The 144,179-nt window shown below is 47.4% G+C and overlaps 1 protein-coding gene across 1 annotated transcript; it reads right to left on the reverse strand.

Annotated features, from left to right (window-relative positions):
• Positions 1–7,051: 7,051 nt before the first annotated feature.
• On the reverse strand, positions 7,052–99,318 carry ONECUT3 (one cut homeobox 3). Its single transcript, XM_030540515.1, has 2 exons — positions 98,295–99,318; positions 7,052–7,344 (listed from the first exon to the last, which is right to left on the reverse strand). Exons 1-2 carry the CDS (start codon positions 99,316–99,318, stop codon positions 7,052–7,054), a joined length of 1,317 nt encoding a protein of 438 aa, XP_030396375.1.
• Positions 99,319–144,179: the final 44,861 nt, after the last annotated feature.

Below are 144,179 nucleotides of genomic sequence, written 5' to 3' on the forward strand. Positions count from 1 at the left end.
AGTGAGCAAACAGATCTGCTTAAAACAAAACAAGGTGACTCAAGATTACAAGGAAAAACTTTGATAATGTAGGGGGTGTTTTTTTGGAGGTGGGGAGGTCAGATGGATAGGACTGCCATGATGGGATGCGCCTTGTGCCCCAGACACTCTTACCCTGTTTGCTGGACACTAGGATCTGCCCTGTTACTCGGTCCAAACCCCATCCTCGATCAGTATTCCCCCCCGCCCGACCCCTCACTGTAGGGGAGAGGCTTCTTCTAAACTCCCCGGTGTTGTTACAACACAATTATATACAAAGGAAAGGAAGAGAAGAAGAAAACTAAAGAAATAATCGTCTCCCATGAGCGCATGATTTTGAAAAACATGATCCATGCAGAGAAGTCCGAGTCAAATGAAACCTGGTGGACAAAATGCACATTGTACCCCCCTCCCCCCTCCCCCGAATAATTATTACATTACTTCAAGAAAGAGTATATTTTTCATGCATAAATCAAATTTTCATCTTGTCTTTTTTTTGTCTTTTTTTCTTCTTAAATTACATTAAAACACAGAACACATATAATAAATACTCTCGTAAGACACGACTCAGAGAAAAGTAACACATCCCAACGCAAAGGTATCATCCTGATCAGTATTCGTTTTTCTGTTTTTTTAAAAGGACTTGTTTAAATATGAAATCTGTAAACTCCACGGGTCCTTTTTTAAAATCTCTCTCTCTCTCTTTCTCTCTCTCTCTCTCTCTTTTTATATCGTGAAACTAACCAGCTTTCGTTTCCTTAACATTCAATATGTCTCCCATTGAACGCGTCAAAGAAATAAGAACATGCCGTCTTCTGCAAAATTATAATTTAACAGTATAAAGCTTCAAGTCACAAATTCCAAAAACTAGCTAAGTAATTTTTTTTTATCACATAAACTATACATTACATATTTTGAGGTATTTCAGAGAACATTGTCAAAGGCTTGTAAGGTCTGTGCTGGGTCTAAAAAGGGCTTTCCCATGCATGGAAAAATGTCTTTGGTATCAAAAGCCATGTGGGTATTGGGCAGAAGCCATGTGGGGGGATGGGGAGGAGAGGTCTGGGATGGGTAGGGCGAGGGGAAGGATTTGTAGGGCTTGTGTGTTTGTGGGGTAGGGGAAGTATTGGGTGTGGATGGCTTAACAAGGCTGATCACCCAACCTGCCTATTTTGAGGGCTTCCTATTGCATTTTAGCTTGGGAGGGCCAAGGGGAAAACTAGCTTTGGACTGTGTTTTTTCAAAGCGGCCATTACTGTCATTGGGAACGGGCATCGAAGTCTGTGAGGCTGCTTTGATAATATCTCAGCCTTGGTCTTTGCCTCTTCTTCACTGGGCTAAGAACTGAGGTTTGGAGACCTGGTCCCAGCTGAACCAGACAGAGTTAGCAGGACCATGTTTAAAAACCATCTTCTCGATCCCTAGCTAGGTTTCTCTTCTGATCTAGTCTGGCCCCATGCAAATGGTAGCCAGTTCTTTCTGGGGCCATGCTGGAACTCAGTTTAATGCACCGGTTCAGGAGGGTGCTGCTGTTCAGGGCAGCATTTAAGCCCGTGACTGACTTTGACTGGAAGTCAGCAGATTTGAGCGCCTCTGCTGCAGTGCTCTCGTGAATCAAAGCCGACGTGTCCACAAATTGGGGACGTGACTTTGGGAACCACAGACCTGTAAAATCCTAACTATGCGTGCAACTGACCTGAGACAGTAAACTAGCGAGGACACGACCTGCCTCGTCACAAGTGACCTGGGATAGTGTGAGAATTGGTGCTGCAGATCTTTGATATCACCACAGGGGGGAGTAACACATTATTTCTCACTCACTGGTCAAAGCGGGGGGAGGAGCGGGGAGTGATCCTCAGAGGCCAATGAAAGTAATGGAAACATGTCTCCAAGGGTATTCACACAATGCAAAATGTGGGTGAAAGGGGGTAATTTAATGAGGGGACCACCCTGAAAGTGACTTTCCAGGGAATATTGAACTTGTGCAAATGCTCATTGTTCACCCTGGTGGATGCACACTCTGGAATTGATTCTGCTCCCACGTGCACCAGTGTCTCCAGTGGAGTTGCTCCTGATGTGCACCGCTGTGCATGGGAACAAAATCAAGCCCCACATGCCTTTATGTGCCATCTAGTACATTGGTGAGTAATACCTCAGCTGAAGTCTAAGAACCGGCTTCCGATCTCGCTGACCCTGGTGTAAACCCCCTGAAGTGAGTGGAGAATTACTCTGGATTTATGCTGGTGTCATTAGTTGACTCCTAGATTTTTAGCCCAGAAGGGACCATTATCTAGTCTGACCTCTTGCATGACACACCAGGGATCAGGGTCTGGCCCGATCATCTCCCCAAAAAGTATAACATACCCAAATGACTGAGGCCCCTTTGCGAATCTGGGCTGTGATTCTTTTTTTGTTTGTTTGTTTTTGGTCTGGAGGTGCTGCCACTTTAAGAGGCAGGTGGTAAGGCCAGAACAGGGTGTTGTTGCTGTGGCTCTTCTATGGAGCTAAGAAATATTAGGGTAAAATTATCGTCCTCCCTTCAGCGCTTGCCTGTATACTGCGTGCGCCATTTTGTACACTTGGAGCGTCCAGTGAGGTCACAAGTGAGTATCTCTGTCCCTCTCTAGTGGTGGCTGGGTCGTTTAGCTCAGGCAGGAGAGGCTCATGTGTTTCGACCCGGAGATTTTTGGTGATTGAGACTGGCTGATGACAACCAGCCAGGGGGCATGGCACTCTATGAGGAACAGGGGCAGGCTGGCGAGGGGTGGAATTGCCTTGCCCAGTCCCCATGCAATGGTGAGCTTATTCTCAACTTCCCTTCCGCTCCTCCCAGGTTTGGTGCCATCTTGCTTCTATTGTTCCTATCAGCCATGGACTGGAGGACACCCTGGATGGGATCTCCTGACCCACAGACTAGGGCTCAGGATCTGAATTTCATGGCTCCAGACCATGTTCTAAAAGAGAGGTTCAAAGAAAGCTAAAGGCAAAAGGCTAAGTGTCCTGCTGGAAGGATGGTCGAGTGTCCCGTATAGCATCCTCTGGGATGAGATGGAGGCTCCCAGTGAAAACATGGATGGGATGGATCTGAGCAGAGAATTTCCCATCCTCCCTTCTTTTCTTTCTATCTTTAGCCTTGGTATTTGGGAGCCTCACCCTGCCAACTTCTGTATCTGCTCCTCCTTGGGCTCTGACCATGCTGCGAAAAGCAGGGATGGGGCCAAGGAATGCACCACCCGGTCCTACACAGGAGGACGAGGAAGGGAATTTTTAACAGTGAAACACGCTTACATCTCTTTGGCATCTGCCAGGCTACAAGAGGGCCACAAACAGACCCAGCTCCCATTTCATCCCTTGACTTAAGGCCTGCACAAGGGGTGGTGATCATGGCCTGGGATCCGTGAGGGGGAGTTGATGGCGAAGGGGGTAGGGGAGTGGTATGCCTTGGGCAAGGGGGTGGCTCAGGGTGAAAGGGAGGTAAGGGGGGGTTCTGCCCATGAGGAGCAGAAATGGGGTGCAGAGGGGTATTTTTCTGTCCCAACACTCAAAGGCTGCAAGAATTGCCAGAATCTATCTGCTTAGAGAGCTGAGGTAATAGTCTCTAGGACAAAAGTAAAGAAGCAAAACAAAAAAAAAACAAAAAACAAAAAAAAAAGAAAAAGAAATAGCCACACACCTTTGGTACAAGAAAAAGGCACTCGTCTACCACTCTATCATCCGGTTCTCTCTCTCTTTCTTACTAGGGGCTGGACAGGGCTGCACGGGAGGGCTCAGAAAATAAGCAGGAGGCTGGGACAGGGCTGGAGGGAAAGGGGGGAAGGTTTTACTCATATACCTGTCGCAAAGGTAGCTGGGAAAGTGGCGTTTCCAGCACAGACCAGACAAGGGGAACAAAATCTTTGGTATCAGACGTGATTTTCAAATCACAGAAATTGAAAACTCAAGTGAGGTAGCCTTTATTCTCGGGTTCTCACTAGAAATGTCTTTGCATCCTCGGGGCCTGCTTGACTCAATTTTTTTGTCACTTCCCAAACCAAGGCCCCTTCCTGGCTTCTCAGCCCTTGAATACTACTAGATGGGGTTCAGGAATCCATCACCGTCACCGCTTCACGACAAGACAAGAAGAAACAACGTTAGGGGAGTCTCAGTGGCAGGGGGGAGGGAAACGACATTGGCTTTTCCATGACAGGTCACTTTTGGTTGGCAGAACGTGATGTGGCGCCTGGCCTTTGCCTTCTGTCCCTCCTGCTCGCGCGTTTGCTCGCGCTTTTCTAGTAGTCAATTGTTACGTGTGATTTGGTCAGAACCATAGCGATCTGAGCCTCCCTTCCCCCCGTGTTTGGTTTGCCTCAACCTCACCTTTCCCAATGATTGCTTTGGTGTGACTGTCACAAGGCGTCCCGATAGCCTATGGGGACAATACTAATACCAATCGGTTATTTCTTTCTTTGTAGGTCTATTTCTTTTTTTTCTTTCTTTCTATCGTTTTTGTGTCTATAGCTGTATCTATAGAGATAGCTAGGTATTTTCCCCATCTTTCAACAAGGTGCCTCGCTGTTTCACAACAGATCATTTTTCAAAGTAAAGTGAATAGAAGAAACCGTAACGCTAGATCAAAGATGGTACTGTTTTACCCGCATCAATTCAATATTGTCCCTTTAAAAAAATTTTTTTTCCCAGTGTGGGGCGCAGCCTCCCCTTTTCCCCACCCCCGTCTTGTCCCCTCCCACGCCTCCTCCTCTCCCCAAGGAGGCACTGGAGTTTTTTACGGAGGCATGTGGAAGGGAGGGTTAGTTGGTTGATAGCAGATCTTAATCGTCTTCCCTTGTGATTGCTTTGTATATGGCACGAGTCACCATTGAGAGCTCAGCGGAAACAATCATTTTGAAGCTAGTACCATCTCACTAGGATTTCGTTTTAAGGCAGGTTGCTAATTGGCACAAAAAAAAATCTGTTGTCTTTCGCAAGTTGCCGGGGGGGTTTCAGGTGAGCTTATTATCATTTTTTTTTATTTAATTCTTGTTTTGTTTATTTTTCTTTTTTCAATTTCTCCCCTGCTCTATATAAATGTGTGTATATATATATATATATATATATATATACACCACAAAAACATTTGAAACGTGTGTGTGTGTGTGTGTGTATATATATATATCAAACGGATCCATATTTTTTGGTTTTCTACCGTGCACCAATGTTGATTCCATGACGATTTTGATTTTCCGTCTTTGGTAACAGTGAAGAGGAAAGGGGCGGGGAGGGAGGGGGCGGAGGAGCCAGTGCATGTGTTGGGGGTGGGGAGGAGAGACACAAAGCAGTCAAACAGAGCTTTGTTTGGGTTTGCTTATAAACCAAAATGATGAAGATCATGGGCTGAGCCAGACTGGCCTCACCGCTTCAGTCCCCAGGAAGGAGCAGATCCTTCAGGCGAAGTCTTTCCTCTTGGGTTTTTTCAAAGGATTATTTTAATACCCGATTTATGTCGCTAAAATGTGCTTCTTGACCTGCTTGAACTCTAGGTGACACAGTGCAATTCAACGTAGCAGCCTCCTGCGCTGGCTCTCGAGTCCCTCTGCTTTTGGAGCAAGGTGAGCAGGGGTTGGGGGAGTGTTGTGACGTTAGCATCTCCACCTTTTGCCTTGGGCGTGGAATATCTTTGAAAGGAATCCTAGGAGAAAAGGATCTCCTCTTGGGGGGGTTTCTTTCTTTTTTGGGGGACCTCTTTTGTGCACCTGGCGTCATGACTGGTGGCCATGATGGATGCTCTTGGGCCCTCCTCAGAAGATCAAATAATCTTCCCTGTGTGGGGTCTCTTGGCTGCGAAGTGGGGGTGGATGGAGTGAATGGGGGGAGGAGGCGATCTCTTCCTCACAGCCTACAGTCTCATCCTGATGTGCCTGGCCCCTCTGGGGGAGCTACTGCTTGCAGTGGGCTAGCTCGTGTGAAATAAGCAACCCCTGTGACTACCACCCCAGTGTTTTGCTCCGCTCACGCTGGCCAGCGCAGGGTCTTGAAAGCTCTTGATGCAAACATTCACCCTTAAACCTCTGGTCCCCGAGAAAGCATTTGCACCCCAGGTGCTGGAGGTGAACGGAGAGTTTGGGAACTCTCCCAAGGGCCCTACATCAAGGCAGCAGCAGTGGGATTAGAACCCAGGAGTCCTACCGCTTTCCCTGCTAGATAGCACTGCCCTGCTCTCCCTGCGAGCAATAACACTTTAAAGGGAGGAGAGCACCTACCCTCTCCCCATCCTTGGCTGCTCAGTTACCTTTAAAGTGTACATCTCAGCATATCCTCTCTCCAGGTGCCCTGGCACCCGTCCCCTGGGCTCGAAGGGCCAGATTTTTTAACGTACGCAGGTGCCTACAGCTGCAGAGAGGTACCTCGTGGGGTTTTGGGAAGGGTCTTGGATCCAAACTCCTGATGAAATCAGTCACTGAGATCAGTGGGAATCAGGCACCTCAGCACTACATGCCTTGGACAGGCTGGGCCTGAATGCCTCAAATCCCCCCGCCACACACACACACGCTCAGGGACTGAAAATGTGGAGAGCGCAGGGCTGAAACTCGCCCCTCAAATCTTGTATCTTATAGGGGGATGGGAAAGGCCAATAACGTGCAATGGAAAGACGAGCACAGCAAACGCGGCAGCGTGTGGGGGGCGGGGGTGGGCACAGTCTCCTCCGCTGCAAAAAGCAGGAGCCCTCATTCTCCCCCAATGGCCTGGGGGTCACTCACTCCATCGGGGGAGATTCCTCAGAGCTCTGAAGGGAAGGAAACCGCCCTGTTCCGAATGGTTCCCCTTTGAAGTGAGCTTCTTCCAGGGCTCGTGCGTGGCAGCGAGACACGGGACTAAGCCAAGGCCCAGGGGGCAAGTCGCAGCATCTCCGCATGATGGGTTTGGTGGGGTGGTTTCCCTGCAGCACCCAAGAGCACCCACCTGAATGGCAACGGTTGGCGTGGCTTGTTGTGAGATGGGGTTGGCTTTGTCGTGAGGAGGGAGTGGCTGGGGGTCGGGGAGGGACAGAAGAAGGGCGTCATGCTTTGGAGAAAGTGCTTGTAGAAGATGAGGGAACCCCAGGGTTGGCACCCGCATCCTCCTGCCAGCGGTTCATGCACCGCCGGCGGGCATTCATGAAGAAGTTGCTGACGGTGTTGAGCTCCAGGCCCAGCTGTTGCGAGATGGTCATCTGCATCTCCTTGGAGGGACGCTTGTTCTCCTTGAAGATCGCGATCAGGGTGCGGCGCTGCAGGTCCGTGAAGACCAGCCGCTGCTTCTTGGGCTGCAGGTTCCTGTCTTTCTGCTGCTCCTGTTCTTTGCGTTTGCAGGCTAGATGTTCAAAAGAAAGAACACGGCCATTAATTGGGTGCGGGCCCATGGTGCCCAGCGCTCCTTTCTCACTACTTCCGCCCTCACTTTAGGCCCATCCCTCTCTGCCACCTCTCCATCTCTCTCTTCCTCTCTGTTGCCTCCGTCTCTTGAGATGGGGCCAAAGGTGTCTCCTTCTCCTTCCTCTCTATTGCCTCTGTCTCTTGAGATGGGGCCACCTGCCTAAGACATGCCATGGAAGCGACCACATGGAAGCCCTTGGATTGCACCTAATGGGTCACTCCAATATCTCCTTCTGGCAGCAGGGCTGGAATTGGAGGAAACTCATGACTTGATTTTGCCCTCTTCACCCTCTGGCAATTTGGAACCTCTTAATTCCTAAATCCTGAGTGGGGCTAATACAGGGAAGCATGCAATCCTCTGCCAAGTTTACAGCCCTATAGCAGGGGTTCCAGTAGGCCCCACTGGAAACCGTCTGTTGCTCTCCATTGGCTTCTGCTGGTCTCTGCTGACCTCAGTTGGACAACCAACAAACCTGTGAACCAGTGGCTCTTCAGACCTGTGGCTCTGCCCCTAAGCCCAGATGCCAACTTAAAACAGCAGGAAACAGCTGAAATTTTCTACATGGACTTTCTGTGACGGCTGCTCACGTTTGCTGGCCCACACCAGTGGTTCTCAAAGCAATATGAGGCAACGATGATTCAGCTCTCCAGTGTGACGGGGTTTGCCCTCTGTGATGAAGTGGGACTGTTCTTAATGTTTCCTCTGAATACTGTGTGGGTGCCTCAGTTTCCCCTATGCATTTCTTAAGTCTCCAGCGTGCATAACTGAGTGACACTCTGTCTCCTGGCAACAAATGGCCGGGGCCCTTCCCCACTGCAAGGGGATGACTAAAGGTGAACAAAGAGATCAGGTAACCTCCTAGCCCAGGAAAGAGACAAAGGCCAGAAAGGAGGGACTGGAGGGGGTTTCAGTTTTGGGATGGCTGGGAAGAGGCAGGGACCCCCTAAGTCTGGGGTCTAAGCTCCTTGCCCCCTAGAGGGACTTGGCTGAGGGGTCCTGATTGTACCTACAAGCCCTGCTTGGGACTGTGTTCCTGTCGTCTAATAAACCTTGTTTTATTGGCTGGCTGAGAGTCACGGTAAATTGCAGGAAGTAGGGGGTGCAGGGCCCGGACGCCCCCACACTCCGTGATACCCTCATTTCCCCTCTGTCTGAGAAATGGACTCTGCGACGGTCCGGGAAATCTAGGCTTCCTCAATTGCCTTCGCTGCTCTCTTTGCTCCCTCTCCTGCTGGATTCAAGTCCATTCTCAGCATGTCACTGATACATTTCTGTCCAACAGAGCCAGGTTCCATAGTTAAAAATCCCCCACCCCACGCCCCTGTCTCGGCATTGAGCAATAGGTCACCCCAGGAGGTGCGTTCCCCTGCGGGTGGTACACGGAAGTTGCGGGCAGGGACTGAGCAGGTTGTGAGCTCTTTGGACAGGGACCGTCTTTTCGCTTTTTGTGTTTGTGTGACGCCTGGTCCTGGGACATGACTGGGGCTCCCAGGTGGTACCTCCATAATAAAATAAATAATAATAATAATTAATAATAAATAAATCCCTGTTAAACTCTCTGCACTCTGCCGGGGGGCTGAGGCAATGACTAAATATATGGGTTTTACTTGGCACAAATGCCCAATTTTTGGTCTTTTGGGGAAAACTTTTGCCTTTTTTTTTTTTAAAGGAAAAAACTCCTCGTTGAAGCAAAATACATGGCTTTGGATTGTCATTTTTCTGCAGTATATGTTAACATTGACTGGGAGTTTCAACAGTGCCTAAGTGATTTAGGAGCCTTGGGGGTGTCTACACTTCAAACGCTACAGTGGCACAGCCCTGGCGCTGCCATGCAGACACTCATTACAGCACCAAGAGGGGTTTTCCCATCGCTGGGGATAAGCCACCTCACTGAGAAGCAGTAGCTAGGTCAACAGATGAATTCTTCCCTCACCCTAACCCTGTCTACACAGCGGGTTAGGTCGGCAAAGCTGCATCTCTCATGAGTGCAGATTTTTCATGTCCCTAAGAGAGGTTCCTATGCTGATATCCATGTTCAGGGTGGACTAGGGTGACCAGACAGCAAATGTGAAAAATCGGGATGGGGCCAGGGGGTAATAGGAGCCTATATAAGAAAAAGACCCAAAAATCGGGACTGTCCCTATAAAATCAGGACATCTGGTCACCCTAGTGTAGACCTGCCCTAAGTGCCATTTTCTAAAACGGCCCTTCGGGTGGGATTTACGGTGTGTGCATGTCCACACTGCAAACAAAACCTCGTGGCGGCGAGAGGCAGAGCCTGGGTCTCTGGCTTGTGCTCTGGTCCTGAAAATAGCCGTGCCGACGTTCCCGCTTGGGCTGGAGCTCGGGCTGTGGGATCCATCCCCTTCGCCAGCTCTGAGAGCCTGAGCGGGAACATCTACACGGCTGTTTTTGGCTGTAACATGAGCCTTGCGAGACCGAGGCTGTAGACCCAGACTCTGAGACTCGCTACCGCAGGTCTTTTTTGGAAGTGTAGACATACCCGGGGATTCAGCATTGCAGTGTCTAACTTGTAGGTGTCCTGTTGCCAGCTGGGATACACAGCCTTGAGTCAGGTGCCCAGGCTCTCTGCCCGTGCATTGTACAGGTCCTGTACAATGCACGGGCAGAGAGAGGTGCCTAAAAAAGGCGTGCACGGAAGCCAGCACACTGAGTGGGGAGCCTCCTTAGCTAGCTCATAGGAAATGCTGACGACGGGGCCAGGGCTCAAAGGAGTGAGCTGGGGGGACGCACCTCGCTCCATGTGGGAGCCAGAACTTGAGTAAGATGTAAGTCAATGGTGCTGTGACCAATTACTGATGATGATGATCTGGCCCCAGGTCCCTCCCACACGGCGAGTTCTCTCTCTGTAACTGTACCAGGCCTTTTGAGGATCACACACACTCAACACCTTCTCAGCGGGAGGATCTCCCTGGTGGGATATTTGCACTCAGCTAATGGGCACACTCTCTGCTCATACTTTAAGCTCTTAGGCAAACAAATGCCATCAGCCTCCATGCCAGCCTCACATGAAAAATATCTGAGTCTCATCAGGAGTGGTTTGTTCGCGGACTTTGGCCAGCTGGAGCAGAAGGACAGGATACACCTGGTTCCGCTTGCAAGGAGCTGAGCTGGCGCGGGTGGGTGAGGTTCTGTGGCCTGCAATGTGCGGGAGGTCAGACTAGATGATCAGGATGGTCCCTTCTGGCCTTAAAGTCTATGAGCCTATGGCCTCAAAAACTCTGTGGGAGCTGGACTGCTTGAGAGGACAGATGGGAATGCATAGCCCGTCGTGTCCTATGGCTGTTGTGAAATGGAAATTCCTTAAAAACCAACACCAAATAAGGAGGAACAGAGGATACAGATTAGACTGGTGCATTTTGTTGGGTTTCATGGGTATGACATCTCCCACAGCCAATCAAGAAGCTCCATTTTTGTGTTGAGGATTCCAAGGCCATTTCAGATTCGTTTATCATGGATCTGGCAAGGTTTGTCTGGTACTTTCACCTCTTTGCTCTGCCCACTTGCCATTTAACACTCTTAAATAGTATCCTCTCCTTTTCCCGATGATTCACAATGAGGAGCACAATCCATCTTCATTTCCAATGACACAAGGTAAAGGTTAAAGCGTTCCTGGCCTGTTGTTTAATGGGGTTTTATGGGGTCAGTTCAGGAGAGCTATTATGTCAGCAGAATGGCACCTTCTGAGGACGCTGGGACTTTGTCTCAATACTTAGGTGAGGATCTTATGCCAGGGAACTCTACTAGGATTTGTCTACACTGGAATTTCCACTCATGTTTTCCCATGTGTTAACTAACATGATTGTAAACTCTAGTGTGGACATGACATATATTTGTTCCTAGTTGTGTTTAGCCCTATTCTGGGCTTGATTTGCCATTGTTCTGTACCTTGTATGGTCATTCACACCAGTGCATAGTGGGTGTAAAACAAACCCATTTTGATTTTAGTTCCACTTTGCACTGGTGTAAAAGACTGTATGAGGTACAAGGCAATGGAGAATTTGGTCCAGACTGTCCTGTCTAACCCTGAATTTACAATTGTGTTCTTTAACGTGTTAAAACATGACTAAATATTTAAGTGTAGACACACCTACAGAGTCAAAAGAATTACTCTAGAATTGTAGCTATGTAAATGAAAACAACATCTGATCTCTAGAGTTCCAAGTCCTCCAGAAACGTCATGACACTATTCTAAAAACTACCCTCTAGCTTGTGGTATTTATGGAAACATCATCCAAAATCCAGGTAAGCGGGGGTTACGAGCACCAGAACCCTGAATATGTTCTCTTTTTTCGGAAGCTTCTAACAAACAAAAAGGATTATCATGCGAGAAGGGCAACACATTTCAGCACCAGCTCCCTAATTCCCAAGGTAACACGTCATAACAGACGTGTGGCTCTGCATTTTGGCATCTCTACTTAATGATGCACAGCACCTTTGTCCTAGCAGTGAGCTGTCCTGGAGCTGAATTCTGAGGGTCCTTACTCAGGCTTTACTCATTGCAACAAAGCTACCGTTAACTTCAGTAGTAGTTTTGCCTGAGCTAGTACAAAAAATGAATAAATAAAGTCCTGAGGAATTGGCTCTTTGGTAAGTGAGCTGGATTTTTTAAAAAGGATGTGTGTGTGTATATGGGGGGAACCTGTGAAGGTTTTTTTAAGCTTTGCCCTTTTTTATTTCAAAATTTCTCATTTCCAAAAATTTCAAATAAAATTTCAAAACGTCTTTGATCACTTCTGTTCTTGTTCAGAAAACAGAGGGGAAACATGAAAAAAAAAAGTCCTCACAAATTTCCCCAATATTTCTCTATTTTTAATATCCAATAGAAATGTTATCAGACCTCAACAGCGCTGATGTGCAAATGGGGAGATATTTAATGGGAAGGAAATGGAGGGTCTCATTTTATACGGTCAGTCTCAATGTAAAGGCATCGTTCTGAAGCCATCTGCCTTAATTTACCAGTCCCAAGCACTCCCTTGTGTCAGACTTTGTGACATAAAGGGATCTAGAGTGCAGGGAAAAGTCAGACATGTGGGGCTGATTCTTTCCTGCTGTACACCTTGTGTGTGGTCATGTACACCTGTACAAAGTGAGTGTGAAATCAGCAGAGGAATGTTCTACACCCACAAAGATCAGAGTGGTAGAAAATCACAATGGGATTTACTCTGTATTAAGGCCGATTTAAAGGCGAACTGAAATTAACTGTGGCCAGGTCTACACTACAGACTTACATCGGTATAACTGAGGTGCTCTGGGGTGTGCAGCATCCCTCCCGTCAGTGTAGGAGTGTGTTCACTTACATGCCACAGTATTTTGATGCAACCTTTTCAGAGGTAGACCTGCCCTCAGATTGCAGCTTGCTTTCCGAAGATTTGTAGAGGCTTAGGGATGGATTTTGGAGAAGAGCCTTTCATTCTGCATGCGAGATCACTTGCATTTAGACATCTAACTGCCTAACTGGGTAACATTTTAAAATGTGCCTAAGGCTCTGTCTCCACTGCAAAAAATAAGCCGTGTTTTCACAAGAAGGCAGCTAGCCACCTTGAAACGCTATCTCAATATAAAACACACACTGTAGTTTTTAACCTTGTGGTGGCTAGTGGAGATCAACCCTAGGTGGGGGTATATGTAAAAACTAGAGTCATTTATAGGAGAGACCAGGTTCCCTAGTGGATAGAGCTCTGGATGAGGACTCAGGAGCCCTGATTCTATCCCAGACTCTACCACTGGCCTGCTGGGTGACATCAGGCAAGTCTCTCTGAGCCTCAGATTCCCCACCTGTAAAATGGGGATTGTAATGCTGGCAGACCAGGTGCCAGCTCATGCCAAGGCTTTTAGGCCTCACTGAACAATGCATAGCTGGACTCCCGTCTGTCTCACCTGTGTGTCAGTATTGTTAAGATAGGTATTGGACTGAGATGGTGTATAGTGTTTGGACTTTATGAAATGCTTGTGAGTCACTGCATGCATTAATCTCACACATAACCTTGAGTTCCCATGCTATAAGGTAATACTTATGTGTTTGTTCTGTTACTGTAAAATGTTTGGTCTGAAATTATGTAACTCACCAAACAGGGGAAAACTTCACCTAATGCTGGGTGCCTACAGGAGGTGTTATCTGCTGCCCATCAGGAAGGACTAGTGAATGGAAATGAGCCACTGTGGAACAGGCCCTTTGCTGATTGCTTCCTGCACCGAGCCCTGAAGGAGGTACCTGCGCAAGCCCTCATGCCACCACAGCGTGAACGCTGGGGGAAGGGAACTAAAATGCCTGTTAGAGAGAACTTCCTGGAACTGTGAGAGGTGGGGACTTCTAAGCACATACAAGGAGCCCCCCAACTGTTTTGCCTGGGTTAACCCTAAGGGATGTTCTGAGTCTGCTTACTATAGACATTGCTATTCCCTTTTGACAGCTGACTGTAACTCGTGTGTGTGTTTGCTTCCCGGCTTCAACCTTGTAAATAACACTCATTTCTTTTTCCTAGTTAATGAGTCCTTAGTTAGTTGACTACAGGCGTGGCTACAAGCGTTGTCTTTGGTGTGGGAGCTAAGGTGCAAATTGACCTGGGGTAAGTGACTGGTCCTTTGGGGCTGGGAGTAACCTGACTTTTTTGTGATCTTTGGTGTAATGTGACCATCTATCACAGAGTCAAGCTGGCCTGGGTGGCAAGATAGATCGGAATGCCCAAGGGGACTGCCTGTGACTCCATGGCAAGGCTGTATGGTGCTAGAGGAGTTTATACCTGTTACCTGATTGGTGAAATCTAAGTTTAGAACTTGCAACCAGTTTGGGGTTTGTGCCCTGCTGCTCAAAGTCTGCCCTGAGGTTGGTATTCTTGGTCGTGAGCCACGCCAGACGGCATGAGGGCTAATGATGAGGTGCTTTGAGATCTCTGGAAGGAAAGAGCTGCAGAAGAGCTAAGTGTTATTCTGAGTTGCATCAAGGTACAAACTACCTCTGCCTTGTCACCAATGCCAGAGCTATCTCAATATAAAAACACCCCTCCCCCTTGTTTTTTTTGCAGTGACTTAGGGCCACGTATTTCAATGAAAGTCAATGAGATTTCGGTGCGTAAGTCCCTTAGTTGCTTCGAAAACGTTACTGTGCGTTTCAGGCATGCACAGCTCTTCGCACTATGGTGTGTGCGGGTAGCTTACTGCAGGAGCAAAATTCATAGATCTGAAAGCCAGAAAGGACCACGGTGAACATCCAGTCTAATCTGTATAGTCCAGGCCAGAGAATGCCACCCAGTCACTCCTGCCTTGAGGTCAATAGTTTGTGACTGAGCTCGAGAATATTGTTTTAAGATATATCCAGGCTTGATTTAAAGACTCCAGATGATGGAGAATCCATCACAACCGGGATAAGTTGCTCCAGTGGTTAAATTATCTTTCTCGTTAAAAAATGTGCTTCTTGTTTCCAGTTTAAATGAAATTGCAGGCCTCAGTGTGGCTGCTTCTAATCCTGGCCTTTAACATGAGGAATAGTGAGAGTACATTTGAATTGCAATTCAGTTCCTCCTAATTACTGGCAAAAGCCATTTCTTTTTCTGACTTGCTTTCCAAGTTTGCGTTCATGGACGAATCCTATTTAAATGACAGGCACCTGGAACTAACAGTATCAAGCTAATTTCTGAGGTCCTCCACTTCCAGCCAAAGTTGGGCAGGTCTTGTGCTGAGTGAATCATTTGTCACAAATCATTGGTCCAGCAGATTTAGCCTCTTTGCCTGCTGCCTGGAATAGACACAAGCAGGTTGTAATTTCCTCAGATTTATTCATTAATCAATGAATTTTAGGCATTTTTTTAGCTCCATGGACTGCTCCCAAACAGATTCTGTATGCATTCCATGCTTCTGTATCAGAGAGAACTGATTGGTCATATAAATCCCCTGGTGTGAATTCTGTCCCCTGATTGGCTGAGTGCACCATATTTGCTTAGCTCTGCTTAGGACAGATGGTTTACAGGAGACAGCAGATTTGTCCAAGCAAATATATTCCATTCAAGCCATTTTCTCTCTGGTAATAATGCTTAACAGAAATAATTTTCCTGGCCCTTGCAAATGGCCCTGAATACAGAGGCTCTTTCTTCAGTGGAAACAAACATCCTACATAACAAAGATACTTTTAACCCTTTGTGGTAGCAGGTGGAGCCTGCGTCCCATAAGGTACCTCAGTCAAACAACCGGCAGATGAATGTTGTAGTGGAAAAACCTACCCTATGACCATCAGATGCTTGCAAAAAAAACAAACAAAAGAAACCTTTTATAGAAAATTTGACTTTTTTTCCAGACACCAATTTTTTAAAAAAACCAAACAAACCAAACAAAGCAAGCAAACAAAAAACCCGCAGATGTGCACAATTGGAACAGTGAGTGATGTGTTTGCTACGACAATATTCCCTCCTCCACCTTTAACCCCGCCACCTCCCCGTTCGCTGCAAGACCCACTTTTGTCCAATCCTCTGCTCACACTCGCAATATTACAATCACGAGCCAGAGGCAAAGGTGTGCAGCAGGTCAAACCAGTGTGTACAAAGGACTTAGGATGGTGCAACTGCAATAACAATGTGGTATTGGAGTGTAAAGGAATTGTTAAAGTTGTGGGGAAAGCAAAGACATAACAGGCGTGTCAAGGCTATTTACTGGGGCTATAGAGTTATAAATTTTCAGGTCACAAGTGACTCGATCATGTTCTAGTCTGACCTCCTGAGTACAATATGTCTGCAGCCCCTCTTTGCTCCTTGTCCTTTATGTAGCAGAGCTGCAGGACCACCCATATCTTGTATCTGCAAACACTTCCTGCCAGGGGCCTAGATTTTCATAAGTGACTAGTGAATTTTCAGGGCCCAGCATTCAGCACCTTCTAGGGGCCTGGTTTTGAGAGGGTGACTGCTCAGCGCACTCTGAAAATCAGGTCTGTCGAAAGTGTGTCCAGGTGGACCGGGCACCCAAAATGCCCCATAGCTTTTGAAAATCAGTGCTGCCTCTTGTAGCTCTTGTCTCCTGCTGCGTGTGGTATGGCTGTAAATATCTCAAGCTTCTTGCTACAGTAGCTTGGTGGTTTGCATGGGAACTCCCATGTGGTATGTGTGAGGTCGGTGTGCTCTCTCACAGGCAGATAATAGGCCATATTAACCCTGGGTGAAGCTACTGGGATAACCTGCAGGGATGAATTTGTCCTATTACGTTTCCCATGTATTGATTATCCTCTAGACAAGCGATATTGGATAAGCATAGAGAATATCGGTTATTCGGTGTTTCAAGTTTTTAAAACCAGCATTTGTTTCTAAACACAATTATCACAAGTAATTATTAATAATCATAGCAATATGCAATAATTAATTACTAATAGCGCTGTTGGAACACTAAGACCTCAGATATAGTGTTCTGATTGGTTAGTTGCAAACAGGGCTGCTGTTGAAAATAAAGTTTAGCCTGAATCTTGCCACTGAATATATTTGTCATACACAATATTAGAAGTGATGTTCTTAGGACGGGGGGACCATGGTCTGTTGTGATCTAGCGGGTTAGGCAGAAGGCTACGGAGCAAATAGAGATGGGTTCTCACTCTGGTGCTGATACTTTTCTGTCTGTGTGACATTGGGCTAGTCATTTTTCCTCTCTGTAAGAACATAAGAATGGCCATACTGGGTCAGAGCAATGGTCCATCTAGCCCGATATCCTGTCTTCCAACAGTGGCCAGTGCCAGGTGCTTCAGAGGGAATAAACAGAACAGGGCAATTTATCGAGGGATCCATCCCCTGTGTGTCTAGTCAGAGGTTTAGGAACATTCAGAGCACGGGGTTGCGTCGCAGACCATCTTGGCTAATAGCCACTGATGGACCTATCCTCCATCAAATTATCAAATTATTTTTTGAACCCCGTTATACTTTTGAACGTCACAACCTCCCTTGGCAACGAGTTCCACAGGTTGACTGTGCGTTGTGTGAAGAAATACAACCTTATGCTAGTTTTAAACCTGCTGCCTATTAACTTCATTGGGTGACCCCTGGTTCTTGTGTTATGTGAAGGGGTAAATAACACTTCCTTATTAACTATCTCCACACTGGTCATGATTTTATAGACTTCTTTCATATCCCTCCTTAGTCATCTCTTTTCTAAGATGAACAGTGCCAGGCTTTTTAATCTCTCCTCAAATGGAAACTCTTCATCCCCCTAATCAGTTTTGTTGCCCTTCTCTGTACCTTTTCCAATTCTAATATATCCTTTTTTGAGATGGGGCGACCAGAACTGCATGAAGCATTCAAGGATTTAAGAAGTGACATTATGACATTTTCTGTTTTATTTATTTATCCCTTTCCTAATGGTTCCTAACATTCCGTTCACTTTTTATGACCACTGTTGCACATGGAGGGGATATTTTCTGAGAACTAGCCACAATGACTCCAAGATCTTTCTTGAGTGGTAACAGCTAATGTAGACCCCATCATTTTGTATGTACAGTTGGGATTATGTTTTCCAATGTGCATTACGTTGAATTTATCAACAGGGAATTTCATGTGAATTGAATTCATTGAATTTCATCCATTGTGTTACCCAGAGATCTAGTTGAGTGAGATTCTTCTGTAACACTTCACAGTCAGCTTTGGACTTTATTATCGTGAGTAATTTTGCATCATCTCCAAATTTTGTCACCTCACTATTCAGGCCCCTTTCTAGACCATTTATGAATATTTTGAAGAGCACAGGTTGCAGTACAGATCCTTGGGGGACTCCTCTATTGGCCTCTGACCTTTTAATTCTACCCTTTGTTTCCCATATCTTTTAAGCAGTTACTGATGAGAGGACCTTCACTCTTATCCCATGATTGCGTACGAGGCTTTGGTGAGGGACCTTGTCAAAGACTTTCAGAAAGTCCAAGCACACTGTATCCACTGGATCACCCCTTGTCCATATGCTTGTTGACACCCACAAAGAATTCTAATAGATTGGCGAGACATGATTTTCTTTTGCAAAAGCTGCATTGTTGTATAGGGCTGGCTCAGGGACCCACAGATGCAAAACAGCCCAGAAGAACCCTTAATCCTTGAGGCTCTCCGATAACAGCAGTGCTTCCCAGGTGCGGTATTAGCAACCCCAAACATTCAAAAATCTTGAGACAGATCTCAGATAATCTAGAAACTTCCTTTTACAAACAATGAAAGCTGAGATTCTCCCCTAATCCAAGAGCCAGGGATTTAAAAAAAAGAAGAGCCAAATATGGCAACCCTTGGGATAAAATCACGAGCATTAGCCACATCGTGGCTGTGCTATCCGTGCCCTTCCTACACCCTTAGGGATTAGCAGGACTATAGAGATACTAAATATTAAACCCTTAGTCTTTGTATTATGATGACACCCTCTCTGAGATCGGGGCCCCATGATGCTTGGTGCTGTGCACACGGATAAAGATGTATAAAGTTGTGTCTCCATTGCAGCTGGAAGCAGGCCCTCAGCCCTGCTGACTCGTGTTAGTGGGGCTTGAGCGAGCATGCTGAAAACAGCAGTGTGGACATGGCTTGCGGTTGAGCAAGTCTAGGCCTTGGCTGGCCCTGAGAACCTTAGTTGTAGCGTCTGCACTGCCAGCATGAGTCTGTCTAGCCAGGCTAGGAGAAGCAAGCCCAGCTGCCATATAGCCCGACCCTCAGAGCTCACAATCTAAACAGACGATGAAGTGATGGTCCTCCTCATTTCACAGCTGGGCAATTGAGGCCACAGGAGCTAAAGTGACTGCCTGAAAGACACACGAAGTCTGTGACCCAGATGAGATTTGAGCAAAGATCTCCAGGGTCTTAGTCCACTCCTTCAACCAGGAGACCTTCTTTCTCTCAAAAGAAGCCTATCATGTAAGGGCTGAAGGTCCCTGGTTCAAATCCTGCTGCCAACCCACACAGGACTGAGAGGCCATAATAGTGGCCACCTGAATGAGGCCAAATCCTACCTTATGATGTGTCAAAAAATCTCCCAACTCTAGTCACTAAGGCTGGAATTTGATTCTTAGTGCAGATATAGCACTTTTCACCCAGAGAGCTCAAAGCACTTTACGAAGGAGGTCGGTATCATCACCCCCATTTTACAGCTGGGGAAACTGAAGCATGGGGCGGCATAGTGATTCACCTAAAGTCACCTGGGGAGCAAGTAGCAGAGCCAGGGATAGAATCGTGCTCCCCTGACTGCCTATCCTGGGCCTCATGGAGAGCTTCATGCTGCCATCTTTGGGATTTGGACAGCTTAGGCACTTTCCAGACTTATCGTGCCGAAAGGTGCGGACACAGGCAGGAGGGATGCTGCAGTGAAGTGGATCTGTAAAGAACCTTCCTGGTTCGTTGATTCTTTCTTTCATTCTTTCTTTTTCTGCTGATGCAGCTTAACATGCCCCTTCCCAGTTCAATCTAATTACAGCTCCGTGCAAGAAAAATCAATAGTGACTCTAGTCAGGTCTATTTACAATGGCTATCTAAACCCCACGCTGATGGATCTTTTTCATATTTCTCATCCCTCGCAGCTGCTTTCCCAGGCAGGCTTTGTCTGCCAGGAGCTGTCTGGGCATCCTCTGGCTGGAAGGAGTCCCTGACCTAATACCACATCAACACCGGTGGAAATGGGAGTGCGAGAGGTTTGCCACCGATTGGCTGACCGAGGCTTCTTGGTCAGCCAATCGGTGCCCTTGGATGCATCAGCCTCCCCCAAAATGCAGAATTCTGGGAATGGTGGGGGCAGGACAGAGGTCATTGCACAAGGAGCGTAAAGCTTGTTTACAGGGGCAAATTGACTAGACTAGCTACTGCAGAACAGACTTGTCCAGAATAGCTTCTTGAGTGGACACCCTATTCCAGAATAAAAGCCTCTTCATTCTGGAATGATCTGAGCTTACAAAGTGGGGTAAATATTTTGGAATACCATCACTTTTATACTGGAATACAGTGTCCGTGGCGGCAGCTGTTCTAGGATAGCTTGTGCTGAATAGCTTGTTCTGCAGTAGCTGTTCTGGTCAATGTCCCTGGGCAGACCAACGCTACGTGGATGTTTGGAAGAAGGTGTCTGGGAGCATGGAAGAGGGGGGTGCAGAATGTTGGGACGGGTTTGGGGCTCTAATGTTCTCGCCAGCTTGACAAATGGGGGGCAATCCAAGTATGTGGTGAGAGGATAGTCTTGTGGCCTGAGATGTAAGTACTTTGGCTTAAAATCATGAGATTTGAAAAATAATAGATTTTGTACCCTGTTATTTGCCTTCTGCTTTTTGAAGTTTTATGGGGTCATGGTTTCAGGTCCAACAATCATGAGGGCTAGAAAGTTATTTTTTAAAAACGAAATGCTGGGATTTCTGTCTAATCCCAGGACTCCAGGAGCTGGGGATTTAAGAAAAAGACCAAATAACATGAGATTTGCAATAAAATTATGAGAGCTGGCAACTTTGTCCATTATGGCCATTCTTATATTCTTACAGATAAGTTCATGGAGGATAGATCCATCAGTGGCTATTAGCCAAGATGGTCAGGGATGCAACCCCATGCTCTGGAAGTCCCTGAACCTCTGACTGCCAGAAGCTGAGACTGGATGTCAGGGGATGGATCACTCAAGAATTGCCCTGTTCTGTTCACGCCCTGTGAAGCACCTGGTACCAGCCACATTCAGAGGACAGGATACTGGGATAGATGGACCCTTGGTCTGACCCACTATGGCCATTCTTGTGGCCACAGTAAAGCTGGGTGGGAACTCGATTTTCCATTTTGCAGGAAATTCTGCGCTGTCGCCCTTTTTCTGTTCAACTTTCTCAAGACATTTGTTTGCCACTAAAACGAAATTTAATCCAACTGGGCCCGTTTCCATGAAACGTTTGGCTTTTAACTCATCAGCCTTTTCCAACAGAACAGGTTCCACTGGAGACTCTCTAACTAGCCTCTCACAAGGGGGTCGGGACCTTAGCTGGGGCCACTGGATGTGACTGCAATTCTAACGAGAGTGAGGAACTGTTTGGATTTAGGGTCCGTTGCTACTGGCATGGGAGGTGGGGGGAAGAGAGTAGCCAGCACTTCCCTGCTGATCCTGTGTTACCATATCAGCCACTTGGTGCCACTCCCAGACTAGCTTGTAACGAGGAGTTAATCTGAGAAAACGGCAAACTGCTCGCCTAATGGAGCAAAATTCGCTGACTACGTTATTTGCTGGGAATTAGTTACTCGACTCCAATCACTGACGCAAGCCGTGGGGAAGAGGTTTGTTCCCATAAGTACTGTACAGCACTATTTTATATGGGTGTCTTTGGGTAGACAATTAAAACTCAGATCTGGCCCACTTGTGGTCATTAAAGTTCCACTTCAAAGCTGCAAGAATATGTCAGCTTGTGTCTATACACCTAGCGCAATGATGTCCCAACTTCATGGAAGCTTTTGCTTGTTAATGCAATAATAAAATAATAATAATAATAATAAATAATTTTTAACATTAAGGTTTTAACCAGAGGGATGTGGCCAAATTCCAGTCTGGGTAATGAATTATATTTCACCAACCTGCAATTGCAGTTGGATACATTCTTCTTCTTCTTCTTCACTTCCTGTCTCAAAGCATTACTTTTATTAGTGTTACAGGCACTGCTGTACATAGCAAGAGACAGTCTCTGCCCCCAAAGAACCTAACTAGACGCTGAGCGGGAGGGGAACGAGAGTGGAAGTAACTCACCCAAGGTCACACGTCAAGTTACTAGCAGTGTAAGGACCTGAACTCAGGTCTCCAGTGCTTAATCTGTAATGAAGGAGGTGCCAAGGCTCAAGTAATTTTTTTTACTTTCATCACTGATGTGGCAAGGCCGGAGGTGCTGGGGTTCTAAACCGCCAGGCCCAGAGGCGCCAGGGCTCTGAACCGCCAGGCCCAGAGGTGCTGGGGCTACAAACTGTCAGGCCCAGAGGTGCCAGGGCTCTGAACCGCCAGGCCCAGAGGCGCCAGGGCTCTGAACCATCAGGCCGAGAGGTGCCGGGGCTCTGAACCGCCAGGCCCAGAGGTGCCGGGGCTCTGAACCGCCAGGCCCAGAGGCGCCAGGGCTCTGAACCGCCAGGCTCAGACGTGCCGGGGCTCAGCCGTGACACAAACTAAGCACTGCAGGTCTCATAACCCTCTGCACTAGCCACTAGCCCACACTGTCTGCCATGTAGAGTGCAGTTGCCTGCTGTTTAAGAGCTGATTCGCTTCAGTGGTTGGTAAAGGGAATCTCGTACATATAAAATTTACAAAGCACCATGGGATAAAAACTGCCATAAGAGTATTGTTGTTTATCACTAGGGTACTTATTCTCTGCAGACGGAGTAACTCCCCGTGGTGCAGCGTACTGGGAGTTCCTGAATTCCAACAAACAAGAAGGTTTCTGTTCAGGACGCCAGCTTGGTGGCTCTCTAGCCACATTCTCTTCTAGACCTGGACCTTTTTCTCAGGGTGTGGTCACATGTGCAATGAGTTTGTTGTTCTTCTGTAACTCCACCCCATGGCTGGGCATGAATGGCAGGGCTGTGTCTACACAGCGCGTGGCAGCAAGGCTCCCAGCCTGGGCTGACTGACGTGGCTTAGTGGGGCTGGCTCTAGCATTCTGAAAATAGCTGCGTGGACAGCGCTTTGAAGTTGGGGTTAGGCTCTGAAACCACCACTACCCCCTTTCCCCCCCCCTCCCCCCCCCCCCCGCCACCAGCTTCAGAGCCGGAGCTCCAGCATGAGCAGCAACGTCTGCACGGCTAGTTTTAGTGCAGTGGAGTGAGCCCAAGCCTGTTCACCCAGGCTGGCTACTGTGGGCTGTGCGCACAGACCCTGCAAGATCAGAACTGACCTGCACTGGCAGAGCGATGTGGGGGCCTGAGAAGGTTAGAGCGTTGCACAACAGAACTGGTTCGCCAGCAGGGCAGGGAGCTCCAGAACTGGAGTGACGGGGCTGGAGGCCGTAGACAGGCCTGAGATGTGGTGGCAGAACTGGGTGGGGAGCTCCAGAACTGGAGTGATGGGGCTGGAGGCCATAGACAGGCCTGAGATGCGGTGGCAGAACTGGGCGGAGAGCTCCAGAATGGGAGTGATGTGGCAGGGGACCGTAGCCAGGCCCGAGATGCGGTGGCAGAACTGGGCGGAGAGCTCCAGAACTGGAGTGACGGGGCAAGGGACCATAGCCAGGCCCGAGATGCGGTGGCAGAACTGGGCGGGGAGCTCCAGATCTGGAGTGATGGGACAGGGGACCACAGACAGGCCTGAGATGCGGTGGCAGAATTGGGCAGGGAGCTCCAGAACTGGAGTGACGGGGCAGGGAACCGTAGCCAGGCCCGAGATGCAGTGGCAGAAGTGTGGGGAGGGGAGCTCCAGAACTGGAATGATGGGGCAGGGAACTGGAGACAGACCTGAGACGCAGTGGCAGAACTGGACGAGGAGCTCCAGAACTGGAGAGATGGGGCAGGTAACCGTAGCCAGGTCCGAGATGCGGTGGCAGAACTGGGCGGGGAGCTCCAGATCTGGAGTGATGGGACAGGGGACCAGAGACAGGCCCGAGATGCGGTGGCAGAACTGGGCTGGGAGCTCAGAACTGGAGTGACAGGGCAAGGGACTGTAGACAGGCCTGAGATGTGGTGGCAGAACTGGGCGGGGAGCTCCAGAACGGGAGTGACGAGACATGGGACCATAGCCAGGCCCTAGATGCAGTGGCAGAACTGGTCGAGGAGCTCTAGAACTGGAGTGACGGAGCAGGGGCCCATAGCCAGGCCTGAGATGCGGTGGCAGAATTGGGCAGGGAGCTCCAGAACTGGAGTGACGGGGCAGGGAACCGTAGCCAGGCCCGAGATGCAGTGGCAGAAGTGTGGGGAGGGGAGCTCCAGAACTGGAGTGATGGGGCAGGGAACTGGAGACAGACCTGAGACGCAGTGGCAGAACTGGACGAGGAGCTCCAGAACTGGAGAGATGGGGCAGGTAACCGTAGCCAGGTCCGAGATGCGGTGGCAGAACTGGGCGGGGAGCTCCAGATCTGGAGTGATGGGACAGGGGACCAGAGACAGGCCCGAGATGCGGTGGCAGAACTGGGCAGAGAGCTCAGAACTGGAATGAGGGGTCGGGACCATAGCCAGGCCCGAGATACAGTGGCAGAACTGGGCAGGGAGCTCCAGAACTGGAGTGATGGGGCAGGGGACCATAGACAGGCCTGAGATGCGGTGGCAGAACTGAGCAGGGAGCTCCAGAACTGGAGTGACGGAGCAGGGGGCCATAGCCAGGCCTGAGATGCGGTGGCAGAACTGGGCAGGGAGCTCCAGAACTGGAGAGATGGGGCAGGGGACCAGAGACAGGTCCGAGATGCGGTGGCAGAACTGGGTGGGGAGCTCAGAACTGGAATGAGGGGTCAGGGGACTGTAGCCAGGCCCGAGATGCAGTGGCAGAACTGGGCAGGGAGCTCCAGAACTGGAGTGACGGGGCAGGGGACCATAGACAGGCCTGAGATGCAGTGGCAGAACTGGGCGGGGAGCTCCAGAACTGGAGTGACGGGGCAAGGGACCATAGACAGGCCCGAGATGCAGTGGCAGAACTGGACAGGGAGCTCCAGAACTGGAGTGACGGGGCAGGGGACCATAGACAGGCCTGAGATGCGGTGGCAGAACTGGGTGGGGAGCTCAGAACTGGAATGAGGGGTCAGGGGACTGTAGCCAGGTCCGAGATGCGGTGGCAGAACTGGGCGGGGAGCTCCAGATCTGGAGTGACGGGGCAGGGGACCATAGACAGGCCTGCGATGCGGTGGCAGAACTGGGCAGGGAGCTCCAGAACTGGAGTGATGGGGCAGGGGACCATAGACAGGCCTGCGATGCGGTGGCAGAACTGGGCAGGGAGCTCCAGAACTGGAGTGACGGGGCAGGGGACCATAGACAGGCCTGTGATGCGGTGGCAGAACTGGGCAGGGAGCTCCAGAACTGGAGTGATGGGGCAGGGGACCATAGACAGGCCTGAGATGGGGTGGCAGAACTGGGCAGGGAGCTCCAGAGCTGAAGTAATAGGGAGGCTGCGGTCAGGCCTGAGGGGTACTGGGCAGTGCTCTGTGCTTATAGCATTTGCCAGCACTGGTCCTGGCTCAGCCCTGCATCAGCACTGACATTTATCAAACAGCCCCTAACCCGCTCGCCAAAAGACAACGAACTGCTAGTTCCGCACCAGCCACTTTCTCTCTCATTTCTGCTTCAAAGGGCAAGACAAATGTTTCACTCTGCTGCTGCATAGTCACTAATTACTCGGCCTGCCAGGCCTCACAGTTCTTGCTGTTGATTGATTAAGTGTGTGTTGGGGTGATTTCTCTGAGAGTTCAGGCCCCTTTTCTATGGCGCTGCTGCCTGTGGGCAGACGGGGCGACAGCCTGGGGCTGGCTGATGGATCCAGTCCTCCTTGGATGGGTTGCCTCAGTGCTGTAGCATCAGGGGCTCTGCTCCCCCTCCACGGGCTGGCTGGAGAGGATTCCCTGCTCCTCCACCCCACCTGCGTCTGGCTCAGCTGCTCAGGTTTAGGGCATGTGGATGGTATTAGCTCTCCTGCGGCCACGGTTGGTGCCGCTCCACATGGCGACATTATATGCAAATTATTAAAGGAGCCAGTTTGTATGTCTGCAAATAGTTTGTGTAGAGCCGTAAACGTCAGCTTTAAAAACCAGTGTGGATTTAGGCGTGGCGGAAGGCAGTGGCCTGGCCGGCCTGGTGAAGGAAGCGCTCTCCTGGCCTTCAGCCCTGTCAACATTCCTCATGCACAATCCAGGGGGGGTCGGGACCTCCTTTGTGGGCAGGTCACTCTCCATCCCCCTTGCAGTTCTCTGACTCTCTGCTGAGCCTGCCCATTAGCGCACAGCTTGGAATGTGGGAGCTGGAGCTGAGACTCACCAAACTCATCTCACGGATGCCACCCCACCTCCAGTAGAGGGGTTCAAAGTTCAGTCCCTGTGTGGCTGGGCTGGATTCAAACCCATGACCAACTGAAACATCCAGCCAGCCCCTAATAAATGCTAATTTAAGACAGGATCTCACATGGAGATGCCTTTGGAAATCTAAGCTCCTGCAGCTTTTCGCTGCTGTTAGCTCTGCCAATGGCACTCTGGGAGCGGAGCTGGAGTCTATGCTATGTTGTCCTACCTTCCAGTCAGCGATAACTGTGCAAATCTGCTGCTGGCAGTGGGACACTGCAGGTGTCACTGAGGGATTAATTAGAAAACGTTAAGGTCGCAGGGACCGGGGTGTCACTGAGGGAATTGGTGGCTCTGCATTATGGGTGATGAAGCGTGAGAAGGAATGAGCCTAGCTTGGTTCTCAGATCCCAGGGGGAGTTTGCAGGGCTGGCAGGTAGGAAAACATCCTCTTCCTTTAAGCTGAGTGCCTTTGCTACTGAGATCGTACTTAGCAAGGCAGGAGAAACAGGCAGCCCTCTGATGGCGTCCCCCACAGTCACTCGTAGTAGCAAGCAGACCCTCGTTTTAAAGCTCAGAGTGATCCACACTGGCCAGTAGCTGTTTATGCGCCTCACTTGCTAGATTACAAGACAATGTCAAGGAACAGACAGGAAACCCCCTTTGCACCACAACAGTCTTCTTAAAAAAAAATAAATGAACCCGCAGCCCTGGAGATCAAAGTTCTCTATTCAGACACAGGGCAGGTAATCACTACTGCATCACAATGGTAGTGTTTTACATACACTCTGCACTGGTGCAAGGGATGAGACGAGGTGCAGGGCAAGGGAGATTCACACCCTTAGCTACTTGTGACAAGGGGTGTCCATTCTATACATCTTTGTTTCAAGCAACATTGCTCTTCTAGGCGAGAGAGTGGTTAGAGTGCAGACTTGGGATCTAAGCAACCTACGTTCAATTCCCTGCGTCACCACAGGCTTATTGTATGACCTTGTGCAGGTCTTACTCTTTCTGTGCCTCAGTTTCCCATCTATGCAATGGGAATAATAGCATGGCCCTACCTCACTTGGGGGGGTAGGGGGGTTGTGAACCAAAATGCATGAAAGGTTGCAAGATGCTCTGATACTACAGCAATGGGGCTATGTAAGGACCATAGATAGGATACTCCAGTGTGGCATGCACAAAAATATCTGCACAAAGGATTTCCCGTTGCATTTTTCTATTTACCATATGGGAAGTATCGCGACATCTGGTGTACATCATCCCATGCCCCAACAACAACTAGGGGTGAAACAAGACAATCACTGTGCTCTCGAATGAACTCGTGCAGGGAAAAAAGACAAAAATTGGAGATCATCTGTGGGCGAATCCTTTTCACAAAGCGATCACTCCACAGCTGACCTCTCAGTCCTCGTCCTCAAAGGAAACCTGCACAACACCTTCGAAAGACGAGCCCGGGAGCTTACATTCATAACTTTGCTAGACACTAAAAAACCACAGACTGAACAGAGACACTGGATTTACGTCTCATTACACCAATCTGTAACCACTAACTCGTCAGCCCCTTTTAGCCTGTGACTGCAGGACTGTTCACTGGCCTCTTTTCCTTGAATGTCTCAAGATGTGTGTTAACTACTTATGCCAAACAATCTGAGTCCACCTTGTATTTAGCGGTGACATGTGAGAGAGTTTCCCAGACCTGAAGAGCTCTACGTAAACTCGATAGCTTGTCTCTTTCACCAACAGAAGTTGGTCCAATAAGCGATATTACCTCTCCAACCTGGTCTCTTTACTGTGGGAAGTTTAGTCGTTCCATTCAAATAGTTTCACTCTTTCCAGGGAGGATTTTGGTTTGGTGCAGAGGAAAGTATTTTTTCACAAAACAAAGAGAGAAAATACCTTATTTGTACAGTAGCATCTAGAGAATCCGTTCAAGATCAAGGCCCCATCATGCCGGGCACTGAACAGACCCATAGTAAGAGACAGTCCCTTCTACAGAGAGTTTACAGTAGAAACCGATAAGACAGAAAAAGAGTGGGAGTGGAAATAAATAGAAAGAGGAAGTGATTTGTCTAAGTTCAAAGAGTAGGTTCCTGGCTGAGCCATGATTATGACCCACCAGCCAGATTCCTAGACCCCGAGCTCTACCCGGGGCTGTTGGACCCCAGCCAATCTAGTCCCACTCAGCTAGTACGTCTGCTGTTGGGTTTGGTCTTGTTTTAAAAGTCTACGGTGACCAGACTTCCTCCACTTTCCCCAGGAAACTATTTCGTAGGCGAATAATCTCATCATTGGGGCGTTTATTCTTTGACTTGTCCTGCTCTGTGCAAAGGCACATATTTATCAATGGGCCACTCAATGCGATGGATAAAGCGGTTTCATTTGTATCAAAATAATTCAGTTGAACGATGGTGGTGCAGAATAAGGAGGCCGTGTGGCTAGATCACTGATTGAATCTCAGAAGACCTAGGTTCTCTTTTTTCAACTCCGCCACTGAGCTGCTGGATGATCATGGCCAGCTCATGTCACCAATCCGTGCCTCAGTTTCCCCCTCATGATACTGACCTCTTTGTGAAGTGCTTTAAGATCTACGGATGCTAAGAGCTAGGGATATTACCAGTAGTTGCCCTGACATGTATACAACCCTCCTATGGCAATGCAGCTCAGTATGGAAATATGAGATGTGGGGCCTGGTTTTCACCTCACTTACAAATGTGGAAACCAGGAGCAATGCTGCTGAGCTACAGCTGGGTAAGTGAGAGGAGAATCGGGCACTTCAAAGGTGGTTTCCCACTGGAAGAAGAACTCTCTAAAAATGGCCTTGGGAGGCTCCATGTTTATGGTCACTCAGTGACTCCAGATCAAACGTGCTCAGCTTACAAGTAAAAATATATTTTGTCCAAATGCCACCCTTGCAAACACCCTTGGGCTCTGCACACTGAGCTAGCCTCTATTCTTCTGCATCATTACCTGGAACTAAGACTCTGCTATGGGGCTAATCAGCCCCTCCATGACCCCTCCGTAGCCCCACGGCGAGGGAGTCACTGATTGGGACTTAGCAAGCCATTCTGTTGACGACACACAAGCAGAAATAGGAGCCAGCTCCCTCTCCCAGAGCGGAGCGGTCTCTGCAGGGTTAACAGATATAATCTTGCCCCACAAAGTAGCAGCTTACTTCTGGCATTCAGATCTGCAGATCCAACTGTGAAAAACACACTGCGAGCAAGTCCGAAGGGGACATTTTCTTAGTCAACTTCCAGAGCAGAACTAGTGCCGAGAGACGGACGGCAAAGAAATGACCACCTCCTGACGGGTTTCTGCTCTTGGGTAAGTGTCACAGAGACAGGGGGAAAGAGCATTTTCCTTGACTTAACCTTGACAACGCAAAGCAAAATAGCCACCAAATCATTTCTAAAGGGACATAATCGAGACAATCAAGCGGCTGCTGTTCAGAAGCACCGATTATGCCTCCCAACATGAGCGCCGATAAGCATTTAACTAATACCTGATGGCTTTCCAGGCCTCTGCAGGCTGTCAGCCAGCAGTTTCTCCATTATACCCACCAAACCTCTGTTTTCTCAACCCCGGTGCTCTCTCCCTCTCCATTCATCTGCAATACAACCTGTAATTTTCTGCCCACTTTGCTTAAGTGCTGGCGATTTGCTGAAGTCTCAAAAGACAGGCAGAGCTTTTCAGGGCCCACATGCTGGGTGTAAGTGAGGTTAGAAAAACATGGGGCTCTCTCTTCTCTTCTCTGTCAAATAGGCTTGAACTAGCTCAGGGGGGAAATCTCCTCGGAGGTTCGGTTTGAATGAGTGTTTGGAAGCTCAGGGGGGTTTATCCGTTTCTGTTGGGAAATCAGGCTGGGAATAGCTTTCCCGGGAAGATGTCTGGCCCAGCCTGCTCAGAAATACAGCGGAATACTGGCCTTTCCGAGTTGCTGTCAGTATGTCCCACCCTGCTATAAGCCGAGCACTTAGGTGACACAAGATACGTTTGCACTATGTGATTTGGAAGAGCAGATTTCTTCTAGACCAGTGGTCCCCAACCTTTTCATCTGGCAGGCACCAGACGAAGGACCGCGGTGGCGGCGAAGTACCCACCCAAATGCCGCTGAATTTCTGCAAGCGGCGTCATCGAGATGCGTCCCCGCTGAAATGCCGCAGAAATTCTGGGGCAACGCCTCTCAATGACGCCGCTTGTCAGCGGCAAGCGGCGTCATCGAGAGGCGTCGCTGCCAAAATGCCGCTGAAATTCAGCGGCATTTCAGCAGATCCTCCACCACCGGCCAAGATGCGGGCGCATTTAGATGCCCCTGCGGGCGCCATGGCACCCGTGGGCATTGTGTTGGGGACCCCTGTTCTAGACTGTACTATAAGATTTGCCTTCCTCATGGGCATTTTGGTGGTTTGTTCCAGCCAAAATTGGGTCCTATTGGATGCTAGAAATGGGCCAAACCAAAACCCAAGATGGGATCAGCAGCCCTTGGATCTGAGATCCAAGCTTTGTGTCTGCCCTGCATGAACCCTCTCCCACCTTCCCACCTCCCGGCGCAGATCTGATCTCTGAGCTTTGGGGGAATTTTGAGTCTTGATCTGAATTTCTACAAGAAACGTAGTGTCCAAGGTTGGGTTGAGTCTCTCGTGAACAGAGAAGCTGCAAAGAAAAAAACAACTTGTGCCCTTTTTTGCTTGATGATGTAGCAAGAAGGCCTGAAAAGATTTGTTAAATACGCTTTTTTTTTACATGTAAAATTCAGGTCCTCAAGACTCTCTAGTGACTGGCGAGCTAGTGAAATGGTGACACCACAAGAGGCCAGGAATTGAAAGCAGTTGAGAGGGGAAAGGGTTCTTAGTCAGATGGGTTGAAACATTTTTTTTATTTCATTTTTTTGTTAAAACATATTTAACTGCGATAACTAATAAACATTGTTGAGAAAACATTGTCTCCTCACCTCAAAAAAGATATACTGGCACTAGAAAAGTTTCAGAAAAGGGCAACTAAAATGATTAGGGGTTTGGAGGGGGTCCCATATGAGGAAAGATTAAAGAGGCTAGGCCTCTTCAGCTTGGAAAAGAGGAGACTAGAGGGATATGATAGAGGTTGTGACAAAGTTCCTCCTCTGCCTTGGTGGGTCCTGCGCTTATTGGCAGATTTGCTCACCTCAGTGATCTTCCCCACAGTCTGGGTCAACTCCTCCTGTGTCTGATCAGGAGTTGGGAGGTTTGGGGGGAACCCGGGCCCGCCCTCTACTCTGGGTTCCAGCCCAGGGCCCTGTGGATTGCAGCTGTCTATAGTGCCTCCTGTAACAGCTGCATGACAGCTACAACTCCCTGGGCTACTTCCCCATGGCCTCCTCCAAACACCTTCTTTATCCTCACCACAGGACCTTCCTCCTGGTGTCTGATAACACTTGTACTCCTTAGTCCTCCAGCAGCACAGCCTCCCACTCTCAGCTCGTTGTACCTTTTGCTCCCAGCTCCTCACACACACTTCCTCTCCTTTGGCTCCCCCCCCACTGGAGTGAGTTCCTTTTTAAACCCAGGTGCCCTGATTAGCCTGCCTTGATTGGCTGCAGGTGATCTAATCAGCCTGTCTGTCTTAATTGGTTCTAGCAGGTTCCTGACTACTCTAGTGCAGCCCCTGCTCTGGTCACTCAGGGAACAGAAAACTACTCATCCAGTGACCAGTATATTTGCCCTCTACCAGACTCCTGTACCCCACTGGCTTGGGTCTGTCACAAGGTATATAAAATCATGAGTGATGTGGAGAAAGTGGATAAGGAAAAGTTATTTACTTATTCCCATAATACAAGAACTAGGGGTCACCAGATGAAATTAATAGGCAGCAGGTTTAAAACAAAAGGAAGTTCTTCTTCACGCAGCGCACAGTCAACTTGTGGAACTCCTTACCTGAGGAGGTTGTGAAGGCTAGGACTATAACAGCGTTTAAAAGGGAACTGGATAAATTCATGGAGGTTAAGTCCATAAATGGCTATTAGCCAGGATGGGTAACGAATGGTGTCCCAGCCTCTGTTTGTCAGAGGATGGAGATGGATGGCAGGAGAGAGATCACTTGATCACTACCTGTTAGGTTCACTCCCTCTGGGGCACCTGGCATTGGCCACTGTCGGCAGACAGGTAGTGGGCTAGATGGACCTTTGGTCTGACCCGGTACGGCCGTTCTTATGTTCTTATGTAAAAGGAGCCCATGTTGAAGATGCAACACCTGCTCTTTTTTAATGATGGTATGACTCAGAGCATTCACAAGTCACGTATACCTCCAGGAAGTCCTCTGGCAAACCCCAGGCAGACCAGACTTCCCATCCCTAAGGTTTCTAGTTAAAATCCAACCACTGTATTTTTTTCCCCTGGTTTTTCAAAAAAATGAAACAAAAAAATGCAATTCAAAACTATTTCTTTCCCCCTCAATTATGTTGGTAAAACAATGCACGGTTTGTTGAAATTGGCTTGTTTTTGCAAAGCTGTTCGGTTTCAACAAAACTGTATTTTTTTGGATGGAAAAGAATTTCAGTCACGAAAACTGACCAGTTCCTGAATCCACAATAGCCATCAGTAGTAATAAACTTCCCTCTGGAGAAGACCATAGTCAGTCATCCTTCACATCTGTCTAGAGACACGGTAATTACTGCATATCTGGGAGCAGATAGTTCACATGGATCAACAACTCTAGTGCATGCTAACTAGCATGGCTCTTCCAGCTTGCTTCATAGTAAAGAGACCACATTGGGTTGTAATAAATTATGAAGGGGATTCCTTATTCAGGCTCATGGACACAGACACAACCTGTAGGACTTTCTGGCACATGTAGCTTTTTAAAATCCTGGCTGGGTCCCAGCAGTCATGCAATGTACTAGTCACTACATTGCAAACCCATATCTCACACACACACACAGAAGTATCGGATGGCAATATTTTCAATGCCTATTCAACATAACCTGAGGGAAACCGCAAGATTGTCAGCTCTTGGGGACAGGGAATATCTTTTTTCTGTGCTTGCACAGCACCTACCACAATGAGTCCATGACCACGGGGCGTCTCTGTGCAGTCATATATTATAATAAGCTAGAGAGCTTGCACTCTGCTCTCCAGTCCTGCTTTTCACCACATGATATAGGCTGGGGTTTGGACAATGTAGGTTGCTGATGGGTATTTCACCTATCACTAAATACAGCATATTCATATTTTTGCTCTTATACAGTACCTTCCAGCCACGCCTCCCAAAGCACGTGAATTAAGGCCTATGAGACGCTAGTGTAAGCATTATACCCATTTCACAGAATTAAGGCCCATGAGACACTAATGTAAGTATTATGCCCATTTCACAGATGGAGAAATGTAAGCAATTTCCCCAGGCTCACGCAGTGGCACTCACACTGTCTGGGTCCTGGCCACTGGTACAGGGGGACTCTGCATTTTAATTTAATTTTAAATGAAGCTTCTTAAACATTTTAAAAACCTTATTTACTTTACATACAACTGTAGTTTAATTATATGTTATAGACTTATAGAAAGAGACCTTCTAAAAATGTTAAAATGTCTGACTGGCACGCGAAACCTTAAATCAGAGTGAATAAATGAAGACTCGGCACACCACTTCTGAAAGGTCGCTGACCCCTGCATTAGGGTATACAGTCCTATCAGGGACTACCACACTAAAACCCAGGAGTCCTGGCTCCCTGTCCCCTCCTCTACATTCAGCAACATTCCCTCCATAGCTAAGAAATGTTTATGGGGACTGTGTCTTTTGTCTGATGAAACTATTTTTTATTTCCTACCATGAAGACTCAAAAGTCACAGGGAATTTTGAAGAAAACCTTGCTGTCCTTTTTAAAAATTTCCATTTAAAAAAAATTGGCAAGGCTCTGTCTTGAATCCAGGGCTGGGGGACATCTCAATTGCTGATGCCCCACTGTCCTGTTCTTTGGTGCTGGCAAAGTCCTCCTCTGCCACAGAAAAGCCAGCGGTTATGTCAGCCAAAAAGCCACACAAGTCTGCAGTGGCCATTTTCAGAGCCCGGCTCAACTGACTCAGGCTTGTGCTCTGGAGCTAAAAGAGCCATGTAAATGGTCGGGTTTGGGCTGGATCTGGAAACCCAGGGAAGGGGAAGGGCCTTCGGCCAGAGTGAGAACGTCTACACTGCTATCTCAGCCTTGTAGTAGGAGTGCTGCCAGTCGACCCAGGCTCCGAGACTCGCTGTGTCTCTGGCAGTGGAGGCATGCCCAGTGAAAGCACCCATGTAAAGGTTGGGCCACACTAGCGCCAGGTGATAAGCCCCTGGGGTAGCCTGCAGTTACTTGGCTTCTCTCTGTGATTAATAGGAAGGCAGGCCCAGATCAGGCCGCTGGGTTTCAGAAACACTGGGCAGCCTCTATTCTGTTTGAAGTCAACCTTTGCTTCTCATATGCTTTGGGGCTAAATATTTTCAAACTCCCCCCCCCAGTGATTTAGGAGCCTTCGTCTGTTGATTTTCCAATGACACTTGAGCATCTAAGTCACTCTGTGTTGCTACAGTGTTTCTTGGGTACCCATCACTCAACTCCTCTAGAGGGAGCAGGGGTTCTCCTGCGAGCTGTCTGTGGTATTTATATGACTCCCTTAACTTTAATATGTATGCGTCTCACCTTGCCCCCGCCCCCTGGCAGGTAGAGCACTGCTATTATCTCCATTTTACAGGTGGGGAACAGAGACACCGAAAGGTTAAGTGACGGGGCCAAGACCATATAGGAAGACTGTGGTAGAGCAAAGACTGAAACCCAGGCTAGCTTGCCTCTCTCATGGCGGTACTTGCTGTAGCTGGCTGGGGAAAACAACAACAGTAAAATTGTTTTGAAAACGGTTTCAAAGTTTTTCAGGTTTTTATGACTATTTTCAAAACCTGAACTATTGCCACCAGCTCTATAGCTGCGGAGGGGGAAAGTAAAAAAAAACCAGAAAAAAATTAATGATTTTTTTTCCTGCTTTTTTATTTTTGGAAAATTTAAAAACGAACACTGTTGTTTGAAATTTGAAAAATTCTGATCAGCTCAACCAACAACCATTGGGTCCCCAAGGGGCCATGCTTCTGCATAACTCTGCAAAACACCCACTGACTTCAACACAGCCAGGAGCCTACCCCGTCTCTTCTTCTCAGACCCTGTGGGGTACCAAATACCTGAGATTTGGGAAACCTAGTTCAACTACTGTATTTCCTTCTTGCACAATATCCCTCACGGTAGGGCAGCCCAGGAAAATACCAGGTGGGGGCTTGGAAATAACTTGGAGAAATCTCAGATTTCTATGTCTAGAATGAAAAAGTGCTCTCCCTCCTTCCCACCCCACGCACACATGCAGTGGAATGTACCAAACATCCAGAATCCACAAAATTCTAGAAGATCCCAGGCTCTAGAACCACTTCACTCCCTAGAGGTTCCAAACTTCAGTCAGTGAACTTCTTAAAAGGTTCCAAATTCTAGAACCCTTCCATCCAAAAATGTCCCCAAACTCATGCTGTTCCTAAAAAGGGACCAAACTCCAGATGCCATGATGTTCCTAAAGCTTCTAAACAATGGAGTTTAGCGTCTTCTATCTGGAATATTAGCTCTGGCAAATATTCTGCATCTAATTCACACACACATGAGCGCACACACACACGAGCACACACACCTGCACACACACATACACGACTACACACATGGGCACACACACACAAGCGCACACACACAGACACACACATATGAGCGTGCACACACACACACACACACACAAAACCTGACAGTGAAAAATAAATATCTTAAACGAGCAGGCAAGGTGTGAATATTTCCGGGGCAGTACAAGCTACATACCTCAAGGCATGAAGAAGTGAAATGACTCAAAGGTTCACCTTACAGGTGAACAGCTGAATCAGGTGTGGAACCAAGGTCTCTTCAAGCCCGCTCTAGTGCCCTGTAACTGCACCACACTTGCTTAAATGGTTGAGATCCTCAGATGAAAAACTCTAGAGAAGGGCAAGGAATTTTGATTATTCAACCACCTAAGCCTGTCTCATGACACTGGAAACAGATCATTGCATATTTCAAATGGAACGCCGTGCCTCAGATGTGAAGGTTGTAAAGGGGTCACTGCTGCAGTTCAATTGCATCACCTCCCAAGTCCTCAGGATGGCAGCACTGCCCAGCTTTGCAGTGTCCAAGCCCTTGAGACGCATCTTTCATTTGTTTAGTGTATTTCACTCTTGAGCACTTTGCAAAGCGCAAAGGAATCACTTAACTCATCACTAGAATGCGGCCCCATCAGGGTGAATCAAGACGACTGTTTAACTGGATGCAGCAAGGTTGCACAAGACCTTACGTTAATGTAGCAGGAAGAATCCTATATCCAGTTAAAGAGAGGAAGGCGTTTTGGGGGAGGCAGAACGCAGTTGCATGCACCTTTCCAGAAAACAGGGAGTCTCGCAAAAAGCATTGGGAGGTGGGCAGGAGGCAGTTAATGACTCTTGGTCGCATCATCAGTTGCCCTGAAGCAGCACAAAGCAGATGAGGATCAGGGCGAAAGGATCTGGTCCGAATCCTTCCAGTTGTGGGGATGGTGACAGACCTGATGATCTTTGGTGCGAGACAGTTGTCCGAGTGCTGATCCACCACAGCTTCTTTGGAACTCCAAATTAGGAAGCCAAACATTTAGGAGGCCTTAGCTTGTGTCTCTAACTGTGCAGCCTGCATGTGGTGGGCTGGGATTTTCCCTTCACTTCCCGGGAGTGGTGGAAGGTTGTGCTCCAGTTCTTGAGAAAGCCCCTCGGTCATTGGTGTGCATGCTCTGGGCAATCTGCTGTCCCATGCAGGCCAGTGGCAGCATTTAAATCTCCTGCTGCACTCCACAAATTAGGGTGTAAGGCAATACACAAAGCTCCTATGTGTATCACTGTGGATATTGTCTCTTCCTTAAGATGAACTTAGTCACTGGGGAACGACACTGGATTGAAGCTGCTGGCAAGGGAAGGTCTCCGTTTGACCTAGACTAGACTAGACAGGGCAAGATTCCCCAACATCACGCTGCCCTGCCAAGATGTCTCATCTGTAGTCACACCCTGGTGTTAGAGGACTTTGGTCTGCATGGCCCATTTCATCCTTAGCCTCTTGCTGAGCTGGCCACAAAGTGTGCCAGACAGTCAGTTGCCCTGTGTCTTTAGGATGTGGAGGAGAGGCACGGAGACCCTCGAGCTCGTTAAAAGCAGCTGGCCAAATTGCTGTAAGATGGCAACACCTTTCAATCGCTGCTGATGTGGTGTTTCATGGTTTCAGAATTTAAGGCCAGATGGGGCCATTAGCTCCTCTAGTCTGGCCCCCTGTAACAAACCAGGAAGGTCTCATATCCAAACAAGTGTCCTTCCAGTCTAGTTATGTCAGAGATGCTTTGTTTCCCCAAGGCATGCTGGGAATAACTTCGCTGCTTTGAATGCATGCATCTGCTGGGAGAGTTTCGTGAGGGATGCTCTTCTTAGGGTCTGTACTGGGTTACTTTTAAAAATCGGGCATTAAAGGCCCAGCTAGAAATGAGATCTCAAAACACAATGGGCCAAGTCGTGGCATCAGGCTCCAGCACCTCACAGGGTGGCTTTTGCATCAGGATGGAGGTACAGTCCCCGCCCCTGACCCCTTTGTGTGCAGGGGGGAGTCTGACACCTGTCCACCCCTGTGGAAATGCTGCTTGCCCACCAGGCTGTTGCAGAGGGGAAAGGAAAGGCTCCAAGCCCCATTGGGATGGGATGCGCCTCCCAGTGATCGCAGGTTATCTCCCTACCTTACCAATGATACTGTCTGACAAAAAGGAGTATCCCATTCCAGGATGCTGATTTTTTACCAGTTACGCAGCTTGGTTACTTTTCTGGACATCTCTCAACTCAGCAGAGGGTCGAGGTCAGTTGCTTTCTCATTCTCTTTATTTGGTCACTTTCACCAAGCAGTTCAGCACCAATGCTGTTGTGTTTGGGTCTCTAGTGCTGCAGGGGAATGTTTAAACTATGGCAAAAGAAAATGCTTGCAAATGAAATAGCAAGTCCTCTCTGATCTGCATGGACAGTGAGCAACCGGGCATCCCAAAAGCAGAGGCTGAGTCATCTCTGCTGGGGAGGGCGCTGGCCTGGGACCAGAGCTGGCTTGCAGGAACTTCGGTGGAACTGTATCCTGGTGGAATATGCAGTTCTGTCAAAGTCACATGGGGTCAATTTCACTGGAATTTCATTTAGGAAGGAAACCTGGGGGGAAGTTCCCGTCCCAGTTCTACTCTCTGGGAATGAACCGTTTCAATTTTTCCTTTGGAAATGATTTTTCATGTTGATATTTTTGAAACGGTTGGCACCATATTATAAACCCAAATGTTTAAAGAATCAAAACTGAAACAAACCTTTTTGACAGACCTGAAATAAAAATGTTCCTTCAGGGAGAATTTGGGAATTTTGGATTTTTTTGTGCCAGTTCAAAATGAAACCAAATTAAAGCAAAAGAAAAACGTCCCCCTCCCCCCCCATCCTTTGCGAAGTGGAATTTCCATGCTCTGTACAGCTCTAGCTAGGGGCATGGCTACACTATAGCACTACATCGGCCCTGCTGCACCGCTGTAGCGCCCCCTGGTGAAGACACGCTATGCTGATGGGAGAGCACTGTCGCATCGGCATAATTACTCCGCCTTGGCAAGAAGCAGAAGCTGACATAGCGCCGGTGTGGACAGTGTGAAATTTGGGGGAGGGCTTTTACACTCCCGTGAGCAACATAAGCAGTAGTGTAGAGCTGGCCTAGGACTCAGGAAACTGGGATTCCTATTCCTGACTATGTCACCATCCTGTGATCTTGGGCAAGTCCCTTCCCCGCACGGTGCCTCAGTTTCCTGTCCCACCCTTTGTCTGACTTGTCTAGACAGACTGTGTGCTCTTCAAGGCAGTGACAGTCTCTCATTCTGTGTCTGTGCAGAGCCTAGTGCAACGTGCCCTGCTCTCCGGTGGGGAGGCTAGCGTCATCATTCATTGACTAATCCCCATTGTGACCCTCATTGCAGAGTGGTACCCTGGCACTGAGGAACGGAAGCTGCATCGAGGTTCCCATTACGTCCATTGCTGGCTGAACTGTTCCTCTTTATCGTCTTCGCAGTCAGTGCTAGTTAACGTCACAAGAGCAAATTGGTGCTAATAAAGTGCAGGAGTAAGTCAACTTGGCAGGCCAAGTCCATCGGTGCCAGAAGGTACTTTCCAGGACCTGGGATGGCTAAACGCACGCCAGAATCTACAGGGGAAAATCAGCCCCTGCTGTGAGCCGAGGTCAGCCCTGGGAAATGGATTATTGGGGCTGGATGTAAGGTATCATATTGGGAGGAAGGATACTATAGACACAGTGTGTGGATTTTGACCCTCCTGGGAGATCAGGACCACCCTTGTTTTCTTTATGGCTAGACTGGGGGAGGGAGCCTGAAACTTTCTTCTGTTGTAACATGGGGTCACGGCACGCGAAAGGTCGAGAATGGAGCTGTGCAGAGGACAGAAATTCTGCTTCACAAAAGATTCCGAGATTTCAAAATGTGTTCTCAGTCCCTGTTGGACCAGAGCCCCAGTGTTTCAAAACTGCCTGCAAAAGAGAATTCTGGGAAAAACATTTGTTTAAGATTGATCAAAATGTTTCAGGTTGACAAAGATTGAAATGTTTTGTTCTGATTTTGACCTTCACTTAACTTTCCACTACAACATATGTTACGGAAAAAACAAAATGAAAAACCATTTCCAAACGAAAAATCAAAGCATTTCATTCTGAAAATGTCAAAATAGGATCTTCCCACCCCCCTGCCGCCACCCCCCAGCCTTTTCTCCAACAGGAAATTTCAGCACAATCAACACAATTTTGTGAAGCATTTAGATTTCAAGAGAACTGCATATTCTGACCGAAAATGGCTCCATCAAAGTTCTTCCAACCACCTTAAGAACTGCTGGCCTAATTGTTTAAACACAGGACTGGAGGGGCCAGGAAACCTGACTCTGTATCCTGGAGCCTCAATACAGAAGCTCTTTTCTATTTCACAATAGCCAGCATAATATAATGTTAAACTGAATTATACTATTCAGCCAGTAGGTGACGCTGGTTTTTTAAAATACCTCATTTAAATAAACCTTCTCAGGGATATCTTGCAGAGCATAAAAAATCTGAAGATGAGCACATCTGGTGTGTGTAAGCAAGCTCTCTAGCCAGTCCACATTTGGCAGCATTTCGACGGACGCTCGACCGCCGCCACGGTCCTTCATCTGGCGCCCGCCAGACGAAAAGGTTGGGGACCACTGGGTTAAGAGATGAAAACCTTTCATAGCAGCTACAATTGAAGAAAGATTTACCCTTATCTATAGCTATACAGATACCAAAGCAGACAGATATCAGAGGCGTAGCCATGCTAGTCTGTATCCACAAAAACAACGAGGAGTCTGATGGCACCTTAAAGACTAACAGATTTATTTGGGCATAAGCTTCCGTGGGTAAAAAACCCACTTCTTCAGCTGCATGGAGTCAGAATTAGACAAACAACAGAACAAAAGGCAGGAGCAACTTTAAAAAACAGAAACTAGCTTAGAAGCTTAAACAGACACTTGCGTATTAAAAGTCATTATCAGAACACTCCCTTCCCCCTCCCTTAGGCAAGGAGAGAGAACTCCCAGGCTAAGAGGAACAAATTCCAGCCTACATGCACAAGGTATAGAGAAAGTCATATCCCAAGAGATGATGCATGTCCAGCCAGAGGCACAAGGTATAATAAATGCATGAAATATAAACATTTTGGTGCTGCTGCCTCACCAAAGTAGTCAGGGAAGTTAATTCATAACTGAATATTCATGGCAAGACTAATGACTTTAAAACTGACTCAGGAATTGACATCATAGACATTTCAGAAGCCATTTACAGTCACCTTCAACCCCTCCCAGAGGTGAAGTCACTGACTAGCCTTAGAGGTATTCTGAACTGCTTGGGCCAGTTCACCACAGAAACAACTTACTGCCAGGTTCCCAACCAGGGCAGTCAGGCTGGGAACAGCAGGGCAAACCTGAGGCTGGGAGTAGAAGAGGCGTTCACAGTCAGGTCTAGACCAGGTTGTTACAAAAGGTCAGAGTCTGAGTCAGGAGGCAAAGTCCAAATCAAGACAAGGTCAAGCCAGGAATTCAAGAGCAAGGGCCAATCAAAATAGCTACAGAAGATCCACACTGTTACCTGGACACTTCCTGGAATGCTTCTTGGGGTTATCCAGGGCAGAGAGCCAACCAGGAGCCATAGGGCTGCTGTCTTTCATCCCGTTGAGGTGGAACTTGTCAGGGTCTGTGTCCACAGCAGTTCATGGGAAGTGGAGCCAAAGTAGCCTACTGCTGCTTGGTGTCAGCTTGGAGATGCCAGCTGGCTGGTATCTCTACATGTCTAGGTTCTACACCTGTGGGGCTTTACCTTTACAAAGACAAAAGATTTGCATTCAGACTGCATGTGATCAAAGGACCACAGACCAGCAGCCTTCTCAGCATGGCTTCCACAATGGGCCTAGTGAGAAAGGTAGAAGAACTTGATTGAATGTTTGGTGATATTGGACTTTTGAAAGGAGATCTATGAGACCATGCTGAACCATACAGTGTCAGGATTCCTATCCCATCACTTCAAAAAGTATAAATGGAGTTAAAGAGAATGGAGCGGATTGGCATAATCAAGAAAATCTCTGAGCCAACAGCCTGGTAGTGCCCCAGTGGCATCAGTTTTAAAGAAAAATGGAAAAATACAAATCTGTGTAGATCTTAAAAGACTTAATGAACCAGTAATGAGAGAAAAATATATTCTTCCAGCACTGGATGATTTCCTTTCCAGAGTGAAAAAAGTTACAGGATTCCCCAATCTGGATTCTGCCAAATTCCTTTAACCAAAGAAAGTGCTAAACTGACTACATTTATCATACCCTTTGGGAGATTTTGCTTTCAAAGATTACCTTTTGGGATTATCTGTGTGCCTGACATTTTCCAAAGAAAGATGGCAGAACTGTTAACAAACATAAATGGAGTTGTAGTTTTCAGGGATGATGTTCTAATATGTGGCTCTTCGATGGAGGAACATAACAAAACCATCCATGAAGTCCTAAGCCTAATCAATCTGTCTGGACTGAAACTAAACAAGGAAAAATGCATTATCTGCCCACCCCAAATTGAGATTTTGGGACAGACGATAAACAAAGATGGAATCGGTCCTGTCCCTGAGAAAGTAAAAGCAATTCAGAACTGAATGCACCAACTAATGTACCAGAACTGAAATGTATACTGGGGATGGCAAATTACCTTGGTGGATATCTACAAAAACTTTCTACAGTGACAAAACCACTGAATGAATTGCTAAAGTCCACCACATCTTGGGCATGGGGACTACATCAAAATTGCCTTTAAAAAGGTAGAAGAAATGATCTCAGCAGCTCCAGTTCTCCAGTACTACGATGTTCACAAACCCAAGTGGTAAGTGTGGACACAAGCAGCTATGGCCTCGGTGGTGTATTGTTGCAACAACATGGCTCTGGAGTGGAAGTTGTCTCATTACTCTCACACACATAGAGAGGCTGAAAAATGCCGTGCACAGATTGAAAAGAAGTGCCTTGCAAGCACGTGGGCATGCAAGAACCTTTACAGCTAGCTGTGTGAACTGGATTCGTTTGTCTTAATAACAGATCATAAACCGCTTGCAACCTTCAACAGAAGAAAAAACCTGCAGGAAGCAGTGCTGAGTCCATTACAGTGTCTATTATTAAGGTTAATGTGATTTAACCCAATTGCTAAATGTGTTCCTGGCAAAAAATCTGGTAGTAGCAGACACGCTGTCATGGACCCCAGGATCACATTCAACTACCTGTGAGCTCAAGGATGACAGAAAGGCGTATGTGGATGCTGTGGACACATACAGGCCAGCGTCAGAAAGGAGACTATTCCAGTTACAAAAAGCAACCTCTACAGACATGCAACTTCAGGAAGTTCTATGTTACATTAGGGGCGGTTGGCCCAAGTATCTAAAGGAGTCCAGTGGAGGGCAACGAAAATGATTATGGGGCTGGAGCACATGACTTATGAGGAGAGGCTGAGGGAACTGAGGTTATTTAGTCTGCAGAAGAGAAGAGTGAGGGGGGATTTGAGTGAAGCCTTCAATTACCTGAAGGAAGGTTCCAAAGAGGATGGAGCTCAGCTGTTCTCAGTGGTGGCAGATGACAGAACAAGAAGCAAGTTGCAGTGGAGGAGGTTTAGGTTGGATATTAGGAAAAACTTTTTCACTAGGAGGGTGGTGAAGCACTGGAATGGGTTCCCTAGGGAGGTGGTGGAATCACCATCCTTAGAGGTTTTTAAGGTCCGGCTTGACAAAGCCCTGACTGGGATGATTTAGTTTGGGTTGGTCCTGCTTTGAGCAGGGGATTGGACTAGATGACCTCCTGAGTTCTCTTCCAACCCTAATATTCTACAATTCTATGACACTAAGGAAGTGGCAAGAGACTACTTTGCAGTGTGTGGACAATTAAGCAAGTCAAATGCACTCATGATAAATTGCATCATAATTCCAAATGAAATGAGAGGAGAAATCCTAAACCTCCTCCATGAAGGACATCAGGAATTAACTAAATGCTGTGAATGGACCAACCAGTTAGTTTGGGTTAGCAAGGACATAAATAATAGAGTATCTGCACGTGAACATTGCAGAACTAACAGAACAACAAACACAAGGAACCTTTAATAACAACACCCCTGCCAGACAGACCTTGGAAGAGAGAGGTGCAGGTTGATGCGAATTCAGAGGACATCAATACCTGGTTGTTGTGGACTATTTTTCCAGATATAAAGAAATAAAGTACTTGAAAGACATAACATGTTGCAGTGTTATCGAGAAACCGAAGAGCACTTTTGCTCCCTTTGATATTCCAGAACAACTAGTGACAGACAACTGACCACAATTCACGGTAGTAGAAGTTAATTCATTCTGAACAAAATAGGATTTTGATCATATTACTAGCAGCCCACATTACCCACAAGCAAACGAAGAGGCTGAGCGATCTGTACCGTCAGCCAAAAAAATCCTACAGCATTTCTTGCTCTTCTGATTACACCAGTAACAGCTACTGGATATAGTCCAGCACAACTCCTGATGGGAAGACAACTCAGAACTACTGTTCCAGTGTTGGAAAAGAATCTATCTCCAACATGGCCAGACATGAAGAGAATAGCCAAATAGGTTTAAAAGGCTAAAAGTGCTTACGAACACTTTTACAGCTGATGCCACTCAGTTAGAGAACTGCTGGGTCTAGAACCTGGTGACCGTCTTCATGTAAAATTGGACAGAGAAAAGGGGTTGAAAACTCTCATAAAGAAAAAGAATTCAGCGCCCAGACCATATGTGATTGAGACCAACAGTGAAGAGTTCAGCAGAAACCTTGGACATCTACAGTTTGTTCCTCAGAAAGCACAAGCAACAGAGCAAACTCTGTAGATGGCAGATGCAGAACAGGAAGAATACGACTCAGGAATTTCCAAACCGACCAAAGCTAGCCGTTGCAACTAATGGACACCCAGATGGCCAAGTGGTTATGCATTCAGGTCATGTAATTAGAAACCAGGCTGATTTAGAGAGACTTACCAGACTGATATATACTAACTTCAAAGACAGGGTGGGAGTGTAAATATTGTAAATGTAGAACTTAAAGGGGCAGATGTAGTGGAATGCTAAAGTGTATTATGTTGCTCTGGCACTAGGTGGAGCTGTGTGTAAAATAGTTGATACCTGGGCCATACCTGGCAGTGCATTAAAGGATCTTATGATGAACTCAGCTAGTGTGTATAAGCAAGCTTTGTAGCCGCCCTGCGTCTTTCCTCTGATACATACAGTGTAAGCTCTTTGAAGCAGGGACCACCCTTTCGTTAAGAGCTTGTACTGCAGTGGGGCCCTGATCTCTGATCCGCATCCCTACTTAGACTGCAAGCTGCTTCTGGCAGAGCCCGACTAGGGTTCCTCACTGCTACGCAAATAATAATATTAAATATCCTGCTCCCGTTGAAGCCAGTTGCAAAAGTCTCGCTGAGTTCAATGGCACCAAGATTTGTTTCTTACTGACTCGATAGGAGTTGAGAGCCATAGCAACTTGAGAAATAAAATAATTGTATTTCATTCTAATATCTCTACATCATATTATGTCCTTCTGAACTGATCTCTGGGAAGAACTGGCAGCCAGGCTTGGCACCTTTCAATTATCAATCAAGGACACATTTGTGTCTTTTCTTTTTTAGGGTAGGAGGGTGGTGGGAGAAATTGACAATAACCCTCATTTCCTGATTAATATCTAATCTTTCCAGGCCTACTTATCAGGAGTGAATCTGAAAAGGCAACAGCTGAGCTACCCTGTAGGTTTTGTCTTATTCATTCCTCTAATGGATGTATTCTTGTCACTGGGCTCCATTGTATAACAGCCTAATCCTGCTCTCCTCCAAATCAGTGGCTGAACTCCCATGCAGCAGAATCAGACCCGTAGCCAGTTTACAGACTTGGTGGGTGCAGTATCTCTCTGTGAACACAGGAGGTCACACACAACATCCCTACGTCCAGAAGGGGTCCAAGGTTCACAGCTGGCTTTCCACTTTGGCCTTATGTTATTTAAAATGCGTCTGTCGGCAAGGCAGGCTTAAGGGCAGTGAGGCAACTGCGGCAGGGATGTTGTCATGGAGCAGTGGGATCCCTGGACACCTCATTCTCTGTGCTGCCTTTTCGCCCCAGTGGGGATGAGGGAGCTGTGGATTTGGATTCAACAGCTTCCTAAACTTGTTCTGCACCAAGAGCCTGATTCAAAGCCTACAGGGGTTGAGAAGAAAGACGCCCATTGACTGCACTGGGCTTTGGATCAGGCCCTGCATGGATGCATGCAAACAGCTCACAGCACGTACAAAACGGACAAAACTTCCTCTTTCTCACGCTTCCTCCTTCATATTGCATCCGCCGCCTCTTCACCAGCAAGGCCCTCTATAAATCTCAACCCACCTATAGTTTTGCCTGGATTCAAGCTATCCCTTTCCTTCTCCCTTTCTCTTTTTACCCCAGAGGTGCCAACTTTGTGATTTCCCCAGCGGTGCAGGACCCCCGCTGAGTCCAAGGCCCTGCCCCCACTCCACACTTTCCCCCAAGCCCTCACCCCACCCTGCCTCTTCCTGCCCTGCTCCACCTTCACCCAACCTCTTCCAGCCCCGTTCTGCCTCTTCCTGCTCCTGCTCCTGCTTCTCTCCCTCCCCACCCAGTACCTCCTGCACGCTGCTGAACAGCTGATCGAGGTGGGAGGGGAGGGGAAGGAGCTGATGCATGGGGCTGCCGATGGGTACTGAGCACCCTTTATATTTTTCTGTGGGTGTTCCAGCCCCGGAGCACCCACAGAGTCGGCACCTATGCTTTACCCTGCATTTCAGGAACAGGTGCTTTCCCCCACTTTCCCCGCTGCTCCAGATTTCACCAGTGCAGTGTCGTGCACAAAAAAGGCTTTTCACATTTGTACCCAGTTCACTGTTCCTCCCCCCCATGCCTCCTAAAGAAAATGAAAAGTTCAGGGGCTTAAATATCACCCAGAATGGAAGGGAGACTTTGTGTGTGTGCAAAATTATTTTATTTTATTATCATCACATCTAGGAAATATTTGCGGGGGGGGGGATGTCCTTAGCTGAGCTCTGGGGGTAGCTGCGCATGGGATAATATTGCAAAAACACAATGCTCTGTGAAGGTGGCTTTGATTATTTTTTTAAAATGAATTCACTTTGCCTTTGGGATTTGATTCCCACAAAGCTTCTGGTGAAAGGGTTTGCTGGGAGGGGGCATTTTTGGATGGTGAATTTAATGAATGAAGCATGAATTCGGAATCATTTGTGTTCTCGCTGGAAACCTCATTCTAAGTTACATACCAGGGACCAAAGATGTTCCATGTAACCTATTGTCCAATCAAAAGGGCTTGGGTCCAGTGACCCCAGGAGAGGCATATGTACAACTCCCGTTGACTTCAGTGGGAGATGCGTATGTGACAAGCTGTCTGAATAGTTCATTGGAGGATAACAGTCTACAACTGCTACCAGCTCTTAGCTCATGTAGTACAGGTCTATGATATAGGCTTGAGGGCCCCACGTTCAAACGTTTCTGATGACCCACCATTGCAAAGGGAGATATGAGATGCATTTTATTGGGGATTGGTCCTACTTTGAGCAGGGGGTTGGACTAGATGACCTCCTGAGGTCCCTTCCAACTGGTATTCTATGAGTGTGTTACACATGTGGGCAACTGGTGATGTCATTGGGGCTCTTGGATTTCAAACGCTCACGACAAACTGCTCCCAAGTGAGCTACAGACCAAGAATTATTCTCAGAAATGGGCTGGCACTCCTCCGGTTCCAAATGGAAATGTCATGCTACTGTATTCCATTTCAAGGTGACACCTTATACCCATTCTGCTGAGGAGCAGCAAGTAGACCAGAAGAATACAGATAAAGGAGGGGTCCATGAACCAAGGTTGCCTGCAAAGCCAGCAACTTCCCTGAGCCAAGAACAATCCCCATTACCCGAACAGTTCCCAGCTGCCAAGACATGGGGTGTAGCACAGTCATTCCCAACCTAATTGCCTTCCTCCTCTTTCCAGTTCTGTAGCATCAGCCAACTGCCAGATCATTGATCTATAGAATGCACAAGGAATTTAACTCACATGCCATTTACAACCCACTGTCTCACAGAAGGGTCTGATTCTGATCCTAGTGTAATTCAGTTGACATCAGTGCAGTTACCCCTGATTTTAGAGCTGGTCAGGAAAATCTAGTTTCCACAAAAGAAATTTTCTGCAGGAAAATGGTAATTTTGCCACAAATTTAATATATTGTTTCATTATGAGTCAGTTGGACATTGAGCTCTGTTCACCTGCTTGTCTGCTGTGCCTTATGGGAGTTGTAGTTCAGGAGCCTCATGTCCTATATAGGCCAGGTGCCCTTGCTCAACTACATCTTCTATGATGCACTCTGGTTGTGTCACTGCAGGGAATCATGGGAGTTGTAGTCTGACCAAGGCAGCTGACCCAATGGAAGAATGGAGGCATGAGACACTTGAACTACAACTCTCATGAGACGCTGCAGCAGCTAGAATGAGGCCAGCCTGACTCGAATGAAACATTCTGACATTTCTGCATGGACACTTTCTGGGAAATTTTCATTCCACGAAAACAATCAAAAATTTTCAATTTTTCATCCCAGTTTTGGACAAACACAAATGTTGACAAGCAGCGTGTCCCTCAGGATGGGAATTCTGATTTCAGATCAGCTCCATTTGATTTATACCCCTGAAGGCGAGGTCAGGAGCACCTCATGTTCCATTCATTGCACTGATAAGATCATTGGCAAGTTTGTCTCTGACACTTTCATGGGAGCCAGACCTGCTTACAATTGGCATGAATCTGGCCCCAGAGGCTTATAATCATGTTTCCATTCCATTGGGAGCCAAGACCTCAAAGGCTTAAACAGCCCAGATAAGCTCATAATGAAATTCCACTTTGTTATTTATATATGACAAATAGCAATGTCATATTGTGAAGAAACAGCTGTGAGCACAGGCGAAATGTAACCCAGTGGGTCATCGCAAGAAAATACTGTAGTGGTGTGTGTGGTGGGGGAGGGGCTGTTTCTAACTGTATCCTTTTTTTACCTTTTCAAAGGACAACATGACCAGAGGAGGCTGTCTGGGGTTTTGCTGACTCCTCATACCCATAAAGAGTCCCTTTGCAGATTTGGCTGGTCAGAGCCACATGTTCCTGGGGACTAGGTGTTTATCTGTGGGATAACTGGGAGCTGGAAGAGTTAGCTACAAGAATTAACAACCCTAACAGGAAGCTGTAAAAAGAAAGCAGAAGCCTCAGTGGGTGTGGAAAGGATGAGCTGGAGCGTGGAGTTGGTCAGAAACCAGTAAAGGCTGGCATGGATTAATCCTTGCCCTGGAGCAAAGGGAGAACCGAGGATGAGATTATGCATGTCTGTGCCTCTGCAGCTGGGGCAGTGCACCTGTGCACTTCTCTGTCCTTAGGCTTGGGGCAAAGCTGCTATTCAGTCCTAAAAGAGTAAAACTGATGCATTAACATGAAATAACCATAAACACTGACCTCAATATTGTGCCCTCCATCCTGAAGGCTCTCAAAACATTTCACTAACTGTAAAACAAATCCCTCCTAAGCCTTATTCAGTTCTTATTTTGGTCAAAATCCTATTCATTCCAATATAATAAGACTGAATGATAACTTCAGGAGTTGGACCTACAAACAGAAGGATCACGTCCCTTTACCAGTCAAGTGCAACCACCTCTGGGGTTGTTTAACGGCTGCAAAGCCACACAAGCATTTAGGTAGGAAAGTGAAGATGAATCCTGATTTCAAACTGACTTCAAACAGAAAGAGGTTTGGTGGTAAAACTCTTCCTGCTTCATCTGTAAATGTATGTAACTATGAGGCCTTTGACGTCAATCATTGGGGTTCCCTGATCTGATCCAATAGATGTTAAGAGCGGGTTGTTGGAAGCCATTTTGCAGGTCATAACAACAACTTTCCTGAACCTACTAATGTGTGAACAATTTATGTAGCACTCCTGTAACAACAGATGACCAATGGTCAATTTCAGGCAGCATTAGATGCTCTCCTCCTGCATAGTAAGGTTCTTATTGATATAATGCTCCCAACTCCAGTGAATCCCATTCAAATCCATCTCATTGTTAGATGGTGAAGAGAACAGATGTCACTCCCACTTGGCAAAATTACCGTGCTTGTGTGCACTAAATTAATATGTTATAAATCACTACGTCTGGCTTTTTCTTTTCTCTGCATTTTATTTTGGTAAAGGGAACACCCCTGTACAATGCAAGGGAATGGGGCATTCCAACTGATACCCCTACACAACTCAAAGGCATGGAACGTTCCAGCCAATACCCTTATGCAACAAAAGGGAATGGAGCATTCCAGTTAATACCCCTACACAACTCAAAGGCATGGAACGTTCCAGCCAATACCCCTATGCAACAAAAGGGAATGGAGCATCCCAGTTGACTCCCATACACCATACAAAGTAATGTGAAGTTCTGTGAACTGTGTTATAGGGAAGGTCAGACGAGATGGTCCCTTCTGGCCTTGGAATCTAGGAAATCTATGGAATATTCCAGCCAACACCTCTACACGAGGCATGGGGATGGAGCATGCCAACTGACATCCCTACATGATGCCAAGAGATGGAGTATTCCAGCCAACACCCCAACATGATTCAAGAAGATGGAACAGTCTAGTTAACACCCCTACATGATGGAAGGGATTACAGCGTTCCAGCGGACACCCCTACACTACAAAGGGAATGGACTCTTCCAGCCGACATGCCCTACACAATTCAATGGAATGGACTATGACTGCTGACATCCCCCAACACACGATGCAAAGGAATGAACCATTCTCACCAAGACCCCTACATGACACAAAAGAATGGAATTGTCCATTTCTCATACATTTTCTGCCCCTTTTGGAAGGGCTTGCGGGATGACACCTGGGTTGGGCCCCCAGCCTTAACCAATCAGCAGCCTCTATTCTAGGGGATGCAAATGTCCCGTGCAAGGCATCCCCTGTTCCAACACAGCTGATTGACTCTTGGGACAACACACTGGTTGGCTGGTAGTCTCGCCTGCGTTCACGGTGCAACAGGAAAACAAGTGCTAATGTGGTTGGCAGCCCGGGGCCACTCTGGGTGCCAGGAATAATAAACTGCCCTTTGATGTGTGTCTATAAAACAAATGCGGGTCATTTACACCCATAATAATAAAAGGATTAGCAGCTGGCTATCTGGGCGTCTGGCTGGGCCACTGCTAACAAGATGAATGGGGATATTTACTTCTGGCATAAGGGAAACAATCTATTCAAACACTCGGGCTTCCCAATAAATCCGCATATGGGATGGATATCAAACTGGAAATACTCAGAGCCAAAGCGATTCATCTACATGGGAAATCAATGCCTTTTTTATTATTTATCAACAGAGACCATCCCAAGGCCAAACAGCGCAGGCGAGTCAGAGCAATTATAGTTGCTGAGCTTCTTCTGCATGGAAAGGAGCTAATTGAAATGAAGACTGCTGACCCTTGCGATGCTAAATTTGATTTGATATATAAATATATACATGTGAAATAATTACTTGTAATTAACGGAACATAATGAAAAATTAATGTTCCCTGTTCTGAGCAGATTCTCTGTGGAATATGGGCTTAGATGAAATTGTGGCATGTAACCTATTGCATAAATCAGCCTCTTTACCAGATGACTGGAGAATAGCTAATGTAATGCCATTGTTTAAAAAAAAGGCTCCAGAGGTGATCCTGGGAATTACAAGCCAGTAAGCCTAACTTCAGGACCAGGAAAACTGATTGAAACTGAAGTAAAGTAAAATAAAGAACAGAACTTTGAGACACACAGATGAACACAATATGTTGGGGAAGAGTCAACATGGTTTTTGTAGAGGGAAATCATACCTCACTGATCTACTAGAATTCTTTGAGGGAGCCAACAAGCATGTCGACAAGGATGATCCAGTGGATATAGCAGGGGTGGGCAAACTATGGCCTGGGGAGCAGAGGGCTCCACGTGCTACTCTTGCCTTTGGGTACCTCCCCTGAAGCTCCCATTGGCTGGGAATGGGAAACTGCAGCCAACTGGAGCTTTGGGGGAGGTACCACAGGCACGCAGAGTCCTCTGTGCCCCCTCCCCCAAGGGCGGCAGGGACGCAGTGCCAGCTGTTTCCTGGAGCGACGCAGGGCCAGGGCCAAGGCCAGGGCAGGCAGGTAGGGAGCCTGCCCTGGTCCTGCTGCATGCTGCTGCCTCCCAGGCGTCCACACCTCGAACCCCTCCTGCACCCGGTACACCAACCCCCTGCCCTGAGTCCCCTGCTGCACCCCTCCTGCATTCCAACCCCCTGCCCTGAGCCTTCTGCTGAACCTTGCACCCTTCAACACCCCAACCCCCTGCCCTGAGCCCCCTGCTTCACCTCACACCACTCCTGTGCCCCAACTCCCTTCCCTGAGCCCCCTTCTATGCCCCGCACCCCTTCTGTGCCCCAGCCCCCTGCCTTGAACCCTTTCCTGCACACCTCATCTCCTCCCACACACCGCACTCCCTCCTGCACCCCAATCCCCTGCCCCAGCCCTACATTCATGGCCCAGCAAGCAATTTTCCCACCCCAATGAGGCATCGGGCCAAAAAGTTTACACATTTGTGGGATATAATGTATTTGGACTTTCAGAAAGCCTTTGACAGGGCTCTTAAGCAAAGTAAGCAGCCATGGGATAAGAGGTGTAACCCCCAAGGAGATGATCTAGATTCCTGGGGCTCTATCTGCTGGCAGCTCAGGGAGGGGAAGCCAAGGCACACTCAGAATCTGCCCGGCAGCCATTAGGGAGTGAGATGCCCCCTCCCAGGTTGCTCAGCAAAGGGGAGAAGCCATTTTGGAGTCAGTCTGGAGCCAGCCAGGGCAAGGGCAGGACAGGCTGTGCGGGGAGCTGGGGAGTCCCAGGCCTGCAGGGTTCCCCCTGAGAACTGGCCTCTACGAACCTGAAAGCAAGATCCCTCAGTTGGGTTTTCCCCTCTCCACTGGTGATTCCCAGTTTGTAGAGTTTTCTAGGAAATTTGCCCAACCAGGCTGAGTTCACCCTTGAGCTTCCTAGGTGAGCCCAGTCCCCACACGGTCTGTTCTGCTCTGGCTGCTAGTCCAGGGCTGCTGCCTGTGTGTCTGGACGCTGGGCTGGGAGACAACAGTTTGGATGTTAGTGTAGTTGTGTAAGCTGCACCTTGAGCCCTGCACCCCTTTGTGGTGAAGGGAAATCCTGGGACCGAAGCAGCCTGACTCCTGCCTGAAGAGGATCCTGGCCAGCAGAGATCAGCCCCTCTGCAGTGACTGAGGAGTCCAGAGTCAGCTCTGAACCTGAGGATCATTCATAGAGTTTGTGAGGGCACCATCTTTTAGTCAGTCAGTCAGGGAACTTGTTTTGGGGACCCCCTGCTCCCTGAACTGTGTTCTCAAGCCAGAGAGTGAGGGTTTGGGGATTTTATAATCTGCTGCGTATTACACCCCCCCCGGAGGAACTTACCATCTCCTCCCACTTGTGAGTCCTTTGGGCTGTACTCAACCCCGTCAGCCACACTGCTAAACCACGGCAGAGAAGATCTCGTGGTCATTGGTCATCAAGGGCCCCAACAAGGTACACATACCAACGGGGCACTGATCTTACATTTCCTACATCAAGTCACGTGACTGGGGAACAGCACAGGGTATTATCAGCGTGGGCACCAAAGAACCTAACAATAGTGTTACCCTGTTATGTTATATTTGTCTCCTGTTTAACATACTTATTGTATTGAATACATTGTATGTGTTTGTGTTATTTCTTGGGAGTATCCAAGTATCTGGCAAATAAGTGGGGGTTACCCTACCATTCTGGGTATAATTTTCCTCCCAAGCTGCCCTGGTGACCCTGCCAGGAAGGAAGGTGGAGGCACCGCCAAATAAATTAATTGGAAAAAATAAAGAAGATGCACCCTGCTGAGTGGGTGGCCGGATCCAGAAGAACCCAGACCTGTCCATCATACCTGTAAGCAGATTGGCATTAAAGACGGTAAGTGGGTGGTAAGGGGACGCTACCGAGGGAAGGTCCTCTCATGGGTCAGTAACAGCTTTAAAAACAGGAAACAAAGGAGAGGAATAAATGGTCCATTTTCATAGTGGAGAGAGTACATAGTGGGGTCCTCCAAGGATCTGCGCTGTTCAACATATTCATAAATATGGCTGTTTATGTCACGGAGGTCATGGCAATCATGGATTCTGAGATTTCCAAAGACTTTCTCTGCTTCAGCCCAGGGGCCGACGGACTGGAGCTGGCAGGCAGCAGGGCCCCAAGAGGATTCCAGCAATAGGTGACAGCCTCCTCACGGGGCCTCTGCAAGGTTCCAACGAGAGGGCAAATCCTCCTGATGGGGCCCTCCTCAGGGTCCCAGCAATGGGCAACAGTCTTGCGTGCGTGGGGGGGTTGAAAGGGGGGAGGGGGCACCTTGGGGGAAGCAGCTGGGAGTGTCCTGTTTTCTCTTTGGGAAACATGGTCACCTTGCCGTTCCCTACCGCCGTGGGTGGAGGGGGATGTTGTGAAGGCCAAAGGTATAACTGGGTTAAAAAAAGAATTAGATCAGTTCATGGAGGATCGGTCTATCAACGGCTGTTAGCAAAAATGGTCAGGGATACAACCCCATACTCTGGGTGTCCCTAAACCTCCAACTGCCAGGGACTGGACAACAGGGCATGATGGCAAGTATCAGAGGGGTAGCCGTGTTAGTCTGGATCTGTAAAAGCAGCAAAGAGTCCTGTGGCACCTTATAGACTAACAGACGTTTTGGAGCATGATCTTGATGAATCATTCAGTAATTGCCACCTGGAACTGGCCACTGTTGGAAGACAGCCTATTGGGCTAGAGCATGGATGGGCGAACTACAGCCCAAGGGCCACATCCGAGTCTTCAGATTTTTTAATCTGACCCTCAAGCTCCAGCCAGGGAGTGGGGTCTAGGGCTCATCTCCCTTCAGCCAGGCAGTGGGGTCTGGGACTTTCCCCCACTCCATGCATGCCATGGCCAGGAACTGTGGCCAATGGGAGCTGCAGGGGTGGCGCCTATGGATGGGGCAGTGCGCAGAGCCTCCTGGTCACACCTCTGCATAGGAGCCAGAGAGGCGACATGCTGCTGCTTCTGGGAGCTGCTTGAGGTAAGCGCCGCCCAGATCCTGAACCCCTGCCCCCTCCTGTGCCCCGACCCCCTGTCCCAGCCCTGATCCCCGCTCCCATGTTCCAAATCCCTCCATCCCAGCCCGGAGCACTTTCCTGCACCTGCAATCCCTCATCTCTAGCCCTACCCCACAGCCAGACCCCCTAGCCTGAGCCCTCACACTCCCTGGCACCTCAACCCCCTGCCCCAACCTGGACCCCCCTCCTGCACCCTGAATTCTTCATTTCTGGCCCCACCCCAGAGCCTGCACCCCCAGACGGAGCCCTCACCCCCTCCCACACTTCAACCCCCAATTTCATGAGCATTCATGGCCTGCCATATAATTTCCATACCCAGATGTGGCCCTCAGGCCAAAAAGTTTGCCCAGCCCTGGGCTAGAGGGACTATTGGTCTGGCCCAGTATGGCCGTTCCTGTGTGCTTATGTTTGTCTGAAGCCAATCACCTCTGAGAAAGCAACAGCAGTTCCCAAAGGCCCTTTTGACTATTCACCCTCGTGAACTGGATGTAATAGTCCTGGACTGGTCACATATACACAGTGCCCAAGAGATCCCAGCAGTGGCAGCTGGTCGATTAATGTGATTTGGGCTTAGAATCTGATCACATACGTTGCTGAGCTCCTCCATCAAATTTACATCATCCCAAGGGCTGCCTTGGCCTTTTGCATTCCCCATTTTGTAGGGAAAACCGACTGGACACACATTTTTGGTGAACTCTGTTCAGAAGCTCAGATGCCAGTAGAACACGATGGCTTGAGGGAAGTCAAAATAAAAAAATAACTAACAAGCTACGGTCCTGACACTTTGCTCGTACGGTGTCTGTCAGTCACTGTCTGTCTTGGCTAGTGACATTGCAAGATCTTCGGGGCAGGCACCAGGCCTTGTTGTGTTTGAACAGCTCCTAGTACAATGCGGCTCTGCTCCTGACCTCAGCCTTTGGCCTCTTGTAAGAGTGGAACTGAAAAGCCAAATAAAGGACCAATTTTTAGAGCTGATCAAAAAATGCCAATTATTTTTTTGAGGAAATCTTTTTTAAAAAAATCTTTTTTTTAAAGTTTTGGCTTTTTTTTTCCAATTCAAAAAACTAAAATGGAAGAAAAATGTTTTGAGAAAACTGTTTTTGGTAAAAAAATGGTCAGGGATACAACCCCATACTCTGGGTGTTCCATTTTCATTTTAAAAAAATGGGTTTTGCTTTCTGATTTTTTCATCCCAAACCTGGCAAACGTTGAAATTTTCAAATTTTTCCTGTGAACATTTTTGGTTTTTGCTCACAATTACTTTTTAATTAATTTTTTTGACTCGCACTAATAGCTATGAATTTACCCCCATGATTTCCTTAAAGCCAGAAAATGTGACCATTATCTGATGAAACTGTTGAAGAACTGAAAGCTGAACTCTCAAGAGCAAAATTATTCTTGGTGTGAGAGGTGGGACATACATGCTGGCCAGTCAAGTGAGTCAAGCTGTAAGCTCAGGACTTTTAATACACCATTTTGACATTTTTAGTTCTTCTCCCAAGGTATTTCAAAGAATAGTTGCGCTGAACTGTGAAGGATTTACAAGATGCCAAAGTTATAATGGATGATGTTTTAATTTGGGCTATGGACCTTAATGGACACAATGAAAGACACAGACAGTTTTTTACAGCGAGCAAGACACCTTATGGTGAACTTTAAAAAGTTCTCAGCTGATTTAACAGCGGTTACCACTATATGTTATGTCTTAAGCATAGACAGTGACAGGCTGACCCACTGAAGTCAATGGCAAAACCGCCATAGACTAAAATGGGGTCAGGATTTCACCCTGATGGTTTGACTGGTGATTCGGATAAAATAAAAACAATACTTGAAATGCCCACTTTACAATTCATAGATTCCCTAGCCCGAAAGGACCATTGTGACCATCTCATCTGACCTCCTCTGTAACAAAGGCCAAAGAACTTCTCCAAAAATAATTCCTAGTGCAGATCTACAAAAACTTCCAATCTTGACTTTAAAATGTCAGGGATGGAGAATCTACTATGGCTCTTGGTAAATTGTTCCAACGGTTAATTACGCTCACTGTTAAAAATCTACACATTTTTTATAGTCTGAATTTCTCTGGCTTTAACTTCCAGCCATTGGATCGTGTTGTATCTTTCTCAGCTAGACTTAAGAGCCTATTATTAAGTATTTGTTCCCCACGTAGATACAGATAGCTATCAAGTCACCCCTTAACCTTCTCTTTGTTCAGCTAAATAGATTGGGCTCCTGGAGTCCATCACAATAGGACAGGCTTTCTAACCCTTTCACTGTTTTTGTGGCCCCTCTCTGAACCTTCTCCAAATGATCAACCTCCTGGACAGAGTATTCCAGCAGCAGCTGCACCAGTAGCAAATACAGAGCTAATATAACTTCTCTATTCCTCTTCGAAATACCCTTCCTTGTTTATGCATCCAAGGATTGCTTTAGCCCTTCTGGCTGACTGCTCATAATGGGTTCTTCAGAGATTTATGCTGATGATAAACTATTTGACAAAATTAACTCCAAATCCATCCATGGTCAATAATCCCGTAAGGGGACTGGAAACTGACATTGCCTGGCATTGAGAATTCAGGTATTGGAGCAGTTAGGTCCATTGATCACCAGTCCACCAGTTTGAAATGATTATGATCTGACGAAGCCAATTGCATTATCTGTAGGTGCATTTTCTGAAGATCTAAGTGCATGCTTCATGCAGGAAGGACAAACAGCTGTATTGGCATTAAGGTCCCCCCACAAGGCAGAGAGGAACTACATCCAGACTGAACAGAAGGTGCCGGTGTGACAGGTTGCCCCTCCTTTAAGGTGCCGCCTGATGTACTGGGATACCACTGAGCCTGCCTGTTCTGCCAGCCTGGGCCCCCTGTACCACGTCTTGCGGAGCCAGGCTCTAAAACTTCCTCTAGCACACACACAGGCAGGGCCACACCCAGCTGCAGAAAGACACAGCCCTGGTCTACACTACAAGCTGAGGTCGAATTTAGCAGCATTACATCGATTTAGCCCTGCACCTGTCCACACGACAAAACCGTTTTTTTTTTTACTTAAAGGGCTCTTAAAATCCATTTCTGTACTCCTCCCCCAGTGAGGGGATTAGCGCTGAAATCGACCTTGCCAGGTCAAATTTGAGGTAGTGTGGTCGCAGTTTGATGGTATTGGCCTCTGGGAGCTATCCCAGTGTGTTCCATTGTGACCGCTCTGGACAGCGCTCTCAACTCAGATGCACTAGCCAGGTAGACAGGAAAAGGCCCGTGAACTTTTGAATCTCATTTCCTATTTGGCTAGCATGCCGATCTGCAGGTGAGCGCAGATCTCATCAGCAGAGGTAACTATGATGGAATCCCAGAATCACAAAAGAGCTCCAGCGTGGACTGAACGGGAGGTACGGGATCTGATGGCTGTATGGGGAGACGAGTCCGTGCTATCAGAACTCCCTTCCAAAAGAAGAAATGCCCAAACATTTGAAAAAATCTCCAAGGGCATGAAGGACAGAGGCTATAACAGGGACCTGCAGCAGTGCCAAGGGAGGGTCAACTGACGACATGGCTTACAGGGAATTAAAATCAACAAGGGAGGGGGGTTGCATCAAGGAGAAACACAGACAACTGACACACAGAATGGCCCCCTTGAGGATTGAACTCAAAACCCTGGGTTTAGCAGGCCAATGCTCACTGAGTTATCCCTCCCCACACTATGCCAGGCAGGACTGAATCTCCATTAAACTTTTCAAGGTGGCCCTGACAGACCTTACCGACATGATTATTGGCCTTTGATTTCATGGAGGGAGAGATGGGGGAGCAAATGAATACAAATGAATACAAAATGTATCTGGTCTCTTTCTTGTTTTGATCTGCTCCAACTCTCTGACACATCTTAGGCTGGCAGCGGATGCTGCAGTACAATTGTTAGCCTTCATCATCTCCTGGCTGCTTGCCAGAAGACGGTGCAGTACGACTGCAGGCAGGACTCCAGGAGACGAAACCTAAAAAGAGAATGACCTGGAGTGACTCCCATTTATGTCCAGGCACCCCGACAGACCTCACCAAGGTCGGCTAAAATAGCACCCAGGAGACAACAACGACGGCTACCAATCGTAATGCACCGTCTGCTGCCAAAAGGCAATGAGCTGCTGCTGTGTAGCAACGCAGTCCCACGTCTGCCAGCACCCAGGAGACATGGTGAGGGTGACCTGAGTGGGCTCCATGCTTGCAGTGGAATGGCATCTGCACGGGTAACCCAGGAAAAAAGGTATGAAATGATTGTTTGCCATTGCTTCCACAGATGGAGGTGGGGAGGAGAGCCTGACAAAGTGCCCAGAACCACCCGCAACAATGTTTTTGACCCATCAGGCATTGGGATATCAACCCAGAATTTCAATGGGCAGCGGAGACTGTGGGAACTGTGGGATAGCTACCACAGGGCAACGCTCCAGAAGTTGACGCTAGCCTCGGTACTGTGGATGCACTCCGCCGAGTTGATGGTCTTAACGGTCTTAAGTGGAGACACACCCAAGCGACGGTATAAAATCGATTTCTAAAAAATCGACTTCTATAAATTCAACCTAATTTCGTAGTGTAGACATACTCACAGACTCTGAGATCAGCTCTGAGAAGCCTCAGCTTAAGGGACTTGCCCGAGCACTCAGGTGCCCACCTCCCTCAGAGTGCAGACCCAAATGTGTATTGTCTTGTGCTGTGCTTGTATTGTCTTGTGCTTGCACAGTGCAAGCTCATAAAAATTCGCCCTCTCCCTCCATGTGAAGAGAGATAGGCACAGCTTCTTGCCCTCTCAAATATGAATTTGCGCAAACTGGGCTTAATAATAAACAAAAACGAGTTTATTAACTATAAAAGATAGATTTTAAGTGATTATAAGGGATAGCAAATGGAACAATGCAGATTACCAAGCAAATAAAGCAAAACACGCATGCTAAACTTAAGATCTTAAACTGGTTTCGAGAAATAATTTCTCACCCTAAATGTTGACTTAGGTAAGATGCAGAATTTCTGTAGCTCAGAGCTCCAGTTACTTCTTCTTACAGACTGGATCCCTGTCTCAGTCGGGACTCACCCCTGCCTTTCCCGTCAGGTTAGTTCCTTTGTCCCTCCAGGGACTTTCAGCAGTCTTTCTTCTTGGGTACACAACAGAGGAGAGCCTAGATTAACCTCCTCCCATGCCTTAAAAAGGATTTTCCTAAGGCGGGAAACCTTTGCCTGATCCCCATCCCCTTACAGAGGAAAAGTACCAGCAGTGTCCAAGGTGGTATTTTGTATCAGATGACAGGACCACATGATCTGGTAGTGTCACAGCTATGTCCCAGGACGCCTCTCAGGAAGACAGAGTTTAGTATCGTCACAGTCTTATTGTTTCTTCCTAATGGCCCATCAAGGCTGAGATGACTGGTTGTCTGGCGGGTGTCTCCCAAATACACACCCCATTGTAATTGTTACATAGTCAATATTCCTAACTTTAGATCCAGAAATGATACGGGCATACAAATTGGATAATCACATTCAGTAAGTCACAACCTTTCCAATGATATCTTACATGAGCCATCTTGCATTAAATATATCTTAGTTATGCCATATGCATATCATAACCATATTTCAGGTTTCAGTGGCAGCCATATTAGTCTGTATCAGCAAAAAAACCAAGGGGTCCTTGTGGCACCTTAGAGACTAACAAATTTATTTGGGCATAATATGGGGTGTAACTCCACAACTGGTAATTATACTTGGTTACCTGTCATATATGGGAGAGAGAAATGCTACGTGTAGAAGCTGATAGCAAGCCTCCTGAAAATGTCTTTAAACACTAGGCCCAGTTATGCCTTGGCTTATACACCATGCAATTCCATTGGAATGTAAGTAAGGACGGAAACGATCATCTCTTTATCTTTAGCATCAACTAAAATGCAATTTACAATTCCAAAACTGCAGATTAGAGTTGGATGAACTGTTTTGCCTACACATTTTTTAACCCAAAAAAAGGAAGAGGGGGCATTTTTTAAGGGGCTGAATATTTTTTTGCAAAAAGTTTTCATTTCTTTCAAAATATTTAAAATTTCATTTCTTTTAGATTTGAATTGAATTTGTTTGGTTCAGCTGAATTCAGAGAGAAAATTTTTGGCTCGTTTCAATTTTTTATACTGCCACCTCGTTTCTAAAACCAAAATGCAACAACAACTTTCAAATGTGAACTGAAACAAAAATTTTCTTTTGATTCATTTTGTCAAAAATTCCATGTAACGTGTTGCAGGAATTCCTTTTGTGCATGAAATACTGGCCATTTTTCAACCAGATTTGCCGGTGATAGTTCTGAGATTTTCAAAGCTGTCTAAGAGATTAGCATCCCCAGTTTTCATTAAAACAAGTGGCAACCGGATGTCCAAACAGCCTCAACTACTTAGAAAGTCTTATCCAATTTATATTCCATATAGAGATAATGGCTAAGTATAGAGGGCAAGAGCACATTAAATCTATCTGTGGTCCTTATCTGGCCACCATTGTCATCATATCCGAGCACTTCACAACCTATCTAATGTATTTATCTTCACAACAGCCCTGTGTGGTAGGTGACAGATGCACAGAGAGATGAAGGGTATGTCTTCACTGCATTGGAAACTCAGGTCTGTGGGACCTGAGCTTGTGAACTTGGTGTTTTTCCAAGCCCATGTGTGAACGTCCGTACTGGATTGTAAGCCTGGGCTTACAATTGCTGAACCTGGGTCTTGCAGCTGTACTAACGCATCCTTACTGCACCACACGGACCGTCTGCGTCCACACTGCAGAATGACCAGCCCTTGGACCCAAGTCGCAGCAAGACTCAGGCTTGGACCTTCCCCCAGAAGGGTCATAGAATCATAGAGGATTAGGGTTGGAAGAGACCTCAGGAGGTCACCTAGTCCAATCCGCTGCTCAAAGCAGGACCAACACTAACTAAATCATCCCAGCCAGGGCTCTGTCACCTCCTCCCTAGGGAACCCATTCCACTGCTTCACCACCCTCCTAGTGACCCTCCTAGGACCCTAAACAGTTTGAAGGTGTTTTAGCTACTCAAGCTCAGCTCTCGTTCAACACTTTCTGAATTTCAGGACTTGTGTCTGGACCCCACACAAATGGATGCTAGCTCGAGCCAGATGGGAAATGGTTTTCCTATCCTGGGAAAATTTGCAAGCTTTCAAGAATTTTTCCCGTTCTGCCCTGGGACAAAAACAAGACCCTTCAGTGTTTCCTGTAAAAAATAAAAAGAGCAAGAAGCCCATCCTAGAAGAGTCAATAGCTAGGTGTATAGAGCACTCCCCTGGGCTGTGAAAGACTTGGGTTCAAGTCCCTGCTCTGAATCAGGCCTAGTGTATGCTAAAAAGTTTGGTCTACCCAGCTACATCACTCGGGGGTGTGACCAATCCACACCCCTGAGCAGTGCAGTTAGGCCGAGCTAAGCCCCAGTCTAGGCAGCATTAGACAGACAGAAGAATTCTTCTGACAGCCCAGCTGCTGCCTCTCAGAGCAGTGGATTGCCTATGCCGACGGGACTCGGGAGACCCCCTCCTATGGGCATAGGCAGTATCTACGCTGAAGTACTATTATATTTCAAGTGTAGAGAAGTGCTCGGGCTTGAAAGTTCTTCAGGCCAGAGACTGTCTTTCCCTGTGTATTTGTACAGCGCCTGGCACAATGGGACCCTGATCTGGAGGAAAACATCAATAAGGTGAGGGAGGCTCCTCCACTCGGTTCCTTGAGTTTTGGTTTCACGAGTACCCTGATTGCCGTGGGGCCCCTTGATGTGCGCACGGAATTTGAGGGCTTGTTTGGCTTGTTTCCCTGCTCTCGCTATGCCAGTGAGGGACACAACTGTTTGTGCTGACATAGCTCTGCCCATCCATAAAAGCCCTCGTGTGAATACGTCTGTATCATTGCTTTTACTGGCACAGGTTATTCCACTTCCTGAACTGAAATAAACGCCACTGGTAGAACAGACATATCTGACCATATAACTGTGTCTACCCTAGGAGGATTTTGATGGCGTAACTATGCCTGTGTAGTTAAATCAGCAAATCTCTCCTGAGTGGACCTGCCATTAGAGTTATCTCAGTATTACGCAGTTGCTCTCCTTCTCTGAGTTTATTTACACAGGCTTAAATCCAGAATAATTCCGTGGATCACAATGGTATTGGAACTGCTCTCTTTCTCTTTTGTTTTTCTGTGCTGCCTCTAATGTTTCCTCCCTCTCTGGCTAGTTGGTTCTCTCTCTGTCTCACCTGCGGGTGATATATGTTTTATTGAATCAGGGTCATAAATGCAGCTTGGAAAGAAACTTCCAGCCCGGTGCTACCTTTAAAAAATGACCCCCATGCACACTGTTCCTTCTGGTAAAGAAGCAATTAATCATGGAAAGGAGGTGATAGATTTGTAATCAGATCTCTAGGCTGCCTCCCCTCCCATGGCATGCATTTCGCAGGCCTGGCTATATTTTTCCCGCTCCCCTCTGCTCCACGCTCTGTGTGTATTGGGGGCAGGGAGAAGCTGGGGCGGATCATTGATCCTTGAGTTTGTTAAGCACCCCGTCGAGTAGCTTTAACTACGTGTGTTGGACGTTGCTGGCACATCAGTTTGATAGTTATGTGACTGGCTGTAAAGCTGGCAGCAGGGTTTGTAACGAGGCAGGCAGAGAAAAGTGGCTGCTGGCGATGGGTATTTCTGTCTGAACGATGGAGTCGGACGGGATGCATGTTGCATGTGTGGGGGGTGGGAGGATGAGGGCACGATTGGAAGGGGAGCGCTTCCATTATGATTCCATATAAAGATCCTGTTGGAGCTGCCCTGGGGGCTCCCCATTCTCCTCACAGCTCCCCCAAAGGGTGGAGAAAGTAGTGCACCAAAACCTACAGCTGGTTGGAAAGTTTTCCTTTGAAACATTTTTGATTACAAAAGAAAAGAAAAGAAAAGAAAAGAAAAGAAAAGAAAAGAAAAGATGGTTTTCAACCAATATGACACATTTTCATTTTGGTAGAAATGTTCAGTTTTTGGGGGTTTTTTTTAACTAAAAAATGTAAGGAATTTTGACTCTTGGTTTTCAGTGTTTTGGGGTTATTTCCCCTCTCTTTCTCTCCTTTTCTTCTTCCATTTCTTTTTGCCCCCCTTCCACTTTTTTTTAAAACAGGAAAAAGGGAAAGGAAATTAAAAGAGAAGGGGAAAAAATACAAACCAAAAATCAATTTTTTTCAGGGAAACTGAGGCACACTAAGTTGAAATGATTCCAAGGCCACACAGAGGGCTAGCGGCAGAGCCACAAATGTAACCCGGGTATCCTGATTCTCAGACCCTTCCCTCACCAAGCAAGTAACATTACTGTTGACTGGTATATATTCCTTATTATCTCTAAATCTCTGCATTACACGACAAGGAGCAATGGTCTCAAGTTGCAGTGGAGGAGGCTTAGGTTGGATATTAGGAAAAACTTTTTCACTAGGAGGGTGGTGAAGCCCTGGAATGGGTTCCCTAGGGAGGTGGTGGAATATCCTTCCTTGGAGGTTTTTAAGGTCCGGCTTGACAAAGCCCTGGCTGGGATGATTTAGTTGGGAATTGGTCCTGCTTTTAGCAGGGGATTGGACTAGATACCTCCAGAGGTCCCTTCCATCCCTGATATTCTATGATTCCTCTGCACGGAGGTGCTGGGAGAAGTCACACAAACAAGAATAACTGGAATGAATTAGAACATCATCAAATTATCCTCATGATCATAGCAAAGCCCAACAGGATGTAGCCTTCTTGTAGATCGAGCACCACCTGGACCGATCGCAAAGAGATCATATAAAGGTCAAATAAAGTGCTCTCAAAAAGATCCCCAAGCAGAACATTGTAAGGGGAAAATTTGAAGCACCAAACTGGGAAAATGTTCCTCCAGACTTCACTTTTCCAAGAGAAATGACACTGCTTGGAATGCAGAACACATGATTAAAGATCAATTCCCTGACTCTATCGATTAGCAGCCGCTTCTAGTGTGAAAAAAGGAGAGAGATACCGCTTCTTCCTACAGTTTCAGAATTATAGACTCATGGCGCTGACACATCAGGGGCCAGAACCAGCCACGGTGTCACTGCGTGAAGTCACCTGTTACTCCAGGCAATATTTTGACCCATGGCATCTTTCTTTCTTTCTTTCTTTCTTTCTTTCACAGATTTCAGTGACAATTTTTAGAAAAACAACAAAATGGGCAGAATTCTCTGCTGTCAGCTGAACAGCCCACGTCCCCCGTTTAAGAAACCAGACCCCAAGTCCTGCCCACACATGCAGACATGTGACACATGCAGAAAAACACATGCTGAGGCACACATCCAAACCCAGTTCCCACCCTCTCAATACGCACGCTCACGCACATGCGTGTACACGCGGACAAGCAGGCAGAAACCCGTATGGAGACAGACGTACACACTCATATGCCTACACGCATGCAAATACTATTCCCACCCTTCCCATGCAGATACACACACATGTGACCCACATACCAACATGCTGAGCCATTCAAGCACCCATGGAGATACTCTCAGAACATAACAAGGAGTCTTGTGGCGCCTTAAAGACTAGCAAATTGATCAGAGCATAAGCTTTTGCAGGCTACGACCCACTTCTTCAGATGTATGGATTGAAAATTACAGTAGGCAGTGTGATAGACCCAGGCCAGTTGGGTACAGCAGAATAGCAGAAGGCAGATATACTGGCCACTGGGTTAACAGTTTTCTGTTCCCTGACTGACCAGAGCACCTGACTCTAATGAGAACACCTGACTCTAATTAACCTGCAAAGAGTCAGGTGAGGCCATTCAGTTAATGTGACCACCTGACTCTAATTAAGGCCCTGCTGATACTATAAAAAGGGCTCACTCCAGTCAGACAGGGAAGAGCCAGGGAGCCAGAGGAGAGGAAGTGCGGCTGAAGGACTGGTTACTGAAAACACCCTCAGACCATCATTAAAGGAGCCCTAAGGTAAGGGTGAAGAAGGGAGAAGCAGGAGAGCTGTGGGGAAGTGGCCCAGGGAAATGTAGCAACTCTGGCAGTGAAAGGTTGGCTGCCAACAACTGCTACCATTAGGGTCCGTGGGCTGGAACCCGGAGTAGAGGGCAGGCCTGGGTTCCCCCCAACCCACCACTACAGGAACATCTCCTGGGAGGGGAAGTCAGGCCCCTGTCAGGACAGGAGGCTGAACAGAGACTGTGGGAGTTCTCTCAACAACCTCCTTGCAGGCCTATGATGAAAAGGGCTCAGTAGACTGTAATCCTGGCCCTAGAGAGAGAAGGGCTACGTGGAGGGTCACAGAGAGCCACTGAGGCTAGCATAAATCGCCTAGAAGCGCAGATCCCAGGGGAGCAAGGTCAGAGCTCTGCCACAACAGGCATAAATATACAGCATAAGAAAAGATGGGAGCTGCCTTACCAAGTGTGTGTGTAGCAGGGGTGTCAATGATTCAGTCAGGGTAGCTGTGTCCCACTCCCAACAGTTGACAAGACAATGTGAAGGTCAACAGAGTAAAAATTACTTTTTGTAGTGCTAATGAGGTGGATGGCCCATATGCAACAGCTGATGGTAGATTACTTCTTGTAGTGACCCAGCCTTTCCCAGTCTTTATTCAGGACTAATCTGATGGCCTCAAGTTGGCAAATGAATTCCAGCTCTGCAGTTTCTTGAAGTCTGTTTTTGAAGTATTTTTGTTGAAGAATGGCCACTTTTATGTCTGAAATTGAGTGTCCAGGGAGGTTAAAATGCTCTCCTACTGGTTTTTGAATGTTACAATTCTTGATGTCTGCTTTGTGTCCATTTATCACTCCGTACATCTGATGAAGTGGGCTGTAGCCCATGAAAGTTTATGCTCTAATAAATTTGTTAGTCTTTAAGGTGCCACAAGACTCCTCGATTGGTTTTGCTGAAACAGACTAACACGGCTACCTCTCTGAAACGTCTCACAAACGTGACGCCAACACACACAAAACAATGCAAGCCCTAACTCAAAGAAAACTCCTACCTCCATAACATACTATGGGCTTAGTCCAGTCCAGCCATCCCCACCTTCCAATAGAGATAGACCTCTTTTCCCATCTTGTTAATGGACTTGGATGGAGAAAGCAGCATTTGGAGTGAGAACAGGCAGACACTGGGGTTCAGGTCTGAGGCTGCACCAGGGTTGGGGAGCGGAGCATAACCCAGCTGAAACTTCATGAGCCGCTGTCATGAGATTTCCAACCTCCTGGGCAGCTCAGACACCATGGCGCTGGGTGTGAGGCTAGACAGATAGACGTGCACGGGGATAGAGAGAGAGATGTATATGGAGAAAGAAAGTGACAGCAGCTGAACTATCTCTGTAAAACAGATCCTCTCTGGGTTTGTGTCTGACCCAGCCCTGAACTAGTAGATGTGGGCTGGGATCTGGAGTTTTGCCAGCTTCCCTCCCCATGCCTCGGTTTCCTCAACTGTAAGAAGTGGAGGATGTCACTTCCCTGCCTCACAAGCTGCACTGACTGCCTTACGGCAGCCCCTTCAACATCTGGGCCCATTGTGGTAGGCGCTGCAAAGATGCATGGTGGGAGAGAGCCTCTGCCGTGAAAAGCTCACAGACTGAAATAGGGACAGGCGGGAAATCAGAGGCACAGAGAGAAGTGGTTAGCCAAGGTCACATGGTCAGAGTGCTCTGGTCTCTTGCATCCCAGCCCCATGCCTTTCTAATGGACTAATTAGCACCCATGAGGCTGTTAGATACTGAAGGGACGGTAGCCCTATAGCCGGGGGGCATCGGATACCCCCGTACGCTCTGCCTTCCCCACTGGAATGTCTCAGAGCATGGCTGCTGGCTCTGACACACTGGAATCTGCTGCTCCCCCTGTGCTACAGAAGCTCCTGCAAGCAGCTGCTGGTGTCTTGAAGTGGGGTAACAACAGGAAGCAGATTCTCTCCCCTTGTCTCTCTCCCTGGCTCATGCATGAGAGAGAGAAAATGGGGGGGCAGAGGAGTCTATCAGTGGCAAGAACACAACACGGACTGATTCAGGAACTGAGGCGGGGCAGGAGAGAAGTGGCGATTCCTCTGTTTGTCTCTCTCCAACTAGCGCCCACCCATCCTGATGCTTGGGGAGCTCTCCGGGGCAGGCACTTGTATTTGTAGAGCACCCAGCGCCATGAAATCCTGGTCCATGATGGGGTTCCTGGAAGCGACCACGATCCAAATAAATAAATGAACCATTAGCATCATCCCCTTCAAATATCAGGCTCTGTAAATGTTACCATGGAATCGGAATATCCCCACTCCCTGCCTGAATACAAGAGAACAGCAACGTCTGTGCAGCAGACACAGTCAGTGCACATCTGGACTTTGTGCCATTCCAGATGCCCTGAGGCACATCCATGCCCAGGGAGCTCACCCCTGGCATGTGTCTGGCGCATTCAGCTTAGCACCCTTTACGGCCTTGCAGTTCAGTGAAAGATGCTGGTGGAGGGGGAGAGATCTGCAACTGCAAAGCATTCCATAACAGTCTCACAAACATCTAGGAGTTACACATTAGACACCAGCCCATGCCTGACAGCCACTCAGAACATCACATCACGAAGGATAAGCCTAGACACTCATCTCCAGGAGCACAGGGCCCTGCCACTTGACCTAAAGGGAGAGCGGCCTTTGGCAGCCAAGTGCATATGACACACAGCTGAGTAGCACAATTCCATCCAGTAGAGGGCAGCAGTGATGCATACACCCTAAATCAGTTCCTTACATCTCATTGGAGCGCAAGAGATGAGGAAATATTTGGAATTGTCCAGAGTTAGTTAATGAGAGAAACGAACACGCTCTGTCATGCAGTGAGAGAAGACACTTACGCCATCCAGCATCAGCATCCTGAATGCCAAGACCAAGCTGGGGAGAGGAGCAGGGAATCCCTTGAATTGGAGCACAGCTTCCTGCCTTCGGATGAATGCTTGAGCAGGAGAGGGAAATCACTGGGGTGATGGGTCCTGGCATTGTGCCTGGCATGGAAGGGGATGTCGGGGAAGGGAAGCAAGATCTAAGATGCAGGCCAGGGCGGAGCAGTGCATGGCCTTGAAGGTGAGGATTAAAAGTTTAAAGGCAAAGCTAGAAGCAGCATGGTCTTCCATAAAAACATAAGAACAGCCATGCTGGGTCAGATCAATGGTCCATCTAGCCCAGAGTCCTGTCTTCCAACAGTGGCCACTACCAGGTGCCCTAGAAGGAATGAACAGAACAGGTAATCATCAAGTGATCCATCCCCTGTCGCTCATTCCCAGCTTCTGGCAAACACAGGCTAGGGATACCATCCCTGCCCATCCCGGCTAATAGCCATTGATGGACCTGTCCTCTAGGAACTTATCTAGTTCCTTTTTTAATCCTCTTATAGTCTTGGCCTTCACAACATCCTCTGGCAAGGAGTTCCACAAGTTGACTGTGCGTTGTGTGAAAAAATACTTCCTTTTGTTACCTTAACTTGCTGCCTATTAATTTCATTTGGTGACCCCCTAGTTCTTGTGTTATGAGAAGGAGTAAATAACGCTCCCTTATGTACTTTCTCCACACCAGTGATTTCATAGAGCCCCCCTTAGTCGTCTCTTTTCCAAGCTGAAAAGTCTCAGTCTTATTAATTGCTCACCATATGGAAGCTGTTCCATACCCCTCATCATTATTGTTGCCCTTTTCTGAACTTTTTTGAGTTCCAGTATGTCTTTTTTGAGATGGGCCAACCACATCTGCACACGGTATTCAAGGTGCGGGTGTACTATGGATTTATATAGCGGCAACATGATATTTTCTGTCTTATTATCTATCCCTTCCTTAATGATTCCCAACATTCTGTTGTCTCGGAGAGACAACCTGAAGGGGGGGTCCAAAGAAGATAGATCTAGACTGTTCTCAGTGGTGGCAGATGACAGAACAAGGAGCAATGGTCTCAAGTTGCAGTGGGGGAGGTTTAGGTTGGACATTAGGAAACACTATTTCACTAGCAGGGTGGTGAAGCACTGGAATGGGTTCCCTAGGGAGGTGGTGAAATCTCCTTCCTTAGAGGCTTGACAAAGCCCTGACTGGGATGATTTAGTTGGGGCTGGTCCTGCTTTGAGCAGGGGGTTGGATGAGGTGACCTCCCGAGGTCCCTTCCAACCCTGATGTTCTATGATTCTATGAAGCAAGCAGCACAGTACTTCAAAAAGCTGGGATCTGGTCCCAGCTCCACCATCGGTAATCCTGGGCAATTGGCTTCCTCTCCCCTCCTTTGTCTTCTCCATTTAGTGTGTAAGGCCCATAGGGCAGAGACTGTGTCTGTACAGCACCGAGCACCATGGGGGGCTCAGTCTCTGTTGGAGCCTCTGCAATATAAATACTGCTGGTGCAATGGAAAGATTTGAAGTGGGGAAAGGTGTCCTGGGACAGGGCCACAAGGAAGAAACAGCCAGGAGTGGGTGGGTGCCATCTCTCAGAACAGTTCTTGCCATGGGTTGTGATTGGTGCTGGTGGTCACGACTCAAAGGAAACCCAGAGTCAGAATATAATGGAGCGTCCTCAGCTCTGTGTGGGTTCCAGGACTGCCAGGAAGGAGCCCGGCAGCTCAGGATTGAGGGCATCAGCAGTCGGGGGGGGGGAGGTGTGAGCGCGTGCCTGTCAGAGCCCAGGACTGGCACAGGAAGGGGCTGCAGGTGGGGACTGAGGGGCATTGGCTGAACTGTATGTGGGAGAGGGCCCAGGACGGGGATAGTGAGGGGGAGGGGAGAAGGCTGTAGCTCAGGACTGGGGTACATCAGCAGAGCTATATATTGGGGCAGCTGGCAGAGCACCCACCTTCATTACATTTGGGTGTGGAGTGGGTGCTATTATTTTCTCACGTTCATGCGCTTACCCCCTCCGCCCCCCACTCCAAACTGCACAGCAGAGGGCATGTTCTGAGCCTGCACCGCACAAGTTCAAAGCCCTGTTGTTGCAATTGGAATAGGCAGGTACGTGGCATGGATCCCCTTGCCATTTCGGCATAAGCCCCAGTGACTTCCTGGAACCAGCACCGGGAATCCATAGCCCCCTATAGCCAGGAAAGGGGGCTCAACTGAAAATAGCCATCACACTGCAGTGGGCTACGTACACCATGAAGAGTCATTGCCAGGGTCCGTATTGCTACTGTGCTTTCCAGCGTAGCTACCGTGTGGTAGGTTCCGCCCTGCGTTAGTCTTGAGCCAGTCCATTACAATCAGTGGGAATGATGGGTACTCGGTATCTTTTTTAAAATGAGCCACTTCCTTGGAAGTGTCAATATGGATTTGGGGGACTCACTTTTGGCACCCCCAGTTTGAAAATTTCCACTCCCTTATCATGTATCACCCAGGGGCTCAGACAGTCCCCATCCCTGGAATGTCTGAGCCCCTCACAGCACCCCCGCGGGGAAGGAAGGTGCCCATTTTACAGATGGGCAACTGAGATACAAAGAGATGAAGTGACTTGCTCTAGGGCATGCAGGAAGTTTGTGGAGAGCAGGGAATTGAATGCATGCTCTCCAATTGTTCATGATACAGAGATGGTAGGTAAAAAAAATCAAATACACCATTACCCCTATATAACGCAACCCGATATAACACGAATTCAGATATAACGCGGTAAAGCAGAGCTCCAGGGAAGTGGGGTTGCACACTCTGGTGGATCAAAGCAAGTTCGATGTAACGCGGTTTCACCTATAAGATTTTTTGGCCCCCGAGGACAGCGTTATATCGAGGTAGAGGTGTATTCTTCTTGGGAGGTTGCCCCATAAGAGCTTTATTTCTTAGCACTGAGAGCAGTGACGCATATGAACCCCAAACCAGAGACCGACGAAGCAGACTGCTCCCTCAAACAGAGGCACAACCCGTCCACCTCCCCACAAGCTGGCTCGCTGCAGAACTGACTGCAGCTTATGCTGGGCTCATCCCGCATGCCTCTCCACAGAGCCCCTTGCCTGCGAGCAGGCCCAGGAAAACCCTGAGAATTTAAAGTGATAGATCAATACTCCGCACCAAGCCACAGGCTAGCATCTAACCACTGGGATGTCCTTCCTTTCAAAGACAATGTGAATTACACAGGAGTGTTCCTCAAACACCACTGTCAGCTCCAGTTCATCCTTTCATCAGATTTCGCTCACAGTGGTAACCACCAGCTGAAGAGCAACATTGGTTTAGTGGTGCTAACAAACTCAACTGGGGAATTCTTCCCAGTCAAATTGCACACACTATTCGCTCACCATGGGGCTAATACTACTGTATATGTGGTAAATCTCTTTTAAAAGACCACCAACCACAGGTGAAAATATCAGTCACTCAGCAGAGGTGACCTTCAGCCGACTTGCAAAGCAGATTGTGCTGCAAACCATAGGAGCCCTTGCAAAATGACCATGAATGTTATCCAGGCCACAGAAAAGAAATCCTCGCGTGCACCCTTTACCAAGATGACAGTGATGGATATTAATGGTATCTTTCTCCTCCAGCCAAAACATTTACTCTCCTGGCAAGTGGGTGAGCAGAATTTTGACTCACTGGCAAAGTGTGTGTCATGTCGCCCTCTAGTGGCTGGTCCACACAGAGGATAACAGCCTCCTACTGCTGCTGGCTACTTGAGTTATTTCTTTAGCTCAGCTGGTCCTTTTAAGCCCTGATTCAGCAAAGAACTTAAGTATGTGTAAAAGATCCACTGAAATTTAATAGATTCCTAGTGACTTCAGTGGGGCTTAAATACATACTTCAGTGCTTTAATCAGTGGGGCTTGGGTTACTCACATGCTTAAAGCCAGCATGGCTTAGGGGTAACATTTCCAGAAGTGCCTACGGGTGTGTCTGCACTTCACACTGCGCCACAGTCTATGAGACGTGGGCTTGTGGACTCGATAGTGCCAAAACCACGGCTTGAGCATCCACGCTGCTCCGTAAACCTGGGTTTACAATGACTAGACCTGGGTCCCACCGCTGTGCTAATGGATGCATATTGCACTAGGCAGGCCTTCTGACTCGGTTCTGTAGCTTGAGCTGTGTCCACACTGCAAAATGAGGGGGTTTGGCCTTGGGTAAAGTGAGATTCAGGCTCTGCCCCCCCTGTTCCCCAGGAGGGTGCTAGGACCCAGGTCCTGAGCGCTTGCCAACCAAAGTCAGACTGATCTGTGTGTGGCCAGAAGGGGGGCTTGGGCTCAAACTTGAGACATAGAATCATAGAAGTGTAGGACAGAAAGGGACCTCGAGAGGTCATCCAGTCCTGTCCCCCGCCCTCGAGGCAGGACTATGTAATAACTGCACCATCCCTGGCAGTGCTTGTCTAACCTGTTCTTAAAAACCTCCAGTGGAGATTCTACAATCTCCCTAGGCAATTGGTTACAGAGGCTAACTTAACTGAGTCAGAGGCCAGCTTAGTGTGCGGCGTAGAGATATTCTAAGCATCTTAAGAGCCCAAGTCCCATTGTCAAAAGGGGCTTAGGCATTTAGGGCCTCAAAGATATGTAGGCACCTAACTCCCTTAGGTTTCTAAGTATCTGAGTTATTTTTGAAAATGGGACTTAGGTGCCTATGTCACTAGGTGCTATTGAAAATGTTCCTCTATGTGCTTTGCTGAGTCAGGGCTTAGCTGGTTGAAGGTCCTGGCTTCAGTCCCCACTGGTGACTTGTAGGAGTGGGGTCTTGTGCTTAATACACATGGCTGCCTTTCAAGTTCACTCTAAAATGGGCTCCCCCTATGCTGCACCCTGGGAAGCGCGCACGCACACACACACACACACACTCTCAGTCTCAAGGCAGTTTGGGGCCTCTTGGATGCCCACAGAGAAGCGATGACTCTCATGTGCTCCTCCACCTCCCACAGTTGTTGTAATTATCCTACAACAACTACGGTTAGGTCATTTGTGAAGACTGAACCCCAGACCTCTGGCTTTAAAAGCTTGAGCCCCTGCTGCTTGAGCTGAACGACGAAGGTCCATCACGAGGGAGAGGCAGGAGCCTTCTTAAATATCAATAGGTGCTTGACCCACCAGAGGGGGACAAAAAGCCACAATCGGTTGCTGCGGGGCACTCTCTGCTCGGAGGGGTCAGCCCTTCTTGGCGGAAGAAGACCTCACCGCAGCCAGCTCCTGTGCCGGCTGGACACATTAGTGACGCACTTGCCTGGGACTGCTTTTGGAGGCCACTCAGCAGCTGCCGCTGGAGCAGAAGATGGCAGCCCTGCTGCTTAGCAGACTAGGTGCTCTAGGCATGTCAGACCTGTGCTCTGTGAAACCCAGTGGCACCCCCATCTGCTTCCAAGATGTTTAGATTAATTTACCCACTGCTGTGGTGCTCTGGGACCTGGCTATGAAGAGACCGCTTCTCCCCCTCTCCCATTCCTTCTAGACGGTACGCTCGCCACACAGGGACTGTCTCTTATTATGTGTTTGTACAGCACCGGGCACAGAGACCCGGACCTGATGGGGGCCTCAAGATGCTGCTATCGTACAAGTAATAAATAAATAATAACTATGAAGATACATTCCTGCCCTTTGTGGACTTTCATACATTGATGTTTGTTTGTGATGCCTCCTGGTGCCACAGTGGATGTACTCTAAATGATTAAAATACAAGAACTAAGCAGCATAGGTAGGTCTGTAAGCATATCACACACACACACTCCCGAGCACCTGCGTGTTGCTATCCACTCCTGTGCTTTCAGGCCCTGCAACGGACAATTGAGTTCCACTGTCTCCGTTGCTCTTTACTCTCTGATCAGCTGCACCCTGTGGTGGCTCTGAAGTTAGATGCATTGATATCCCTGTGAGGCCCTGATACCTTCGCCCCTCAGCAGATCTGAATAAATTTGCCATCTTAGCCCTAACGGAGCCAGCCTGTCCATTATCTGCCACTTATCTGTGGGCTGCTTCGCACAAAGATGAATTGACCAAGGGGAGAATTCAGAGCTAGGAACTTTGAGCCTCGTCCAAAGTGCGCTGAAGTCAATTAACTTCCAGTAAGCATCCTTTTTGTCGGTGGTTTTAGCAATGCATTTTACAAAGGAGGTTAGTACCATGTTCCCCAATTTGCAGATGGGAAACTGAGGCACCGGGCAGGGAAGTGACTTGACCACAGTTACCCAGCCAGCCAGTAGCAGAGCTAGAAACAGAACGCAGATCTCCAAGGCTTTCTCCACTAGGCCGTATTCATCTGTGGGCTCTGGCTCAGCCCTTTTATGCAGTTCTTCTGTGGGGGTAGGGGAGAGAGATATGAGAGGAGGGATGAAGATTAGGGATGGAGGAGCCTTGCCCTTTAAATTTTTCTCTTGGGATCTATTAGTGTGATTGCCATTGATGAGCTGAGCAGCCAATAGCCACCTTCTCCTGGGACTCGAAGCCCCAGGATTGTAAAGAGAGACACCCCTTCCTGCCACTGTTAAAATAGCCATTCCCAGCCAGAGAAACTGGGCGAGGGAGGGTACTTAGTATTTCTACATGGGAAGTGGATATTAGATACCTGCCCAGGGATAGATATACTAGATACTGCTGCAGTGGTGTTTGGTAGGGAGATGATGCTGCTTCTGATGTCCCCTCTTTATCCCATCTGCTAATCAATTTATAAAGGGTACCTGAGTCTCATATACAGGCTAGCCAGGCTCTGTCCCATCATTGTGAGATGATCTTGTGGCTCAGGCACTGGACTGCAAGCTAAGAGATCTAGTTTCAGTTCTTGGCTCTGCCACAGGCTCTCTGTGTCACCCCAGGCAAATCACTTAATTGTGTCATGCCTGTTTCCCCAAATGGGGTTAATACTTCCCTGCCTCCTGTGAGGATAAATTCATTGATGCTGGAGAGGAGCTTGGATGCTGCACATAATTAGATCTGGGCGGGAATGTTTTGACAAAACATTTTTGGTTGAAAAAAAAGCTGATTCATCAAAACCAAAACTCCATGGGGAAAAGAGTCAGTTCTGACAAATTTCTCATCTTGAAAACATTTTGAAATTAACAAAAAAAAATTAGAAATTGTTGAAATGCCCCATTTTGACAGTTTTGAAACACAAACAAATTGCAGTTTTCTGGTTCAAAACAACGGTGTGCTTCTAAAGGTAAGCTAATCACAGTACAACTCTTTTTTTTTAAATGATATGTTATAATGGTCAAAATCAAACCAAGATGTATCAGAATTATCGACTGAGCCAGAAAATGTTCAGTTTTCTCAAATTTTCTAATTTCTGTCACAATTTGGAGGAAGAATTTCCGAAGTCTCAAAAATATTCTCAGGATGGAAAAACCTATGTCATCATCGAAGAGCCCTTTGTAGCAATACTGTACATGTTCCTTTGGTCAATTGCTGTCTTCCCCTTTTCTTGCATGATCTGTTTCTTCTTCTGCTATTTCTCATTTATAACCCACGTATTATGAAGCTATTCTAGGACAATCATATTAGATTAGTTGATAGGGCTGCCAGGATGCAATTCCCATCTCTGCCACTGTCTTGCTGCTTGACCTCTGGCAAGTCACTCTTCTTCTGTTCCTGCTCTTTGACCTTCTTGTTTATTTAGACTGTAAGCTCTGAAGGGATTTGCATGTACAGCACCTGACACAATGGGGTCTTGATCTTGATTAGGGACTCTATAGACACAATTCTCGCATAAATAACAGACCCTGACTGAAAAATTCACCCTGTTTTATTTTTGATGACGCACCGATTAAGATTTTCTTCAGTACTTTGAAACTCAGAAATAATCAACCAGCTCCAGTAAATAATAGTAGCCTCTCCTGACTATTAATAAACTATCTATCCTTTAACAGTGAGAATAATTAACCTTTGGAGCAATTTACCAAGGGTCATAGTGGATTCTCAATTTTTAAATCCAAATTGACTGGGTTTCAGAAAGATCTGCTCTAGGAATTATCTGGGGGACATTCTCTGTCCTGCATTATACAGATGATCATAACGGTCCTTTCTGGCCTTGGAATCTATGAATCTATGGTAATCTCCAGAATTTTTCTTGTGATTACAGGCAGACTCACTGAATTATAATTTCCTGGCTCACATCTTCTCCCCTGGTTTAAGATGGGGAGTAACATGAACTATTCCCCAAACTGATGGTGCTCTCCCTGCTACCAGGGGAAGGTATCTGCTAATGTGGTTAATTGCTCCTTAGAGGGTATCTCAGGACGCAAGCTATTGGGGCCTGGTGATTTATGTGTGTTTTCAAGTTTTGAGTTAGTTTTTTGAGCGCAAAACAATGAGGAGCCGCAGTCCCCACTGGGCTACGTGCAAACACAGAACAAAAAGCCAGTCACTGCCCCAGGGAGCTTACAATCTGAGTACAAAAGCCCCAGCTGAGATCAGGGCCCTCTTGTGCCAGGCGCTGCATAGATACATAGTGAGCAGGAGTTCCTGCCCTGCAGAGTTTACCGTCTAAACAGCCAACATGCACAAGGATAGGAGAAAGCAGGGGTAATTGGCCAAAGTTTCAAAAAGCAACTATTGATTTGAGGTGCCCGTTTTGAGTGCCCTGATGAGGACTTGGTTTTCAGCAAGTGCTGAGCACCCTCCCTCTTTGAGCACCCTCCTTCTTCAATCGCTAACCACTTTTGAAACCCTGGGCCATTCCCTCCGTTTATCAGAGGGGAAACTGAGTAATGTAAGTGACTTGGTGAAGTTCACACCACCAGCCTGCAGCACAGGCTGAGAACTGAGCCCAGCTCTGCTGTAGACTAGCCAGTGCTTTAACTACGTGACCAGCCTTCTACTCATGCTAATGATTTTTACGCCATCCTCCTTCCTTTCCCTTTGGAGCTTGACCAGGATGATGATTGTTTTCACCAGCACATTGGCCAGGTAAGCTTCTTTGCCTCACGGGAGTTGTGTAGTACACCAGTGGAGCGGTCTCTCTTTAAAGAACTGGCATGCCACAAGAAGCTACCAGCTAGCCCCCAGGCAATTTAGCTTCATGATTAGCAGCACATGGGGATTAAGCAGATCTAGGTCCTGCTCCTGGTTCTATCACATCACACGCTCTGTCTTCTTCTCTGAAACACCCAGACATAAGTGCTTTGGCCTATCAACAAACCTAAGACCCCACTGCACTTTGGATCCATTTGATAGCTCTCCATAGATCTTGTCCTCAGTTTGTACACACTGGCAGATGTGCACGCAGTCCAGTAGGCAGGGCCATGGCGTGGCTTTGGGCTAAGGCAGAACACATATCTCTCGCCATGTTCTTCAGATACCCACAAAGCTCCTCCCCTGTTGCAGTTGACCATGAATTCCTTCTGTTGTTAGTGCATTCCACCTCGCAAGGCACATCTCTAGGCTTTAGGAATTGGGTAATATCCCTTTAAATAAATTGGAAGCCCTCTAGTGGGCGACCCTGTCTTCTACTGCACAAGCCCCCAGAACCTGTCAGAGCAGTCATGTCTATTTGTAGTTATGAGCCAGAGTGGTTTCTGCCTACTTTTTATATTGTTTCTTTCTCTGGGGGTCCACTGTCTATTTAAAGGGGCACTATCCAATTCCTAGACACTACTGTATCTCACTTTATCTTCTTTCTTTTTTTAAAAAAAAGAGCCAAAAGGTGCTAAACATCATCCATGGCACTGGCCACTGCCTGGCTGGGTTTAAATCTTTCCGGAGATGAGTTATATCACTTGACGTATTAACAAGATTTCCATTTCATCAGCAAATCCTGCCACTCTGTTGGGACAGCCCTGCATGAAGTCATCGCTGAAAAGCAGTGGCCATTAAAATACCATCCTAGGGACCTCTTCTCACTGCAGCAGTTTGTCATATACAAGTTTTTTTCATTTGTTGTTTGTTTTGGCTTCCGCCCGCTTAGCCAGTCTGCTAACAAACATATAGACTTGAGTCCCAAGCTGCCCAGCCTCAGAACCAAATGCTTACATGGTATTGACGTCTAGCTGCAAAATATCCCATGAATTGCCTTTGGGATTAATCCTGCTTCCTGGAAAGAGCTGAAAACCCAATATTTTCAAGGCAGTCAAGAGCCTCTGGCATGATCTATTTCACATGAATTCCAGCTGGTTCCCCGTCATTACTCCTGTGCACACCCCTTCACACCATTCAATAGATCTATCCATGATGGCGGCCTAGGATTTTACCTGCGACTGCAGACAGACCGACTTGATCATGATTTCCTTTCTCACACCTTCCCCCACACCCCACTGTTTAAAGACAGAGGTTAACATGAGCCACTCTGCAGTCTTCTGGTGTTGTGACTAATACCTGAGGGGGGGGGGGAAATATAGAGAGATATGGAATTGGAAGCTATTGAAGCTAGTTTTTATTGGCCTGATCCAAAATCCACTGAAGTTAATGGCAAGACTCGGGGGCACCTGCATGTTATGCGTACCGCTGGCCAGTCGAGGAGGAACAGCGCTGGCCACCCCACTGCCCACTCAGCCTGAGCCTCGTGTCATGACAGAGGGACCGCAGAGCCAGGCCTGAAATGTACTGGTACTCCTGTGCACCAGTTGGCAATGCCACTTACTCAATTTTGGCCCCACCCACCCATCACAAGGCAGGGGCTGGGCCAAATGTGAGTAGCCAGTGCAGGGCCAGCACTGCTCCTCCTCTCTGTTGCCATGGGGCCAGCTCCTGCATCAGGGCTCCCCCGACCCCAGGGCCTGGCTGGCCTTGCTCCACTTCTGCCAGCCCATGTCTCCTCTGCTGTGCCAGCAGAACTTGCTCATGGAGCGGGAGGGGAGCTGTGGTGAGCGCCCGCGTGTGGGAACCAGGCACAAGGGGGTTTATACCAGATGAAAATGTTCCAGGGGCTTCCCTGGGAAGACTCCTACTGACATCAGGGGGTCTTGGATCAGACCATATATAACATTGTCTTTATATTATTATTTATCATTAGTATGAGGTACCACCTGTAAGTTCAGCTCACGGGCCAGATCCCTCTCTGCTAAATGCTGTACACACACAGGACAAGAAAATGGTCCCCTGGCAACTCACAGGCCTAACCCTGTTCACCAACTCCTGGACCCCGCGAGAAAACTGTGCGCGGCTCAGCAGACTGCTCCCCCCACCCAACCCCACACACTCCTCATTCTATTCTACTCTGTCAGTTCTTACACCACACTCGTCACACATAGTATCTAGGCACTAACAATAAGCAACGTGCCCAAGATCTGTCACCCACGTGGTCTCTCCTCCTTCCCCAAGGGGACAGGTGTTTGCAGGGCAGTGTTTTGGTTTGGATTTTATATATCTCTCTCTAGTAGGTGGATGGGTGTGTACACACACCTGGTGCTCCATATTTCTGTTACAGAAGGCAAGATCAAACCAAGGTCTGGCCCATGGAGGAGAAGGTGCTGAGGTTTGTGATGCTCCTTAGCTCCTGGGGGAGTTCATTGCATAATCTTGGTCCTATCTCGACAAAGCTTAATCTCCTGGTCCCCTCCTGTTGTCTCAAGTCCTTATCTCCCTCCCAACTCACTACTTTAGTGGGTGTTTCGAAATCGACAAGGACCAAAACTCCTTACAGTCCCGTCTGTAGCACTGCCCTGCCATATGACTTCTCCTGCCAGACCAAACCGAAAAGGGTGTTTTGACCAGCAAACCACCCCCTGACCAGGATCAATGGGCTGGTCTTGGCAAAAGCCCTGCATTTTCCCCTGGCAGAAGACAGATGCCATCCCGCAACATTTATCTCTATGTATTATTTGTATGACAGTAGATTGCAGACAGGACCAGGGCCCCATTATGCCCAGACAGAGTGTGAGACAGTTGTCCTAAGAGCTAACAACCGACCTGAATTTGACATATGCGGTAAAGTCCAGGAGTAAAACCTGTTTGCACTGTCAGAGCTGGAACCAGGCAGGAAATATAACGACGACATAACCCTGTTTTATCCGTTATCCCCTGCTGCGATGGGTAGCCATGTTTTCCAGCCGAACCTGGATAATGCTAGAAAAGCCTTAACCCAGAGCCTCAACCTCTTCTTAAGGCCATTGCTTTCCATACTGAGAACCTCAGCCTCTCCTGCCTTGCCATTTGAACTTAACAAAACAATAAAATATTGGATTTGTTTTCAAGAGGAAAATTCAATATTCCGTCTGCGATTCCAGCCTCTGTCTCTTTTGATTCTAAGGTTATCCTAAGGAAATGCTCCTCGCCCTGCAAATCTACTTTCCTTTCCATGATCGCCTGGGAGGGAGGGGCTGTTCTTTTCAAGCCTCATAATTTTTCATGCCATGAAGCAATTTCTTTGTTGACCATTGCTTAAAGCTGTGCTCACAGATAGCCCCAGACCCCATGAAGTCTGCCTTGCAACTCCTCCACAGCTGTACTTAGGCACCAGCAATGGGGTTTTAATAGATGTATTTTCAAATTAGTTCTGGGGCTTTCAAGACTTATCAGTTAAATGAGCTTTTTCAAATTGATTCAAAGGTCACTCAGAGAGTTCTCTCTTCTCTGTTATCTCTCCCTTAAGGGTTCAGCGGCAATCGGGGAAAATAAAATAAAATAAACCTCACAACCACACACAGCCAAACAACCTGTAAAAATCCGCCCCCCCCCCAAAGTGACACAGTCCAAAAAAAATCTGCATTGACTTAAATACAACATGGAGAATACGGATCCACTTTTCTAGCACATTTTGTGAACGTGTTTCCTTTTCAAGCGAAGCAGCAAATGAAAGGGCTGCTTCAAATATATGAGACCAACCAGGTGAACGTTTTGTGGGGGATAGTTGGGTTTCAGATTGATAACAAAGCTGGGGGAAAATTCTCGAGAAACAATGACATTTTAAAAACAATAATGTGAATTCTAGTTTAAACCAACACATCAGGGTGAGGGGGAGAAGAGGCTTGAGATCAGTTTGTTTTTAATGAGATTGAGCTGATTTCATTGGGGGTGGGGGAGATTTAATATTTAACTCACAGTAGCTTTTATTAGACTTCTTCTGGCCACTGTGCTTATTAGCAAACAGAAAATCCTTTGGCCCTGGAACACGGGAGTTTGAAATTAACAAGATAAAATGTGCAAAAAAAAAAATAGGTGGAGGGGCAGATTCGCTCCTCTGGATCCGACCTATGGTGTGTTACTGGGAAGAGGGGGAATTTAAGGCAAATCCTCCCCAGAAACCGGCCGAGTCTAAATAAAGAGGTTTCTCTCTTCATTCTTTATAATTTAGGGTGAATTACGTTTGGCCATTTCTACAGGTCTGTTTCCACTTCAGTGGGCAGGAAAAGGAGCAGATTTCAGTAGTTTATTCTTCCGAGACCGGCATCGGGGCGAAACAGATTCATGTATGTTTGAGAGTCGTTTCTTTTTTAAAAAAAACAAGAACAAACCACGAAGACTGCTCGCTGTTATTTCCTTGAATAAATCAGCCACAACAGCCGCAAGGGAATGGGCGAAAGGAAAAGCAAAGTACCCCATGGTTTCCATATTTTTTTCCCAGCTCGCTGACTCTCATCTTTGGGAATCAGCAGATTTAAAATCCGGGGGCTTATTTCGGCCTCTTGTCAATTGCACCAGCGAGGAAACAGGAGCGAAACGTTTCCCGTGGCGAGCACATGTTTCGGCTCCGCCACAGATCCCAGCTCCCCCTGGCAAGACGGTTAGTTCAATTTCTCTTTTTCAAACCCCGCCTTCCATTTTTTTTTAATTGGATAAATATTTCCCGCCGCTAAACGATCGTTTTCCACCAGAGCTGCCAAATTAAAAGGTCTAGAAAGCCAGGACAAATCCCGCCATCCACCCGGGACTCCGTTTTGTGTTTACAAGGGGCGCACCAAATGAGGAAAAAGTCTAATTACCGATTTCCTAAGACCCCGGTTCCTTTTTTTGCTGAGCGTATTTCGATCAAAAGTTCAGCCGCCGGGTAGAAAGATACAGAGTCATAATCGAGATCTGGGGCTACGGGTCTATATTACGGTGTATCTGTATGTGCGTGTTACGTATGAAGAATTGCACTGCGGAATATTACTACGACATTCATTACTTCCGTTATAGAATAGCATCATACATTACATATAGCGATCACATTGGTACACACCTGTGCTATACACTCCATATTTTAATAATATATCATTATAATATACACATCTATAAAAGAACAATAATATATTTCGGGGGTAATGGACATGTTACGATAAAAAGGTGTGTGTATATGTGATAAATATATAAATACCACACACACACACACAACACACACACACATAGTGGATTGCAAATAGATATGTATATTTGCAACCCACTATGTGTGTGTGAGTGTGTGTGTTGTGTGTGTGTGTATATATATACTTGCAACTCATTTAATTGTATATGGAGTATGTTTATATCTATCTATCTATACCACACACACACACACACACACACACACACACACACACACACACACAGAGTGGGTTGCAAATATATATATATTTGCAATCCACTGTGTGTGTGTGGCGTATATATATCTATAAAACACACGCCATATACAATTAAATGCGTTGCAAACATATATACACACACACAACACACACACACACACATAGTGGGTTGCAAATATACATATATATTTGCAATCCACTATGTGCGTGTGTGTGTGTGTATTTGCAACGCATTTAATTGTATATGGAATGTGTTTATAGACACACACACACTATAGCAAATGAAAATGGATAATGTATATAACCGATTGGTATTTGAAAATATGTTGCAAACCAAACATCTCTGTTTCGTTTGGGCAGACGGCAGCCATCTGATATTTCATGCACACTGCTTGTGTAACCGCGCCCGGCTCTCCTGGTGATTATCGGGAGACTCCTTACATCCGCATTCGATCACAACAGGTGTTTTTCTCAATTTTCAATTAGTCAAATATTTTAACCCCACCCCACCCCACCCCACCTCCCTTCCCCTGCGCCGACCGCTACTTAGCGCGCAGCCCAGCGTGGAGGGGCTCTGGGAAAGGGGCTCTAAGAGGTGCTTTCTGAGGCTCGGGTGGTGAAATCCCAAACCCCAAAGGGACTGGATTTAGAAACCAGGAGTGAACATGAAGCTCCTGGCGCACAGGAAGTGGTATATGGGGGGCTCTTTACGCCAATCGACTCCACTATTCCAGGGGCGGTTGGGTTCATACGGTAATCTGAGAGTAGCTGGTTTTTAGTGTTTTACTGTTGGTGTTGGCTGGCTGGTTTGTTTGTAAACCAGAGGACAAAAGCCAAGAGGGTGTGCTGGGATTTTTTCATCCGCCGGCTCGGTCTGTTTTTGCCAGTCTTGCCGGTGGGAAAGTGCAGGCAGACCCCCCAGCCTGCCAAAGTGGGCAGAGCCCCCGGCCCGACTGACCCCTTTTGAAAATAGTGATGGGAAACCGTCAAGAATGAAAAGCGAAATTCGAAATATGTATCGGTTTGAGCAGGGCATTAGCTCTTCCCCGACACACGCACACACACATACACACACACCTGGTCTAAATCTATGTATCACACACACACATCTCACATGCACGCATCTGTCTTTCCAAATCCCATGCAATCGCCCCGCGTCACCAGCTCTTACACACACGTGTGCTAAAGGCCAGACTCGCTCGGGGGTTGCCTAGAATTCTCTTACACAACTTCGGACACACAAATGTGTCCCGGGGGGAAGTCAGCGTGGGTCGAGAACCTCGCTTATTTTGGATGGAGGAGCCTGATCGTGATGGCGGTGCGTCTGTGCGCACACGCGTGCCCACATGGCACGTGTGGGTGTGTGCGCGCGCCATAGGCTCGTGTTAACTTTACTCAGTTTCCCCAAGTACAGTCTGTCCCTGGCTGGGATAGGAATTGGTTTTTTGTTTGTTTGTTCGTTTGTTTGTTTTTCGTCCGGTGCGCGTGTTTCTGCTTGGTGTTGAAAATCGCCCACCTCCCTCCCACGAGGTTGCTGCGGCAAACCCAGAAGCGAATGGAGCATTTTGAAAAGCGGGTTCTTATGTCGTATTATATATAATTCGGGAGCTCGATTAAAGATCCCGGTGGGCTGAACTGAAGTAGGAAGTAAACACCGATCAGAATATTACCACAGGGAGGTCTGTGAATATCCTACTGCAACATTGCTTTTCTTTCTTTCTTTCCTAATTCTTATGTTTTCCACGTTCTTTCTTTGAAAAATGTTTCTATATAACGTATTTCCTTTAATAAAAGCTGCCTTCTCTCCCTAGACAGATGAACTGCTTTCCCTTGCGATATATATTTGATGGCAAGACGCATGACTGTATACTGGACGCTACAGGAGAAATATATACACAGAAACAAAATCAATGCCCTTCCCGAGAGTATAAACACACACATATAGAGACAGAACCGATATGTGTATGTGTATATACATGATTTAATGACATATGTCATATATAATTATATATAGTTCACAGTCTATGAGATTAATAGATATTCCCCTAGATATAATTACATAGTTTTTATACGCACATTTTTAATATTTGCAAAATAATTCGCTTTCATATATACCTCCACCATATAATATAATACAACTCACATGGATATATGAAACCGAAATATGCTGCATGTGACTAATGAGATCCAAGTATCTGTAAACACCCACATCAAGTGTATATTTCAGTAATCCGCTCCCTAATACACACTTTCGCTGGCTCTCTAACGATTCGCGAATACGATTTTTCAATATATCGAACTGAATTTCGTCAAGCATCATTCAATATCATGAACTTCAAAATCACCCGATCCAAAAGAAACCGTGAAAATAAAGAGACCCCAGTAACAAGTCCCCACCTATCTCTGTTCAGCGCCGGCATTTTAACAACAAGGATCCCATTGACTTGCTCATAAATCTGATCAGCAGATCAAATGGTTTCTAAAGGCTTTTTTTGATTTCTTGCCTGCAAGTGCATCTCATCGGAGCGGGAGAAGAAACGCCCGATGATTTATTAGCTGGGTGCTAATTCAAGTTAAGGACAAATAACAAAGGAGAAGGGAAACTGATTGCGTAGCTCAACGGAAACAACTTTGTAATTGACACACACACCCCACAAATGAATTTTCTATTTCTGGATCTATTAATAAATCTTGAGCAAGGATGGATTTGATGCTTTTCTGGTAAATCACCCAGAGGCGCTGGAACTAGGGGTCCCGGGGGTGCTGCCGCACCCCATTGACTTGAAACGGTTTCCATCATATCCAGGGTTCAGCGGCTCTCATCACCCCCACTCTACAAAAGGTTCCAGCCCCCCCACCCAAAACTACCTATCGCGGAGGAGCAAAGAGACGCCATGACGTGACCGATACCTGCCTTCAACCACCAAACAAGCACACACCAAAGACATTTGGAAACGACAAAATGTGAGTGAGTCGCAAACGTATGGCAGTGGCCTAGTGTATTTCAAAATTGTCCTTCCTCATCAAACTGCAGAAACAGTCCTATCTGTATGGATATACCTAGACATGCATGTATTTTTTACCCACACGCATGCAGACACGTATGTGTGCAACGCCTACCTGTTTCTACAATTTTACGAGGAAGCACAAATCTAAAATGTAATGCAGAAATAAAATGCATTTCCAATTCTTTCTCTCTCCACAGAAGCCTATGGAGAGAGGGGCATTGATAGAAGGACATTGAATTGGAAAGGTATTTGATTTAGGATTTTGTTTTAAAATTGGGCTCCGTCGTAAAATTGTAGACACAGTCATACATAATCCCCCTCTGTCTCTCTCGTTATTTTTCCCCGTTCGGTTAAGGATTTATTTTCCCTATTCCAACAGTGTTTTCTTTCATCCACTCCCAGAGGCGTTTGGGTCGAACGGATGTTTGTTAATATCTGCTCCGTCCTGCTGCTTCGTGCCCAACCCCGAGTCCTGCCAAAGTTTAGATTCCTTTACTAGTCGCTTCATTTTGCCTGATTTACAAACAAACCCACCCCAGAAAGTCTTTTGATCTTTGCTGGAGAGCAGTGGTGGGGAAATATCCCTGCCTGCAGAGAAAAATCAGCTTCTGCATTTAAACTTAAACAGGGGGAGGAGGGAGAGGGGAGATCAGAGACCTGGTGTTTGATATTAAACAATTCTTCGCATATACCGAGATCTTTCATTATATGGTGCTTACAAACGAATAACACCTTAGTCTAGATAATCTATATCTATATGTGATTATACATATAAATGTTTGTCTATCAACCATCACCAATACATATTATCTAGCTAGCTAGCTACATTTAAATAGACACATAAATGTAAATCTCTCTCTGTTACTGACCTCTGGTATTTCCCCCCTCCCAAGGCAAAGGAATACCACATTCCGTAATGAGTCCTCTGGATGAGTCTATAAATGTTCTTGGCCTGTCTGTATTTTGATGTGTTGCTCACCCCTGACTAGCTGTGTAATATCAGTAGCCGTGGTTTGGGGCTTCAGGCGTTTTGATGCCAGTAGCGGCTGTGGCTGGGTTGGTCCGGGGGCAGGGAGTGGAGAGGAGACGAGAGAAGCTGCCTGGCCAACAGACAGGCAAAGCCCGGGCTGGGGATCGATACAGATTCAGTTCAAACCAGCTCCAGATCCGCTCCCGCAGAACGCCTGGTGCAGCCGGGGGTGGGTCGGCCAAGGGCAGCCATCGGCACCCGGCGCCAGGCCGAACCGGAGACCAGCCCTTACTCCAGCGCGGGGGGGGGGCTTTCTCCGCTGCCCCCACGCCCCACCGCCACGCCATGAGCCGACTTGCAAACACGTAACTGCGCCCGGGGGAGGTGGCGTGCCCATGTTCTGCTACATTAGCACTTCTGCGGACACACATTGAGATAGAGAACAGGGGGGGAAAAGAGAGAGAATTATTAGAGTTGGGGTTTTCAACAGGGCCCAGCTAACACTACTGCGGCTGTGAGCTAGTTCACTAAATGAGTAAGGGACTGATCAATAAAAGTGAGACAAGAGATGTGTATGTAGATAGATAGATAGAGGAGGTTTCTGGGGATGGATAAATGGGGTGGATGGGGATAGAGGGCGTGGAGGGAGAGATAGATAGAACGAGTGTATAGGAGAGATGGACGGATACGCATGGGGATAGATAGACAGGGGGTGTATAGGGATAGATGGGGGTGGGAGATAGATATAGGGGGTGTATGGGGATAGATAGATAGATGGGGTGCAGGGAGAGATAGATAGAGGGGGTGTATAGGGACAGATGGACAGATACGCATGGGGATAGACAGACAGATGGGGTGTATAGGGATAGATAGAGGGGGTGTATGGGGATGGGTGGATGGGAATAGATAGATGGGGTGCAGGGAGAGATAGATAGAGGGGGTGTATCGGGAGAGATGGACAGATACGCATGGGGAGAGACAGACAGATGGGGTGTATAGGGATAGATAGATAGATAGATGGAGTTTCTGGGGATAGATAGTTGGAGTGGATGGGGATAGATAGAGGGCGTAGGGGAGGGATAGGTAGAGGGGGCGTATAGGGATAGATAGACAGATGTGCATGGAGATAGTGGATAAACAGAGGTGTCTGTGGATAGATGTGTATGGGGATAGATAGATCGATTGACTGATGTGTAAGAGCACAGACAGATGCATACATAAAGTGGGTATAGGGAAGAGAGAGATTTTTTTCTGAAACGTTAAATATGCTGCTGGGAAAACACCCCAGTGTGGATGAGCCCGCTCATCCAAACCCCTCGTGGCTATTTACAGGCCTCGTCACCGCCTAGATCCCTGTTGAGCGCTGAAACAGACAAGTGGGAAGGCATCTGTAGCAGAGATCAGACAAAGGCAGGAGCTTCCTTGCTCTTTAAGGAATCAACGGTGGTTCTTATGTTATGAGCCGGGGGATGCTTCTAGCCTTCCCGCGGAGCACCTTGCCCACTGCCCCTTGCCCCCCAGTGGGAATGCTGTGGGGCCACGCGGGGAGGAGGTGCGCTACTGAGAAATGTTTCTGTAGAAGAACTACAAGACAAGCGGTGACCCGCTAAGGGCCTGCCTCTGGATGCCTGGGATGGGCGGAGGGGAACAGAGGCCCAGGTTACTCGAGAAATACTGTCCCATGCGCACAGTCGCCTCTGGACCCAGACCTCCATCCACACTGGCCGCTGCGCTCTGTACGGGTGTCCTGGCAGATCCCCAGTTACTTCTATGGACTTTGGCTTCGGCCCTACGAGTGCTTTCAACTGCAAGACCTTTTCTAGCCACCCGCCCGCCCTTGGGCTGTTGGAAAGACCCCTCCCGTCGCATGTTAGTTGGACGAACTGCCCGCCATTGCTCATCCCCAGCGCACGGGGGTCCCCGGTCTCCTTTGGAGGCTGCTAGGAGCTGCTAGGGCCTTGCCTCCAGCTCTGGTTCCCCTGCAGAGCTGCCCCCAAAGGTGATCAGAACAGGCCGTGGGAGGGGAGTCAGATAGACCCTAGGAGGGGAGTACCTGGGAACATCTCAGCTCATTCTGGTTCACCAGAGCTCCTACCCTCTCCTCGCTCATCCTGGGACCTATCTCCACTCCCCGAACCTCTGAGCAGCTTCACAGCAAATGAATCCACCCGCCAGGGTCCGGGTTTTCTTCCTTTCCATCCCAGTGCGGAACACCTCCCCCCCCAGCCCCAAAAGGAATCTATTGCGAAGTGCATGCGGGGTACAGTCACTCTTGGTCTGAGATCGGATCTTTCACAAAGCTTCAGAGGGAGGATCTGGATACAGTAGCGAGGGAGAGATTCCCCATTTGCCTCCACAACATCCAGTCTAGGGAAGCACCTGGATGTTGGGCATCAGCATCATTCGTGTGGGGTGGGGCCCTTCTGAGAGGGGATTTAGCCCCTTACTGCCAGGGCCTCAGGTGGTATAAACCTGTCTACTTCAATGGGGCTATTTCAGTTCACCCCAGATGAGGATCTAGCCCGATAACTATTGCCAAGCGTGGACCGTCCAAGCGATGCTCCCTGAAACAACTGGCTCCCTGGGGCAGAGGGGTACAAGAAATGGTCTCAGTATAAAGTCATCTCTGGCGCACAGCACATAGGTGACGGGATGTGATGTGAGGAGTGGACGGAATGAGGAGGGTTGTTAATTGCACAGGGGTGGTGTAATGAAAGGGGTGGGAGTGAATTAGGATCACATGGGGCGGCAGCTGTGGATTTTAGTGGTTCAGTGTCATTTGATTTTCGGATTGTTTTAAATATTAGAAGGGGCACCCAGCGCATGACATAGGGTGTTCTAAAAAATCTAAATAAAAATATATTTAAAAATGTCATGTTGTCTGGACGTTCATAAAGGATGACCTGGGACACTCACTTTAGGTTTTCCCACAAAATACATTGCCAAATGTACCCTGATAAAACCATCCTACAATCGCCACGCTGCACAACGCAGATTCACACGCACCAGTGCACACACAAGTGCACAAACACAGGACACGCACATGTTCACTGTGTGTAACATTCTCGAGGTGGCTTCTTCTCTGTGTCTGTTGTGTGCTGGCCTGCACGAATGTTCACGTTTAGTTTACACGTCTGGTAACGTATCTTCTTCTTCTCTCCACACACGTTGTTTGCAGTGTTGGTCCCAGGATATGAGAGAGACAAGGTGGAGGAGGTCATGTCTTTTATAGGATCAATTTCTACCTGTGAAAGAGATTAACTCTTCTTCAAGTCCTGCAGCTGGTCTCTTTCACCAACAGAAGTTGTTCCAGTACAAAGGAATTACCTCACCCACCTTGTCTCTCTTACACACACGTGTGCACAGTTATGCCCATCCACATGTGCACACTCACAAAGTACACACGTATGCACAACAGAGAGAACCTCCACATCTCTCAGCCTCTGGGTGCGTTGTGTATTTGGCTCAGCGTCTTTGTGGGTGTGTTGCAAGTGAATCTGCTTCTGGAGGGGGCGTGTACTTGTGTATCTCTGTGTAACTGCACTATACCCTGCTGTGAGTGCTTGTGCGGGTGTGTCTGGGAGCCCTTCTGTTTGTGCACCTACCCCCAGGACTCCCCAGGGTCCCACTCCCCCCTTAGCCCCCACCCCTCTCTTCCTAAGCAGAGTCTGAATCGAACCTAGGCAGGGCAGAGAAGACAGAAGTTTGCAGGGGTGTATCGGGCCGGGGGAAGATTTTCACGAGACAGGCAGGGGTAGCGATGGCTGGGCAGGCGAGAGAAGGGTCCATCGGGCTAAAAGAAACCGACCACCCTCGGGGGGGGGGGCAACCGCAGCTAGAGAGAGACAGCTCCCCCCCCCCCCGCAGGAGTCCGGCCTAGCAAGCTGGCTCCCCCCCAAGCCAAACAAACCCGCCTGCTGGCGCTCGGAGCCGCGGCCGCGACCGGGGCTGTGTTCCAGCCCGGCTGAATAATTAATGGTTCAGCTGCACGTCGGCCAGGCTCTGCGGCTGGAAGGGGGAACTGGAGTGGAAAGGAGAGAAAGGCACCAACAGCCATTTTATAGGGGCCCAGCTTGTTTATTGATCTTCCATTTACTGGCTCTAACTCATACATCAGGGTGGACTTGTGAACCCGGCCCAGGGACTGCCCCGTGGGGGGGGGGCAGGCTGGCTGCAAAGCTCCACCTCCCCCAAATGTCAGAGCCCCCTTCCCTGCCCGGGGGCTGGTCCACCGGCCGGCGGGGCAGGTCTGGGGGTAAAGGCCTGGTAGATGGAAACACCTCCCCCCGCAGTTTTCTTCTCTTGGGGAGGCGTTAGAGGGGCAGGTCTCACGTACTGCCAGGGGCTGGGTGACTCCCAGGGTCTGTATCCAGCTCGCCTGTCCTTCCCCGCCCTTCACTATTTGTATCAGATACATTGTCCCCTCCTTCTGTCACCACAAACACAAACCCACTGTACCTCCCTCTGTCACTACCAATACACACCCCACTTGGCCTCCATCTGTCACCATCACCAATACACATCCCACTAGGTGTCCTTCTGTTACCAGCACCAATACACACCCCTCTAGGCTCCCTTCTGTCACAACCACCAATACGCACATAACTGCCTCCCTCTGTCACCACCAAAACACATCTCATTGTGCCTCTGTGTGTCCCCATCAATAGACATCCTACTGTGCCTCTGTCGATCACACACTCCACTGCGCCTCCTTGTCACCACCAGTACATACCCCACTGTGCCGCCCTGTCACCACCAATACACACCCCATTAGCCCTCCCTCTGTCACCGCCAATACACACACCTCTCTGCCTCCCTGTGTAAGCACCAAGAAACGACCCACTGTGCCTCCTTCTGTTACACTAAAATATACAGCACTTTGCATCTGCCTGTCACCACCAACAGACAACCCACTGCATGTGCCTGTCACCACCAATAGACAGCCCACTGTGCATCTCTCTGTCACCACCAATACACACCCACTGTGCCTTTCTCTCACCACCAATACACACTCCACTGTTCTTCCATCTGTCACCACCAATACACACCCCACCAGGCCTCCCTCTTTCACCACCACCAATATACACCCCACTAGCTCTTCCTCTGTCAGCAGAACTAAACACACCCAGTGTGCCTCCCTCTGTCACCAACAGCACACATCCCACTGTACCTACCTGTCACCAGCAGAACACACTCCACTGTGCCTTTCTCTCACCACCCATACACACCTCACTGTGCTTCTATCACGACTACCAGTACACACCCCACTGTGCCTTTCTCTCACCACCCGTACACACCCCACTGTGCTTCTGTCACGACTACCAGTACACATCCCACTGTGCCTCCATCTATCACCACCACTAATACACACCACACAGGGCATCCCTCTGTCACCACCAACAATATACACCTCACTAGCTCTTCCTCTGTCCGCAGCACTAACCACACCCAGTGTGCCTCCCTCTGTCACCAACAGCACACATCCCACTGTGCCTCCCTCTGTCACCAACAACACACACCCCACTGTGCTTTCGTCACCACCAATACACACCAGCTGTGCCTCCCTCTGTCACCAATACACATCCCACTCTGTGTCTCTCTGTCACCACCACCAATATACGCCAACTGTGCCTCCCTCTGTCACCAACAATACACATCCCACTCTGTGTCTCTCTGTCACCACCACCAATATACGCCAACTGTGCCTCCCTCTGTCACCACCAATATTCACCTCACTAGCTCTTCCTCTGTCACCACCAATATACACCAACTGTGCCTCCCTCTGTCACCAACAACACACATCCCACTCTGCGTCTCTCTGCAACAACCACCAATACACGCCAACTGTAGCTCCTTCTGTGACCAGCAGAACACAGCCCATTCTGCCTTTCTCTCACCGCCCACCAATACACACCCCACGCTGCCTCCCTCTGTCACCACCAACACCCCCAACCCCATCGAGCCTTCTTCCTTCTGCCCTCTCCGCCCACATCTAACCCCCTCAATTCTCCTTGGGTTGCTTTGCTCAGCTGGGTCTCTCTGTCCTTTAGCTACAAGTGGCAGGAGACAGATCGGTGCCTTACTCCCGCCCCACCCCCCGATTCATTCCTTGCTGGCTTCCCTCCCTAGCCTGGTTCCGGGTCTCGCTCCACACACCCGGCTCGCCTCTCGGCCAGGGGTCGGCAGGGGTCCCTGCTCACACCTCCGAGCTGGGCTGCTTCGATCCCCTGTTTGCAAAGTCCCCAGCCCGGCGCACTGGCTGTCGCTTTTTACTTTGGCTCCGCCATCGATTTTCTGTGCCTTGTAGCCGGTCTCAAGGATTCAATATCGCAACCCGTCCCCCCCCCTTCATACGCCCTCAAAATACAGCTGTGCTCTGGTGCGGGCAATCTGAACAATATCTGAAGTCGGTTTAAAAACGGCAACGGATGGGGGGGGTGAGTTAGGGAGAGTCATTGGAAGGTATCGATTGGAGCGGCGGAACCAGGCCGCCCCCTCCCCCAGACCAAGCCCCCTGGCCACCTGCTGACGCTTTTTAAAGGCGATCGGAGGGGGGAAGCCTGCAGTGTGTGCAGCTCAGCAGAGGGGGGAGCACAGCCAGGAGTGCCCACAGTCACTAAAACAACACACAATCAACCCACCGGCCAGGAAACACCGGGAAAACCCGCAGAAACAGAACCAACCCCGGGGTGTCGCGCCTCTCCAGAGAACCTACATCTCCTGCTCAGCTGGCATGTTCCCTGCTCCGACCTTTGCACACACATGTGCACGCAACATGTACCCAGAGGTAGTCATCCATGGGCCTGCGCTGCGACTCTGGAAGTGCTAGGAATGCAGAATTAGGTTCTAGGGGGTGTATGCCTTTATAACCCCCTGATGCGCGGAGATCTATCTAATCCGGCTAGCTAGGACTTGGGTTCTCTTTCCCCCTTCCGCACAAGTACCAAAGCAGTAACTCTCCTGCGTTCCTGCCTTTCTTCACCCCGACAATGATTCCAACAAAGTTTTGAAATCAGGCGCCGGAGAAAGGTGCCCTTTGAAATTACACCCTCGCCCTCTAAGTACACAATGCCTCTACTAGCACATAAGCTGCCATTTTCAGCGACTCCTCGGGCTTTTTAAAAATACTGCTTGGTGGCCTTGTCTCACCCTCTCTAGTCCTAATTAACAAGGGCTCTCAAAATTCCTTCCACATCCCCAAACCCAGTGGCGGAGCGTTCCCAAACGTAGACAGACAATCCCTTCCCTAACCGATTTGCAAACGTCATTTGCAAGAATGTCCTCTAAGGTCGGGTTTGGGTTGCGATTTTCATGTTATATTTTCCAGAAACACCTAGCGATTTACAATCCGTTTTACCTTTTGGTTTAAAGAACGTGGCATTTTCCTGCTAATTTGGAAACAAAACAAAACCTTCCAGAAAAAAAAATCAATGTTCATCTTTCTTAGAATTGTAATGCATATTTACAATGCAGTGCATTTAATATGATGCAGTATTTTGATTGTAACCATAGAATCACAGATAATAATCCGCCTTATTTTGTATGTTTTATTTTGGATATGTAACATAACTGATATTTAAACGGTTGCTATTTCCTTCCCTGTAATATAGACGTATTAATTTAATAGAACTGAATTTTATATACGTAACATAGCTGATATTTTAAAATCCAATGCAACACGTTGCATAGTATGCACTACCTTACTTTTCTTTTGAACCGAACTATATTTTAATATATGAAGCAGAGAAGGTATTTAAATGTGTATCCAGCAGATTTTGGCTTAAATCCGTGAAAATCACCAAGGGCAAATAACCTCACCAAAAAAAAAATGATAAGAGGAATCCCTAATTTCATTTCAACTCAAAATTCTAAAAATGTTTTAAAAAAATAACCATGAAGAGTGACCCTGTTACAAAAATATTGTGAGTTCATTTAGTGGAGGGTTTTTGTTGAATCTTGCAGGTAAAATACAGGGCCATATATATACATCTAGAACCCCCCCCCCTTGAATCTTCAAGCTTTGAAAAAAAATTATTTTATTTTGGCGAGTCAGAAATAAAACACCAACTGCTCAATTAGATTGAACAACTGGGGTACTTAACAAGCCAATCGTGGCAGTGTTTAAATCTTTATTTACCAGAACCTTGTAAAGGCAGGAATAATTTGCATTCTATTAACTGCTTTTCAATAGGGCATCGACTGGAACTAAAGGATGCCACGATCTTGCCCTAATTAAAGAGCAACTGAATTACACTAAATACATATGAATACTGCTGTCCCACCATAAATTACCACAGACATCTTGCTATATGTGAGAAGCGCTTCATCACATTCGCCCAGGATCTGCTTGGAGCTCAGATACACTGACACTAGATGGCCCACAGGTCATGCGGATTTTTTTTTTAAATAGCCTAATCCATCCCCTTTGAGGCCACCAGACATAAACTATCCACAAGAACGGCCTCACTGGGGCAGGCCAATGATCCATCTAATCCAGTCTCCTGTCTCTGGCAGTGGCCAGTGCCAGGTGCCCCAGAGGGCACCAACAGAACCGGGCATTTTCCAATGATTTATCCCCCTGTAGTCCAGTCCCAGCTTCTGGCAGTTCTGAAGTCCAACCCAGAGGACTTCCTTGTCATTTTGCCTCTGAAGCAATCCTGTTCCCTTAGCAGCAAGGCAGGTGGGTTAGAGCAGAGGGGGGAATAAACTGGTAAGAAGCAATCCTGAGAACACAGGAGAGAATGTGGGGGGGGGGAGAAGGGGAAAGAGTGCAGGTGCGTATAGCATACCCATGGCTGTAGCAGCCAAGAGCCTCTTATTTCTGGAAAGAGTCCTGAGGCGGTAGAGAACCCCGAGCCCATGTGAAAAATGTCCTCTGCCCACAACGAGCAGAGAAAGCGAAAGTCGGTGATTCACAAGGAGCTTTTCATCTCACTTATGAATACCTTAAAGAGCTCGCTGTGTTTCCACATGGAGAAAATCGATCAGGGTAAATACGTTTCACCTTGTATTCTGGGTCTGTAACAGGCGAATTGCATCTGTGTTTACGCTGCATTATAAATAATCATAACAACCAGTATAAAACCCAGAGTTCTGTTATGCAAACACACAAGCAGAAGAGAAAGAAACTCTCTCTCTTTGTCTTGACGGGTATATAGAGACGTGTGTGTATGCAGAAGAGAGGAATATTTATCCACATTTTGCCTTCAGACTGTGTCATTTATAAACACATAAAGACTATGAGTATGAATATATATATGTGTGTGTGTGTATACACTTTGCATTATACACACACACATATATACACACACACACACATATATATACACACGCATTCTGTATAATGTACATAATACACGATGCATATTTAGTTATAATACACGTTTCATGGGACTATATGTTTAGCTGTACGTATCATGTATGATACATATCATACAGACCGTATGCATGTATTTTTCTAGACAACCGTGTTTAAAATCATGACATCCACACGAGGCTTTAGACTGGACGCACGAATTCCATCCTAGTGGAGGGGTGGGGGGTGGAGGGAATGTGTAGAAATTCTATCAATGCAATTTTAATCTAAATCTTAACACAGAGAACCAGACCCCACATCTCCCAGGATACACAGAAATAATTCACAATTCGCTCTTTGGGGCCTCTCTGCTCGGTGCTATAGGTCCCTGGAGAGCAAGAGGCAATGTGTCTTGTCCCCCCGTTCTAAGACCAAGCCTGGGTGCATTTATTTGTGGCTGACTGTCCATTCATTTAAAATGAAGTCAGGACTGCATCAGCATCTGAGCCGTGATGGTTTGGGTCCCTGCCTCGGCCTTTCAGAGCCAGACAGCAGCATCTCCCTGCTCGCAAAGCCCCCTTCGCTCGCAAGAGAAACCTAGATTGGGAGAGGACCGCGTCAGATAGATCCCAAATGCAAATCATTGCCCGGGCTATAGAGAATTGATTGGCGGTAAAATGAAGAAGCTATCCTATCGATCCATGGGGCAGGCAAGGGAGGAGGGGAACAGCTGAGTTTGGACTCATTCAGCAGCACCAAGAAGCAGGCCTCGGGGTTCTCTGTGTATACAGACCATTTAGATCTTACCGGGGTAACTGATTTACCGCTATGTATTTAGGGTGGCGGGTCCAGGCCTGTTTTAAGCCCCTCCAATGGACCAAAAAAAAACAAAACAAAACCCTGAGAAGAACAAGTAGGTAGCTAAATAGCTGTGTAGGGACACATAGATAGATAGATAGATAGAGGGGTTGTATGGGGATAGATAGATAGATAGATAGATAGATAGATAGATAGCGTCTACATAACCTATAGCATTTGCACCTCTGATTACTTTGACCTATGATCTTTATATTTCAGACTGTCAGCAGCAGGCTGGTCGGAGGAGGGGATTTTGAGGAGGGGGAAAGGGTGAGGTTTATAATAAATATGATTTGCTTTTCCATGCGATCGGTTAAAGACTTGAAACAACCGGTAACAGAGAGAGAGTGCGAGAGAAAAAGAAGGATTCAGCTACCCAGTGCGGAGCAGTGAAAGGAGAGCACACCGTGTGTGTGTGTGTGTGTGTGTGTGTGTGTGTGTGTGTGTGTGTGTGTGTGTGTGTGTGTGTGTGTGTGTGTGTGTGTGTGTGTCCAAGGAGAAGCACGGATCGGATTTTTGCAATCGGTACCGATGTGCGCGTGCAGAGGGTGCCTTTGCTGCGGGTGTCCGGGCAGACCCACCCCGGTCCTTCGGGTTTCTAATCCCCCCGGCCCAGTCCCACCACCCCCGCGCCTCCTCTGCCCCCTACCTGCGAGCCGCAGCGCCGACATCCTCTGGAACTCAGGCTCCTGCAGCCACTTCCACATCCTCCGGAAGGTCTCCCGCCCGGATTTCAGCTTACTCCAGGGTTTGGGGTTGCGCAGCAGGTCGGACAAGGTGCCCTGCGACCGGCACAAGATCCGCTGGGCGAAGATGGCCTGGGGGATGCTGTAGCGCTTCAGCTCGGCCGTGATCCTCTGCGCCACCTCCTTGGTGTTGATCTCCTCCACCTGCCCGGAGCCGCCGGCCTGCGAGCCCGAGGCGGACGCCTGCCTCTCCCGCTCGCCCAGGAGGGAGCCGTTGGGCTGGCCGTGGGGGTGGCCCTGGTGGTGCATGGCGTTCAGAGGGGGCATCATGCCGGCGCCCGGCGCGCCCAGCCCGCGGGCCAGGTGCTCCTCGCTCCGGGAGAGCATGGCCGCGTGGGAGTCGAAGCCGCTGGGCGAGAGCATCTTGTCGCTGGCCAGGTGCCCTCCGGGGCCGTAGGGGGCCAGCGGCTGCTGCGCGTTGTGCAAGGGGCCCAGGCCGTTGGGCAGCGGGGAGAGGGGCTGCCCCATGGCCGGCATGTCCTTGGGGTAGTGGCTGTAGAGGTTGCCCATGGAGGAGAGGCTCCTCTCGTCCCGCATGAGGGTGAAGCTGCCGCTGACGCTGGCGGGCAGGCGCTGGTGCGGGTGGTGGTGCGGGTGCGGGTGGTGGAACTTGTCCGAGACGGTGGAGATGGGGGGCAGGTGCTGCAGCGGGGTCAGGGTGGTGTAGGTGCTGCTCAGGCTCATGCCCGAGGGGGACTCGCACGCCATGCTCATGGCCGGGTGCAAGGGGCCCCCCAGGCTGTGCTCCGGCCGGTAGTCCCCGGCGCCTTCCAGGATCGAGGCCATGCTGGACACCATGGCCGGCCGGGCGTGGGAGACCAGGTTCCGGTGGGCAGCCGGCCGGCCGTGGGCAGGGCTCATCAGCTCCCCGGCCTGCGAGTGGGACACGCCGTGCAGGCTGCCCAGGCTCTCCATGGTAAGTTCCATGCTGGCCCCCCCACCCCGCCCGCGCTGCCCGGCTTAATTCAGAGCCATCGATCTGCCCCCAGCGCGCAGTCAATCCAGCATGGCTTGGTGGGGAGCCTGGCCTCCCTCCCGCACGCCTGGCTGCCCCCCTCCCGCCTCCACCCCCTCGCCATACAACGCCCGGCCTCAGTGGGTGCGTGCCGCTCGCCCGGGCTCTGCCCCGGCTGCTGGCAGTGGCAGCCCGGGCTCTCCGCGCTCTGCGGCCGGCGCTGGGAAAGCTGCGGATTGCATTGAATCCCGGACCTCCAGCCAGCCTCAATCTCACAGCCAGCAGGGCCTGACGTCAGCAGCTCCTGGCTCGCCACACAACCTCCCCCCCCCCCGCCCCCTCTCTCTCCCCCCCTCCTAGCTAATCTGGTGAAACTGTAACTTGATGGCAACGTGCAATTGGAAAATAAATGAACTTCTGCTTTTCTGGACACCTAGCGCTCTAACCTCCCCCCCCCCCGCCCCCAGCCATGTACACACCTCAGCGCAACCTGTCTCTCCTCCCTCCCCGCCGCCCTGTGCAACAAAGCCCAGGCGTGTCTGAGTGCAAACCCAGAGCCGCGTGTCAAAGAGGAGAATTGATCGGATTTGAAATATATAGAAAAATGTAGATAGCAAAGAGACCGTTTGCACGCGCTGCATTGGTGTAACACACACACACACACATACACACACACACAGAGATTAATCGATGATTAATGCCCTGAAGCGGAGGAGGGAGTGGAGGAAAAAATATTCTAAAGGAGAAAAAAAAGTTGACAATTGTGGATACAGTTTTAGTTAGCTTATTTCTGTTTATTATAGATCATACAGACTCAACTGTATATGATATATATATCTCTGAGGTTAGCTAATTTCTATATCGATCGATCAATCAATCGATGCACATGCAGGCTATTCCATAGAGATGTGTGTGTGTGTGAGAGAGAGAGAGAGAGAGAGAGAATCAGACAGCGTGTGTGTGTGTCAGTGTGTGTATGTGTGTGTGTGAGAGAGAGAGGGAGAGAGTGTATCAGCGCGTGTGTGTGTCAGTGTGTATGTGTGTGTCCGTGTGTGTGTGTTTACATACATTCACGATCTCTTTCCCTGAGGGTTTTTGGGGGGAGGCGGGCGGGGCTCTGTTGCGCAAGTGGAGGCATTGGAAGACACACACAGTTGTGCTCTCTGACAACCCCAGGCTAACGGGATTATCCCACCTGGGCTTTTCTGCTCGGCCTCGGGATTGCAGGCTCGCGGGCAATCTCGGGTCTGTCCCCACAGGTATCGATCGCTCCAGATGAGGAGAGGAGAAGAAATACCTCCTGGCTCTCTTCCTGGGGAAAGCCGGGGGGGGGGGAGGAGCGGGTCAGCTCAGGCTCTGTGGGCACCCAAGGGACACCGGATTCCACTTCGGGCTGGCTGCTTCGCTCCCAGCCAGGGCAGTGGCCAGGGAACGTGGTAACCCGCGCTGGGAGGTGGCTGTCAGGAACTCCCTGCAGACCGCTACGGCCCCTGTGTGTGTCTGGGTGTGAGATTGCAACGCGTGCACATGTGCAGACAGACACACACAGCAATAGGCGTGCGTTATGCACGTACCACCGGGCGGCCTGTAACCAGCAGTAACTTTACTCGGGTGAGTATTCCTCCCGACTTCCGCAAGGCTACTTACAAACACAGGTCCTTACGGGTTTGCGCCATAGAATCCAAGAGTTGTTTGCCTTGTACGATAGATAGATAGATAGATAGATAGATAGATAGATAGATGGGGTGTATGGGGATAGACAGATAGATGATGGGGTGTCTGGGGGGGAAGGAAGGAAAGAAAGAAGGCAGGCAGGCAATTGGTTTTCCCGATCCAATCAGTGTTTTGGTCATCTTTAAAACTTACTTACGTGTGACCCCCGTCGACAGCACAATAGCTGACAAAATTAAAAAAGACAATATTTCCGCAGCAGAAATAGGTTGCTCCCTGGAAATCAAAGGCTGGAAGGAACCAACAGACTATACAGACATTGCAATAACGCCCACACCTCTCTCCCTTTAAACAACTCCTGATCTTTACATTCAGCTCAGACGTATACATTAAACAGAATCTTAGAAAGCGAGACAGTAGGTGAAAGACAATCAAACACAGACATTTAGCTATAGCCAGGCGGGCAGACAACATGTCATCTCTCGCCTTTCTAGGGAAAAAGCACTGGTGACATCCGAGACCATTCTTTGGCTAAAAAGAGAGGAACAGCAGACAAAAAAGGACAAGGAATGTAGCTTGCATGGAGCCTCTGGCTAATATTTAAATTGATATTGAAACAGTTCCAATATTTTCAGTCTGTTCTGAGTCCTTTCAGGTCAGTATATGCTGGTTTCCAAAGCTTTTTTGGACTATGTAACAAAAATCTATATCTTACCGTTTTTAAAGCATTACTAACTATTCTGAAGCTTTGGATTTAATAAGCGCCATCAATAAAGCACACGTCTATTCCTTTGGAAATCATCCTCCAACCCTCTAAATCTATTACAGTGGCCTGCATGAGACCAAATAATTGTAATGAGTTGGGGGTTGGGGGAGAGAAGTCTCCATTTAGCTGCTATTGACCCAGATGCATTGCACCAACTATCCGCCCAAACCAACACCACACATGCAATTTATGTAGGAGAAAAGTCATTCTGACGTGCAGTATTTTATTTTAATCATTGCCAGTTTTTCTCGCTTGATCCAGTCCTTTCCCCTGGAATCCCTGGTCAATTCCTTTCTGGAAGGCAAACTTCTGAGAAGGGCGAAGAAGATAAGCAAGCACCCAGAGATTAGGGGTTATGTTGTGTCGATTGTATGTTTTATATGCTTTTGAATCCCTTAAACATGTCCATTGAAAGCACCTATGTTGCTCACTCTATATATTCCTGCAGCAGTTTGGGGAATAGGATGGCCATGCTCCAGTACTGCCGCCACAATACCTTGACAAAAAACTCCAAAATGCACGTTTGCAGCTTGCACCTGCTGCGTCTTGCATCCATCCCCTTTGACTTCGGGCTTCCACAGATCTCAAAAAACACAGGAGCTGCAGAGACATTTCATCTGCAACAGCATGAAATGACTGAATTCGTGCATCAGCTGACATATGGCAGCCTCTTGCTGATCTGAAATGGCAAAGGGAGGCTTGAGCTTAATAATTAATACTAATAATTAACAATCACAATGAATAATAAATTTAAACTCTGCTTCAGCGCAGCCGCTCAACAAGCTGCATGAATATTCAATTACCACTTCATAGCAAACTTTTTTACGCAAAACATTCAAAAATGTCTTTATTTTTGCTCTGTACAGAGAAAAGGAAAAAGCCTTCTTGCTAACAAACTGGCAGGCTTTCACTATAGAACTGGTGAGACTGAATACAACTCTTGCTTTTCTTTTTGTTTGATAGCAATATAAAATCAGTCCCAGAGCGAGCCATCTCCTTAGTCCTTGGTAGGCCCCTTACATGCGAAACAACAGCAGCAACCTGGAGGGAAGTGGTAGGGAGGCTCGTGGTTTTCCAGATCTCACTGAGAGGGAAGAAACCTGAGATTGGATTGTACCATCAATTTCTCCTCTTCAGCTGGGCAGGAGACTCCCTCATAGGGCAAAGGAGATACCGGTTCCATGTGCTCCCTCTCACCCCCATTACTGAAGGGGCAACTTCTTATCCTGGAGAATGACCATAAGAACATGAGAACGGCCTTGCTGAGTCAGACCAAAGGTCCATCTACCCCAGCGTCCTGTCTTCCAGCAGTGGCCTATGCCGGGTGCCCTAGAGGGAAAGAACAGAACAGGGCAATTATCAAGTGATCCACCCCCTGTAGCCCATTCCAAACTTCTGGCAAACAGAGACTAGGGACACTTCAGAGCATGATTTTTTCATCCCTTTTCCCCCTCGTTGTAGGTGTCCCAGAAGCATTTGAAATGTCCCTGAGACCAGGCATCAAGGAAGGATGGTTGCCCTACAACCCACCGACCCCCAAATCCCTCCTGCTCCACTTGTGTGAGCTCAATAGGTGGCAGAACCCTGCAGTGGCCTAGAACCGGCTGTGGACAAGGGAAACGGGGGTGGAACATGGCACTCCCACCTCTTGCAGCCTTCCTCCATCCAGAGCAAGGGTGTCGGTGATGGCCCAGAGAGACATCATGAAACAGGGCCCCAAGGATTTGGAATTTCTTCTCTCTCCCCCGTCCCAGGAAGTGGGCGCCTTGGAGTCTTGGAGAACATCAGGGTCATGACACTGAAGCACCAGGTGTGTGAACAGGACAGTGTTTTAAAAATCCCCAAGAGCTAGCAGGGAGGTCTACAGTCTGGGAAGCATATGCCACCTCTCCCCACATTTCTCCAGCATGCAAGGCCCCACCTAGTGCCATAGGACTCCCAAGGCCCTTGTCACAAGCAGGTGGTCACTGGTGTCTGGGCTCACTCTCCCCACATTATAACTCTAGGACATGGGTTCACAAACTTTTTTTTGCTGGAACACTCTTTGTAAATATTTCAGGCTGTGACAACCCTCCCACCCACCTCCAAAAAAAGGGATGAGCCCCCCATACTATACCACCCTTAGTTCTGAGCTGCTGCTGGCGGCAGTACTGCCTTCAGAGCTGGGCACCCGGCCAGCAGCTGCCACTCTTGCAACCCCCCTACAATAGTCTTGTGACCCCACTTTTCGGTCAGCTGGAGAAACGCTGCTCTAGGAAAAGCTCCAATCCTCACTCCAAAGTTTGGGGGAGGAGCAGCTGCCCTCCCCTAGAGGGCAGAATACCACTGAAGGAGCCTGTGTGGCAAAGTCCAGGGCCCCTTAATGTCCAGGAGACCCATCCCCATCCCCCACACCCTGCTAACCAGCTCCTCCAAGTCCCCCAGACTTGGGGACAGAGAACAGATCATTCCGCCCCGGATCTTTATTCAAGCTTTCACGTGGTCTGTGTAGCAGCTGAACCTTTAAGGAACATCGTAAGCCGAAAGCCCCCTTTCCGTGGGCGTTTCTGCACCATTTCGGAGCAAAAAGAAAATGAACAGCGGTGAGAAATCTTAGCGGTTGGAGCCTTGAGGAGGGACTACTTTATAACGAATGTATCCCGCACCAGGAACACTCAGCCATTGCTCTGTGGGGCTGAGATGGATCTGGACCGGATTCTGATTCGTTCCTGGTCTAAATCCGGATTGACACCGGTGTACCCCAAATCAGAACAGCGCGCGCTTTCTGTGTTCCTCCCTAACGCTCCTTTCTGGTGGAGCGGAGCCAAGCAGCAAATGCTGAAAGGTAAACCAGCCCCGTCTTTGCCTAATGCAGACACCTGGTTCATTGTACGGTTGCTTTGATGTTTCCTCCTCCTCTGGTCAATAAAGCAGCGTTTAAAATAGAAGAGGAGAAGAAGAAGCCTCGGGTTAGCCGGAGACCGCGCAGAATGCAGCGCTTGTGCATGCGCTGATAATAATAATAATAATAATAATAATAATAATTAATGAATAACTCTCATTGCCTCGCCTCACCATGTTGCAAGGCCACAGATCTCTTTCCCTTTTCATGCCATCTGCGAACTTTTTTTTAATTTAGTCATTGTAAATTTCATTTGAAAATACCGGTCACTTTCCGCAGCTTGGTTCCAACTCCTAGTCACCTGTAATTCTGCCTCGTCTGGTTTCTTAACTTGGGCTTGAGGTTGGTCAATTTCCACGTGTTGACCGTCAGTTTCCCATTTTTATGTATTTATCTCATCAATCTCTTGTTCATTTCTTTATTTATCAATGCAAGGAGAGGCCTGTGGGAATCCTTGTTAGCAAGGGAGTGGGAGCTGGATACAGAAGGTTCTGACTCTTACAGGAACTGAAGCGTCTCAGATGCTTTTGGAGGTTGGGCTGTGGAAGAGGTGTGCTATCGTTATGAGTACCAGGTTCTCAGGGAAACGTCTCTTGTATCCCGCGAATCCGGCATGAAATAGTGTTTGCTTTAAGGAGACTTACACGGAGGATTTGTAACATAAAGGAATACAACCCCCCCCCCCCGCACACACACTGAGATCTCTTTTTGATCTTGAAATGGATTTCAGACAGAAAGATTTCCCCAAACGGCCAGCTTGTGATTCAGACACAGGAAGGGAAGAGAGTGGATCTGGGGAGCTGGGGGTATCCTAACCGCCAACGAGAAGGATTATGGGACAAAATCCAGTACTGGGTCTGGGGCCATTGTGTGAATATGGTGGGGGCGGGGAGTGGCCCGCGAGATGGAGACTTGTTACAGGTTCTCTATTTATTATGCATACATTTCTTTGACACCTTCCCGGCCCCCCATTTGCCTTTTCATTCAGGGCCTGTTAAGTAGATTTCCCCGTGAAAGCAAAACCTTCCCCAGGCAGCCTAATCACATCCCTTAGCCAGGGAGATGGCAAACTTTGATGGGAAGCGTAATGAATTCCTAGCAAGCGTGCAGAAGAGCTAGCCCTCAGCTAGAAACAGGAGGGAGAACCCAGTAGGGAGGGAACCGGACAGAGGTAATCGGAATAAATACAAGACATAGGAAGATCCAAACCCTAATTCAAGAGCAGCCCTTGAAGGAGGGTTTTATTCAACTTTACAAAAAAAAAAAGCACATCAGTGTTTGGAAAACGTGGCATATAACACAACAGCCATAACACATCTATTTGTCTGGCGTGAGTTCAAACCTGCAGTCCTACACCTGCAGAATGTCCATGGACTTCAATGGGCGTTTTGTAGGATCTGGCCCTAAACATCTTGTGTGTGTGTTTTATCCATCTGGACTTGTGTGGCTTGGTACGGAGGTGCACACAACAGGGCAAACGTCTAGTTTAATTAATCGTAATAATGCCTGGAGAGTCTCCCCGGAGTGCTGCAGACTCCTGCCAATTGTTGGCATCTTGGGAAGCCAGAAATTGGGATCTTCTCTTCTGCACAGTAAACCTTTCGCCTCTTTATTTTACTCCGGGGCGGCTAGGCAACTTCGCAAGGGGACTTTTAGCAATTAGTAAAATATCATTGAGCAATGCTCGCGCGTCTCTTCACTCTGCGGGACACCCCATTGCTCCTTCAGGATCAATACAATATCATTAGGCGAAAGGCTGGCAAATGTGCTGAGCCATATGGGGAGGAGGGAGAAGAGAACTTTAGGAAGAAGCAGGATTTCTGCAACAAAGTGAAATCCTTCCCCAGAAATACAGCTTAGGAGAGGTGGAAAGGGGGGGGGTGTCCGAGTCTGGGGGAGTTCTGCTTTGGTAACAAGGGGGTGCTTGGAGTCAATACATGAGCATCAGAAGTTGTCCAGGGCGCTGGAAAGTCTGGGGTGATCAGCTGGTGGGGTTTTGGTCAAAGGAGCATTGTTCATAAGAGAAATCCGCCCCAACGGTCCTTCCCCCCCCCCCCCCGTCCTGGGCAAGGAACAGGTCTGTCCGCCGGCTGGTCCTGCTGGCTCCAAAGCAGGGGAGAGGGCAACCCCCCCCCCACTTCCGCCTTGTTGGGAGCAGCTCATTCATCCGGCGCTGCCGCTGCTCCTTAGGGTTGGGGGGGGGGGTTGAATGAGCCTCGGAAATCTCTGGCGGAGGCATCTCAGTTTCTGAAACACGCCCACTGTCACACCCAAATCCCCACTCCCCTCCCTCCCAGCCCCCACCCCATAGCGTCGGCCAGAAATGTACACCCAGCACACCACAGCGAGAGGCGATCGCCTGGTGAACCACAATTAGCTGCTTCCTGCCGAGAGGCGCCCAGAGCCCCCTGCCCTGAACCGGATCCGCTGGAGGAAGAGGCTGAAGCCGGGACTCGTGGGACAGAAAGCACAGGGCCGCGCTGAATGGGACAGGGGTGTCGTGCTCCAGAAATCCCTGGGCTGGGAGTAGCTTTTCAAAGGCCACATGCTCCGGGGGCGGAGTGGTGGGGGAGTGTCTCAGCCCCCCCGGGATCCATGCTGGGTTTGGGGCGGGGTGTTGGTTAGAACCTTGTTTTCTGCCCAGTCTCCCGGGGGACTCTGGCTGCCCACTTCTCCTATACCCGAGCCGAGCTCCGCGTCGCATTAACAGTCGGTACTTGAGCATTTGGCAGGCTGGGCTGCTCTCTGCAACCAGGCTTCCCCAGCATCGGGCCCCGTGTAAGGGCTTTCTTTGAAAGATGGATCCAGCCAGCTGCCCCGGACATCCGAACCCTCTGGCCCTCCCAGCTCGAAGGAATTCGAGCTAATTTGATTTCCCTGCTGCAAACAGGTTTCATTGGAAACCCTTTCCAATCTGCAACGCCCATGCAGTTGTGTTCCCATAGACAGATGGGATACAGGAGGTGTCTGGGGATAGATAGGTAGATAGATACAGGGGGTGAGATAGATTGATAGATAGATGGGTGTATGGGGATAGAGAGGGTGTATGGAGATAGATGAGGCGTATGGGGATAGAGGGGATGTATGGGGGTAGATAGATACAGGGGGTGCATGGGGATAGATAGATACAGGGGGCGTATGGAGATAGTGAGGGTATATGGGGATAGAGGGGGGTGTATGGAGATAGATAGATCGATAGGCAGGCTTCCGACACACAATATTTTCCTGTTTCTCCTGATGGTGGGCATTCAAACGTCACCTCTGGAAACTCCCTGGCCTGGCCCTGCACGCCCAGCGGTCTGGTAAACTGGCTCAGAATACAGCCCGGTCTCTCTGATGGTCACTCGGAGTCTTTCAGCGATTAGTTGAGCTGCAGTTGTGGCAGGCGGTTTTGATTTCCTTTCTCTAGCTCCATTCGACAGCTGTATCCCATTGATCCCCTCCTCTCCCTCTGGCTCTTTTTTTCCTGCGCTCCCTCTCTCTATTTAATCCTCATCTCTCTGCTTCTCCGAAGCCGCCCGGTGACTTTCACGAACACGGGGCGAGCAGGAGCGAGGGGGCTTGGGGTTGCATGGTACCAGTGCTAAAAACCTGCGGAGGATGGGGAAGGAGGCAGAAAGCTGGTAAATTGGGAGTCCAGGGACAGAGAGGATGTGATGTAGGGGGTCAGGATCTTTCGGACCGTCATTGGGGTAGGGAACCTTTAGACTCACTAAGCCTTGCTACGGTCTGAAGTTTGTTCCCTGGGTTCCAACCTGCCTTTGAAAGAATAAGGAAACAGCCCTATTGCGAAGGGCCGAGTAAAGGGGATCGCTGATCAAATTGCAGGGCACTGTGTCTTAGGGACCCCGAGTCCTGGTTTTATTCCCACCAGCCCTGTATTTAGCCTTGTTTTCAAACTTCCGCTCTGACTCCAAGCTGTTCAGGAGTGAAGAAGATTTACGGGGATGGCAAATTTGAAGACATCTGATAAAACGTCCGTTTAAATGTGACTCCTGAGGGGTTAGCTAAATTTGTGTTCTAGTGAATGATGTTCACCTAGACCCAACCCACGCAGAAATAATTCTGTAATACACAGATAGTGCTTCTATCTGTCTATACAGCCAGTACAGCTATTGCATCGCAGAGAAATTGTTTATATCTGCAGCTATAATTACTGTGATCTCCTTTGAAAGCAGCTGGATACTGAGTTGCTTAGGTGTATTCCTAAATATATTACGGTTGCTTCATTGATCTATCTATCTATCTATCTATCTATCTATCTATCTATCTATCTATCTATCTATCTATCTATCTATCTATCTATCTATCTATCTATCTATCTATCTATCTATCTATCTATCTATTTTCATCTTATATTTCTTAGAATCTGGGACTAGGTAAGCCAGTAAGTATTGAAAAATATTTTAATTTCAAGAGAAAAATATGAATGACACATTATCAATGTATTTCCCCGTTTATAATTCTCACCCCCTTGTAACTAAGGTGCTGGTCAAGGCTGCTATTTTGTTATGATTTTTTCTGCATTTTTCTCTGTTTCTTTCCATTTAGGAATAGCTACAAAACAAAAGTTGTGTGTCTCGAAATGCAGCTCAGGGACTCACTGGCCAGCTTTGTAGGGGTATATCAATCTTATATCAATCATCTAATCTAACACGCACGAACATCGAATCTCTTTGGCAAGGCATACAGGGTCGCAAGAGAGAGAGAAAGAGAGATACAGGAAATATTTCCTTTATGCAGTTAGAAAGACAAAGCTTACATGGTATGTCTCCTACAGAAAATCAAGTTCCTTAAAGTTCCTTAAAGCTTCAAAATAACTACAGAATAGCCTGGCAGGTGAATTATTTAGTGGCTATTGAAAACATCCCTTTGCAGACCCTTTCATTTCGGTTCCAAATATTTTATAGCCCAGCCTGTGCCTATAGATGTCTCGATTTTACAACAATTAACTGTAAAGCAAACACCGTGGCAATTTCTGCTGATCGATTTTCCATACAATGGGCCCCAGATGATGTTTTAAAATGTGAGAAACTAAAATGTGTTGGTTTAAATAAGACTTTTACAATCAATAGCTTTAAAAAAAAGGAGACTTTGATAGTGGTTCTTGAAGGGAATTCAAAAGCTTTCACCTCCAAAGCAAAACAAAAAATCTAAGCTGAGAAAGTTACTTTAGAATTTGGGTCCATCTATATTGAATCTTTGGAATTCTGCTTAGGGACTCAAACTTACTTAGTAAATTAAAATACCCTTCTCTCTCTCTCTCTGTATATATATATATAGTATGTATACACACCTATACCTTACTAACATGTATACACACATATTCATACAGATATACAACACACACACACCCATAGAGACACACACATATTCACATCAATCTATTCGTAGACGGCCATACACAAGCAAAAACGGTTATAGAGGTATAGATAAAGATCTAGTTGCTACAGATACATATGTAAATATCTATTTATATCTATTGTCTCTATAAATGTAGCTATCCATGTGATTATAGAATTATACATTATATATTTTTATTTGTCCCAAGATTTTTCGAAACAAGAATGTAGAACATTATACACAGAGACATATCCCGTATCACCCCCTCTTTCCTTGTGTAAGTAAATTCCCACACACGACACTCTTGGAAACGTAACTTTCCGTTAACCTTTTGCCACTTCTGGGTTTTTCTTTTTAACGTTTCTCTCCCTAGGTTCTCATTCCACGGGGTAAATTAACCGCGTGGCGATTCTGCATGATTCTGATCGAAGTATTCAGCATTGAGTGGTGGGAAATATTTTTTCTCTCAGGGGAAAGGCGTGGGTGAAATGGATTTTTAAAAAATGAGTAGGTAACAGGATTTAAGCTGAATTTGTACCTTTTCTTTTTTTTTGAGTGTATATACCCCGTTTAGTTCTTATTTTCAAATCTAATACACAGAGAGAAAACACTCTTCCGGTTCGAACCCGAACGGGGTTTTCGAATCAATTGAAATAAATCCATTTATTTTTAAATTTAAAAAAAATCCCCAATATTCTAGTAGGATGACATTCTGTGAAAGCTCGGTTATGAATCCATTCCAAGGCGGTTCGATAAAGGAGATCTTTTAAAACTGGAAAAGAGTTAGGTTTAAGGAAAAATAAAGGAATTACAGGAAAAAAATATTTTGCATCATGCATTATATTTTCATGTATCGATCAATCCGATTTCATAGCTGGACACGTCTCCAGTTCTGAGCTTCAAAAAGCACTCCTATTTAGAAGTTATGCCTGGGAGAGATTTCTCATTTCATACCAACTGGCTCGCAACTTTCTATTCTCATAACATTTTAACTGAGACGGACGGGATAAGAACAGGGCTACCAGGGGGAAGTCTTTAAAAAAAATCTGTTTAACCAGGTGTCTTACTGCCTTATTAAGAAAGAAAGAAAGAAAGAAAGAAAGAATAAGACGCGGAAGAAAATAATGTATTAACATTTAAGGGAATTAATTATATGATATCTTCGATATGGTCATATAATGTTTTCTCAGATATATGATTTATTCCATTAGTGGTCTACATATTATTCTTAGTATTATCCTATACGCTTATAATTTATAGAGCAACTGTCTATACACACACACAGAAGTAACTTTTTAAAAAAGAGAATCTAATCTAATCTAAAAGCCTTTTCACAGCCTTCCGAACTGCAAACCTTTGTCACATTTCCAGGGGTGAAGTCCAGCCCAGATGTTGGTATCTCCATTCCCTCTGCGACTTGGAAATCCAGCAAAATAACTTTTGTGCTTGTATAATATTGCAAATATCACAGGCGAGGGCTCATCCCATTCCACCAACTGAAAAAAAATGCCTGTGCCCAATAAGGCGGAGGGGGAAATCAGTGGCAGACTTTCAGAGCCTTTTTAATTAGCAATTTATTTTGAAAAGTTAAATGGGGCCCAACCCTTGAACTTTAAACTCTTCCATGAGCAAAGCCCGGCTGGCAAAGCGCGCACCTTGTGTTTGTGAAAGCAAGAAAACATTTGCTTAGGGACACAGAACAACATTATGTAACCATAAAACGGGGGAACATATTTTCTTTGTAAAGGGTCCCGGCTCGCCTTTCTTGTTTTTTCTCCTTCTGTCCATTTTTTTCTTCTCTTGTCTAGTCTTTCTCGTCTCACGGGCAAAGCACCTTCCCCACCAGAGGTACAGCCATGCCTTTTCAGCAGACCATTTGAATGGGCTGGTCATGGAGAGGTCTTAGATGGCAAAGTGCAGCACTGATCCTATCGGCTTCAGCTGTTTATGTAACTAGAACATTTCAACTCAGAGGCGAGGGTTTCATTTGTCAGAAACCTGGATTGTTTATCTTCTGTAGCTCACAGTTAAAAGCAGAAATGAATCTGGATGGTATGGGAGATAGATAGATAGATAGATGGATGGGGTGTATGGGGATAGATAGATAGATAGATAGATGGATGGTATGTATGGAGATAGATAGATAGATGGTATGTATGGAGATAGATAGATAGATAGATAGATAGATAGATAGAAGGGGTGTGTGGAGATAGATAGATGGGGTGTGTGGAGATAGATAGATAGATAGATAGATAGATAGATAGATAGATAGATAGAGGGAGTGTATGGGGATAGATAGATAGATAGATAGATAGATAGACGGGGTGTATGGAGATATATATTATATTATATTATATTATATTATATTATATTATATTATATTATATTAATGCATCTATATATGAATTATAGCATATTATTATATATTAGATAGATTAGATATATGCGTCTGAATCACATTCCATTATTATATATATGCGTCTGTATATGAATTATATATATATATATATATATATATATATATATATATATATATATATATATATATATATATATATATATATATATATATATATATATATATATATTATAATCCCTGTAACAATAAGAATGGTTGATAAAAACAATTGCTAAGGTTTATTTCTTAACACCCGCCCTTCTGCAACTCGGCTTGACCTTCCAACGTGTGTTAAGATCTGGGAGTACTACAATCGATTGTGAGTGTGTGATTTAGGTCTCCGAGTCATGGTCCTGCTTCCTTTTACGGTTTGTGTAGTTTGGAAATTGTACGAGGGTGTGTGTGTGTTTGTGAGAGAGAGAGAGAGAGAGAGAGAGAATCTGGAAATAAAAGTTTGTTCAGTGGCGCACAAAACCCAATGGGAAGCGAGTAACGCGTCCCCCTCTGCTGTGATCACCCAGCTGATATTGACAAAGGGAGGCCGCCTCCCTCTGATGTTAAAGTTACAGATGGCACCGCTCGTTCCAATGTGTTTAGAAACTAAAGCACCAACCATTCTAAGCAGGGTGGTTTGGGGAGGGGGCGCTGGACTTGAGGGGGGGGGGAGATTTATGTGCAGTCGCTAGGAGTATTTACGTAGGTATCACACATCTGTGAATATGTTAAAGTCTATCGACCGGCCATTGCTCCAAATCCCTTCTCAACCACGTCAAGGAGCTTCTCGGGCAGCTGTCTTGTTTTCATATTTTGTACCCAGTCGGGACGCAAAGAAGGCAGGGGAATCTGTCCTTAAAACAACCAAGTAAACAAAACCAAACAAACAAAACCCACAACAACAAAAGAGAGGCAAGCTTGGACGGGGTATTTTCCAGGTGATTTCTCCTTTTGCCAGTAAAGGGTTAATGGATCCGGGGGAGGTGGGAGGGGAAGGGGGTGTTTGTGGCTAAAGCAAAAGAAGAGATTCTGTTCTCTGCCCTACAAGTGAGGCTAACTTCAGTTTACACCAGTTAGCCCCCTCGTGCCTCCCCAGAGATAGCGCCTTCGACTGAGGGCCCGATCCTACTACCGCTGCTTTCTTTGACTTGGGAATTTGGTTGATCGGACTCCAGACAGCGGCCTATTGGCCCTATTCCTGTCGCTAAGGGGACACTGGCGGATTCACGGTTAGGAGGATCTGTGCTGGGCTCGATCCTGCAGCTTTTGGGGGACAGTGTTACCCCCGACTTCAATATGTTCCCTGGTTGTTATTTAATTTCTGCTTCATGCCAGGAAATAGAGAGGTGTGTGAATACAATTTAGATGGGGCTACTATAAGGTGGGTGCATAACTGGCTGGATAACCGTACTCAGAGAGTAGTTATTAATGGCTGCTGGAAAGGTATAATCCTGCTGGAAAGGTATAACAAGTGGGGTTCCGCAGGGGTCTGTTTTGGGACCAGCTCTGTTCAATATCTTCATCAACGATTTAGATGTTGGCATCGAAAGTACGCTTATTAAGTTTGCAGACGATACCAAACTGGGAGGGATTGCAACTGCTCTGGAGGACAGGGTCAAAATTCAAAACGATCTGGACAAATTGGAGAAATGGTCTGAGGTAAACAGGATGAAGTTCAATAAAGATAAATGCAAAGTGCTCCACTTAGGAAGGAACAATCAGTTTCACACATACAGAATGGGAAGAGACTGTCTAGGAAGGAGTATGGCAGAAAGAGATCTAGGGATCATAGTGGACCACAAGCTTAATATGAGTCAACAGTGTGATACTGTTGCAAAAAAAGCAAACGTGATTTTGGGATGCATTAACAGGTGTGTTGTAAACAAGACATGAGAAGTCATTCTTCCGCTTTACTCTGCGCTGGTCAGGCCTCAGCTGGAGTATTGTGTCCAGTTCTGGGCACTGCATTTCAAGAAAGATGTGGAGAAACTGGAGAGGGTCCAGAGAAGAGCAACGAGAATGATGAAAGGTCTTGAGAACATGACCTATGAAGGAAGGCTGAAGGAACTGGGTTTGTTTAGTTTGGAAAAGAGAAGACAGAGAGGGGACATGATAGCAGTTTTCAGGTATCTAAAAGGGTGTCATCAGGAGGAGGGAGAGAACTTGTTCACCTTAGCCTCCAATGATAGAACAAGAAGCAATGGGCTTAAACTGCAGCAAGGGAGATTTAGGTTGGACATTAGGAAAAAGTTCCTAACTGTCAGGGTAGTTAAACACTGGAATAGATTGCCTAGGGAAGTTGTGGAATCTCCAACTCTGGAGATATTTAAGAGTAGGTTAGATAAATGTCTATCAGGGATGGTCTAGACAATATTTGGTCCTGCCATGAGGGCAGGGGACTGGACTCGATGACCTCTCGAGGTCCCTTCCAGTCCTAGAGTCTGTGAGTCTATGAGTATGGGAATAGATAGATAGATAGATAGACAGACAGAGGGGTGTGTGTGTATGGGGATAGATAGATAGATAGATAGATAGATGGGTTGGGTGGGGATAGATAGATAGATAGATAGATAGATAGATAGATAGATAGATAGATAGAGGGGGTGTATGGGGATAGATAGATAGATGGGTTGGGGTGGGGATAGATAGATAGATAGAGGGGGTGTATAGGGAAGGATAGATAGATAGAGGGTGTGTATAGGGAGGGATAGATAGATAGATCGATAGATAGAGGGGGTGTATAGGGATAGATAGATAGATAGATAGATAGATAGATAGATAGAGGAGGTGTATAGGGATAGATAGACAGGTTGGTCGATAGATATAGACTAGAACAGTGACTTTAGCCAGAGATATATTTTTAAAAGCTCTAATATGAACAGAGTCCAGGTTCTAGAAACTAGCATTGAAAAGACCGTTATCAGAAATTATATATTAATAGTAAATGTGTTTCTCTCTCTCTCTCTCTCTCTCTCTCTCTCTCTCTCTCTCTCTCACACACACACACACACACACACACACACACACACACACACACACGCTATTGCCCCGGCAATTCAGATTTGCAATTGCCCCAGGGGAATAATCAGAGCTATATTATGATAATACAAGATATTTCATTTTCCCCTCGGGCACTCTAGACTTAGCATTAGACACACGCGGTAGGTCCGTGGGTACCTCTATGCTCATCTCTCTCTCTCCCTTGGAAAATCTAAATCTTGTTACGATGCCATTTGCTTCGAAACCAGAAAAGGTGCTGCCTAGCCAGGGACCCCCCCACCACACTTCTTTACCCAAAGGACCCAGGGAGCAGAGGGGCCCCGAGGGAAATCTGCGCGTAGGGAGGGGGCGGCCATGCCTCTGTGCGATGTAGCCTAGGAAGAGAAGCCGCTTTCCCACCGCAGCAAGACCAACGTCAGGCAACTTTTTGCTCCTTTATCGCAGCCTTTGAACCCATTTTGCTTGTGCTCAGAATCACGGAGCTTTTACACCCGGGGGTTGGAGCGGCTCCTTGCGCCTCCGACGGATACAGCGCGGGGGACTTTCCTAGATCGTAGGCACAAAGATGCTGCAACGCTGTTGAAAACGGTGCTGTGTTCATTGCATGCACAATGGGGCGGGGGAGTTCATAATGACAATGTGTGTGTGTGTGTGTGTGTGTGTGTGTGTAAAGCAACACCCAAACCAGATATTTAATGACAACAAACAGTCTCCCAGGCAGAACCCGCTTCTGCAGGGTCAACTGCAGGTAACTTTTTGCGGGGAGCTGGGGAGGGGGAAATCATCGATTTCCTCCATCCAGCCCGTCTTTCCAAACAGGCGAGCTAGCCTGCCTGGCAGGGGCAGGAGGGTAGACGTGTCACCGTTCAATATTGTCATATTTCCTCGGCCTAGTGCTTTCCACGAGCTCGGATTTCTGCTTTACTAAAGCTTCAACTGCCCCTGTATAGCTGCTTGTGTGGATACTACCGCCCTCCTCCCCCCAGCCAGCTGCCAGAGAGGCGAGGCGGGTGAGGTGAGATCGATCTATCGCCAGAGGGGCTGGAACGAGGGGTGCTGGGGGTGGTGCTTCACCCCCCGGCTGGAAGTGGATTCCATCAGACACAGGGGCTACAGGTTGGTGCAATGGCCCTCAGCCCCCGCCCCACTATACAAACTGGGGCTTGTGTTTGTTTTCACACACACACACACACACACACACACACACACACACACACACACACACTTTCGAGCAGTGCAAACCCCATGCACCCTACAAAGCAGAAGGCGGGATTCTGGGCCCTCAGAGGAAGGGGGTCTGCCTATTCTTTCCCCTGTGATCCAGAAAACAACCCCCAGTGCCATTTGCTTTCCGTCTGGTGTCACTTCTAGCCGTAAACTGCAGGCTGCTTTGTTCTATGTATCCCGACTGCGGGGAGGGGGAGAGACCCACTTCGAGGAGTCATTTTCCGGGAATTCTCCTCGGTGGAATTGTTTTGATAAGAAACCCAGACGCTGAGCCGGTGCATGAATTGCTTTTCCCCATTTTCATTTATTATTGAACACAGTGGGGAGAAGAAAGGGGCCGGAGGAGGAAGCGGGGGTCGTTTCTGCACTTGTGAAAGGGAACAGAGCGATTTCTTCCCGGGAATGTCTCTGCAGAGCCGGAAATCGGCTTCTGGGGGAATCACTTCTTTTTAAATAAATCACTCGGGTCTCTTTACTTTTAAATTTTGAAAACTAATGAGGTGATCCGTTAGCCAACCCGTTAAATTAAGATCCACTCTTGGATTTAATGATGCAGACGGAAGAATTGACAGCAATGTGGAGACAGACTGTCAATAGATTCCTGCCCCTGGTTCCCCTGTAGAAAGGCGATTAAAACAGATCGCCCAGGAAGGGTGCCCCAGCCCAGGCTGGGGGGGTGTTGGCAGGCTCTGGGCTCTGCTGCTCCCCTTGGTGGGTGACCCAGGGTCAGTCCCTGCTGATGTGCTGTAGGGCAGTAACTTGTGCCGCACAGGCAGACAAGCCAGGCTGACTGTGACCAAGTTTGCTGTCTCCTGTGGAGGGTGTGTGTGTGTGGGGGGGGGAATACACCCCTCCACGTGTGTGCTCCGTCAAGAAGAGGACTTGGTACATACATGGGATCTGAAGTAACCAGGCTGGGAGGACTTCCAAAAAGTACCAAGGGGAAGGAGAAAACAAACTAATCAATAGCAAAGGGGTCACCCCTCCCATTGTGCGTCCCTCATTTTGCAGGCTTCTCCTTCCTCCCCTCCAGAAACCTCCTGTTTTACAAACTCTCGTGTCTGGCTGTCACTGGGAGGAAGTGTCTGTGTGTATGTGAGAGAGAAACAGCCTCTCACCAGACGATCTGAATCTCACCTGGACCCCCTAACACTGAAATGGTAACCCGAGCTTCATGCCACATGGAACATGGCACCCAGGAACAGGGGGGCTGGAACAATGTGTACGAGGGGGGCTGAGAGCCCCCCAAACCAAACTGGAAACCCAGGATGTGATGGAAACCACTTCAAGCTGGGGGTGCTGCTGCACCTCCTGCACCCTTAGCTCTAACACCCCTGTTCAGGAAAGGGATAGGGCCTTTGGTGGGAAATACCCTCACTTCACTTGTGTGCATTGCAGCAAGCCACACTGTAGCACCAAGCAACCCTAGCCTAGGCCAGTTCCCCCCGGTGGCGGTCCTAAAAAGGGCCAGGCCAGGGCACCTTTCTCCTCTGGGGATAAACGCAACAACCAGCCCCTTTTTGTCCTCCCGCCGCAGTGCAAACAAGGGGCTGTAGCGTGAGCACACACACACTATCACTTTCTGCCTACCCGCTCAGGTAAAGGTTACTCTAGCATCCAGGCTGAAAAATCAATGGCTGATGCAGCATGAGATTCAGAAAGACAACATGCATCTATCACTTAGGGCTTCGATGGGATTAGAATAGTCTTGTCAACAAACGATTGTTTAAACAGAATATCTCAGCTGTTTATGGCACCCTTAATCCATACATCCAGTTGCCACTGTAACATGTCACAGCACCACATTGCTCTATAGAAACCTACGCTGCGAGGTACCCATGCTGCAAAACACTCAAGCATGGCCTTAAATCCGATTGACTTAAAGTTAAGCAGGTGCTTAGCTGAACCGGGGCCTCAGATCAGGAGCTTTGAGTCCATTTCCTTCTGTTCCCGATTGAGGTTGTATTTGCTTGACCTGCAGTTGTGTATCTTATATCTCATTCTCCTTCCTCCACTCCCTCTGAGTAACACCTTACTCTGCCAGGAACCCCACTGATGTCTCTGAGTGGTGCAGAAAGGAGCCTGTGTCTTTGGGAGGAGGCAGCTGTTTCTCCATAGCCATGTGGACCCCCCAAATCCCCTTTTCACAAGGCTGTGGTAGGTTCCAGGCCTGCAGCACTGGAGTGTGTGGGTTATAAGAACTGGCCGGATCCTTCTAGGTTCTCCTCTCCTACCCCCAAATGTGTGCGTTCACAAAAATCTTCATCATGTTAAATAACACAGCGTGAAATAGTAAATAGCAGCGGAAGAGAGAGGTGGAAAGGGAAAGGCAGAGACGAAGAATACTGCATACAGATGTGGTCTCCTCATCTCAAAAGAGATATACTGGCATCAGAAAAAGTTCAGAAAAGGGCAACTCAAATGATTAGGGGTTTGGAACGAGTCCCATATGAGGAGAGATTTAAGAGGCTAGGACTTTTCAGCTTGGAAAAGAGGAAACTAAGAGGGGATATGATAGAGGTCTATAAAATCATGAGTGATGTGGAGAAAGTGAATAAGGAAAAGTTATTTACTTGTTCCCATAATATAAGAACTAGGGGTCACCAAATGAAATCAACAGGCAGCAGATTTAAAACAAATAAAAGGAAGTTCTTCACACAGGGCACAGCCAACCTGTGGAACTCCTTGCCTGAGGAGGTTGTGAAGGCTAGGACTATAACAGGGTTTGAAAGAGAACTGGATACATTCATGGAGGTTCAGTCCATTAGTGGCTATTAGCTAGGATGGGTAAGGAATGGTGTCCCAGCCTCTGTTTGTCAGAGGGTGGAGATGGATGGTAGGAGAGAGATCACTTGATCATTACCTGTTAGGTTCACTCCCCCTGGGGCACCTGGCATTGGCCGCTGTTGGTAGACAAGATACTGGACTGGATGGACCTTTGATCTGACCCAATATAGCTGTTCTTATGTTCTAAGAGACTGCAGAGCAAAGGCATAAATCTGTGTCCCTCTGGAGGAACAGCTACAAGGAGCTGCATAAGAAGAAAGAAAGGGGTTGCAGGAGCTCTTGGAATGTGTCTCAGCTCTTAGCTGCAAAGGGAAGGGCATGTCTTGCAACAAGCAAGGTCAGGTCTTCCCTGATGAGGGGAACCAGAGAACGTTCTGAAGGTACAAGTGATGCCTGAGAGATATGTCCTGCTGCCTTGGCGTGCCAGGGCTTGTCCAGTGCTGGCCTGGGTTAAAGGAGGTGCCATTCAGGGTTGTAAGTCAGTATCACTCAGTGGAGCTACCTGGATTGACGCCTGCAGAGGGTCGGTCCCCAGAAGTGATGAGTACCCCTGGCAGGCCAGTATAATAGCCAGAGGCTCTGTGTCCCAGGGCCCTTGGGAATACACTCTTCTTCCCTGGAGCTGAGTAGTAAACCTCTTATCATAGCCAACTGGAACTTGTCTGCATACAGACTGTGGGATCAGGCTTGAGGCATGTGCTCAATGAGCCGTCAGAGTGAGCCATGACTATGCTGGGGCAGCAGTATGGCCTAGTGGATAGTGCACTGGGAGTCAGAAAACCTAGGTCCTATTCCTGCCTCTGTTGCTGGTCAGCTGAGTTGCCTTGGGCAGGTCACTTCCTCTCTCAGTGCCTTGGTTTCCTCATTGCGATACTGACATTGTCTCCCTTTGTACTGCTCTTTGAGATCTCCGGGGGAAGTGTTAGGTAAGCGCTGTGTGTTATAAGGCAACTGTTGCTATCAGATTACATGCAACTCCTTCCCGTCTGCATCCTTTCTAAGAGATACTGGGTTTGTCTGCACTGAAACTTGACACCCAGGGCTGGCCCAGGCCAGCTGACTAGGGCTAAGGGGCTGTTTCAGTGTGGTGTAGACATTAGGGCTCGGGCTGCAGCCCAAGCTTTGGGACCCTCCCATCTGTCAGGGTCCTAAAGCCCAGGTGCCAGCCCAAGCCTGAACTTCAACTCGGGAATTAAACAACCCCTTAGCCCAAGCCCCGAGGGTCCGGGCCAATGGGCCTGGCTCGCCGCAGGTGTCTAATTACACTGTACACATACCCAATGGAGTTTCATAAATCACAGTTGAATGCATGGGCCAGATCTTTCTTTTTTTTTTTTATTTAGGCAAAATTCTCAGTTCACTGAATTCCTACAATCAAAGCAGCAAAGAACCTACAATCTAAATACACAAAGGGTGAAAGGGGAAACCAAGGAAGTAGCAGCTAACCCAAGGGCAGTGGCAGTGCTAGAAACAGAACCCAAGTCTCCAGCAAAGAGTCTTGTGGCACCTTATAGACTAAGACCCTTTGCTGCTTTTACAGATCCAGACTAACATGGCTACCCCTCTGATACAAGTCTCCAGATTACCAGCCAAGTATCTTACTTAAGTATCTTTCAGACTATGCTGACACTTTACACGTATTAGATCTGCAGGGTATTTTCGTGATCTTTAAAAAACTCTCAATGGAAACAAGTGCTATTTTTTTCCCAATGTCAACGTGCTACGTGGTGTTGTCAACACAAATACAGTTGCTCTTTCTTGTCTGCATGGTGTCATGGCACATTCATGGCAACAGTAACCTAAGTGGGCTGGTACATGAGCCTCCAAAAAGTGAAACTGACCATAAATCAACGGGAAACTGACCCATGGGAATGTTCAAGTTAAGTGGAATGAAATAATGCTGATGTTGATGAATGAAAGGGAAAGTTTTAAAAGATTCTTTCCATTTTAAAGGGACACAATCAACTTGAAATCGAATCCATATCTTTACAATGATTTTAAAATAGTTTCAAGTGCCTCTGAATTCCCTCTGCCAAGTTTTGTGGTTTTATGGTACAATTTGTCTAGTTTAAAGTTTGTCTTGTTTGTGTGAATCCTTCACACCACAAACAGGGTTAACTCCCCCCACCCCGATACTGAAAAAAGTGTTTTTCCCCCTTCCTCTGATATCTTTCTGCTAAAATCATCTAGGGGTTAGTTGTAACAACAGGAGGCAATTTTTTCTAGACAGATCTGATTTGTAAGGAGATGCTGTCCCTTTAATAATACAAGGTGTTGTTAACAGTGCAGATAAGGGATTTCTTTAACTATAAGATATTTTATTTGCCTCGAGAAGGGATGTTTTGCAACCGAAAACACACTGAGAAAGGAGAGCCTGGCCGCGACAGGGCTGACACGTCTGCACTGAAAGCCAGGACAAACTTTCATTGATTTCAGCAAGAGATGGATCAGGCCCTACGTTAAACGCTGCTCATCCATTCCTTGAAAGAACCACTGCTTTCCTTTTACTTGTCAATAGCTTTATTCCAGTGCAGAAGCCTGGATTCTGTCAAGAGTAGCCTGGGGGCTCACACCTGTGCTTGAGAGGCGCCTCCCTTGAAAGCAATAAGCCTATGGTCTTCCGCCCACATAGAGCTCCTGGTAGGACTGGGGTCTAAACCCTCAATGTTGGACTTAAGTGGTGCATAGGCCTTTTGTGGGTCCTCTCCGCAGAAGTGACCTGCTGGGAGTCAGTGACGCCTAACGGATAGTCCAATGGAGCAGGACTCAGGTGAGCTGGCTTCTGTTCTTAGCTCCACCCCTGACCTTTGCACTTTCTATGATGTTGGACACGCAAGGAATTGAACTGAAGATCTCCAGAGCCAAAAGCACAAGCTGGTGCAGCTTGAGTCAAGCCGCTGCAGCTTATATTGTGACAACTCATATCCTCTGTGGATCAGCAAAAACGGGCCCCTGTAACACACACACACCAGTGGGTTATATTTCTATTTTTCCCTCGGTCCCTTTATCTGTCTTCTCTATTTAGGCTCAATGGGCACAGACAGCACCTATGATATGGGAGCACTGATTTTGATTGGGGCTTGTAGGGTCCACTATTATAATAATAACAATCATAATAGCCCTGGGTGCACAGGAAAAAAATACCGCAAAAAAAAAAATAACTCTAAGACAAATTTGAAAATTAGCTTTCATATGTCTGGGTGTTTTGTTTCCGTGATCCCTCACTCCAGAAACACCCTAGGAATGCTGGAAGAAATAGCATTGAAATGTATCAGCACAGAAGCTGCCAGAGTTTGGATCGGTAGTTATTTCCCATCCCTTGCCACTTTCCTGCCTGGGTAAATGAAATCATGCAGCAGGTCTGTTGTGAGAGGCTAAGCAAACGTGCATGCAACATGCCTGTGAAATCACCCCACGCTTTTTTCAACAAACCAGGAAAGAAGAAGAAAATAAAAACCCTGCAATTTGGTTGAAAATGTATTTGCTTAATGCGCAAGAGATGAGCATTGAAAGATGGAGGGTTATTAAAATATAATGGTGTGGAGAACAGAAATAAAATGGCAAAGAAAGCAAGCATTAAACCTCTTATCAATATTTCTCCTGAAATATACATAATGCATTTTCTTTTCTGAAAAATTAATAACCTTGCTTTGTCAATTGACTTTTTCCTCTCTCTCTCTCTCTGTCTCTCCCTCTCTCCTGCCCACAGTGGATGTCCAGTGGAAATCAAGCAGAGGGTGAAAAAAACAAATAATCCTTGGCAGTTCAACACTTGAGCTTTTTAGTGGCTGCTGAGGGTTCGGCTTCCAGACACCAAGTCTCTACGGGATCTGTAAAGAAAAAACTTGCATACCCTTGGTGCTGACTTGTGCATGGGTGGTTGGTTTTGTTTTTTTTTTGCTTGCGGCCCAGCTCAGCAGAGCATCCTTATTCAGCGAAGCACGTAAGCATGTGCTTAACTTTAAGTATGTGCTTTTGTGCCATTTGTTGTCAATGGCCTTTATTCTCCATGGCTCTGAGGTGTAAAGGAGGCTCGGCATGTGTGTAAATCAGAGAAGTGTAGCAAGGCCTTAGGCAGACTGAGCATTCATCGACTTCAATGCGACTTGAACGCGTGCTTAAAGTTAGACATGTGCTTAAATACATGGGGCCTGAATTCAGCAAAGCACTTAAGCACGTGCTTAAATTTGAGCATGTTCTTGACCCCTGATGGAACTGCTCACATGCTCCGCTGAACTGGGGCCTTGCTGCACAGGGAGGGCCTTCAGCGTGTGCTGAAATGCGTTGCGGAACTGGAAGCCGTGTGAACAGGCTCCGTTCCCTTTTCCAAGATGATGGGTCTCTCCCATTACACTCACTCGTCCTGTTGTTTCATCAGCAAATATCAGCTATAAGCAGCAAGCAGCCCTCCCTGTCTGCATTAAAATCCATAGCAGCCAGGCTGCAGCAGTGCGGCCACTCCATGGTAACCCCTCGGCTGAAATCCGGTCTCCACTGACCTCAATGTCTAAACTCCCAGTGACTTCAGTAAGGCCTGGATTTCACTTCGAATTTAGACACGTGAGGTTTAACCCTGTCATGGCCCGAGGTCAGCCCTGCTTTGTGCAGACCAGCCCGTCTATGTCAGGGGTTTGTACCTTCCACGCAAGGTCAGCGTCACTACATTAATGAGAATGCCCTTCAGGTAGGGAGGGGTGAAAAGAAATCTCAGGAATCTGGTTGATCAGGAGAGTTTCATGGCTAGATGAGCCGAGATTTCCCAAAATGACTAGGGATCTTTAAAAAAGCCACCAACAAATATTGAGTGGCCTGGGAGCCATGATCTTAATAAAATGTGACACTCCATCAACCTCCTTTGCCTCCAAGGATCTAAAACAGGGGTAGGCAACCTATAGCACGTGTGCCGAAGGCGGCACGCGAGCTGATTTTCAGTGGCACTCACACTGACCGGGTCTTGGCCACCGGTTTGGGGGGCTCTGCATTTTAATTTAATTTTAAATGAAACTTCTAAAAATTTTGAAACCTTATTTACTTTACATATAACAATAGTTTAGTTATATATTATAGACTTCTAGAAAGAGACCTTCTAAAAAGGTTAAAATGTATTACTGGCACGCGAAGCCTTAAATTAGAGTAAATAAATGAGGACTTGGCATAGCACTTCTGAAAGGTTGCCAACCCCCATCTAAAAGGATTTTACACACTATTGCCGAATGACACTCATGGATGGGATTATTATCTCCATGGGCCAGGTGGGTAAACTGTGGCACAGAGCAATGAAGGCCAACACTGCCAAACTTGGGTGCCTCAGTCTAGTTCTGGGTTCAAGGCAGCCAGTGATCTGGCCTGTGGTATGCAGCAGGTCAGACTAAATTATCATGAAAGTCCCTTCTGGCTTTAACATCTAGGAATCCACCAATCCAGAAAAGTTAGGCTCTTAAACCCATACTTAATCCTGAGAAGCATATACGTCACTGCGCTCAGAGTAATTCCTTTAATTTCACATGAGCAAAATTACGAGCTTAAGTGCTTTGCAGGATCAGAGCCTTGGGGACCAAAATAAGTGGCCTGATTTTCAGATGTGTTGATTATCCGCAGCTCCTCGACACAGGAACTAGACAAGTTCATGAGGATAGGTCCATCAATGGCTGTTAGTCAGGATGGCAGGGATGGTGTCCCTGGCCTCTGTTTGCCAGAAGCTGGGAATGGGTGGCAGGGGATGGATCACTTGATGTTTACCTGTCCTGTTCCTTCCCTCTGGGGCACCTGGCACTGGCCACTGTCAGGAGACTGGGCTAGATGGACCTTTGGTCTGACCCAGTATGGTCGGTCTTATGTTCTCCCACTGATTTCAGGGCAACCCACTTTGAAAAGACTATCCCAGAACCACACACCAGCTTCATGCAGAACCAGGATGAGAACCCAGGAGTGCTGGGTCTTTGACCTCTCTTTCAACCATGGTGTCATAATCCTTCTCTCATGTCTCCACCTGAGGGGGGTCCAAAGCATTTGTTTTCCCGGTGTTAAGAAAGAAGGGCCTTGACTGTGCTCGTATTGAAGGGAATGTTGATTTTGCTCCTGATTCCAGGTGGGAGCAGGGTCAGGCATAAGGCCTCAATTGATTTGTCTGTGCACGCCCTTTAAAAACCATTGTGTATGGTGCTCTTAGAATCCCGCATCCTTTTCACACAAAAAACCAGGAACTTCCATACTCATGCCTTATCACAGGGAACCCCCTGAATGGCACATGTCATGGGGTCACGTTAGTGCCATGAGCTCCCTAAACTTTCTGCTTGACCAGCCATACATGTCACCAGGGAAAGATACTGGATGTCCTGACAGCTTGTATGATAGGAGAACACAATTGTTACAAGATAATTGTTCTGGGCAATACGGGAAGGTAACTAGCCGAGAAGATTTAATGGGCATCTTCAGGGATTGCACTGAAACAATTACAGCAAGGGATAGGACAGTCCCTCAGGATGAAATTAATCCCTATCTAACAGGTTTACATGGGATGTAGTGGCACACGGGTCATAGGTGAGCCCCTGCATGAAGGTGAATTCAGCCCTGTTTGAATATATTCACCAAACATTTTTTCCAGTGTGTTTTCCATATGGATTGATCACAAATGCCAGCAAGCTGAGCTAGGTTTCTTAGTGATGATTGGTAAGATAAATCATGTGCTCCGGTCCCTGTTCCCTGACTGGATGAGAAAATGTGAAGTCACCCACCTCTGAGTTCTACATTTGTTTTCCTCACACACTTTGCAATTCTCGCTGGGCAGCAACACACGGGCAGGCACCCGGAAAGTGACCACAAAAGGGGGCGTGGGACAGGGCCGAGGGCCAATTCACTGCAAAACAGGAGCGGGTCCAGCTCTTTCCAAGTTCAGCAGAAGTTTTGCCACTGATCTCAACAGACGCTGGATTGGTCTCAGACAAATATCCCCATTCAGGGTAGCGCTTAAACACATGCTTAAATTCATTTCGTCAAATTTTGACCAGCTTCCTGGCTGGCCGAAAAGCGAGGAAAAGCTTTTGTCAGCCAGCTCTAGTAATTCTTCTTGATACTTTTGCCAGGTACCATGGGACTTCCCCCTTCCCCGAGATGAGACCTTGGTTTACGGTGGCATTTAAAGGACCTGTTCTTCCAACTGTGCAGCACCCTTCCCACGTGTCTGGCATTAGCAGGAAGCTCCGATCATGGGGTAAGGGCAGAAGCTAGAAGTTTCCAGTTCAGAGGTAAACCTGCTACCTGGCATGATTTGTTAACACCTATTCATGTGTGTGACTGCAATGGTGCAAGAGACCAAGCACGGCTGATATAGCTTAAGCTAAAGTTCTCAAGTGAGGGTTGTAACTGACTCAGATTTCTGCCAGTCAGGCACCGAAGGGGACCAGGCATCAATACAGTACATGACAATCACTGGCCTTGAGGCGGTGTGATTGAAGTCCTTCCTTTGGGAAGCTTTTCTTGGAAACAAATCCGAGAAAGGTGGATGCTGGAGGGATGGTGGGTTAATCAGAGCATAGTGAGCTGTGGAGAGAAGAAAGGAGTCACTGGAACTCTTCCAAACTTTGAGGAATTTCATCTCCTCGGCAGCTTTGGCCCATCTAGCACTAAGAATGATCCTACTGGAAACACTTCTTAGATTCCAAGGATAGAGGGGACAATTGTGATCATCTAATCCAGTGGTTTTCAACCTTGGGTCCCCTAAACAATTTCAAATGGAAGTTCAGACCCCTTTGGAAATCAGACACAGTCTGCAGCTCCCAGGGGTCCATGGACCACTGATCTAATATGATCCTCTGTATAACACAGACCATCGAACTTCTCCAGAATAACTCCTTCTGAACTAAAGCAGTGGGTCTCAAACTTCATTGCACAGCAACCCCCTTTTGACAACAAAAGTTACTTCATGACCCCAGGAGCGGGGACGGAAGCCTGAGCCCACCCGAGCTCCACTTCCCTGGCTGAGGGCGGGCAAAGCCCCAGAACCACCTCTTCGGGCAGGGGGGCCAACGCTGAAACTCAAGAGCCTCAGCCTCAGGCAGGGAGCTTGCAACCTGAGTCCTCCCATCCAGGGCTGAAGCTGTCAGGTTTTGGCTTCAGCACAGGGCATTGGGGCTCAGGCTTCAGCCCTGAGCCTCAGCAAGTCTAATGCCAGCCCTGGTGACCCCATTCAAAGGGGCTCGTGACCCCCTTTGGGGTCCCGACCTGCTGAACTAAAGCACATCCTGATTTAAGAACTGCCAGTGATGGAGAATCCACCATGGCCCTTAGTAAATTGTTCCAGTGATTAATTACCTTCACTGTTAAAAATTTACATCTTATTTCCAGTCTGAATTGGTCTAGCTTCAACTTCCAGCCATTGGATTGTGTTAGACCATTCTCTGCTAGGCTGAAGAGCCCATGATCAGATATTTGTTCCCCTTAAAATGAAACATAGCTCTTAAAGTTCTTGGTATCTGTGGGCTTGACCTGAAATGTTCTGATGACTCTACTAGCTGCCAGTGGAGTTTATGAAAAATTCTGGCTTCAGACCAAGCCAACAGAAAGAATCAGAACATCTGTGACAGTCTTGGTTTCTCCTGCCGGTTGAGGAAGGCCTGGATCCGTTGACTTCAGTGAACAATCCCGAGAAAGCGGAATCTGCAGGGCAAAGGTAGGAATTAAGTGGTTCTCTGATGAGCTCTTTCAGAGAAGACAGCTGGGCTTGTGGTTAAGGACCTGTAGCAGGCGTTAGGCGATCTGGGTTCAATTTCAAGTTCTGCCATGAAGTTAGCTTGACAAGTCATCTAATTCCTCTGGGCCTCAGTTTGCCTTCTACAAAATGGGGATAATAGTCCTTCCTTTGTGAAAACCAGTGTGGGCTTTGCTGAATTCTCTGCTTTGTAGGAGAATGCCCCTAGTGAATGGCAAGGTGTTGTCATGGCCACCAGAGCTGTCCATGGCCTTGGCTATGTCTGGGTTAGGGTGAGTGAGGAAATGTCTTGAAATCAGAAAATAAGAAAGTCATTTGCTGCTCTTACATCATTCCTCAAGGCCCGCAGAGGAACTGCCGCATAGCTACTGCTTGCTACCAGACTGGAGACCGAGGTCATTGGAGCTGGTTCAGATTGTCTTGGACAATCCTGAGACAAAGTTAAAGGGCTCTCCACTTGGCGCTGGAATACGGGAGAAAGCCACGAGCTTGACAAAATGGAATCCAGCTCATTAGAAGAGTTTGATTACCGAGGCTTGGGATCAAAATGAAGGTTTATGTGGTGGTGAAGAACAGAGGAATATTTAACTGAGATACCGCTAAGATCTCAGCAGCTGACAGGGTCAGCAGATAGCTTGTCAAATATCGAGCAGACATGTCAATGCTGCTAGCTCTAAGTGAAAACAAAAATCAGTTAATGGTCTTCCTGAGACATCCTCTTGGCATGGTAAATTCTCACAGAACCTGGAGTAGACAACATTCACAAGGAGTTGATATAGTGTTTAGTGAAATGATCATTCAACAGCCATTAACATAAAACAGACTCAAACTCCCCCAAACCTATGGGGAAAGGATGTTATTGCCCTGTTTCTGGGAAGATCCATATTCGACAAAGCACAGAAGCATGTGCTTAACTTTATGCATGTGCTTATGTCTCCGTCATGGGGTAGCCTACACACCGCAGGTGGTGCCTCCTCCTGTCTGTTCTCTCTCTCAGTTTGCAGCCTCTCTCTTGCTCCAGGAGCTGCAGCTTTCTCTTTGTGACTCAGTCCTCTGGTCTGGTTTCCCCTTCTGGGGCATAGAGTCTCTCTGGACCCACTATCCAGGCAATACCAGCTCCGATACCTTCTAATCAGCAGCCAAAGTCTGCACTAAATTAAACCCTCTTAAACTCTCTGAGCCTTTTCCTATACCCTCTCCCCTAGGTTTCCTTCCTTCCCTCTCTAACGCCCAGAGAGAAGCTACAGGCTCCCTCACTGCAGACCTCTTCAGCTGCCAGCTTCCTGGCTTTATAATTAGCCCCTGTCCATCATCATTCAGGGGTTCCTCAACCCCCCTAAATCTCCTCTGCTGTGGTCTATCCAGTTAATTGGCCCCTTTGCAGCCTCGTTCACCCCTTCCAAGATGGTGTAGGGGTGAACACCCCATCACAGCACTATTGACGACGATGGGACAGAAAGGTAGGGGCGGCAGGAAATCATTTTCCCATCTGTAACGGGGTTCACTATCTGCAAGAGCACCTCATCCTGGCAAGTCATCGCATAGCAGCTTTCTCCCACATGGTGCCCCTTGCCGACGGTGGTCTCTCTCCCTGTAATTCACAGGGCTCTGTCTTCATGACTCAGCCCTCTGGCTAGGTGCCTGTATAGTCTGCCTTTCTGAGGTATCAAAGTCTCACTGGACCAGCTGTCCAAGTGGAGCCTCCAATAGCCCTCACCACTTACCAGTGGCTGGGAGGGGAACCCAGACCTGCCCCTACTCTGGGTTCCAGCCCTAGGACCCTACAACCATCTGCCAAGGTCTACACAGTCCCCTCCTTGCTGTTGTTTCCCTGGGCTTCTTCCTACCCAGACTTCTCAGGCTGTCTTTCCCCACAACTCCTCTGGGGTTGACCCTTCTTTCAGGGTTAAGATCTCAGGGATTATCCTCCCCCTTGAGTTTCCTCCTTGTCACCGCTGTTCTCTCAGAATGTGACTAAGAATCTCTCTCTGCAGCCACTTGCAGCTACAAACTTCCTCCCCTTATAATCCTGGCCCAGCTGTGCTTCATCAGCTATTAGTACTGTGATGTTAATTGGCCCCTTAACCCCCTCAGGGCCAGTGTGGGGTGAACACTCCATCTTGCATCTGAATCGGGACAAAAAGTCAAAATCTCAAAAAATTGTGTGACCTGATAAGCTGACAAAACATGTGGATCAGGTAAATGGAAATGTTTTGTTTTAATAATTGCAAAATAGTTTATTTTGTTTTCCATCTTTTATATGGTTTTAGATTTTTTTTTTTAGCCTAAATTAACTACGGCTTTGAAAAAGTTGTTTCAAAAGAGAAAATGAAACTTCTTTTTGAAAATGTTCCCCTCACAGATGGGAAATCTATTTCCTGCCCACCCTTGTGTCTCAATCCTATATGTGACCTCGTTGTCTTCAACAGGCCTGTGATGGAGTGCTGACATTTTAACGTCAGAGCTTTTTTTTTTTCCCCCTTCAAAAAAATGTTGAATTGAGAGATTAATCAAAACCAGCCCTTTCCCGCAGTGCCAGGCTGCACAAAGCAGCCTTTTGCACCAAAAATGCTCACCAAAAACACAAACAAAAAGAAAATGTCATTGGAAAATTCCTAACTAGCTCTAAAGTATAGGGATAGACTTTAATTACTATAATGAATTTGGGACCTAAGGTTAAGAAGTCAAGTGCTCATAAACCAGGCAATGCCAGAATGAAGATATCATTCTTTGCTGTCTACTGTCTTTCCCCTATTTTCAATAACTTCAGGGCTAGTTTGCATCCTAACTTGAACTACACACACTTTCACCCTTTTTTTAAAAGTATGGCTACATTGATGAATGGAGGATTCTGATTCATCTACGTCTTTGGAGCAATCACTTTCTGATAAGCATTTAGATTCCTAATCCAGAGTCTGATGCTGATTTCATGCCGCTGAGTTTGCTGGCATCTACCGAGTTCCACCAGTATGAGGCAGATTAGAACCAGGCCCTTGAGTAAGGTTTGTGCGCCAGAGGGTGCAAAGTGGGAGGACAGGGGAGAGCTCATGGTCTGTGTGGAGGGACTTACTGTGGCTGCAGAAACCATGACATCTCCAGGGCCCCAAGGGAGTGAGCGTGCAGTGCATGCTGCCACACCTGACAGAAAGGCATAGCAAAAGATACAGTTTTATCATGGAGGTCACAGATTCTGTGACTTTCATGGCCCTCAATGACTTCTTCAGCTTTAGCTCCCACCACAGTGTCAGGGCATAAGCTGTCACCTACCCGCTCTCCCCTCGCCTACGTGGCATGGCTAGGACTGCCAGTCGCTCCCCCACCCTCCCGCACCGACAGATCGCGGGCTTCCAGGAAGTTTTGTCTATTGCTCGCGACCTGTCTACAACTTTTACTAAAAATAACTATGACAAAATCTTAACCTTAGATATCGCCTATGTGCTCCCCTTTTCATTGCCTGGGGCTGGGGGGAGGAGGTTCTGATTCAAGTTGGGTGATTTTTTTTTTGGACAAATAGTTTACTGGGCACAAAAATGTGGTTTCAGACACTGAAACTCTTTGCAAATCCATGTAGAATTCAGTGAAAAGTTACGGTCAACCTCACCCCCCTCTCCGCCCGCCCACCCAAAAAGCCAATATTTTGAAAAAGTCTCAGTGTTTAGACTTTTCGTTTCAAAACAACATTTCATGCAGAATTCACTGAGATTTATTTTTTTTGAAAAGGGGCTGGGGGTGAAAACCATCCCAAGATGAAATGAAATGTTTCCTTCCACCCAAAATCATTTTGTTCCCTGATTTTTCAATTTGGCCACCCAACCGAAAAGAAATAAAAATTAATCAATCATTTTCTCAGTCTGCCTCTGATCTCACTGCTTTGACTTGTCCATGCACATAGGGTCAGGTTCTGCTCCCTCTTACATGTGTGTGAATCTGGATTAGCTCTCCAGTGAAGTCACTCTGGATTTACACTGGTGTGATGCAGGTGGGAATCTGGCTTGTAGCACTTGTGAGATGAGACATTGTTCCTTGAACTCTAGGGGATCAAGAATGTAAGACTCCACAGGAGACAATCCATTGATACCAAAGCCTTCTCATAGTCAACAGCGAACACGACAGACCAGACTTGCTAAGACTTGCCCCATGGTCTTTCTTTCCTAGATGTCATCTTTCCTCTGCAGTCTGCTTAACCCATATAACTACCACCTATGAGATTAGGAACCATCGGGGGATCTGATCTTGATATGTTCTCCCAGCTATATGTGGAAGAAGGTGGAGTTTGGAAGATCATGACTTAAATTCGACGAACATAAGAACATAAGAATGGCCATACTGGGTCAGGCCAAAGGTCCATCCAGCTCAGTATCCTGTCTGCCAACAGTGGCCAATGCCAGGTGCCCCAGAGGGAGTGAACCTAACAGGTAATGATCAAGTGATCGCTCTCCTGCCATCCCTCTCCACCCTCTGACAAACAGAGGCTGGGACACCATTCCTTACCCATCCTGGCTAATAGCCATTGATGGACTGAACCTCCATGAATTTATCTAGTTCTCTTTTAAACCTTGTTCTAGTCCCAGCCTTCACAACCTCCTCAGGCAAGGAGTTCCACAGCGCAAATCACGAGTGCAAAGTGGAAAATCTTTATGGGGGTAATGAGTCAACCCTAGAACTGACCCTTGTCATTTGACCCAGGCCACGGAAGGTTGGACAGGCAATTCTGTAAAATACTTGGACAAATAATGGCAAGCACATGAGAAGAGACATCACTGGGATATTGCAACTTCCTTGCCACAAGGAGAGAAGAGACGGTGGGGAAGGTCTGAGAGCCCTTGAGTTAGGAGAATTACAACAATTGCCTCTTTTTTCAGCCTGTTATTGTGGTTAGCAGCTGAACAGGGGAAGGCCTGTGGAAAACAAACACACAGGGCCATATTCTGCTGTCAGAGACAGCAGGGTAAATCCAGAGTGACAGAGTGCCGAATATGAGCTACACGTTCTAAGGCAACAGGTATTAATTCAAATGATTTCCTTTACACAAAAGAATCCTTGCAACTAGAATCGACTGTTGAGGGTTAGCTTTCCAATTGAACATTGCAGCTGCTGGTGTCACAAAGACCACTGAAAAACCATAACTCAGATCAGCAGATCCCAGAGACTGAATACACAGTGGAGTGGAGGTATGTAATAGTGTGTGTGTGTGTGTGTGTGTGTGTGTGTGTGTGTGTGTGTGTGTGTGTGTCTTTCCATTATGTCATCATGCTCTGCTCTGCTCTGAAGATGACTACTGATTTTTTTTCCACATCAATAAGAAATTTATCACCAAATCCTGCTTATCCTAATCACATAAGTAATTGACTTCCTTGGGACTCCTCTAGTGAGAGACGAGCAGGATTTTTCCCTACCTTTTAAAATCAGCGAGGACTATGGCGTATCAAGGTCCAGGAGATTGAGAGCAAAATCCCAGATTTGGATTCAAAGCCCGTGAACCACATTGTAGTCCAACAACACATTGCAAATCCAGCAAAAGAGCCAAAGTGACTGCTTGCATTTGATTCACCTCGTGTTTATTGTGTATCGTTCCTACAGGAGCAGAGCAGTGTATGGGTAGCTATATACAGAGGCACGACAGCCTTCCAGGCCTATATAGCTTCAAGGTGTAACACTGCCCTGCAGTGGCTCAAGAAACTGTGTACCACCTCAGGGCAGACTGTCAGGAGTCAGGGCACAAACCTCACATTGGTGGTGAGTTCTCTACCTAGATTTCACCAATTACCAAGCGTAAGTGTCTCAGGCACTGAAACAATCTTAACACGGAACCCACACGGGGAGAGACAATTCATGATTTAGTCCTAAGTGCAGCACAGGGTCTGGTCCAAGAGGTGAATATAGCTGGATCGCTTGTTAATAGTGGCCATAATATAATTAAATTTAACATCTCTGTGGTGGGGAAAACTCCACAGCAGCCCAACACTGTAGCATTTAATTTCAGAAAGGGGGACTACACAAAAATGAGGAAGTTAGTTAAAAGGTGCAGCGCCAAAAGTGAAATCCCTGCAAGCTGCGTGGAAACTTTTTAAAGACAGCATAATAGAGGTTCAACTTAAATGTATACCGCAAATTAAAAAAAAAACAGACAACCAAAAAAGTGCCCCCCTGGCTAAACAACGAAGTAAAAGAAGCAGTGAGAGGCAAAATGACATCCTTTAAAAAGTGGAAGTTAAATCCTAGTGAGGAAAATAGAAAGAGAATAAACTCTGGCAAATGAAGTGTAAAAATATAATTAGGAAGGCCAAAAAAGAATTTGAAGAACAGCTAACCAAAGACTCAAAGTAATAGCAATTTTTTTCAAGCACATCAGAAGCAGGAAGCTGCTAAACAACCAGTGGGGCCACTGGACAATCAAGACAGGAAAGGAGCACTCAAGGATAACAAGTCCATTGCGGAGACACTAAATGAATTCTTTGCATCATTCACGGCTGAGGATGTGAGGGAGATTCCCAAACCTGAGCCATTCTTTTTAGGTGGCAAATCTGAGGAACTGTCCCACATTGAGGTGCCATTAGAGGAGGTTTTGAAACACACTGATACATTAAACAGTAATAAATCACCAGGACCATATGGTTTTTGCCCAAGAGCTCTGAAGGAGCTCAGATGTGAAATTGCAGAATTACTAACTGCAGTTTGTAACCTATCATTTAAATCAGCTTCTGACTGGTCCTGCTTTGAGCAGGGGGTGGGACTAGATGACCTCCTGAGGTCCCTTCCAACCCTGATATTCTACGATTCCATGATTCTGTACCAAATGACTGGATGATAACTAATGTGATGCCAATTTTTAAAAAGGGCTTCAGAGGCGATCCTGGCATTAAGGCCAGTAAGCCGACTTCAGTACCAGGCAAACTGGCTGAAACTATAGTAAAGGACAAATTTGTCAGACACATAGATGAACAGAATATGCTGGGGAAGAGTCAACATGGTTTTTGTAAAGGGAAATCATGCCTCACCAATCTACTAGAATTCTTTGAGGGGGTCAAGAAGCATGTGGACAAGGGGGATCCAGTGGATATAGTGCAGTCAGGGCCGGCTTTAGGCCAATTCAACCAATTCCCCTGAATCTAGCCCCATCCCTAAGAAGGCCCCGTGCCCAAGCCCCAGTACTGAGTACTGGCAAGAGCCGTTGTGCTGTACCCGGGTGGCCCAGCTTCCCCAGGGGGCAATTTAAAGGGCCTGGGGCTCCCAGCAGGGGCTGGAGCCGCAGGCCCTTTAAATTGCCACCAGAGCCCCACTGCTGGAGCCCTGGGGTAGGGCTGTGGGGCTCTGGGGGCTATTTAAAAAGGCTGGGGCTCTCGTTGCTTCTACTGCCCTGGCCCTTTAAATAGCCGTGAGAACCCCGCCGCTTCCCCAGGGCTCCTGTGGCTATTTAAAGGGCTGAGACAGTAGAAGCAGGGGAGCCCTGGGCCCTTTAAATAGCCCCCGGGCTGCTGCTGCTACCCCGGTGGGGGACGGAGGAGGAGGGGGCACTCACCATACAGGGTGGACTGTACCCCCTGTACCCACACCCCCTTCCCGCAGCCAGCCCCTGCTGCACCCCCTGTCCTGCCCACACCAGTCCTGTAACCCCTGCCCTGTCTCCAGCCAACCCCTGCCACACACCCCTGCCTGAAGCCAGCCAGTCCCGCACTTCTCTGTCTCCAGCCCTGTCAACCGCTGCCACATCCCCCTGCGGCCCTTCCTGAAGCCAGCCAGCCCACCTCTCGCCCTTCCTGCAGCCAGATCCTACCTCCAGTCAGCCCCTGCCCTGGCTCCAGCCAGCCCCATGTCCACTGGTGCCCTGCAGTTCCCAGGGCAGTAACCCTGCACACCTGCTTCAATGAGGGGAGCAGGGAGCAGCTGGGACCCACACATGTGCACACCCTAGGGTGACCAGACAGCAAGTGTGAAAAATCGGAACAGGGGGTGAAGGGTAATAGGATCCTATGTAAGAAAAAGACCCAAAAATCGGCACTGTCCCTATAAAATCAGGACCTTTGGTCACCCTAGCACACCCCCAGGGAGTGGCTGGGATCCACACATATGAAACAGAGCTCATTTCTAGTTAAAGCCCATCTTTTTAAAAAAGAACCTTAGGTAGGATTAACATACATCCGTATTTTCCCGGACATGTCAGGCTTTTTAGTTCTTAAATCGCCAACCAGGAGGAAATTTTAAAATTGAAAAATTCCTCCTGGGAAAATACGGACATATGGTACAAAAAAATTTTTTGGTACAAAAAAATACGTACTGTGGCACATCCCTTAAATCAGAACTTTTTATAGGGAACCCATTGCTAAGAAATGAAAGGCTTCTTTTTACATGTTTTTTTTTAGTCATCCCTCCCGGGGCCCTGCTGAAAATGTTCGAATTGGGCCCCGCACTTCCTAAAGCCAGCCCTGAACGTAGTTAGATTTTCAGAAAGCCTTTGACAAGCTCTCTCACCAATGGCTCTTAAGCAAAGTAGGCTGTCATGGGATAAGAGAGAAGGTTCTCTCATGGGTCGGTAACTGGTTAAAAGACAGGAAACAAAGGGTAGAAATAAATGATCAGTTTTCAGAACGGAGAGAGGTAAATAAAGGGGTCTGTGCTGGGCCCAGTCCTATTCAACATATTGATAAATGATCTGGAAAAGCGGGCAAATCATAAGGTGGCAACATTTTCAGATGATACAAAACAACTCAAGATAGTGATACTCCAGGATCTCACAAAACTGAGTGACTGGGCAACAAGACGGCAGATGAAATTCAATATTGGTAAATGCAAAGTAATGCACATTGGAAAACATAATCCCAACTATACAAATAAAATGATGGGGTTTAAATTAGCTGTTACCACTCAAGAAAGAGATCTTGGAGTCAGCATGGAGAGTTCTCTGAAATCATCCACTCAATGCGCAGCAGCAGTCAGACAAGTGAACAGAATGTTGGGAATCATTAAGAGAGGGATAGATAATCAGACAGAAAATGTCATATTGCCTCTATATAAGTCCAGGTATACCCACATCTTGAATACTGCATACAGATGTGGTCGCCTCATCTCCAAAAAGAGATATTAGAATTGGAAAAGGTTCAGAAAAGGACAACAAAAATGATTAGGGGTATGGAACGGCTGCCCTATGAGGCAAGATTAATAAGACTGGGACTTTTCAGTTTGGAAAAAAGACGACTAATGGGGGATATGATAGAGGTCTATAAAATCATGACTGGTGTAGAGAAAGTAAATAAGGAAGTTTTTATTTACTCCGTCTCATAACACAAGAACTGTGGGTCACCAAATGATATTAATAGGCATAATAGGATATTTGTTTAAAACAAACAAAAGGAGGCATTTCTTCACACAACTCACAGTCAGCCTGTGGAACTCTTTGCCAGAGGATGTTGTGAAGGCCAAGACTATAACAGGGTTCAAAAAAGAACTAGATAAAATCATGGAGGCTAGATCTATTGATGATGATTAGCCAGGCTGGGCAGGGGTGGTGTCCCTAGCTTGTGTTTGCCAGAAGCTGGAAATGAGCAATGGGGGATGGATCACTCGGTGGTTCCCTGTTCTTTTCATTCCCTCTGGGGCACCTGGTATTGGCCACTGTGAGAAGATAGGATACTGGGCTAGATGGACATTTGGTCTGACTAAGTATGGCCATTCTTATGGAGTCATAGGCAGTCTCTTTGCGTACTCCAATCTGTCTTGCCACCCAGATGAGCCTGTCTTTGTGATAGATGGTCCCTTACACCAAGAGTCACAGCAATATTCAGATCTCACACCATAGATAATGCTAGTAGCCAACCGTATAATAAACTATATGCAGATTTATTAAATAGGAAAAAGAAATTAGATAGTTATTATAAGGTTAAAGCAGGTAAACATAAGTACACAAATGAATTACAATCTTAAATTTCAAAAGATAATGGAAGCTTCTATAATCTGCAAGCTCCATATATCCTTTAGGGCTAACCCAGGCAAAACATCTGGGGATCTCTTGTTTATGCCTGGAAAAGCCTCCTCCCTCCTCTCCCCATTGTCCAAGTAGCATAAAGATACTCAGTTCCTTTTATTTTGGGGTTTTATCCCCTTCCTGCTTTGTGCTCTGAGCTGCAATTCAGCTGATGGGAGGAATCCTCTTGTCTGCATCTTCACCAGAGGGGTGAGGATGGGGGATAGCAGAACAAAAAAACATCTTTTGTCCTTTTTAATGTCCCACAATAGTCCGTCTAGTGTCAATGGACCTTTCCTGTTGGGCAGGGCGGGGTTGGGTTGGGAGAACTATAACTATATAGTAAAATAAGAAAATAAGCAATTTTTTTAGTAATAGTTGCTGTGACATTTTTGTATTTTTATGTCTGATTTTGCAAGCAAATTGTTTTTAAGTGAGGTGAAACTTGGTGGTATGCAAGACAAATCAGCCTCCTGAAAGGGGTACAGTAGTCTGGGAAGGTTGAGAGAAACTGGTATAGTGGAAGTACCTATGTCATTACTTTCCCATAGCTTGTATAACACCGAACACCTATGTTAGAAAATGCACTGTCATGCATACGTCCCTCAAAGTGCAGGCTGTCATATCCTGTGTGTCTATTCCTGTACATGGTTTACTGTGCAAATAGTGCATGTACTAGATAATGATAATAATTATCCCTAGTCTTTTATAGCACTGTTCAATCAATAGATCTCAAAGTGCTTTCTAAAGGCAGTCAGCAGCATTATCTCATTTTTCAGATGGGGACACTGAGGCACAGAGAGGAAAGCGGCTTGCTCAAGGTCATCAGCATGTCAGTGTCAGATCCAGAACTAGAAACCAGGTTTCCTGAGTCCCAGTTCAGTGCCTTAGCCATTGATGATGATTTATCTCATGGTAGCCCCTACAAGCCCATTGCGCTAGGTGCTGTACAAACAGAGCAAAAAGAAAGTCCCTGTGCCAAAGAACATGTGGTCTAAGTATGCTGTATGCTTCATGGTCAAACTGTGCATGGTATGGCCCTGAAAGCAGCCGTGGTCAAATTGAATGTGCCCAGGGTTAGGAGTCAGGATATTCAGGCTCTATTTTGCCACCGATTTGCTGTATGACTTCGGCTAAGTTAATTCATCCTAAAATTTTCCAGTTGAGAAACATCTAAATCCATTTTGTGGGGGAGGGGCAGGTGCTATTTAGGGTGACCAGTTGTACCGATTTTATAGGGACAGTCCTGATTTTTGGGTCTTTTTCTTATATAGGCTCCTATTACCCCCCACCCTCTGTCCTGATTTTTCACACTTGCTGTCTGGTCACCCTAGTGCTAATAAAAGTGACCTAATTCACAGTGGCACCGAACACACATGGCTTTAATTGGCTGCCATGGAGGCTATGGGTCACCCACACTTCTGAAGATGGCCTCTTAATTCTTAGACGCTTTATTACGGCTTTAGGCCCTTGGCTTTCAGTGTTCAGCTTTAGGCAACCACTTGTGAAAAATTCTAGCGCAAGCCTCTCCTTTCTGTTGTTACTCTGCCTGTAAAACAGTGATAATGACCTGTCCACCTCTGCCCAGCACTTTGAACTCTAGATACTGTAGTATATAGGTAATGCTGTAATGGGAATATCAGCTAGATGGACAGATAAATAGAGAGGTGATGGAGGGTGGGTGGATGGGGATAAACAGATAGGTAAGTGGCGTGTACCATATAGACATCACCTGAGGTAACTATAGCTGTCATGGGTATTCTGTATACACAATATGGTATCGGTGGAATGTCACGATCAGTTTGTGGTGTGATTACAAATGTTTTGGGATAGATTTCGAGGGGGAGAGACATGACAATGATTCTCTCTCCTTTTTCACTCCCTCCTCCGGCCCCTCCAAGCTCTGCTCTGTTTCTGACATACAAGAGCATGGAAAATCCCTTTGCCTCATCCCTTGAGACTCGTCCCTTGCTCCTCCATTGTGTAAAGCCTAATAGTACCTGCACTGATTGTTAAATGTTTTAAGTGGTTTAAGAGGCATCTCAAAAGCCCATGCCAAGCCAAACAATCAGGAGCACACCATCTGGGAAGAAGAAAGGGAATCATTCTGTTGTGATGCCCGTTTTGCAAAGGAGAGAGTTATCTCATTGAAAGGAGACCACAGCGGAGAGAATTTGTACAATTAACTCACGCCCTGTGTCTTAGGCATTTATCTGATGGGCTTTGACATAGGAATTCAGATTCTGAGAACCACTTTTAGGATCAAATATTGAAGACTGAAAGCAAGACACCTATGTAGATGGGACCCAGAAGAATGGTTGACTTAGGATCCTTGTAGCTGGAGTGATATGTTTTACCGAATGGATCAAAGAAAGAAAGAAAGAAAGAAAGAAAGAAAGAAAGAAAGAAAGAAAGAAAGAAAGAAAGAAAGAAAGGAAAGTGCTTTACCTTGAAAAAGAATCAAGCAGTAACTCCCTACTAAAGTATATATGTTCAGGAAACCGAACCCCCTGCAGACCAGGCAGCAATGGTACAAAGTGATAAGGAATGGGTCAATATAGTTTTCTAGAAGATTTTTTTAAAGAAAGGTTAAATGTGAGTTACTATTGATTTTTTTCCTCTCCCCCCATCCGTCTCCCTCGCAAGCCTGGAGCCATCCTGGAGGACAGATTGCAGCCCAAACTGACCAACTGACCACGGAGGGACATGGAGACCTGTCCACTGCTACTGACCAATGACTGCCCAAAGGAGCCCCCGTTGCCTAGCAACCCGGCTGGCGAGAGAGCAAAAAGAGATGGATTTTCAGATTGCAGCAGCCAAGCAGATCAATTCTGCAACATGGGCTACAGTGGCCAAGCGGAATTGCTCTTGCTCCCAGCAGCTATTGATCTAGCCCTGCTATAGGCATTGAATGAGCTCTAATAAGCCCTGAGTAAACAGGAACAAGGGCTTAAGTGATAGCCCAGCAGTCAAACATCAACTCCCTTTGTCTCCTTCTTCCTCTTCTTTTTTTTTAATTGCTGAAGGGTTTGCAAGAAAAGGACAATAAAGTTTATTGATAGAAAAATAAAGAGTCGAAATATCACTTCATACATGGTTAGAGCCCGCCTCTTAGGACAGAAAAGAGCAGGAGAGCCTGCCGAATGCCAAGCCCACATGATGGACTGGGATAGCACACTGCTGAGATAAGTCACAGCTTGGGGAAGGTTTGGGAGGCTTGGCAGGAGCTTCCTCACTTTACTTTCATCCCAGCATTCTGCTGAGGGGCGTCTCCAAATGCAATGAGTTTGGCCCCAGGGCTGACAAGAGCCCTTAGTGACCGAACGACCTTCTGATCACTGCCTTTGGAGCAGGGACGTACGTGTGGACGCAGCTTTTTTGTGCAGTGTCTAGTTTGACTGGGATTGTTGACGGAACCCAAGGGAGTCAGGCACCCAATTCCAACTGCAATGCGATTGGATCTGAGAACTGGACTCCCGTAGACATCTTTGAAAATCCAGCCACTGTGGATGCAGCACAAATAAGCTTCTTCCACACACATCTTTCTGATCTAAAGGTTTCCACCCTGGCCAGTGATTGGATGGTCTAAACAGGAGACCTGGGCCTGTAAATCTGTGGTGAACCCGACGGAAGACCTCTGGCAAAACCACAAGCCCAGAATAGCCCCCTCCCCGTCCCCTAGTCTCCAGTGCCCTGGATCTGACACCTTTAACCAGCAGTGAATTCACATACAGGCTGGTCACAGAAGAGTTCGCCATGATCTCAGAATCTCTTTGCTCATGTCCTCTGCTCTCAGCCTGTTAAAGACTGAGAGGTAGGACAAAGACCCAAAACAATGGACGTGGCCCCTAACACATAAGTCCCGCTGAGCATAGAGGATGTCAACAAACCACAACAACAAAGAGCAGAGGAAGAGCGGGTATGGAAGAAAACAGAGATTTGCCATGAGGGTCAACATGAAGTGCACTTGAGAAGGATGTTCTGTATCACAGAATCATAGAATATCAGGATTGAAAAGGACCTCAGGAGGTCATCTAGTCCAACCCCCTGCTCAAAGCAGGACCAATTCCCAACTAAATCATCCCAGCCCGGGTTTTGTCAAGCCGGGCCTTAAAAACCTCTAAGGAAGGAGATTCCACCACCTCCCTAGGTAACCCATTCCAGTGCTTCACCACCCTCCTAGTGAAAACGTTCTTCCTAATATCCAACCTAGACCTCCCTCACTGCAACTTGAGACCATTACTTCTTGTTCTGCCATCAGGTACCACTAAGAACAGCCTAGATCCATCCTCTTTGGAATTCCCCCTTCAGGTAGTTAAAAGCAGCTATTAAATCCCCCCTCATTCTTCTCTTCTGCAGACTAAACAATCCCAGTTCCCTCAGCCTCTCATCATAAGTCATGTGTTCCATCTCCCTAATCATTTTTGTTGCCCTCTGCTGGACTCTCTCCAATTTTCTACATTCTTCTTGTAGTGTTGGGCCCAAAACTGGACACAATACTCCAGATGAGGCCTCACCAGTGCCGAATAGAGGGGAATGATCACATCCCTTGATCTCATTGCCCAGGCAATCATGGCTCAGCTCTGGAGAGGTTCTGAGAGCAGCTTCAACTCCTGTTGATTTTAAAGGGAGACGGATTTCTAAGGTGCTCAGCAATTCTCCAGGTGGTAATTTTCAGCCAGACTTTTGAGCACCAGTAACCGGGGCCAGAGTCTCAAAAAGAGCTCAGCTCCCATTGAGGCTATTACCCCAGGGCTAGATTTTGCACAACTGCTCAACAGCCAGTGTGTGGCGCTGCCTTGAAAACTGGGCCCACTGCACCACCCGATTTTAAACAGAACTCCCTACTACAATCCACACCAGAAAACGATGCTCCACTGCGGCCCAGGATTTGAAAATGATGATGATGTAACTCCTAGCGCTGATTGAACATTTTTAGATGGAACAGTTTTCTGTCATGGGAACACATAGTTTTGGATGAAATTTTCAAAGGGATAAAGTTATCATAAATGGTTCTGACTTGTTTTATTCTGAACATTTCAAAACCTTTTTTTTTTTCCAGGTCAAAATGCTTGTTTTGACTTTATAGAACAGAGTATGAGGATTGGAAGAGACTTCAGGTCATCTAGTCCAACCCCCTACTCAAAGCAGGACCAATCCCCAGACAGATTTTTGCTCCAGATCCCTAAATGGCCCCTCAAGGATTGAACTCACAACTGTGGGGTTAGCAGACCAATGTTCAAACCACCAAGCTATCCCTCCCCCTGCATTTAGTTGCATGTCAACTTTTATAGTAGATTATAATATTCATTTACTCTAGCATACCATATGTATATATTACATTTAATTGTATACCTTATATGGAATATTTTATGTCACATTCTGACATTATCAGAATGAAACATTTCAGCTGATTGAAGCAAAACATTTTGAGGCTTCTGAATTGAAATTGTTCAGAACCTCTGTCCCGTGAGAAGTTGGGACTTTTCATTCTGATCTGGAATTAAAACAAACTTCCAAATGTCAGAATTTTCCCCAGGATGGAAATTCTGTTTTCCAACCAGTTTTGGAACCCCCTCGCTCCGTGCACAGGGACCTTTTCTGATAGCCTCACTCATGCTGAGATAGCAACTTATCCCACAAGAGTCCCACTGGAGTCGGGAAGGGTGGGGGCAAGGAAGTTGCTACTGGATGTGAGTGGGGGTAGCAGAATCAGGCCCTCAGTTTGTACATCTATGGGAGCTGGCCAGAGTAAAAGGAGAGGCTACTTGAGCGAAAGAGGGGGAAACTGAGGCTACACCCCTACCATGGGAACCACAGGGATGTGGGTCCTTAGTCCTGGGTGGATCACTCTTTAATCCTATGGGATTCCATACGGGGTAAGTGTTCCTGTTTGCATGGTCCTTTGCAGGATCAGAGATCTTAGACTGTGGCCCATTCACTGCAAGGAAAGCTTTGCCTGAGCAAGGCATTTCAGATTGAACATAAGAGCAATTAATTCCAATCTATAAAGTTCACGCACACGGTCTTCCCCGCCCGGCGCCCTAACCCATCCAGTGAGATTCCACCAGTCTCTGCCATAGCTGGGATGTTCCTGGCTG

Source organism: Gopherus evgoodei, chromosome 22 (assembly GCF_007399415.2).
Source record: "Gopherus evgoodei ecotype Sinaloan lineage chromosome 22, rGopEvg1_v1.p, whole genome shotgun sequence".
In the NCBI taxonomy this organism is placed as follows: Eukaryota; Metazoa; Chordata; order Testudines; family Testudinidae; genus Gopherus; species Gopherus evgoodei.

Coding starts and splice junctions, on each gene's coding strand:
- ONECUT3 (XM_030540515.1), bottom strand. CDS start 99,318: ATGGAACTTACCATGGAGAGCCTGGGCAGCCTGCACGGCGTGTCCCAC. Junction 7,345..98,294: donor GTCGGCGCTGCGGCTCGCAG/GTAGGGGGCAGA, acceptor TTGAACATCTAG/CCTGCAAACGCAAAGAACAG.